At 43.9% G+C, this 144,179-nt stretch overlaps 1 protein-coding gene across 4 annotated transcripts; it reads left to right on the forward strand.

The window, feature by feature from the left end:
- The first annotated feature begins 18,663 nt into the window (after positions 1-18,663).
- Positions 18,664-81,437, forward strand: YAP1 (Yes1 associated transcriptional regulator). 4 transcript variants are annotated; one of them, XM_077298485.1, is made up of 8 exons: positions 18,664-19,045; positions 36,154-36,404; positions 63,426-63,538; positions 66,700-66,801; positions 76,301-76,491; positions 77,785-77,915; positions 78,071-78,183; positions 79,121-81,437. In XM_077298485.1, exons 1-8 carry the CDS (start codon positions 18,818-18,820, stop codon positions 79,357-79,359), a joined length of 1,368 nt encoding a protein of 455 aa, XP_077154600.1. In that variant the 5' UTR covers positions 18,664-18,817; the 3' UTR covers positions 79,360-81,437. The 4 variants fall into 4 exon arrangements, with proteins under 4 accessions (XP_077154600.1, XP_077154602.1, XP_077154601.1 ...); XM_077298486.1 differs by having other exon boundaries at positions 18,685-19,045; positions 76,301-76,479; XM_077298487.1 differs by lacking the exon at positions 66,700-66,801.
- Positions 81,438-144,179: the final 62,742 nt, after the last annotated feature.

Raw genomic sequence — 144,179 nt, forward strand, 5'->3', positions numbered from 1 at the left:
CACAGCCGCAGGGCCACAGCGTACTCCGTACCGGGTCTCTGCTGGCTCTGTCGATGTCACGGTGGCTAGACCCCGGCCCGCGACCCTGCTAAGGGGGTGTCCAATAAAGAAATAACAGTTCGGGGTGTGGTGCAAGGCGCAATCAACAACAAGGACACAGGGATGCAGTCTCTCTACCACTTTACTGAAGGCTTCAGGATCCTCATTCCAGAGCACTGTTAACCGAGCTGGCTGAGACCGGCCGGTCCAATGGCACATCCAGAGTTCCCTTTGCAGGTGGAGATCGGTGCCTACCAACTAGCGCCTGTACGTTGCAGTCTTCCCCTGCTGAGCACCACGGGAAAGTTCCCACAACTGTTGTGTCTGTTTCTGATGTTCCCTCACAACTGATTCTGATGTTCTTCTCCGTCCCCCAGATGATTTGGCTAGGACGCACCCGTATGACGAGTAGGCCTGGAGTTCTTCCGGGACCCTAGAGTCGCCCCTCTCCCACAGTTGCCCCCCATGTCTTCATAAGTGATTTGTGTGAGACAGCCAACCTGTAATCAACTGTCCTGCCTCTGTTTGAAGTAATACTTGGAGTCAATTACTTCCTCGGCGTTCTGGCCACCGGCTACGCGCCTCAGTAGGAAGTTGCTCGATCTTTCAGCACTACTCCTACTGGTTTATCTCCTTATTGCTTTGATCTCGTTTCTCACTCTTCTCAATGCACCTCGCTTCTTGTCCTTTCTTGGGTACCGCCGCAAGGAAGTGCAGGCACGGTCCCATAACGTTCTCTCTTGTTCGCTAGGTCCCTGCCAGGATCCCACCCCTGGCAGATACCCCCCTGAGTCTCTCCCCGCAACACCCTCTGCCACAGGATGTTGCCTGTTCAATCCCCAGTCAGCTTCTCTCTAACTTCCTATCTAACTCCCAGTTTTACCAGACTGTGAGGAGTGGCCTAATGCATAGTGCTCTTTGCTCCCCCTGGAGGCCAGACTATGAAGTGTACTGTGTGTCTGTGATACCTGGTCAGGTGAACTCCTTCAGTGCCATCAGACATACCATAGCCCCCCTTAGCGGCAGAGCATCAGTACTGCAACGACCAGGACTCTGGGGCGCTGCACTCCCCCCCGGTTAAATCCAGTACTCCTGGACTGGGAAGAAAACAACAATACATGTCAGCAAAAAGACGTACAATTTTGGAATGCAATAACAAGTAAACTTTAACAGAGCTTCCCTTTATGGGAGGTGAGGATACTTGAACGTTACAAACATGGTCAAATATTTTTAATAATATACTATAAATAACTTTTCTTACCCAACCGGGTATTCTACTAAGTGCAATTTCCGAACAATAATTTAACATTGCCTTTAAGGACGTACACACTGAATCCACTAAAGACCTTCTTATAGAGCACTATAAAGCTAATCAACTTTTCTTCATTTTCCATCTTTATATTCACAGGACCGCCTGTCTATTTGCCCAGGCCTACTGCCTCTCGCTCTGTTGCAGGACCGCCCCATCTCTCATCCGGGCCTACTGCCTTTCTGCTACTATACACAGTATAGAACTTATCAACCTCCTCTCAGTTCAAGACCACTGAGCCATCTCTGTATGGCTCCTAAGAGGACCCACCAACTAACCCCGTACGGGTTCACTTCCTGTCCTCATCCTCTGACACATCATTAAACATTTCTTACTATCAACTGTCTGACTACATATAACTTTACATGTAAGCATTATCACTATTTCTCTTAAGGCATCATTATACTTTAAGTGCTATGGGTGAACGTTCCCTTTACGAGGGGACCAAGTCTCTATGAGGTAGTGCAACTTCTCAAGCTGCAAGTCCATATGCAGCAAGGACTCCAGTACTGCTTCCAGGAACAGTTTCTTCGCAAAGAGTCCTTTCTTTTATAAAACGAGTAGAGGGCACCTTTAAGAAGGTGCAAACTATTTACAATGAGTTTGTAATCATGCAGTGTTCATGATCCAGCAGTTCTTTTCCAAATAGGGGGTTAAAAGGAGCAGAAAGGGAAAACAAAAACAAAAATAAAAAAACAATAGGGATCCCGGGTAAACAAAGGGATCCCTTTAAGACTAACCCTAGTCGGGTTTAAAGCAGCAAAAAGCAGGGAAACAAACAGTTAACTATTTACATATCCATGGCATCGAGGTTTACTCTCGCTCTGGCGGCCGTAGCTCCGCATAGACTTCGCTCGGCAAGGTGATCGGCGAGATCGGGGCCTTTAAGAAGTGCTCCATACCCGTGGCCCGATCGCAGGGTGTAAAGCGCCGGAGTCTATAGGTACCAGGGAGAGGGGGTACCGCGACGGGGCCTATCAGCAAGTCCTCTGCTGGCGAGGCAGGGTCGTTCTTCATACCTGCTTCAGATGCGGTCCCTCCGGTGCCGATCTGCTCTGTCTCCGCTGGGATCTGGAACGCTGGTTGCAGGGCCTTGCGCTGTGGCGTTGTCATCTCCGTTTGCAGCATCTCGCTTTCCGGCAGGGCCTTGCTTTCTGGCTTCGGAGCGCTGGAACTTCTCTCTTGCTCCGGGCCAGACTAGGCTGCCAACAGACGTCTGATGAGGCTCCTGATGAAGGCCTTCTTCCACCCGGCCTCAGTGCTCAGCTGCGTCCGCCGGAGTAGGTCGCTGAGCTCATCCACTCCGGTCGGCAGGAAGTCAGTATCAGCGGTGGAGGCCTGGTCACGGTGTCCCTCCGGGTAGCTGGGGGAGTCCACTGCTCCGACCCCACGCTCCGGTTCCGAGCAGCTCGCCATGGCGCCCTCCACGTGGTTCGCTTCTTCTTCCTCGTCCTTTTCCCGCTCACTCCTTCGTGGGCGGTTTCGCTTTCTTTGCCTCCGCCCTCCATTAAGGATTAGGAGGCAGATCTCGGCTGCTGGCGGACACGTCCTCAAGGGACAAAAATACTAAGACTGGGCGGCCATTGTCTTTCGCGCTCTTCAACTTGTTTACGCCCACTTCACGCCCCTCTTCTTCTCCTGCGCTCTCCTTAGCGCTGTAATGGCGGCGGTTTTGGCGGGAACTTTTGGCGGCAAGTGGCAGTCCACAGTCTTTGCAATAAGTCACAGTCCAAGCACAATAAATCACAGTTCCAAGGCACACATGACCTGACTCTTCAGGCTTAAGTAGATCCTGTTCGTGACGCCAAATTGGAGCGCCCCCACAGCCGCAGGGCCACAGCGTACTCCGTACCGGGTCTCTGCTGGCTCTGTCGATGTCACGGTGGCTAGACCCCGGCCCGCGACCCTGCTAAGGGGGTGTCCAATAAAGAAATAACAGTTCGGGGTGTGGTGCAAGGCGCAATCAACAACAAGGACACAGGGATGAAGTCTCTTTACCTCTTTACTGAAGGCTTCAGGATCCTCATTCCAGAGCACTGTTAACCGAGCTGGCTGAGACCGGCCGGTCCAATGGCACATCCAGAGTTCCCTTTGCAGGTGGAGATCGGTGCCTACCAACTAGCGCCTGTACGTTGCAGTCTTCCCTTGCTGAACACCACGGGAAAGTTCCCACAACTGTTGTGTCTGTTTCTGATGTTCCCTCACAACTGATTCTGATGTTCTTCTCCGTCCCCCAGATGATTTGGCTAGGACGCACCCGTATGACGAGTAGGCCTGGAGTTCTTCCGGGACCCTAGAGTCGCCCCTCTCCCACAGTTGCCCCCCATGTCTTCATAAGTGATTTGTGTGAGACAGCCAACCTGTAATCAACTGTCCTGCCTCTGTTTGAAGTAATACTTGGAGTCAATTACTTCCTCGGCGTTCTGGCCACCGGCTACGCGCCTCAGTAGGAAGTTGCTCGATCTTTCAGCACTACTCCTACTGGTTTATCTCCTTATTGCGTTGATCTCGTTTCTCACTCTTCTCAATGCACCTCGCTTCTTGTCCTTTCTTGGGTACCGCCGCAAGGAAGTGCAGGCGCGGTCCAAATAACGTTCTCTCTTGTCCGCTAGGTCCCTGCCAGGATCCCACCCCTGGCAGATACCCCCCTGAGTCTCTCCCCGCAACACCCTCTCCCACAGGATGTTGCCTGTTCAATCCCCAGTCAGCTTCTCTCTAACTTCCTATCTAACTCCCAGTTTTACCAGATTGTGAGGAGTGGCCTAATGCATAGTGCCCTTTGCTCCCCCTGGAGGCCAGACTATGAAGTGTACTGTGTGTCTGTGATACCTGGTCAGGTGAACTCCTTCAGTGCCATCAGACATACCATAGCCCCCCTTAGCGGCAGAGCATCAGTACTGCAACGACCAGGACTCTGGGGTGCTGCATCTGTATCCCACAACCTGGTATATATTGCCCATTCTGGTGTATGTCCCCCTGTTCTTTAATGTGTAAAAAAACAACATTATACTCCCCAGTCACCCATAAAGTATAATGCATAGCCCATAGTCCTCCATACAATATAATGCACCCCATACTCACCCATAAAGTATAATGCACAGCTCATAGTCCTCCATACAATATAATGCACCCCATAGTCACTCATAAAGTATAATGCACCCCATAGTCACTCATAAAGTGTAATGCACCTCACAGTTATCCATAAAGTATAATGTACCCCATAGTTATCCATAAATTATAATGTACCCCATAGTCACCCATAAAGTATAAAGCACCCCATAGTCATCCATAAAGTATAATATGCCCCATAATAGTCATCCATATAGTATAATGCTCAGCCCATAGTCATCCATACAATATATGCACCTCATAGTCACCCATAAAGTATAGTGCATCCCATAGTCCTCCATATAGTATAGTGCACCCCATAGTCATCCACGTACTACTATGGCCACTGATTTAAAAATAAATACTTACCTTACTTGGCATGTGATGGGAGCGCAAGACATCACTGCTATGCACACCGACATCAGCTGCTAGCCTCTGGTTGACCATTAGAGTGTATTGTCACGCATGTACCCAATGGGTCTGTGTGGTGCAACACACATTAGCTGGATGTGCATCCGAGGACACACATCCAGTTGAAGTTTCTGCTTGTGTCAGCGAGCCCCTAATCCACAGGGTTTGGACGCAGCGGCGACCACTGCGATCACAGTCGTTACGCCCTTGAGCGGAAGCCAACTGATCAGCAGCGGAGAGAATGATTTCGGACTGCCAATTGCTTTGTTCTCCCAGAAATTAGAGATGTCTGTCGACAGCTTGATCATTGACAACACAGTAGTGATCGGCCCAAGAGCGCTACTGTGTATGGGAGAGACGGCCAAGATTGCGATCGGCTGAAGCATCGTTTGTCCAACGGCCATCCAATGTGTATAACTCCAGCAACTCTATGGGAGAGAAGTACTAAAAGTCTGATTTTTTGTCTTTTCACACTCAGTCCTACACCGGCCTGCAGGTTGTCTCGACTATTGCAGTATATCCCCATTCACTTCAATGGCGCTGAGCTGGCACACCAAGCACAAGCCTTAGACGGGTGTAGTAGACAAGCTTTATAATCCTCTACAACCCTTATAAAAGAATGAAAGTCACAAGGAGTTGCTGCTACCTAAGCCCTCTTGGTATTGCTGAATAGTCGAAAAGGCACATTGTGAGACGAGGGGTCAACGGATCCTCTGTAGGCCAAGCAGGACATCCCCTGTAATAATGGATCTTCTAAAAGAGGTTCCATAGGACCCACCATTATTGCATCAGCTGACACAGTGACTTTAGGGAAAATGGCTGTTGGTTGAGTTGACATTCATTATTGATAGAGAGGATTCTGGACCTGCAGTTCGCTGGAGTTGCTTCTTGGACTCCGGTGGTCCTGGCTCTTTCATGCGTTACAAGTAGTGTTGAGCGATACTGTCCGATACTTGAAAGTATCGGTATCGGAAAGTATCGGCTGATACCGGCAAAGTATCGGATCTAATCCGATACCGATACCCGATACCAATACAAGTCAATGGGACTCAAGTATCGGACGGTATCCCTGATGGTTCCCAGGGTCTGAAGGAGAGGAAACTCTCCTTCAGGCCCTGGGATCCATATTAATGTGTAAAAGAAAGAATTAAAATAAAAAATATTGCTATACTCACCTCTCCGACGCAGCCTGGACCTCACCGAGGGAACCGGCAGCGTTCTTTGCTTAAAATGCGCGCGTTTACTTCCTTCCGTGACGTCACGGCTTGTGATTGGTCACGTGCCGCCCATGTGGCCACGACGCGACCAATCACAGCAAGCCGTGACGTAATTTTCAGGTCCTTAATGCCTAATTCTAGGCATTCAGGATTTTAAAATTACGTTCCGGCTTGTGATTGGTCGCGTCGCGGTCACATGGGCGACGCGACCAATCACAAGCCGTGACGTCACAGAAGGAAGTAAACGCGCGCATTTTAAGCAAAGAACGCTGCCGGTTCCCTCGGTGAGGTCCAGGCTGCGTCGGAGAGGTGAGTATAGCAATATTTTTTATTTTAATTCTTTCTTTTACACATTAATGTTGTTTCGATACCGATACCCGATACCACAAAAGTATCGGATCTCGGTATCGGAATTCCGATACCCGCAAGTATCGGCCGATACCCAATACTTGCGGTATCGGAATGCTCAACACTAGTTACAAGTGGTTGCTATCAGTTTGCACCATGTAATACTTCATTTCTCATAACGTAGTGCCCAATTCTCTATCGGACAATAGCTTTTTGGGAAAAGGTAACTTCATATGCATCTAGAGAATATAGTCTGGTGACCTCGGAGTATCACACCCCACATCTACTTATTAATCTAGTCCATGGTGAAGTCTATGGCTTCAGGTGGCCCAGTGGTTGGTTGTCCCTTGCTGCAATCATTAAATTACTTCACTTGACTTTGTAGGGGATCCAAATGGGCAAGAATGCCTCCTTCAGTAAATTCTCTCCACATAGACGTCTGGTTTTCGGTGACACGGGAGGAGGTCTGGTGCCAATCTGTAGATGACATCTTTGGAGTCGTTTTCCAGAAGACCTAAATATTCCATCACTTGTCCCATTTTGGTGTCCTGGATCACTGAACCCACAAAAACGAAATATACTTTGGTTATCAGACACCAAAAGGACAACATACTCGTCTCTGAATATTGTGCCCGATTCTTTATTGCATTTGTGCATTTTTGTTTTGTGTTGCTTTTTTTTTTGCCTGTTTTTCATTTGCATATTTTTATTATTAATATGTTTGCCTATTGTTTTGTTTTATAAATGTTCGCCATTGTGGGCAGAGTTTAGGTTTTACAGATGTTTTTGGTTGATCCTTCAAATGCAGCTTTATTTTAAAAAGTCACAAAAATTTTTTTGCAAATGCACTCGAGGGCCCTCACCCCCCTCCACACCCAGAGTTATTTTGGTGCAAATTGTTTAAATTTTTAGTAGATCCTGTGACTTTTTGCAGTAAAATGTCACAATCACAATACAGGTTCAAGAAAAAAATAAAAATCATTATTATATCTTGTGCAAACTTCATGATGAATTTGGTGTAAAAAAAAATTACAGAAACCACAAAAAAAGTGATAAAAAAAAAATCACAAATGATGAACTGGTCCCATAGTCTTTTAAAAGAATGAGCAATCCTAATGATTTGGGTGTGTTTATGATTTGCTTACATTCAACAATCAACATGAAGATGCAGTGTAAAGCAAGGGGGAACGCTTGAGCCTTTGATGAGGATTACTTACATAATATGGCGCCATCTGGTGTTCAAAGTGTGTAAGCATGTGCATGTCCACGTGATGAGCCGAGTGCAAGTGGTCACACGCGCTCAATCACTCTCCCGACAGTGAACTCTCTCCATAAAAATTGGCCACTTTTTCCACTCTCCGTAAAAATAGTTTACAGCATTTTTTGATTTTTTAAGCCGGAGAAACAGAATATAATGAAAATTAACATAATTTTGCAGTTCACAGCTGGTGTATTCATATCAGTATTTTAAGATAAAGACATATATTGCATACAATTTTCATGATTTGTTATGATTTTCCAAGGACTTGGCCATCTGTTATTTTTGGATATGCTGTCCATAGAAAAAAAAATTAGTAGGTGGACCATCCCATATCTGGTGTCGGGGAAGAGGCAGCACCCAAATCTACAGTAGTATGGCATCATACGGTAGGTGAGAAAACTCCTCCTTCAAGGATATAAAGGAATATACATTGTCAGCTGCCAGAGGGAGAAGGAGACTGATTCTGCTCAGAACCCATCCCAGCACTGCACCACTCAGGGGACAATAAGGAAACTTAAAATGAATAAACAAAAACAGCGTTTCAGAACGTATTGAAACACGAAGTGAAACACAGTAATGTGTATGCATAACAAGGGGCCGAGGTACAGATAAAGAACATTATGTATGTAGTTAACACATCATAAAGGAACAAGAAACTGATCAAATATTATCAGTGACCACAAGAGAAGACGCAGAACAAGTATTGATACGTAAACTGACTTTACTATAAAAATAGGACAAACTGGTCAGACCTATCTGTTACTACTGAGCATAATCTCTCAATACGGCCAATAGTTTCCAGCCCCAAACTAGGTTCACACTACAGCAAATGCATTCAGCCACCACTAACCAGCTATATAACCTAGAATAAAAACAATGCATAGGAACCTTACAGTAGGTAAAGCGTAACACAAGTATAAAAAAAACTACTTAGTTAACATTTTTATATTATCAAAATAGTGTCATAGCCATCACACCACGACATAATGAACCTAATCCGGATGGTCCCTAACTTTAGTGATCCACCTCATAGATGGGGAAGAGCTGGTCTATTAATTTCTTTTATTTCAGGTTATATCTGTCTGTTAATTGCCACAGTGTGAATGTGCACCTACATATTACACTTATACCAACAGATAAGCTGGCTCACGGTTTGGCTTTTGCTTCATTTTCTTGCACTCAGTACATCTGGGGTTTTGGCCGCTCCCTTTGGCGGAGACCACCATTATACAGAGGCGTAGCTAGGGTTTTGGTTCAGGGGGGGTGAAACTTCTGAGTGGGCCCCTAACAAGGTAACCTTGATTACAACTCGGTGACGCCCCCTAATAGTGGAGGAGAACCTCAGCAGATGACCGTTCTATTACTGAAGATAATCTCTATATAAAGACCAACATGGACATTACCGCCGTATGGTCAGTGGTAGATACCAGCCCTGCAGAACATATAAGAGATCACTGCACAGTTACAGATAATGTCTTACCGCTGACGATCTTCCTGATGGAATCTTTCACTTTTCCCGACTTTTCCATCTGGCCCAGACCGACATGACAACTTCTTCCAGCCAGGACTCGTCTGCAGAGAATACAACAAAGACACATTTCACTTCTCATATTCCAGCCCCATCACATCACCATCTATTCCCAACCTGCACAAACTCCTCATCCTGCTGATACCCCAATACTGAGCCGCTGCTGCCGTATGTGTCCTTATTACTGCCCCTGATACCCCAATACTGAGCCACTGCTGCTGTATGTGTCCCTATTACTGCCCCTGATACCCCAATACTGAGCCGCTGCTGCCGTATGTGACCCTATTACTGCACCTGATACCCCAATACTGAGCCGCTGCTGCCGTATGTGACCCTATTACTGCACCTGATACCCCAATACTGAGCCGCTGCTGCCGTATGTGACCCTATTACTGCACCTGATACCCCAATACTGAGCCGCTGCTGCCGTATGTGTCCTTATTACTGCCCCTGATACCCCAATACTGAGCCGCTGCTGCCGTATGTGACCCTATTACTGCACCTGATACCCCAATACTGAGCCGCTGCTGCCGTATGTGACCCTATTACTGCACCTGATACCCCAATACTGAGCCGCTGCTGCCGTATGTGACCCTATTACTGCACCTGATACCCCAATACTGAGCCGCTGCTGCCGTATGTGTCCTTATTACTGCCCCTGATACCCCAATACTGAGCCGCTGCTGCCGTATGTGACCCTATTACTGCACCTGATACCCCAATACTGAGCCGCTGCTGCCGTATGTGTCCCTATTACTGCACCTGATACCCCAATACTGAGCCGCTGCTGCCGTATGTGACCCTATTACTGCACCTGATACCCCAATACTGAGCCGCTGCTGCCGTATGTGACCCTATTACTGCACCTGATACCCCAATACTGAGCCGCTGCTGCCGTATGTGACCCTATTACTGCACCTGATACCCTAATACTGAGCCGCTGCTGCCGTATGTGTCCCTATTACTGCACCTGATACCCCAATACTGAGCCGCTGCTGCCGTATGTGACCCTATTACTGCACCTGATACCCCAATACTGAGCCGCTGCTGCCGTATGTGACCCTATTACTGCACCTGATACCCCAATACTGAGCCGCTGCTGCCGTATGTGTCCTTATTACTGCCCCTGATACCCCAATACTGAGCCGCTGCTGCTGTATGTGTCCCTATTACTGCCCCTGATACCCCAATACTGAGCCGCTGCTGCCGTATGTGACCCTATTACTGCACCTGATACCCCAATACTGAGCCGCTGCTGCCGTATGTGTCCCTATTACTACACCTGATACCCCAATACTGAGCCGCTGCTGCCGTATGTGTCCCTACTACTGCCCCTGATACCCCAAATACTGAGCCGCTGCTGCCGTATGTGTCCCTATTACTGCACCTGATACCCCAATACTGAGCCGCTGCTGCTGTATGTGTCCCTATTACTACACCTGATACCCCAATACTGAGCCGCTGCTGCCGTATGTGTCCTTATTACTGCACCTGATACCCCAATACTGAGGCTCTGCTGCCATATGTGTCCCTATTACTGCCCCTGATACCCCAATACTGAGCCGCTGCTGCCGTATGTGACCCTATTACTGCAATACTGAGCCGCTGCTGCCGTATGTGACCCTATTACTGCACCTGATACCCCAATACTGAGGCTCTGCTGCCATATGTGTCCCTATTACTGCCCCTGATACCCCAATACTGAGCCGCTGCTGCCGTATGTGACCCTATTACTGCACCTGATACCCCAATACTGAGGCTCTGCTGCCGTATGTGTCCCTATTACTACACCTGATACCCCAATACTGAGCCGCTGCTGCCGTATGTGTCCCTATTACTGCACCTGATACCCCAATACTGAGCCGCTGCTGCCGTATGTGTCCCTATTACTGCACCTGATACCCCAATACTGAGCCGCTGCTGCCGTATGTGTCCCTATTACTGCATCTGCTGTGTGATTCTCTGTGCCCTCTAAATTTCTAAAGCACCCCTCTATAATATAGTAATGCCGGGGGCAAGTGCCCTAGAAAACAGTGCCCACATTTTGCCCCCCAGAAAGTAATAATGCCCTGTGTGCCCCTTTTATAGTCACAGTAACCTGAGTTCCCCTATAACAATAAGTGCCCACTTTACATTTAATAATGTCCCGAGTCTCCCCCCTGTACAGCTCACCTATAGACAGTATAATGCCCCCTCACTGTATAGTACCACCCACACAGTATACTGACCCCTTAGTAGCCTCCAAACTGTTTGATTGCTCTAGCACTGTATGATGGCCCCTACTCTGTAATTCCCTCACTGTACGATGGCCTCCATATAGTATAATGCACCAGATAGTCCTCTATATAGTATAACGCACTCCCCATAGGCAGACTCTATAGCACAAGGCAGCACTCATAGGCAGACACTGTAGTATACGCCAGCACCCCATAGGCAGACCCTGTAGTATAAGACAGTACCCCCATAGGCAGACCCTGTAAATATAAGACAGTGCCCCCATAGGCAGACCCTGTGGTATAAGACAGTACCCCCATAGGCAGACCCTGTAAGTATAAGACAGTACCCCTATAGGCAGTCCCTGTAGTATTAGAGAGTACCCTATAGGCAGACCCTGCAGTATAAGACAGTACCCCCATAGGTAGACCCTGTAGTATAAGAGAGTACCCCCATAGGCAGACCCTGTAAGTATAAGACAGTACCCCCATAGGCAGACACTGTAGTATAAGACAGTACCCCATAGGCAGACCCTGTAGTATAAGGCAGTACCCCCATAGGCAGACCCTGTAAGTATAAGACAGTACCCCTATAGGCAGACCCTGTAAGTATAAGACAGTACCCCTATAGGCAGACTGTGTAAGTATAAGACAGTACCCCTATAGGCAGACCCTGTAAGTATAAGACAGTACCCCTATAGGCAGACCCTGTAAGTATAAGACAGTACCCCCATAGGCAGACCCTGTAGTATAAGACAGTACCCCCATAGGCAGACCCTGTAGTATAAGACAGTACCCCCATAGGCAGACACTGTAGTATAAGACAGTACCCCATAGGCAGACCCTGTAGTATAAGACAGTACCCCATAGGCAGAAACTGTAGTATAAGACAGTACCCCCATAGGCAGAAACTGTAGTATAAGACAGTACCCCCATAGGCAGACCCTGTAGTATAAGACAGTACCCCCATAGGCAGACACTGTAGTATAAGACAGTACCCCATAGGCAGAAACTGTAGTATAAGACAGTACCCCCATAGGCAGAAACTGTAGTATAAGACAGTACCCCCATAGGCAGACACTGTAGTATAAGACAGTACCCCCATAGGCAGATCCTGCAGTATAAGACAGTACCCCTATAGGCAGACCCTGTAAGTATAAGACAGTACCCCTATAGGCAGACTGTGTAAGTATAAGACAGTACCCCTATAGGCAGACCCTGTAAGTATAAGACAGTACCCCTATAGGCAGACCCTGTAAGTATAAGACAGTACCCTCATAGGCAGACCCTGTAGTATAAGACAGTACCCCAATAGGCAGACCCTGTAGTATAAGACAGTACCCCCATAGGCAGACCCTGTAGTATAAGACAGTACCCCATAGGCAGACCCTGTAGTATAAGACAGTACCCCATAGGCATAAACTGTAGTATAAGACAGTACCCCCATAGGCAGAAACTGTAGTATAAGACAGTACCCCATAGGCAGAACCCGTAGTATAAGACAGTACCCCTATAGGCAGACCGTGTAAGCATAAGACAGTACCCTTATAGTCAGACCCTGTAGTATAAGACAGTACCCCTATAGGCAGACCCTGTAGTATAAGACAGTACCCCTATAGGCAGACCCTGTAGTATAAGACAGTACCCCCTATAAGCTGCACACTCCTTCCCTCAACAATGCGGTCAGCTGTATCGGCTAAATGCCTGCCTGCTCAGGGGCCCCATAGCGGCCGGGTGGCAGAGCAGGGAGACCGATTCTCCCTGCTCTGCTACAGAATGTAACTGTATCGGCACGCTGCGCACCGATACAGTTGCAGAAGCGTAGCTACGGGTGGGCCCCCTCTGAGCACCGGGCCCGGGGTGCCAGCACCCTCTGCCCCCCCCGTAGCTACGCTACTGCCAAGGTATATTTGGATTTGGGTGCCTGCAAGGGAGTGTGGGAGGTGGAGGTATCCTCAAATATTCCCGTTAGTGTTTTGCTTTGGACAGACTTGGGGCACCTAGTGTCCCAGTATGCAGCCACTGAACCCCCAAGGTCTAATCCTCCAGACAGCAATGTAAAGAAAATATCCGCTGTAACGGGAGATGAGGAAGGTCTGATATGACCCTTTGCCAGACTTTCTGCTATATAGTCCTTCATGGCCTGCCTCTCTGGCCCAGAAATATTATATAACCTGCTTTTAGGCAGCTTGTCCCCAGCAATAAGATTAAATGAGAAATCATAAGGACGATGATGAGGGAGCTGTTGTTCAGAAAACACATCGCCGAAATCTGACGGGTATTCCGGCAGAGATTGGGTATCCACCCTGGCTAGCCAGGTACCTAAGCAGTGTTCTTCACAGTACGCGCTCCACCTTACAACCTCTCATGTCTGCCAGTTCACTACTGGATTATGCAATGCTAGCGACGGTAGTCCAGGGACCACAGGAGAGGACAAGTGCCCTAGCACATAACAGTCAATTAATTCCGAGTGCATGACCACCACCTACAGATGTATTCCTTCGGATGACATGAGTAAAATATTCCTGGCTCAATGAAGCTGAGTCAATGGCGATTATGGGTATATGTCGGGACAGTTTATGTGGCTGGAGACCCTGGTCCTGGATGAACCTGGCGTCAATCAGATTAAATCCCACCCGACGGTCCAGAAAGGCTGAAAAAACCATCTTACTTTTGCCAGAATGGATCTCGGCCAGTATAAAAAAAATTGGGACCTACCCACTGAGGAAATATGTACACCCGGGTTGCTAACCTCTCCTTCGTTTTCTGGCAGCTGTTTGTTGTTAGCTATTGAAGGACCAGTACCCACAAAATGAACCTTAAGACCACAGAAAAGACACAATCCCCCTTTATGCCGAACTACAGGAAAACTAGTAAAAGAGTTGTCCCCTCCAATTGTATGGGTTTCTTGGTTGACTCAGCCCTAGGTTCCCTGACCCCAGGCCCCCCAAAAGCTGGAGTGTCTCTTTATGTCTCTTACGAAGGTTGCGGTCTACACAAATAGCCAGAGACATGGCTGCCTCCAGAGAAACCGTGATCTCATACCGAGCAAGGTCATTCAGAACTGACTATGGAGCACAGGGTCATTCCACTTAGGATCCATGGACCGCCTACAGAACTCAGAAAAATATTCCTCCACTGGCCAGCCTCCCTGCTGAAGCTGACGTAGTGTAGATTAGGCCAGAGAGACTCGGTCGGGGTCGTCATATATATGACCCAGAGCCACAAAAAATTCCTCAACCATCCAAAGTGACTCAGAGTCTGACGGACTCTGCCAGAGCAGCCACTGGATCCATAATGTATGAAAGATGTATGAACCAGTGTTAATGTCATGGTAGTGTTAGCACTTTGGGCGCTAACCACGTCTCTAGGGGCGCCCTAGTCTATCACTGTCCCCCAGATTAATCCTGAAGATGGAGATGCCGGGTGGAGATGCCGGGTTCTTGTTCCTTGCTATGCTCCTATATCTACCCTGATCTATCCCCTCCCCCACCCAGGGTAGTGAGATGCAGAAATATATAGGACAACACTAACTAGACAAACAAGTGAAGACAGACAGGGATAAAGAAAAATACCAACCATAAAAAATACACACACCAAACAACAGAGTGAAACACAAGGGAGCATACAGACAAAAACCCAAGCAACAACCTTCGGAATAATCTGCAAACACCACTTCCAACCAAGAACTACACCTCCAACTCCAGAATCAGGCAGTAAGAACTAATATTGGCAATCCCTAAGTGCCAGAGGGGAGTATATATAGCAGAGGGGAGTGGCCAACACTGAACAGCTTAGACAATCCAAGTAGGAAAGCTAAAGGAGATTCAACTGAACAGATTTACCAGTGCACTGCTGGCAAGGAAAAAATCTGTACCGTTTATTACGATGGTGACGTACTGCTAACCAGTGCAGGAGTTTATGAAACCAGACACTGTGGTCTTCTGGCACCTCTCTTGTCGTGGTATCCCCATGACTATTTTTTTTTTTACATGTGATTATTTACTTATTGTAGGGTTCTGGGCAGTGTTTTTATTCTAGTTACATTTATCTGCTGATGACCAGTCTGAATGTGCACCTACATATTACACCTATATTAACAGGCGTGCTTGGTTTTGCTGAGCAGCTATTTTTGACCTATTTAAATAGGTAGACACCACTTGAACACAGAAAGCTCAGTAATGGATCATACCGTATGTATAGGCTGTCATTGTCCTTGGCAGCTCATGACGATGGGCTGCCGAGAACGATGATTTTTAAGCAAGCACAAAGGTCATGCCATTCAGTGTATCAGTATCTCCCTGGTTTGCTGAATGATTGGCAGCCCGTTTGCACCGCACGATTTAAAAAAAGGAGCGTTCCTAGGAAGGCACATTCCAGGGAAAATTGCAATTTAAATGCACCCCTGTAATAAAAACCACCAATTATGTTATCCCCTGCGAAGGGGTCTCCTTTGGAATGGAGGAGGAAATAACACGACATTTTTTTACTCCTTTTAGGACCTATAACTTATATCTGATGGGTCCCTTGGGAAAAAATGAATGTAATTTGCCCTATGTAGACAATTAAAGTCGTTGTCCAGGCTTCTTGCACAGGAGCGCACCGCTCCTTTGCCTCTTGCTTGCCAGTGGAGCGGTGGACTCCTGAAGATAACAGTCCAGATCGGCCTCATGGCTGCAGCACTGGTCCAGACTGTGCACTTCTCCATGGTGCTAACAGCGACGGCTGTACCTCAGCAGCACCGGAGGAGCACAAGAGGCACCCACATTTTCAGCAATCCTGAAATTTGAGAAGGTAAGAGCTCCCGCCTGCCATTCCTTGGCCAATGGTTCTCCATCTTAAGGATATGTGCACATGTCAGGATTCCTTGCAGAAATTTCCTGAACAAAACCAGACATTTTCTGCAAGAAATCCGCATGCATTTTTTGTGCTTTTTTTTCGGAGGTTTCCAATGCAATAATATAGTGGGAAATCCGCAAAAAAAAAAAGTCGCAAAATCAATGAACATGCTTTTTTTTTTTTTTTTTTTTAACCATGATGCATTTTTTTCGTAGAAAAAAACGCAACATATGCACAAAAATTGCGGAATGCATTATAAATGATGGGATGCATATTTATGCGATTTTTAAGCGTTCTTATAGTGAAAAAACGTGAAAAAAATGCGAAAAATCCTGAACGTATGCGCACAGTCTAACTCAGCTCCATTTAAGTAAAGAAAACCTGTTTAACCCATTGGCCCATGTGGACATACCAGTAGGTGCCTGCGTGGAGGAGGTCTTTTTGAATGCATCTGATTCCGGCTGGGTTACATTGCCAGTGTCTGTGTCTAACAGCAGCTCCGATTGCTACTGTTAACCATTGAGATGCCGTCGCCCATCTCTGACAGTGGCGTTTAAATGGAACTGGCGCAGATGTAAGCGCATTGGTTCTGATGGAAGATGGAGACGTCTGTAGGATCAATTCAGACACTGCCCATACAAGGGCCGACAGTGTTCGCGCAACCGCACAGGATTACAGTGCCGACCAGGTCAATATATATGACGCTGATGGGAGGGCGAGTGATAGGATAATGAAGTCAGGGATTACTTCCAGGCACCGCACGCCCCGGAGCCTGGAAGAAATCATTAACATAAACGATTATAAATCAATTTCTCAATGTCTACATCGCAGCTATGAGGCATACAGGTAAGACTGGTTTAACCATTCAATCACCTGCATGCCCATAGTAATAGATAAAAAGTGTCCCTTTAAGAGACTCAAAACGATGCTCAGATACACATGCACTGAGAGCTAGTGACCTTTCGCAGTGACTTGCGGTCAGTTGAAGCTGCATCCCAATAATGGCCGGCATAGACCACAGCGGCGCAGGCACTAGTAGTAGATGGTGACCGGGATTTTACTACACACAGGGAACAGACATTGATACAATGATACCACTCCAGTGCTGAAAAAAACAAAAACATCAGAGTGGAACTTTAATAATTTTGCAAATAACAAATCCACTGCGGATCATTAAAAAATGGTTCATTTTGTCACTTCTAGTTAAGAAGCCATTAGTTTTTCCACTTTCAAAATAGTACACCTATTTTGACTTCATAATTAAATGGATAATTTTTGGACACATTATGAAAAAGCTATCACTTTTTCATTTAGCAAAGCGCTAAGCTCTTTATATTCCCCAAACAGGATAATTGTTGCATCAGTGTGACAAAGCAACAGCTTCCTCAGTTTGCACCTGTGTATAAACAACCAGAAGGCAGGCATCGGCTCACAAAAAGGATAATTTTTGGACTGTATGCTTTTAATAGGCTGTTGAATACCTCTGGTTTCCATCCATTTTCCTCTAGCCAGAAAGTTTGAGGTCACTTGGACATTAATAAGTGTTTGCAATAAAGGGCCCAAAACGGGGGGAGACCTCAGTGTTATACTTGTGTTTTTAGAATTTATAATTAGAGGCTTCTTAGTATTCTGATGAGCAGCAAATTTATTTGACATAATTTTTATTTTTTTTTTTTTGGGGGGGGGGGTAAAAAATATAATACAAATATGAAATGATCCGCTCACCTCTAATATAAATATAAAATTAATTATCCCATACATTGAAAGCTGGTAAAACAAATAAAACACCAGAATTTATTTATTATTATTATTATTATTAAATACCCCACAATAATATCAATAAAAACGGCAACCAGACGCACAACAAAAAATAGGCGCTTTATAGCTCCATCCGCAGAAAAATGAAGAAAAAAAAAGGAATGTCTCAGAAAGAAAAGTTATATATAAAATATAAAAACTATAATATATATATATATATATATATATATATATATATATATATATATATATACACAAAATTGCATTTTTTAAAACTTTTTCCACGTACTTGAATTATTTTCCTATTTATTAGGACATTATATGGTAAAATGAACGAAGTCATTGAAAGCTACAACTCGTCCAGCACAAAATAAGTGTATAGAGCATAGTTAAAAAAATAAAGTTATGGCTCCTGGAAGAAAGGGAGGAGGAAAAAATCACAAATGCAACAAAAAAAAAGGTTAAATCGGGTGTCCGGTATAATGCGGAGCTCCCGCCGCCCACCGGCAGCTTCCCGGTCACCGGCACTTGTCGGCTCTGCTGCTCCCACAGGAGTGTGGGGGGCGTGGTTACTGGAAGAGTCTCCGCCCTTCGCCAAAGACTTATCCCTACGGTGGGCGTGGCCTGTGGTTGATCACGTGTCCAGGGAAAAAGTTTTGCGGTCCCAGCGGGATGTGAGGAAAGTTTTCTGGTAGTTGGAGCCGAGCGGACGGAGCGGGGCCCGGGACATGCGCGGAGTGTGAGCCCCCTGTACTGCCGCAGCGCCCCACTCTCACCCCCGCAATCATGGACACCGGAGCCCAGCAGCAGAACGTCTCGTCCGCCCCGCAGCCGCCTCCGGCCGGACACCAGATCGTGCACGTACGGGGGGACTCGGAGACCGACCTGGAGGCGCTCTTCAATGCCGTCATGAACCCCAAAACCGCCAACGTGCCCCAGACCCTGCCCATGAGGATGAGGAAGCTGCCGGACTCCTTCTTCAAGCAGCCGGAGCCCAAGTCCCACTCCCGGCAGGTACTGGCCGTGCGGGGGCCCCGGGATCTAAGGGGGCTGTGCCTGCAGGATTAATAGGGGGTGGGAAACTGAGCCCCCCATGGTGCTCCCTGTGCACATTGAGCCCTGCTGTACTGGGGGCCGAGCTGCCCCCACAGGCCCCGAGCAATCACTGCCCCCGAGCAATCACTGCCCCCACAGGCCCCGAGCAATCACTGCCCCCAGTGCTGGATGCCCCTCCTCATTTCACCCCCCATCTCCCCCCCACCCCCCATCCCCCCATCTCTCTCTCCCCCCCACCCCCCATCTCTCTCCCCCCACCCCATCCCCACCCCCCATCTCTCTCCCCCCCACCCCCCATCTCTCTCTCCCCCCCCACCCCCCATCTCTCTCCCCCCCCATCTCTCTCCCCCCCCATCTCTCTCCCCCCCATCTCTCTCTCCCCCCCATCTCTCTCTCCCCCCCCCACCCCCCATCTCTCTCTCTCTCCCCCCCACCCCCCATCTCTCTCTCTCTCCCCCCCACCCCCCATCTCTCTCTCTCTCCCCCCCATCTCTCTCCCCCCCCACCCCCCATCTCTCTCCCCCCCATCTCTCTCCCCCCCCATCTCTCTCCCCCCCCATCTCTCTCCCCCCCCATCTCTCTCCCCCCCCATCTCTCTCCCCCCCCATCTCTCTCCCCCCCCATCTCTCTCCCCCCCCATCTCTCTCCCCCCCCATCTCTCTCCCCCCCCATCTCTCTCCCCCCCCATCTCTCTCCCCCCCCATCTCTCTCCCCCCCCATCTCTCTCCCCCATCACCCCGTCTGTACCTCACCCCCCAGTGCTGATACCCCCCCAGTGCTGGATGTCTCCCCCACCCCCCTAATGAGGATGCCCTCTCTTATCCTCCCACCCTCAGTGCTGGATGCCCCCATCATCTAGTTTGTTACTTTTTGAGTACTTGTTGCATTAAATGTAAATATTTGGAAGTTTCTTCTATCTATCTAGTTGTTGTGGAACTATAGTCCCAGAATGCACTGGCAGCAAATGTAGCAGGACTCGATGGGACTGGTAGTTCCATAGCAGATATATATCATATAGAGTTGTGTGTATATATAATATTCCGGGGGTGGTCTCCGTGGCCCCTGCTGTGCAATCTCTGCCTTTCTCTGGGGTCAGTGCAACTTTTTTTTTTTTTTTTTTTTCCTTCCCAACTTTGTAGCCAGAGGCAGCGGCTGGTGGGGGAGGGGAGGGGCGGTCTGGGGCTGTGCAGTAATGGGGATCTGGAAGTCATTTATTAATAGCTTTATATGGTTGTTCTCCAGCTGCCTCTGATCTTTCTCTCCGCTCAGCCTTGAAGATGTAACCCCTTCAGTGCTGGATTCTGGCTGCCCCCCCTTTTATTCCATATTTCGTGTGTAGTACTTGTTTGTATTTTTTTTTTTTCGTGTAATTCTGAATTGGGCGAGCAGGCTCTGCTGGAGACCGAGGCCGGTGTGAGGCCGGTGTGCCAGGGAGGCGGAAGGAGTGAGAACTTGTGTGTCTAGAAAAGAAGAGAATGCCCAAATAGAGGAACTAAAAAATGTGATAGTAAAATGCACTGATTTCTGCATTCCTGTCCTCCTCGTCATATATTATCATTATTATTATTATTAATAAATAATAAAGCTTTATTTACATAGTGTCAGCATATTCCACAGAGATAGAGATATATATATATATATATATATATATATATATATATATATATATATATATTTTTATATTTTTACTATATTTCTATAAATATAATAAATGAATCCTAATCTGTCTTGGTGCCTCTGTCTGATGGCTGATCTGTGGGACCTCCTCAGGGTGAGGAGTATAGGGGTGCGGAGTTAGCAGTCACCCCCCCCCCCCCGGGGGGCCCCCGGCTGGGTGAGATGACCCCACTCCTATAAATAGCAGATTATTACACTCTGGGAGGGGGCACTTACTTACAGGTTCTTATTTTTGACATCAGGGCTCAGGAGCCGTTCTAGGAAATGTTCCTGGAGATGATTGTAGGGAAACCTCCTGTTGGTGCAGAGCAATCTGCGTTTTATACTTTGTCAATAGTGGAAACAACAGAATTAGTAAGGAAACCCCGGCAGGGAATGGATGGAGACCAAATCCCGGAGCGGAGCAGATTTCTGCAGAGCAATCTGTCGTGGATCCGCAGCACATGACGATCTGCACAGTTCAGTCTGTGTATTGCAGTTGTGGAAAGTTTGCATCCGATCTGCCCCTTGTGAATGGACCCTAGGGGGCTTCACTGCAGCTTCTGTAACTTCCATGGGGTCCGCCTCTGATAGTGTCGTCATTGCTGTCACCCATCGCTCCATGCCAGTGACCCGTCCATAGAAATATCACAAGCTGCTCCACTATTGACTATCACAGTCACTCAATAACGGAACGGACTACTTACCGGCACCACATTAGCAGGACCCTCTGACTGGCGCCATGTTTATTGTGCCAGTGTCAGTCCCTGATACCTGGTGGGAATGTGAGTGACGGCATCGCTGGGAGAACAGAAGGGTCAGGACCTGAGATCCATCACACGGTCTACTTCATTCCTCCGGGTAGTCGGCCGTTGGCACCAACATTTCCGGCTGTGCCTGACCTGGTACAGCCGCCGACATCTTAGCGGAGCGTCCACGTGGGTCTGATCTGAACGTTTCCCTTTGCCGAGGACACAACCCTCCATGAGGTCCAATTCCTCAGCACAGGTCAATTCTTGCCGAAAATGTTGATCCTTGTCTGGGTAAAATGTCCTAAAAGCTCAGCCGTTTCCCGACCACAGGTCTGCATTGCCAGGTTTTCTTTATAATGGGTCCCGTTTGGCTGCCGCCTACGTTTATGCGGTAAGAAGCAGTTGCTACTACTTAAGGGTTTAAGACCAAACTGGCAGTGTAAACGAAGCCAAGATTCTTGTAGGGGGTGTGACGTATATTAATGGCACCTTTCAGTGTGGAAATCGCTATCTCAGTTCTGCAGAATTTGAAGTTTAACCAAATATGCCAATTGGGGTGCACAGTGCACCCTGGGTGTAGCCGAAAGGCACCATTCCGCCCACTGGATTTGCATGCCTGATTAAAAGTGCTGGGTTGCCTATAGCAAGCGGAGAATGCTCAGGCAAGCCAGTGCTGTTGATTACCATTGATAAAAAGGGCAATCAAAACCAGGGGGCAGAGGGGTGCGCCGAGCCTCTTGGCCACACTCGGGGTGCGCTGAGCCTTTTTGCCACACTCGGGGTGCGCCGAGTATCCTGCCCTAATTATCATATGTGATTAAACTTTTGTTTTAGCAGAGGCTCCACTAAAGGTTCTTTTTTGGTGTAGTGTGGTCATAAAGGTATTTGCACCACTTTTTATTTTGCAGCTTGGAAGTTGCTCAAAAATTGTTGTGACTTTTGGCGCTTTCCGTGCCAGCTTTGCCAAAGTTGGCATAAGCCCGCCCATTAAATTCATGATAATTTGCACCATCTTGTGTAACATTTTTGGACGAGGCGCACGCCATTTATAAGATGCTCATAATTCATTGAGTGTCGTGCGCCTCTCGAAATGAATTAAGCGCATCCTTCTCCAGCCTCCCCCTTTATTAAGACTGGCAACACCACTCTTCATGAAACGGGGCGGGTATACTTAGCTCATATTGTCAGATTGCGCTGACTCACTCCCTTTAAATGCCAGTTTAGACAAGCCAGTAATCTGCTTGTGTAAAAATTGCACCAAGGGAACAACAATTGGATTGGTCATGACGACATTAGGATGTTGGTTATTATCCACACATCGTCCTGTGTAAGCACGATATGATCTCGATAAAGAGGATATATGTCCACAGAACGATTGGCTTAAAGGGGTTGTGTTGTCTTCTGATGCAGAATGATTGACTTAAAGGGGTTGTCCTGTCTTCTGATGCTGAACGATTGGCTTAAAGGGGTTTTCCTGTCTTCTGATGCTGAACGATTGGCTTAAAGGGGTTGTCCTGTCTTCTGACGCAGAACGATTGGCTTAAAGGGGTTGTCCTGTCTTGTGCAAAATGATTGTCTTAAAGGGATTGTCCTGTCTTCTGACGCAGAACGATTGGCTTAAAGGGATTGTCCTGTCTTCTGACGCAGAACGATTGGCTTAAAGGGGTTGTCCTGTCTTCTGATGCAGAACGATTGGCTTAAAGGGGTTGTCCTGTCTTCTGATGCAGAACGATTGGCTTAAAGGGGTTGTCCTGTCTTCTGATAAGTCTGTAGACGTCTGAATCCTGACAGTGAGCTGTGCACACACGGTCAGGATTCTTCGGTACTGCTGGTGAGAGCGACAGAATAGCAGTCGCACCTGTAGGGCCATTCACTTGTCCGCGATCTTTTGGGGAGCGAGTGGTCTGCGGAATATCTGAGGCATGTTGGATCAGAATTGCCAATGCAAGTCTAAAAAAAATCCGACTGCCCTCGAGTGACATCCCAGCACCGTCCGATTGTCATTCACTGTCACATAGGAGAAGGTGGAGAAACATATTTTTTTGCCTAATCCCACGCTTGAGAAAAATTGATGTGGTTTGGACCACACTCGGGGAATAAAGTAGATAAATGAATGAAGCTTTATACCCAGCGATTACCACTCAGATCCATCCGATCGGTCTCGTTTTGTGCTCATTTATCGCTGGCCCTTTAATTAAAGTTCACAGTTTCTAGTGTGCAGATGTGAAATGCTACAATGTTACCAAACACTAAATATTTATTGTTGCGTTCTCTTATATCACAGGATACATGTATTTGTTACTTTGTATCTTTTCCAAGGGAAATGACAGTGATTAAAAAAAAAAAAAAACCCTTACGGATTGTTCTGCACAAGGCTGGCTGCTGGTTTTCCCATTGTTGGCCCCTGGGTGGAACGCAGGAGGGAACACGTCCAGGAGGAGGGGCGGCCATTTAAAAGAAGATGGAAGTATAGGAATGTTTCCAGGACTGGAAGGGAAGTGCGAGGCTGCTGCCATGACTTCTCTGGTGTTACAGCCAGACGCCAAAAAATAAATGCAGGAATCTGGATGTAGGATACGTAGCAGAGCCGAGTTTGTCATTTAACCGTTTTCTTTGTGCATCCTGATAACTAAGATTTGTTTATTGCAAAAAAAACCCATATTTCCCCATTTTCTAAAATTGAGGCGAATGACGAACTCCTCTCTGCTGCATCTGTGCTCAGCATTGGGGGCCGCCTGTAGATTTGTGCACTGGGGGGCTGTGGACGGAGGAGGGAACGCCCCCCCCCCAACCCCCTTTCTAGTTGATCACACAGAACTTTTCCTCGGCCACCCAGGATCAGTGCTACAAAAGCAAAGCAGTGATTTGTCATCGCACCCAGCGCTTGTTAATGCTCCTTCTCCTGGATAAATACAACTTTCATCTACCGCAGGACATTTCCATAACTATTCACACTTTCCTAAATGGCAGAACTTCCAGCTTTATTGTTCGGGGGGGGGGGTCCTTCCTTCCCATGCTCGATTTTTTTTTATTTATTTATTTTTTTTTAATTCTAATTTACAATATAAAACTTTCTGAGAACAGAGATGTAGCTGCTTGAAAGTGGAAAAGGTTCGTTTCAGACAGATACTAAACAGAAAAAAACAAATGTGGCGAATATCCATCCGCCTTCTGGATGTGAATCGTCGCAACAGAAGACCGAGCATAGGGGCGAATAATCGGAGGAGGGCAGTGTGCTCAAAAATCCCACCGGTGTTATTCAGCGAGGTTGTGCAGATCGGCAGATGTTTTTATTATCTGTATTCATCCAGTGCGAGAAAAAATATCGGATGCTATATGGACCATCAGTATACGGAACGATATCTGATTTTTTATTTTTTTACGGATACATTACAATTGTGTTCCATAGGAAACTAAATGGTCCTGTAAAAGGTTAATAGCTGCTCAGCAAAAAGCAAAAATCAGATTGTACACAGATGAAAAGTGAGAAAATGGACCCACTCTCCTGGATGAGAATGCGGTCACTTTTTTTTTTTTTTTTTTTTTTAAGATATACACTATTGTATATAAGTTTTGATTAATGGGGCAGATGGTTTACTGTCGTTTCTCATTGAAAAAAATTGCATTTTACCTTTTGGGGTATGTGCCCACAGTGTCTTTTTTTCAGGCAAATGCTGCCTGAAAAAGTTCTTTAAAAAAAAAAGAAAAAAACCCCGAAAATAATTGCACATATGCGCTGCGATGTAAAAACGACTTGCTGTGCACATCTTCCATCTTTTTGAGCCTCTTTTAGCCAATTCATAGTGATTGATCCATTTGTCTGGCGGCTTACCCTTGTTACCCCTGTTAATACTGTGCTGTATTATGTAGATAAGGGGTCCGCACACTATTCAAGTGTGAGCCCCTCACCATTCAGTGAATGGCGGTCCTTTTAATCAGCCTTGGGGCTTGTGCAAACGACCATATTTTAGGTCCGAGTTCAATCTGACAAAACATCAGGCCGCACTCGGATCAGTGTTATTCTGTGGGGCCGTGTACATTTTGGGTATTTTTATTTTTGGATAGTCTGCCTGAGGAAGATATCGCAGCACACTCGAGTTTGATCCAATTCAGATAACACTCGGCCATGTAAGTCATGGAGTCCATAGAAACCATTGGGCTGCACTTGGATGCCATCTGAGTGCAGTTGGATTTCTACCACCTGACACAATGGAGATGATGTAGATTTTTTTTTTCTCCACCTTATACTCATCCTAGAGAATCTGATCACTCTGATCAGAGTGCATAATCTGATGAGAGAATATACACTCGTCTGCACCTTGCCATTGCCTTACTTTTCTCGTACGAGTGCTATCTGTGGTTTTCATGGATGGCACTGGTGCCTATGATAGTCTGTGAGACCATTCACAGGTCCATGATTTTTCGCAGAATATTGTGGAGATGTTTGTGATTTTGATCCAGGGTTTGGATTAAAATTGTCAAATCAAGTCTATGGGTCAATAATCGCTCTGTTTTTCTCGTATGTTAGAAAGTGGGACATCTGATTGAGACCTTATGGGGCTAGTAAGATGGCGGCACATGGTGCTTGTTACTGCAGATAAGATCAAAGAGCGTAATAAGATGCCCAGCAGTGGCTAGTAATCTGTAACTTTGGCCCCTGATGACTACTTTATAAACCGTTGTATATGGCGATTACATGGGACTGACAGATGGGAGTCCTAGTATAAAGGAGCCTTCTATCCACCACGTCCTGTGTTCATAAAGTCTGGACTAATTGGTGAAATAATGAAAGATTTAAAGATATTAAATATTAAAACCCTGCTTTTGGTTATTTTTGAACGGTTTCCTAAAGACATGTTCACACATTACAGACACGTTACAGATGTTCTAACCTGATGCTGTGGAGTTCATACTTTGTAATGCATAGCATGAGATCTGTGCCAAATGTAACTCCGATATTCACTCACCAAAGTTTGCCACAGATACAGTCAGACATTGTAATTTTCTGCTCCAGATTCAGATTAAAATCCAGATCTGCATCAAAATACATTATACCGTGGCTTGAGAAAGTGTTCACCCCCTTGGCATTTTTCATGTCACCTCACAACCTGGAACTTCACTGTTTTGTTTTTTTGGTTTTTTTTTGAGGGTTTGCATCCATCCGTTCATGTAAAGAACATGTCTACAACTGTGAACATTTGGTTTTCTTTTTATTGTGAAGCAAACAGCAATTAGGACAAAATAACTGAAAACTTGTGTGCATAACGATTCACCCCCCTAAAGTCAGTACTTTGTAGAGCCTCAATTTGTGGCAATTACAGCTGCAAGTCCCTTTGGATAAGTCTCAATGAGCTTTCGCTGGTATCTGCCCATTACTCAAAACTGCTCCAGCTCCTTCAAGTTAGATGGTTTCCTCTGGTGAACAGCGATCTTCAAGTCTGACCACAAATTCTCAATTCAATTAAGATCTGGGCTTTGACTAGGCCACTCCAAAACATTTACACGTTTCCACTTAAACCAATCAAGTGTTGCTTTAGCAGTATGCTTTGGGTTATTGTCTTGTTGGAAGGTGATCCTCCATCCCAGTCTCAAATCAAAGACAGACTGAATCCGGTTTTGCTCATGAATATCCTTCTATTTTGGGCCATCCATCTTCCCCTTCACTTGGACGATTTTCGCTGTCCCTGCTGCCGAAAAACATCCCCACAGCATAATATTTCCACCACCATGTCTCACTGTGGGGATGGTGTTCTTGAGGTGATGAGCTGTGCTGGTTTGGTGCCAGATGTAGCGTTTACTTTGGTGGCCAAAACGTTCAGTTTTGGTCTCATCTGACCACAGCAACTTCCTCCATACATTTGGGGAGTCTCTCATATGTCTTTTGACAAAGGCATCATGAGCCTTAGGCCGGGATCACACATACGCGAGATACGGCCGAGTCTCGCAGGTGAAAACCAAGCTCTGGCGCCGGCACTCTGGAGCGGAGCGTGCAGCTGCATGGATTGCTGTGCGGCTGCACGCTCCGCTCCGGAGTGTCAGCGCCAGAGGAGGGATTTCACCTGCGAGACTCTGCCGTATCTCGCTGTAGTGTGATCCCAGCCTTACAATTTTTGTGTGTCAGTAAAGGCTTTTTTCTGGCCACTCTTCCATAAAGGCCACCTCTGTGGATTGTACGGCTTATTGTATAATGACAGATACTCCAGTCTCTGCTTGGGAACTCTGCAGCTCCTTCAGGGTGACCTTTGGTCTCTGTGCTGATATTTTGATTAATGGCTTCCTTGCCTGGGCTGAGAGTTTTGGTTGGCGCCCTCTCTTGGCAGGTTTGTTGTGGTTCCATGTTCTTTCCATTTATTGATAATGGATTTGATTGTACTCCAGGGGATCATTAGAGATTGGGATATATTTTATCACCCAACCCTGACTTGTACTGCTCAACAACTTTTGTACCTGACATGTTTGACGTGTTTGGAGATCGTCTAGGTCTTCATGGTGTTTGGAGATCTTCTTGGTCTTCTTGGGGTTTGGAGATCGTCTAGGTCTTCATGGTGTTTGTAGATCTTCTTGGTCTTCATGGTGTTTGGAGATCTTCTAGGTCTTCATGGTGTTTGCAGATCTTGGTCTTCGTGGTGTTTGGTTAGTGGTCTTCTTGCTTAATGGTGTTGCAGCCTCTGTGGCCTTTCAGAAAAGGTAAAGTGTATCTACGGACAGACCTTGTGACACTTGGGCTATGTTCACACATTGCGTTTTTTAAACAGGTTTGTTTTATGCAGATTTTCAGCTGCGTTTTACAGTACCAGCAAAGTCTGAGATTTCAGAAATCTCATGCACACAGCTTGGGTTTTTTTTTTGTGTGCGATACCTTGGTTTTTGTCAAATGCAGCATTTTACTTCTTTGTGCGGTTTTTTTTTCAGCGTTTTTCACCCATTAATCAATGGTATCAATTTTTTCCTGAATTTTGTTTTTGCTTCAAAACCTAATGAAGTAGAATCAGATTTTTTTTTTATGCACTGAACCTTCATCAGCATGAGCAAGAGACAAATGTACCCTGACAAAAACGCAACAAAAACTACCCAAAACCTGTTTTGTTTTGTTTTTTTTAAGCAAGTTGCCAATAGAGCAGGTTTTGCCTGCTGAAAAACACAAACGCACGTGTGAACATAGCCTAAGGTCGCACACAGGTAGACTTCTTTTCACTAAGCATGTGACGTGTGCTTGCACCAGAAATTTTTTGGGGCTTCATAGCTAAAGGGTGAATACATGTGAATATGCATATGCTAATTTTTAGTTATTTGATCCCATAAATTTAATTTCTGCCTATATTTTTCTCATTTCACAAACTTAAATTATTTTTTTTGTATATATTCTTTTTTTTTTTTTTTTAGAAAATTTCAATAATATAACAGGAAACGAGGAAAAAATGGGTAAATATTACCCAGAAATAGTAAAAGGGAGAAAAACAAACAAACAAACAATCGTAATAAAACTTAAATTATTTCGTGCTGATGGATCACACAAATAGTGTCCTGTGGGGGGATTTCAAGTGGTCTTCCCTCTAAGGCTATGTTCACGTTGCGTTTTCTTATTGCAAATATTAAGCTGCGTTTTTACAGTACCAGCAAACGCTATAAGATTTCAGAAATCTCACGCACAAACATTGTTTTTTTGTTTGTTTTTTCTGACTGCTTTGGAAAACTTCCGCGTTTTTGCAAACTGCAGCAGGTCACTTCTTTCAGCGTTTTTGCAGCATTTTTTTCAACCATAGAAAACAATGGGAAAGTGCAAAAACTCGGGTATCGGCTTTTGCTGCGTTTTTGGTGCAAAAACCTTAAGGAGATTGCATCATGATTTTTTTTTTATTTTGGTGGGGGCAAACTTTATCTTCATGCTCAAGGGACAACTAACAAGCAGCCAAACCTTCTATTTGTAAGTGCCAAAGAACAGGTTTTGCCTGCAGGAAAAAAAAATTCAGCCAAAAAAGGAGACGTGTGAACATAGCCTTAAGGTACCTTCACACTAAACGATATCGCTAGCGATCCGTGACGTTGCAGCGTCCTGGATAGCGATATCGTTGTGTTTGACACGCAGCAGCGATCAGGATCCTGCTGTGATATCGCTGGTCGTTGAATAAAGTTCAGAACTTTATTTGGTCGTCCGATCGCCGTGTATCGTTGTGTTTGACACCAAAAGCAACGATACCAGCGATGTTTTACACTGGTAACCAGGGTAAATATCGGGTTACTAAGCGCAGGGCCGCGCTTAGTAACCCGATGTTTACCCTGGTTACCAGTGTAAAATGTAAAAAAAACAAACACTACATACTCACCTTCGCATCCCCTGCCGTCTGCTTCCCACACTGACTGAGCGCCGTAAAGTGAAAGTGAAAGTACAGCACAGCGGTGACGTCACCGCTGTGCTGTTAGGGCCGGCGCTCAGTCATTGCAGGAAGCGGACGGCGAGGGATGTGAATGTGAGTATGTAGTGTTTGTTTTTTATTACATTTTACGCTGGTAACCAGGGTAAACATCGGGTTACTAAGCGCGGCCCTGCGCTTAGTAACCCAATGTTTACCCTGGTTACCCGGGGACCTCGGCATCGTTGGTCGCTGGAGAGCGGTCTGTGTGACAGCTCCCCAGCGACCAAACAGCGACGCTGCAGCGATCGGCATCGTTGTCGCTATCGCTGCAGCATCGCTTAATGTGAAGGTACCTTTACACTTCTGGAATAAATTGGACCAATGAACGGTTGTTCACCGACAGCCCAAAATAAGAGTTGAGCAATATGATTTGTAGGACCCTAATCCAGTAACCACCTCATTAGTCCATGGCTGCCAACCAGAGCCCTGCAAACCTATCTGCTGGCATCTCAGATGATTAATGGACCTGGAGTGACGTCATGCTACAATGACGTCCCTCGCTGGACCTACTAATCAAGACGAGGTGGCGGTAGGAAGGTAGTTCACAGGTAGGAAGAGGTTCCCAGGGCTGTTGGTCGGCCGCCATGGATTACTGGATGTTGGAACAAGGTCCTTCAAATCTTTGTGCTCAACTCTACCCAAAATATATTTCAGACTGCATCGACCTAAATTGGATTTTTTTTTCAGCCCATGGTGCAACCACTGCTCATCAACAGCCGAAAAGACCCCAAATACCCCACCTGTGTTTTGCACAATAAGTACTGTTCTTTAACTCATTGCCCGAAATCCAGTCGATGATCATTATGGTCAAAATTTTCATTTTGTCCTACTTTTATGTAATGCGCGTCGTTACACCTATGAGTTTTTGGGAAGCTCTAGAGAAGTTGATCCTCATTGCCTCCGTTTATAACCGAGCTTTGCCAGACATATCTAGACCTTATTATTATTATTATTATTATTTATTGTTATAGCGCCATTTATTCCATGGCGCTTTACAAGTGGGGAGGGGTATACATAATAACAAGTACAATAATCTTGAACAATACAAGTCATAACTGGTACAGTAGGAGAGAGGACCCTGCCCGCGAAGGCTCACAATCTACAAGGGATGGGTGAGAATACAGTAGGTGAGGGTAGAGCTGGTCATGCAGCGGTTTGGTCGATCGGTGGTTACTGCAGGTTGTAGGCTTGTCGGAAGAGGTGGGTCTTCAGATTCTTTTTATTGACTTGTCACGTTTCCATCATGGTGTTCTATAATTGATGGCAAGAATTTGGCTTCAAGCTCGGGGGTCCACAACCAGTGGGTCATGAGCCACGTGTAGCTTACGGCCCCTAATGTTTGGTTCCCAATTGTATGCTCAGGCGAGTGTCTCAATTGTAAAGGTGTCTGCAGAGGTCATTATTACTTATGAGGGGGGCATTATTACTTTATAATGGCAACTCGGGACAATATTACTTGATTAGGGACACTTGGAATATTATTTTTTATGGTGGCACTGCGGCCATTATTACTTTATAAGAGTGTAACCGGGCTTTTATTACTTTATATGGGGTCACTCTGAGAATTATTAACTTAAAAAAATAAAAAAAAAAAAGAGGGCAACGATTTCTTCACATAAAATTTGGCTCGCAACCATCTCTCAGATCTGAAAGTGTCTCTTGTGGTAAGAAAGGTTGGGGATACCTGCTGTAGAGTATTATTGATGTAATGTGGGTAAGGTTTTGTTGGATTATTACTATCTGTATTGTAGTTATTACCTCTATACATTACAGATTTCCTGTGAAGGATCTGCTAAGATTTTGTGGGGTGTTTCATGGCAAAAACGCAGGAAAAATGCAACGTACGCACTTACCCTAAGAGCTGTGGAAAACTGAAGGACATGTCATGAAGCTTTCTGAAGATATCTATGGCTAATGCTTGAGAAGAGATCCATGAACTATGCTCATTCCTGCATTAAAACCAAATCTAAACAGGCTGCGGGTCCAGACCTGCCATCTCCAAGGAAGTGAGGCCTGAAAAATCACCTCCCAAACCTACAACTAATGATACAGGCCCCTCCAGTGTGAAGGACTCCATACTCCTTGGGCTTTTTCACCTTGGTTTTGGCTACCTTTGAGCTTTTTCCGATGTCGCGCTATAACCATGCACTATGCATCATCATTTGCAACTTTTTTAAAGTCCATTTTTCTTGTCTTTTGTCTCGTGCTATTCATTGATTTTTTTATTTTTATTTTTTAAGCCAAATGAGTGGTGCATGTTCAGGGCTTTGGAGTCGGTAAGCCAAGCCTCCCGACTCCTCAATTTCCATGACTTCGACTCCACTAAAATGGACTCTGTCTCCACAGCCCTGTGCACGTTGTTACTGAATTTTGGGGCAGAATCAAGGACACTCTTTATTTTTGTTTTTAACCTATTTTGCACCTCTTTAGTGCAAAAACGTGTGGGTTACTAATAAAAAATGCTGCAACATTTGCAACAAAGATTTAGGCTTCTTTTACACTTACCAGGTTTTTTGCGGGCTTTTTTGTGGGCTATATCGCTGCAATTTTTACGGTCTGCCTCAATAATGGACCGCAAAAAAACTTGCGGATCGTCGGTTTTCGGGTTTCTAAAAAATATTGGAAAAAAACCCCGGCATTCCGCAAAACCAGAAGTCACGGTGCACTGCAAAAACAAGCTTCCGTTGATTTTCCGGCCCCATTTATTTTTTTAATGGGGGCCGAGTCCGTAAGTTGTGAAAAATATCGAGCAGGCTTGATATTTTTTCACGGCCATAAATACAGCCATACGGGGCACAGTGAAATTATTGCGGCCCATAGAAATCTATTGGGGCCGCAAAAACGGGACGCAAAACCACGGTAAGTGTAAAAGAAGCCTTAGCAGTACATAAAGTAATTTCAGGAGGAGGGGACGAATGGAGTACATTAAGACCAAATTTTACAACTTTTCAAAAAGTCGCAAATGATGAATCGTTGAAAAAAACAAAAACATCTGGAAACCCTAAACCCTAGCCCACCGTGACAAACTAAAAGAAAAACAAAAGCACCAATAGGCAAAAAAGTGAATTTGGAAAAAGCTTAAATGGAAAGATGAATATGGCGCAAAAAAGAAAAAGCAAAATACTAAAATCTTGGCAAAATAACAGGTGCAAAGGCAATAATGAATTGCGTCCAAAGTCTCTCCGTACATTAGAACCTAATAAGCTACACTCTTGTGTACAAGTCCTGAGTGTGCCAAAAGGAGATGTGATGGGTATATGTAGGGTGCATGGCGGTCCCCAAGGGACTCTTCTACCCAGAGCCTCCAAAACTCTCCCATACATAGTAGACAAAAGTGAGCCAAACCCACCATTTTCGTTGGGACCATAAGACTAACTGACAATGTTGGGTTAGAGAATAATCAATCTAGTGGAATTTCGATGGCCAATCCTTTTGTTTTTGGAAGCGATAAGCCACTGCCAGGAGATCCTGACAGCGTTTTTCTCCTCTCCTCCCACACCCTGAGCACTCGTATGTATAAGGGAGTCGAGAGCGAACTGTTGGCTAAATGTTCACTCGACAGATAGTTGTGTAATGTGGATAGCCAACGTTAGGTAGCTGAAGTCCACTACTCGGGGCTTAAAGTAAAGTGCTGTTTATAAGATGAAGCTTTGTGTATGTTACACGCTTGAGTGCCCTCCGTCCAGCACAATATATCACCATATTCAGACATGTCTAATTCTTGAATTACTTGTAAGCCAGTTAGACGGCTGTTCACCGATCGTTAGTCTGACAGCCATTTTTAGTCTTTGCCATACACAAGAACGTTCATTCGTCCAAGCTCTGTTTCCTGTGAGATGCCAACAGACAGACGCCAGAAGAGATTATCTCCTGAAGAAGAATATATTCAGTAGTCCGAAATCGTACGTGCCTGATCGACATCTCCCACGACGGTCAGTTGTTGGCCAAAGCCTTCGATATTGGCCGTACGGCAGACATTAGTCTAACTTATGTGGGGATCTTAAGAATCATAGAGATTTTGTCTAGGACTCCTCGACGCTCGGTATTTTTGTTCTGTTTGCAGGATCTCCTAGGTCGTATAAGACCATCATCGCTTGTGACTTTTGTCCATAGCTAAATCTATAGGTCGCTGTAGATCCAGGACTTCACTCTGTGATGTAGTTGACATCTGATTATTTCGTATTTTCCGTCTGTTATACTTTTCCCAGTTGGCAGGAGGATTTGATGTCCCTCTGGTACTCGTGTGCTTGCTTCCTTCCCTTTGGTGCAGTTTCCTGTTTGATAGTGAAGCTTGCATTGTGTTGAGAACTGATGAAGCCATTAGGGCTTGTCCAGAATCGTTGTAACGCTGCCAGTGAATGAATTAATGTGGACTCGTTACTATATCCTGGGCTGGTGGAACAGGTTCCATATCTTGCACTGATGAAGGCTAACAAGCCAAGAGCAGCTCACATGTACCAGAGTAAAGGTACCTTCACACGAAACGACGCTGCAGCGATAGCGACAACGATGCCGATCGCTGCAGCGTCGCTGTTTGATCGCTGGAGAGCTGTCACACAGACCGCTCTCCAGCGACCAACGATGCCGAGGTCCCCGGGTAACCAGGGTAAACATCGGGTTGCTAAGCGCAGGGCCGCACTTAGTAACCCGATGTTTACCCTGGTTACCAGCGTAAAATGTAAAAAAAACAAACAGTACATACTTACATTCGCGTCCCCCGGCGTCCGCTTCCTGCACTGACTGACTGACTGAGCGCCGGCAGTAGCAGGGCACAGCGGTGACGTCACCGCTGTGCTGTGCTTTCACTTTCACTTTGCGGCGCTCAGTCAGTGTGGGAAGCAGACGGCGGGGGATGCGAAGGTGAGTATGTACTGTTTTTTTTTTTTTACATTTTACGCTGGTAACCAGGGTAAACATCGGGTTACTAAGCGCGGCCCTGCGCTTAGTAACCCGATGTTTACCCTGGTTACCAGTGTAAAATATCGCTGGTATCGTTGCTTTTGCTGTCAAACACAATGATACACGGCGATCGGACGACCAAATAAAGTTCTGAACTTTATTCAGCGACATCACAGCAGGATCCTGATCGCTGCTGCGTTTCAAACTAAACGATATCGCTAGCGAGGACGCTGCAACGTCACGGATCGCTAGTGATATCGTTGCAAAGTCGTTTCGTGTGAAGGTACCTTTAATGTCTCTACAATTGTACTGGTTTTTGTTCTGCACTTTGACAGTCCTGGACCCTTTCGTTGTCCCAAGAGTGAAGAGTACCACTCGTGGCCATGCCCTTTAAATAGTTTATTGGTGGGTGGGCGCAGAACATTTTGAGAAGGGACTTAAGTATTTAAACCAAAAAAAACCTTTGCCTTTTGCATGGTTATATGCTTTCTCAAATCTCCTATAATATATTGGGCAGAGTTTATCATTGAATTTGCGCCGCTTTTCTTGGTGTGCAACATATTTCTGCGAAAAAAGGATTTAGAAATGTGCAAAAAAGAAAAGTTTCCTAACCACAAAAATGCACAATAATGTTATACATTTTTATATTGCGCGCCTCTGGGTTCTGTACGAGAGAGCTGCTGCCAGACATTTCTGGTGGCAACTTATCTCGGAAAGAACAAAAGGATTGGCAGTCCGAAATTGGATATGCCGGATCCTTGGCTTTCTTTACAAAGCTCTGTCCATGGCCCCCTACACCCTAGAGTGTCTGCTGAAAAAATTGGCAAGAAGTGGTCGACTCCTTCTATAGTGTTTTATTTTGTGAAACTTTAGATTTTTTTTCCATTGGTGGGTGCGCACCTATCCAAGTTTTTGAGAGTCCTTCCAGTATTTATCCACCATCAGTAGTGTCATGTTCTATAGCGCTTCTAAAACACTAGGTCCCTATGACCGGTCAGGGTTTTACGGTTTCTGAATGGGTTCGTATGGATAAAACATGGTGGCTTTTTCCATATCCAGCGATCCTCCTACCATGAGCTGAATCTAATGCAGCCATGTTTTACTATGTACAACCACTTCATCCTTCCACCTGTTGGATCCCTTGGATGTCATAATTCACCATACGTGGGACTTCTAAGAACCATCACGTTCTTCAGTTTGGTAAACGTGCCTACTTGAAGAACTTTTTTCTAGTGTCGGTATGTGTTTGTAATCCGGTGATGTGGTTAATTGGTGGAATGCATTTTGTGAACTACATAACCCAGCAGCCAATTTCTGAAGAATAACACCTTTTGCCTCCTCACAGGCCAGCACGGATGGTGGATCTGCGGGGGCGTTGACTCCTCAACATGTTCGCGCACACTCCTCTCCAGCCTCTCTGCAGCTTGGCGCCGTCTCTCCAGGAGCTCTTTCTCCACAAGGAGTGGTTTCTACCCAAGGACCTGCCCCTCCAAATCCACATCTCCGACAGTCGTCTTTTGAAATTCCGGACGATGTCCCTCTGCCTCCGGGATGGGAAATGGCCAAAACTCCATCGGGACAAAGATATTTTCTGAAGTGAGTAAATTCAGTCTGTGGGGTTTTTTTGAAGATGTTTATTCGACTTTTATATGTGCATTAATGTTTTAGATATGTCTTTTTTACTTCTTTATACATTTGCCAGACTGGGTTATTATTCAGGAAGGTTGATGATCAGTAGGTGCCGGGCAGTGCGGAGGTGTGATGGGTATCATTATGATGGCACCATAATAATAGAATAAGCAAATTGATGCAATTATTTCTATATGTATCCTGGGCAGTGCGGCGTTCTCGCCTGTGACTGTTTAGGCTGGGCCTGGTATTGTTCATTGGGCACAGGAGCGTCTTCTTGCACCTCGGTCATTGATGCTGGGAGTGTCACTACTGCGGGAAGTTGGCAACGTAAAATGTAAATAGGTTATTTTTGGATCATGATATGTATTCTTAATTAAAACATGTAAGGATTAATTATCAAAGTAATTTAACAATTTGGAGTTAGTATGTCAGCTAAATGCATAATTTTGCAGAAAAGCATGCTTTTGCTCCCTATATCTCACACACAAAAAAGAAAACTGCTTTTGATGCACATACCGATCTAATATGTCCAGGAACTGTTCTGATTTTCATGCTTTGTAACTTGCCATTTTTGCTTTATTGAGTGGATGGTTCCCAGCATTCTGCCAGCACTTTAGGTGCATGGATGTCCTTGTCATCACTTTCTAGCATGCATAGCGCCAACCATCATCCAGACCTGATATCATGCCAGGCCAGCTAATCAAAAGAGGACCTGAGGATGCTGGCAAGTCGGAATCAATTCCCAGTGCTCCTGTCCAGCCCCCATGGAATACTGACCTGGCCGCTGGGCCCAGAGTCCTGCAAATCTGTGTGCTCATTTCTACCTTTTAAGTGTCAACTACTCTACGCAACACGTTCCGCTGTCCTTGTATATAGGCATTCATCCATTTTATTTTCTATTTGCTCATCTGTTATCCTAATAGTGAGCACTATGATTCTGGAACGGGTTTTCTTTTTCTTCTGTGCCCCTCCATTCCAAAGTTGTGCCCCTAGGTAATAATTGTGCAAATTTTTCTTTTTAACCAACTAGACGAGTACCGCAGAACTTTTATGTGGGCATGGCTGGGTTTTCACTGACCGGTATTATGAGACAGAAAGCAAACGCACACAGAGAAGTTTTGTTCTGAACGCCCAGTTGATTGAAGGGAGAACTTGTCCCATTTATACCAGGGGCCATGACTTAGGAACAGAGGGCACAGAAATAAATGGAAAAACTGTTCCTGAATCACTGCAGTAGCAACAATTTGAGGAGGTGCTGTTATGATAGTGAAGCAACTCACTCGGGAAAATGGGTAACACCCTACAAATTGCAACTGACCCAGCCGGTTCCTGTACAGACTAGATGACCTGATCCCCGCAGTTACTAGTGGTCCCTGCGTGAACCGAGATAGCCATAACCAGGGACTAGACCAGTGTTCCCCCAACTCTGGTCCTCAAGAGCCACCAACAGGTCATGTTGTCAGTATTTCCTTAGTATGGCCCAGGTAATAATTGCATCACCTCCACAGGCAATAATTCCATCACCTTTGCAATATGAAGGAAATCCTGAAAACATGACCTGTTGGTGGCTCTTGAGGACTGGAGTTGGGGAACACTGGACTCGACGATGGCAACTTGGACCTATGCCATCTGAAAGGCCGTCAAGGGTTCACATACGTCCTAAAGAACCAGAGAGCAGAGTGCAAATTACCTACAGAAGGGAAAGTGTGCTGAAATAGAAAAAGATCCCAGAGTGAGTAAAACAAACCACAAAATACAAAATAAAAGAAGATGTACGTACTGTTAGGGAATATGCCTCCCACTTCCTAAAAACAAACAGAAGATAGGTGTAGGGTAGAAAACATAAACAGAAAAGAGATGAACCCTAGCTGGTCTTTAACTGACTGGCTTAAGCTACAGCAGTATGGTTGGACATCCAATTTGAGACTAATACCAGTATGGGGAAAGTATATAAAGCCGCACCCGAAAGGTGATGGGGCAGACAATTGAGTAAATGAAAACACACCTGTTAAGGTACCGTCACACTAAACGATATCGCTAGCGATCCGTGACGTTGCAGCGTCCTTGCTAGCGATATCGTTTAGTTTGACACGCAGCAGCGATCAGGATCCTGCTGTGATGTCGCTGGTCGCTGAATAAAGTCCAGAACTTTATTTGGTCGTCCGATCGCCGTGTATCGTTGTGTTTGACACCAAAAGCAACGATACCAGCGATGTTTTACACTGGTAACCAGGGTAAACATCGGGTTACTAAGCGCAGGGCCGCGCTTAGTAACCCGATGTTTACCCTGGTTACCAGCGTAAAAGTAAAAAAAACAAACAGTACATGCTCACCTGCACGTCCCCCAGCATCTGCTTCCTGACACTTACTGAGCGCCGGCCCTAAAGTGAAAGCACAGCGGTGACGTCACCGCTCTGCTGTTAGGGCCGGAGCTCAGTCAGTGTCAGGAAGCAGATGCTGGGGGACGTGCAGGTGAGCATGTACTGTTTTTTTTTTTTACTTTTACGCTGGTAACCAGGGTAAACATCGGGTTACTAAGCGCGGCCCTGCGCTTAGCAACCCGATGTTTACCCTGGTTACCCGGGGACCTCGGCATCGTTGGTCGCTGGAGAGCGGTCTGTATGACAGCTCTCCAGCGATCAAACAGCGACGCTGCAGCGATCGGCATCGTTGTCGCTATCGCTGCAGCGTCGCTTAATGTGACGGTACCTTTACCCTTAAAAGACTGAAACAAGGATAACAGAAATTAAACACCCGGAGATGAGGTGTATCTGCAGTGGCTTATAGGGTTTGTTTTTTCTCCCTTGTTTTAAATACCTGTAAAAGTTCACATATTGATCTTTTCCTCTCTGGATCTCCCTGCACTGCCCTGGTTTCCTTATTAAGGGCTCATGTTTCACCTAGAACAATGAGGGGACTTAGAAAGTAAAGTACACACAAGTCTGGCAAAGTGGTATGCATGAGCGAGAGCGTTTGTTCCTCAGCAGACATCCTAAGTAAATGATTGAATGGACTGCTGGCTGTGAGGGATCAGACCTGATTGAGAAAAGGCCTGGATATAAACTAGGTTGTTAAGCAAAATAAAGGCAGCTTCTTAAATCTCTCCCTGCTGGGATCACATGCTGGCCTGCCCGGGCGGGTGACAGGCTTAACCCCTCCTGGCTTGGCAGAAAGTTTGTGGTGTTGATGCAATTAAGGGCGAGTCATCCCCGACAATAGGAAATCGGCTTGTTGCTGTACGATATAATTGATATGTAATCTCGCTGTGTAGGAGTTTGTAGATTTGAGAAAAAAAAAAAATCTGGCTCGAGTTCCAGACTTTAGAAACCACCTTAAAACCTGCAGGGATTTGTAATTAAAGAGCAATTACACACGCTATGGCGCTCTCCACAAGGAGGGAAGGGAAAAGTAAATGGCAGTTTGATGGCAAGGGGAATGGGTGAAGGGATGATGTAAGGACTGAGCACCCCTAGCCGCTGGACCACACAGGATCTGTGCCTATCCTGGGAGAAAATATGTGCGCTAGAATATCACAATGTGGATATGAGGGACCGCGCTCGGGGGTGCGTGTTCAGTAATGATGGACAGTAGGGGTTAATACCAATATGTGATAGGAAGTATCCAGATCCCTATCCAATATAAACCTGCTGTACGTGCTTAATACCTTGCTTATATATGTCTATACAAGCTGTATAGATGGTGCTTACCTAGTTGTGATTGCTAAGCCGCTCCAGCGTCCTGTCTGGCGTCCGCTGTGGAGTGCGGTGCGGCGTCAATGAAGGGCGGGGGATGAAAGCGTCGGGTATTGCAGCAGTAGCGGTACCTGGGAGCCCCGGCCGAAGGCGTCCCTGGTAACCGCGAGGAGAAGAAAAAATGGCCGTTAACGCCGGCTCGTGGGTGCCTGAACAGTGACGTCACTACAGTACAGAGCGGCGTTGGAGCCAAAAAGGGTGGCGTCTAACCAACGCGTTTCGAAGGTGCTCGGCCTTCTTCGTCAGGGATGACGAAGAAGGCCGAGCACCTTCGAAACGCGTTGGTTAGACGCCACCCTTTTTGGCTCCAACGCCGCTCTGTACTGTAGTGACGTCACTGTTCAGGCACCCACGAGCCGGCGTTAACGGCCATTTTTTCTTCTCCTCGCGGTTACCAGGGACGCCTTCGGCCGGGGCTCCCAGGTACCGCTACTGCTGCAATACCCGACGCTTTCATCCCCCGCCCTTCATTGACGCCGCACCGCACTCCACAGCGGACGCCAGACAGGACGCTGGAGCGGCTTAGCAATCACAACTAGGTAAGCACCATCTATACAGCTTGTATAGACATATATAAGCAAGGTATTAAGCACGTACAGCAGGTTTATATTGGATAGGGATCTGGATACTTCCTATCACATATTGGTATTAACCCCTACTGTCCATCATTACTGAACACGCACCCCCGAGCGCGGTCCCTCATATCCACATTGTGATATTCTACTGCAGGGATTTGTGTTCAGGGAGCTTTTACCTGTCTCCATAATGTGCACTGATGTGGGGGAAGTAAAAGTTGTCAGAAAATCCCCGTAGGCCGGATTCACACCTCCCCAACTTGCATCACAGATATTACACTATATATAAAACGCTAATTGTATTAGTTAATAATTAAAATCTTATGAAAATATACACATTTTTAACACTTCTTTGAGGCTTTGGTTTTGTCTGTGAAATAACCCCACCTCCCGATTCATGGTCCTTGTGATGGAATGGTTTGCATGTACCGTGATCAGAGCCCAACAGCCTTGTAGATGTCTGTGAGGCTGTTTAGATCGGGTTAGGAGACCTGCGGCCGGTCTGTAAGTGGACAGTGAATCTTTGGACTTATGAAGTCAGCCTAAAACCTGGCCGAAAGTGTTGGCACGCTTGAAATGGTTTCAGAAAAGTAAGTACGGTATTTCTCCAAGAAAATTATTGCAAATACACATTTTTTGGTATACATATGTTTATCTCCTTTGTGTGTATTGGAACAACACAAAAAAACAGGAAAAAAGGCAAATTGGACATAATTTCACACACAACCTCACAAGACGCTTTCCCAGAAGGATTTTGGCTTAGTCACATACATTTTGGCAAATTGCAGTCTAGCTTTTTTATGTCTCTGTGTCAGTAGTCGGTTCCTCCTAGGTCTCCTGCTGTAGCATTTAATTTCATTCAAATGTGGATGGATAGACACTGATGCACCATGATCCTGCTGGACAGCTTCAATTTCTTTGGAGTTTGATTGGGGCTGCTTATCCGCCATCTGGACCATCCTGCGTTGCAACCTTTCATCTATTTTTTTTCTCTGCTGTCCACTTCCAGGGAGATTAGATACAGTGCCATGGGTTGTAAACTTTTTGTTTATCTTGCGCATCATGGACAATGGAACATCAAGATCTCTGGAGATGGACTTGTAACCTTGAGATTGTTGATATTCTTCAACAATTTTGGTTCTCAAGTCCTCAGACAGTTCTCTTCTCTTTCTGTTCTCCATGCTTAGTGTGGCACACAATGCAAAGACTGAGTCAACTTCATTCTTATCTGGTTTCAGGCGGTATAATATATAATCACAGCACAGCCTTGTACTCCTGAATGCGACTGTTGCTCGCACAGTGAGTAACTAAACGTTTAACTGTGTGGCAAAGTGATGCCCAAAATATTTGTCCATTCTTACTCAAACTCTGCAGCCATCATAATGCTTTAGAATATTCTGTCGATATGCCTCCACTGCATTAAAGGGCCACTGTCACCCCCCTCCAGCCGTTATAAACTAAAAGAGCCACCTTGTGCAGCAGTAATGCTGCATTCTAACAAGGTGGCTTTTTTAGTTTTAGGTTCAAGTATACCCCAAAAAAAGACATTTGATACTTAGCCACCATTGCTGTCTCTAGCCAGGGAGGCGGCTCCTCACTCCCCAGCTCGAAACGCTCCTCTGCCGTCACTCACATCTTCTTGGTCTTTCTGCGCCGCCCCCTCAGCGCTGTTTACGTTTTCAAACCGGCGCCTGCGCTGTGTAGTACTGTTCTGCGCAGGCCGTCTGCCGTCCCAGCCAGGCTTGCACACTGCGCCTGCGCGGCAGTGCGGCCACCCACCTTTGGAATCCCAGCCCCGCACTGTGTTATGCATTATGCACAGTGTGGGGCTGGGATTCCTGGGCATGCGCACGGCGTGTTTCACCCTGTCAGCCCGGTCCCCCGCCTTACTGCGTCTGGATAAAGTTTACAGCTGATCGTGCCTCCTCCTTCTAGCAATCGCTGGGCAAGAAGCAACTGTGGAAACTTGCCTGCTAGGTGGGTAAAGATCACCCCACAATTTATTAACAGATCCAGACACATAAATAACACACCTAGACACAACACACACCACCTAGCAGGCAAGTTTCCACAGTTGCTTCTTGCCCGACGATTGCTAGGAGGAGGAGGCACGATCAGCTGTATACTGTATCCAGACGCAGTAAGGCGGGGGACCGGGCTGACAAGGTGAAACACACCGTGCGCATGCCCAGGAATCCCAGCCCCGCACTGTGCATAATGCATAACACAGTGCGGGGCTGGGATTCCAAAGGTGGGTGGCCGCACTGCCGCGCAGGCGCAGTGTGCAAGCCTGGCTGGGACGGCAGACTTCCAGAGCTTACTGCGCCTGCGCAGAACAGTACTACACAGCGCAGGCGCCGGTTTGAAAACGTAAACAGCGCTGAGGGGGCGGCGCAGAAAGACCAAGAAGATGTGAGTGACGGCAGAGGAGCGTTTCGACCTGGGGAGTGAGGACCCGCCTCCCTGGCTAGAGACAGCAATGGTGGCTAAGTATCAAATCGCTTTTTTGGGGGTATACTTGAATCTAAAACTAAAAGAGCCACCTTGTTAGAATGCAGCATTACTACTGCACGAGGTGGCTCTTTTAGTTTATAACGGCTGGAGGGGGGTGACAGTGGCCCTTTAAATAAGATGCATCTGATGGCATGGTTTTTTTTTTTTTTGGAAAGCAGTTTCGCCCTGTCTTACGGGCTACCAATCACACACATACAGTCAGTGGCCATCAGCCAGCATGTAATGTTTCTTCATCCATTCGTGACAATTTCCGTCCCAGTCTGTACAGACCAAGTGATGTCACTTTATTGCACGGCACAGGTCCCGTCTTCCCGGTTTTCCCAGGATATAGAAGTAGTTACATATGACAACTCATTTCCTGACTTGATCTGCATAAATCTGCTCAGATGTCACAGTGACCTCGGTGATTACGATTAGCATAATGGGCTAGTTTGTATCCCTGAAACGGGTGGGAAGTTCTGTTTAGAAACTACTTCCTGTCTGAAGTGACACAAACCGGAGAAGAACTTTTCCCAGTTAGGCTAGCTTCACATTTTAGACTTGGGTTGATGTGTTATGTGCAACTCTATGGATTCGCTTGGGAAAAAAAAGTGTAGCATGCTTCTTTTAATATTTTTTTGTCTTCTTCCCTCACTTCTTTCTCTGTTGGAATGGCAGGGCCCTATTATAACTTTTGCAGGACTTCCAGGAACAGAAACCCAAACTCTAGTGTTAACGCAGCTCATGTGGAGTTGAGAAACTTTTTAATCGAGTTATATACTCAAAACTTTTATTAATTTTCTAAATGGTCTATTTGCAAAATTTCTTAACTTTTTTTTTTGTTTTTAGTTGCCTTGAAAGAATTAAAAAAAACAACAAAAAAAACAATTTTTGGCAGAATTGAGATCTTTTAACACTTTTTTTTTTTTTTTCTCCTTATGAATGGTTGAAGTAGTATTTTATAATTTATGCATACATAAGGAGTGGCTGATAGCTAAAATATACCTAAGTAACACCACAACCTTGGCCCTGGGATTAGAGGAAATTGACCAAATATAATGGGTGGCGTAAAGATCTAATTGACAATTGAAATGGTAGTTTCTTTTATTTTTGTTAAATTCTCTATTCCCACACTTTCAATGTATCACAGCTTAGTTTTTTTTTTTTTCTTTTTTTGTATGCTTTTGGGTAACGGATAAATGTCTAAAAAAAAATATATATATATATATATATTTGGAAGCTCACCTTTTTCCTATGTTAAATATGAGGTTGAGGAAGTGATACTGCCACGATTTTACATTTGACCAATTGGAACTTTAGTGCCCTAACTAACCTAAATTTCCTGTGAGCAGTGTATATGCTATTATAAAGGCATGTAGGGGATGGGACGAGGTTATAACCTCTAGATAATAACCACAGAGGTGGCCTGGCCACAGATAACAGCTGGCAGGAGCCTTGTGTCCTGTGGCTAATGGAGATTTGAGCTCTTCTGTCTATTTATGTGACGAGTTGCAGGTTCCATTGATGAAATCTGGTTTTCCCACTTTCTGTCCCCTGGAAACAAAAGCTTAAGGCCATGTGCACACGTTCAGTATTTTTCGCGTTTTTTTTGCGTTTTTTCGCTATAAAAACGTGATAAAAACGCGAAAAAAACGCTAACATATGCCTCCCATTATTTTAAGTGTATTCCGCATTTTTTGTGCAAATGTAGCCTTTTTTTCCGCGAAAAAATCGCATCGCGGAAAAAAAAGCAACATGTTCATTAAAATGCGGAATTGCAGGGGATTCCGCACACCTAGGGGTCCATTGATCTGCTTACTTCCCGCACGGGGCTGTGCCCACGATGCGGGAAGTAAGCAGATTATGTGCGGTTGGTACCCAGGGTGGAGGAGAGGAGACTCTCCTCCACGGACTGGGCACCATATAATTGGTCAAAAAAAAAGAATTAAAATAAAAAATAGCGATATACTCACCTTCGATGTCTTCCCGCCTCTCCACTGCACGCTGTCGCTTCGGTTCCTGTAGCTGGTGTGCGGTGAAGGACCTGCCGATGACGTCGCCGTCTTGTGATTGGTCGAGACCGGTCATGTGACCGCTCACGTGACCGCGACGTCATGGAAGGTCCTGCGCGCACACACCAGCTATACGGAACGGACGCCGGTGAGGAGATCGGCTGTCTGCGGGTGAGTATAAGCATTTTTTTTATTTTTTTAATTATTTTTAAACATTCTATCTTTTACTATAGATGCTGCAAAAGCAGCATCTATAGTAAAAAGTTGGTCACACTTGTCAAACGCTATGTTTGACAAGTGTGACCAACCTGTCAGTCAGTTTTCCAAGCGATGCTACAGATCGCTTGGAAAACCTTAGCATTCTGCAAGCTAATTACGCTTGCAGAATGCTAAAAAAAAACGCGGAAAAAACGGAAAAAAAACGCAAAAAAACTGCGGATTTCTTGCAGAAAATTTCCGGTTTTCTTCAGGAAATTTCTGCAAGAAATCCGGACGTGTGCACATACCCTTAGGCCATGTGCACACGTTCAGGATTTTTCGCGTTTTTTTCGCGTTTTTTCGCTATAAAAACGTGATAAAAACACGAAAAAAACGCTAACCTATGCCTCCTATTACAGTGTATTCCGCATTTTTTGTGCAAATGTTGCGATTTTTTTCCGCAAAAAAATCGCATCGCGGAAAAAAAAGCAACATGTTCATTAAAAATGCGGAATTGCGGGGATTCCGCACACCTAGGAGTGCATTGATCTGCTTACTTCCCACACGGGGCTGTGCACACCATGCGGGAAGTAAGCAGATTATGTGCGGTTGGTACCCAGGGTGGAGGAGAGGAGACTCTCCTCCACGGACTGGGCACCATATAATTGGTCAAAAAAAAAAGAATTAAAATAAAAAATAGTGATATACTCACCTTCGATGTCTTCCCGCCTCTCAGGTGCATGCTGCCCCTTCGGTTCCTGTAGCTGGTGTGTGGTTCAGGACCTGCGATGACGTCACTGTCCTGTGATTGGTCGAGAACGGTCATGTGACCGCGACGTCATGGAAGGTCCTGCGCGCACACACCATCTATACGGAACGGACGCCGCTGAGGTCTGCAGGTGAGTATAAGCATTTTTTTATTTTTTTTATTATTTTTAAACATTCTATCTTTTACTATAGATGCTGCATAAGCAGCATCTATAGTAAAAAGTTGGTCACACTTGTCAAACACTATGTTTGACAAGTGTGACCAACCGGTCAGTCAGTTTTCCAAGCGATGCTACAGATCGCTTGGAAAACTTTAGCATTCTGCAAGCTAATTACGCTTGCAGAATGCTAAAAAAACGCGAAAAAAAAAGGAAAAAAAAAAACGCAAAAAAAAAAATGCGGATTTCTTGCAGAAAATTTCCGGTTTTCTTCAGGAAATTTCTGCTACAAATCCGGATGTGTGCACATACCCTAAGGGTATGTGCACACGTCAGGATTTCTTGCAGAAATTTCCTGAAGAAAACCGGAAATTTTCTGCAAGAAATCCGCTTTTTTTTTTTTGCGGTTTTTTTCACGGTTTTTTTTTTTTTTTTAGCATTTTGCAAGCGTAATTAGCTTGCAGAATGCTAAAGTTTTTCAAGCGATCTGTAGCATCGCTTGGAAAACTGACTGACAGGTTGGTCACACTTGTCAAACATAGTGTTTGACAAGTGTGACCAAACTTTTTACTATAGATGCAGCTTATGCAGCATCTATAGTAAAAGATAGAATGTTTAAAAATAATAAAAAAAATTAAAAAATGGTTATACTCACCCTCTGCAGACAGCTGATAACCTCAGCGGCGTCCGTTCCTATAGATGCCGGTGTGGTTCAGGACCTTCGCTGACGTCGCGGTCACGTGAGCGGTCACATGACTGGTCTCGCGACCAATCACAAGACAGCGACGTCATCGCAGGTCCTGAACCACACCATCTATAGGAACCGAAGCAGCAGCATGCAGGCGGGAACACTCCGGGGGCCATCGAAGGTGAGTATATGACTATTTTTTATTTTAATTCTTTTTTTTTTTACCAATTATACGGTGCCCAGTCCGTGGAGGAGAGTCTCCTCTCCTCCACCCTGGGTACCAACCGCACATGATCTGCTTACTTCCCGCATGGTGTGCACAGCCCCGTGCGGGAAGTAAGCAGATCAATGCACTCCTAGGTGTGCGGAATGCCCGCAATTCCGCATTTTTAATGAACATGTTGCTTTTTTTTCCGCGATGCGATTTTTTTCGCGGAAAAAAATGCAACATTTGCACAAAAAATGCGGAATACACTGTAAATAATAAGAGGCATAGGTTAGCGTTTTTTTCACGTTTTTATCACGTTTTTATAGCGAAAAAACTCGAAAAAAACCGCGAAAAATACTGAACGTGTGCACATGGCCTAAAGGTACCGTCACATTAAGCGACGCTGCAGCGATATAGACAACGATGCCGATCGCTGCAGCGTCGCTGTTTCATCGTTGTGTGGTCGCTGGAGAGCTGTCACACAGACAGCTCTCCAGCGACCAACGATGCCGAAGTCCCCGGGTAACCAGGGTAAACATCGGGTTGCTAAGCGCAGGGCCGCGCTTAGTAACCCGATGTTTACCCTGGTTACCAGTGTAAGTGTAAAAAAAAACAAACAGTACATACTTACATTTCGGTGCCTGTCGCTTCCCCCGGCGTCCGCTTCCCTGCACTGTGTAAGCGCCGGCCCTAAAGCACAGCGGTGACGTCACCGCTGTGCTTTGCTTTACGGCCGGCACTGACACATTCAGTGCAGGAAGCTCTGAGCAGCAGCGCGGACGCCGGGGTACGTGACAGACATCAGAAGGTGAGTATGTAGTGTTTTTTTTTTTTTTACTTTTACAATGGTAACCAGGGTAAATATCGTGTTACTAAGCGCGGCCCTGCACTTAGTAACCCGATATTTACCCTGGTTACCATTGTAAAACATTGCTGGCATCGTTGCTTTTGCTGTCAAACACAACGATACACGCCGATCTGACGACCAAATAAAGTTCTGGACTTCTAGCTCCGACCAACGATATCACAGCAGGATCCAGATCGCTGCTGCGTGTCAAACACAACGATATCGCTATCCAGGACGCTGCAACGTCACGGATCGTTATCGTTATCGTTGGAAAGTTGGTCAGTGTGAAGGTACCTTTAAACAAGAAAAGATAACGGGGCAGTCTTGATCTTTCTGTTTAAATACAATTGCTAATGACTGTGCGTGGACTTACATTTAAAAGTCCCCAAAACAAGTCATCGGAAGCCACCAATATGGACAGGTTTGGCAGTTCAGTGGGTGTGGGCCCCCTGACATATGCTTGTTGGGGGAGATAAGGATCTAACATGCCCAATATGGGACTGCAGATCCTTTTTTTCTCTAGAGATAAGTTACCACCGGAGGAGTCTAGCTTCCACTCTCTGGTAAAGAACACTGGAATGCTAAGGTTTAGTGAATATACATTTTCTTTCCTCCCTTACCTGGCTAATCCATGTTTTTGGAAGAGGAAGCTCTTCGTTTTGTTTTTTTGTGTTCACCGTGTCCTTTTGATCTTATCTGGATTCTAGAAAGCACTCCTATTTCAAAACTTAAATTGTCAGTAAAAGTGTCCATCAGTCACCTTCCGAAAGGCAAATCTCCCCCCTAAGTTTTGTTTATCCTGAAATGTGAGTCAAGCTGGAGTCATTCCCCGAGGATCAGGCACTTGATGATCCTTAGTCAGTTGGTGACTCATCCAGAACTGTTATCCTTCTTCCCAAACCCTCGATCCTAATTCCCGACTTCTTGGAAGATGAATGCGGGTGGTTTAGAAGATGTAATTGCACGTGATCCATACTGTGTAAGCCTATGGATTTACACGCCACTTCAGCTAAACCAGCTGATCGTGTGGGAGAATTTTTTTTTCATCTTGCATGACAGTCCTGTTCTGTTCTTCTCAGGGTCTCAGGAAATGTTGGATTGTAAGCCTAGTTTTGTTAGTGATTTACTTTTGGGACCAATATAGCCGAACACACAATATCTGTACGCTAGGTATTGAAGGCATCCAAAATCCCACCACTATTGATCCCAGACCGGCTAATTTCCATACTTTCTCACAGGAGGCCTTGCGAATCACTAGATAGATCTCCACAAAGAGACGCTAATATGTTTCCACTGGTATTGGTTATGTGCACACTGTGGCTTTAACATGCCAAGTTACACGTCAGGAAAATGTTGGCGGTCGTTTTCCTGAAGCGTCTTTGTCTGATGTCTTTTTGGACGTTTTTACCCTCCATCTCCGGTGTCTTTGCTCTATACTTTCAACTTACATAGAGCATGTGGCTTCCAAGTGAAGGCACCTGCTGAACACGCTACTCACCAGTTTTCACAAGTGAGAAATTATGCAGAAAACCTGTTGAACTATCAGGCATGGCATACGTCCAACTAACCACCCTGCACTTGGCTTGTTCCGCATGGCCATGTTTTAGCATCTGCAGTGCATCCACAATATCCAGTCCTTTTATTTATTTTTTTTTTATATACATTTTCCAAAGGTCATGTCAGTAGAATCAACCGTCCTAAGCCTTCTATATGGGCATGTAGGTCATGGAGGGTTGAATTAAATGATACCTTGATATCTGTGATTCGATGTCTAATCTGAAGAAATTCACCTTTTTCTTATATGAAAATGAGCCAAGATCTCCGCCTCCTTTCATTTATAATAATCTCTGGAGGCAGATTCTCAGGGAGATTCATGTCTGGCCCATAGATCTTAACAGCTCATTTACATATTTTGTGGATTTCTCTGGAATAAGACATCACATCACTCTTATCAAGGTATCATTTTATTCAGCTTCCTATGATCTGCATGCCCATATAGATGGCTTAGGAGAGTTGATCCTTCTGACACATTCTCTTAAGTCATATTTGGTTCATCATGGTTTTTTAGGTGCTGTAGTCATAACAAAAAGTGACCTAGAGAAAAATGTTAGTGATTTATGAACCCTATATGGCCAATACTTTTGATCTTAAAAAGATAAGCCACCAAACTCTAAAAACAAACCATTTATTTTTGCCCCACTAAGAATCAATAAAGCGTCTAAAAAAAAAAAAAAAATCTCTAGGTTGTCTGACCCATCAAGGGTGATTTAAATGTGCAGGTAATAAAGAATCAAATGGGTTAAATCTGCGTCACCATGTGGAAAAGATGAAGGATCCCATTTTGAGGGGACAGTAGGTGGTTTTTGTCAATGTGTTTTCGAAGTATACATACTTCTTCTTCAGGACAACTCCGAAAACCACGATTGTGGTTGCCCTGAAGAAGTATGTATACTTAGAAACTCGTTGACCATCTACCTACTGTATACTCGGATTGGCATCCTTCATCTTTTCCACATGGCAGCGCAGATTTAACCCATTCACTTCTCCATTAACCGCTCGTTTCATCCTCGTGGGTCTGCAGCAGCCTAAGCGTTATCAAGTGGTTGTGGTCACACAACCTGACCAGGTGAGCACCATTAGACAATTTTCTTTAGCATTTTACCCAGAGAAGACCCTAGTTGCGCTTTGCGTCTTTCCAGTCGTCTTTAATTTGGACCAAGGGTGATTGGACGTTTTGGTTTAGACATCAGGCTTACACAATCTGGCTGCTGAGCTTGAATTTATTTTGGCCTCATTTAGGCAGCCATGTTCTTCAGGTTTACATCAATGCATCTCCAGATGTTTCTATCTTTTAAGTTTTTATGCTGCAGCTATTCTCCAGTGACAATTCGGTGTCTTGGCTGATTTTATGTAGGACAGTTGACCTCCTCATCCACTCTTAACTTCCCTTTTGTTCCAAAAAGTACAAAAAAAGTTTCCTTTGGGCCATTTGTGTGCACAATAAATGGTAAACAGTAATAGCCCTCCTGTTTCCATCAAAGGGAAGATTAAGCCCTTGGAGGGTCAGAGAGGTGAGCTTTTAATCTAGTTTGATAATGTGTTGTTGATGGAGCCATAGTTACTTGTCTTGCTGAAATAATCCTTGATAGGAGCTTCTTGGGCTACAGGCGGATCATTATCAAGCAAAAAATGCAGGGTTGTCTTTCCCAGGAATTCGTAGATATGGGGTCCGTCAGCCAAGAGTTAAACAAATAGAAAAAAATGCAAATCCTTCAAACAATTGTCCATTTTGTTTTTCTGTACCCTTTCAAAAGAAAAAAACACAAACAATCGCCCACTATAATGATGGACTGATATACGGTAATTCTGTGGGGATATCATACCACTCTGGTGATCTGTAATTAATGGACCATATTGAATTGTAAGGTCCAAAGATGAAAAGTCTTGGTTTTTTTTTTTTTAAGGCTTGTCGTATAGTGAGTTTCACACCTTTTGCTCATATAACTATTTATGACCTGAACAACATGAGTAACTGTGATATTTGTCTTTATTCTTATGATGTGATTATAAATATCCTTTCTTTGCTGATGATCCTGGGTGTGTTTTTTTAGGGAGTTAGGATATTAGGCCATAAGTCTTTAGATGCAGGGCTGTGGAGTCAGTAAGCCAAACCTCCCGACTCCTCAGTTTCCATGACTCCGACTCCACCAAAATGGGCTCTGACTCCACAGCCCTGTTAAGATGGTCAATCAGCTGTCACCAAATGCTATTTCCTCACTACAACCAACTATGTACATGGACACTTAACGGAGTTGGACCAAGTTTGGTAGTTATCCCATGGGTTAGGGGGTAACGTCCTGATCCACTACCTAAAATTGGGCACTGAAGAGCTCTGTCTTAATGGAGCAGAGATCAAGAAAGCGCACCTACGTTCCATTTTTAAGTGGAAGTGTCAAAAGCCAGCCAACACGTGCTTGACCTCTGCTCCCTTCAGACAGGCCTGTTTTTGGGAATGGTTGGGGTCCCTGTAGGTGCAACCCCCGCTATCGGGAATAACTTCCAAACTTGGTACAACCCCTTTAACTTATCTGAACTTTCTTGTATTGTCAATGGGAGAGAAGGAGAATAAGCTACTGCCGACAACCTCTGGTGGCAGCTTATCTCCTTTGAGAATAAATGTTCAGGTATATTGAAAACCATCATGTCTGGTCCTTCTTTTTTATGCCATCAGGATACGTTGGTGACACCGCCAGTTACCTAGATGATTGAACCAGCTGAGGTAATTGGATCTGGCCAATCAATCGACTATCGTCTGTGTGTGTGACCACCATTAAGGGCAGAAAGCGCATTGCCTTCAGGTCCTGTAACCACCTATCTAGTATGAAACCTCCTTGTGTTACAGTTAAAAGCTCTGTTGCGGAGATTTTTCCCACTAATGGTGATACTTGTAAGGGACTATACCTTGGAACATGACACTTCTTCTTTTTTACGTGGATTTGCAGTGTTGCCTACTGCAGATGCTCATGAGGAAAAACCCCATAACTCATTGGGGCTAATAAGCATGTGGCTCCCCGCTGTAATATTCATGTTCAGACTACAAGAAGTGACTTGTTATCCACACATGGGACATTGGGACTCTTGATTTCATGATGGTGTGGTTCACTAATTCTACCCCATTGATCACGTTTACCAACCATTTGGTGGGAAAATATCTCTTTTTATGAGTACCTTGCGTGACCTGTAGTGTTTAGACATTTACCCAAATATATGTTTTTTTGGTCACTCACTGAAGTTCTGGTGGAATGAACCTCATGAAAAGGAAAGCCAGTAGGCTACATCCATGTTGTTGTTTTTTTTCAGCACACCTCCGTTTTCTCTCCCATGGCGGTGAGGTTGGGCATGGCTGTGTGTTTACATCGCTAGCAACAGGACCACTTGCTTTGGTTTTGTGATTCTTAGGACATCAGCCTTTTCGAGGATTAAAAGGGACAATACAGCATGATGTGTGGAGTCAATTAAGCATGGAGGTTTTTACAAACTTGAGTATCCCATCACATGTGACACTGTAAATATCCCCAGCACAATTACGTGGGATTTGTCAATGGGACATAAATCCTATCTGCCAACCTGTTTTCAATGAATGTCCCTCCCGGCCGTGCTGTTCTAGCATTTCAATGTTGCGTAGATTACCGGTAATCGTTGGTTTTTAGACAATGCTGCAAGTTTAAGGTTCTGGTTTCTGAAATCATTACTTTAAATTTGGTGATTTACTGTAATTTGAGAAAAAAGAAAACCATGAAATGTTTATACGGGTGAATTGGTTCATCAATATAATATGTAGTCTGGCAATAGGAAAAGCAACCTAAAAAGTTGGGTAAAAGGTGCACATTTCTTGGCTCCTTTTGGCCTCTTGGTTCCACAAAGTGTTTATAGTGAATTATTTTAAGTGCCTTCAAGGTCCGTCATAGTAGCCAGGTAGATATCATCATGTCTGGTTCAGTGGATCAACTTTACTACATTAAGGCAGCTGAAAAAATGTTCCCATGGTGGTATAGTCCTATAATGGCACAAGATAGACCCAATGGATATAGGCAGTTTTTGACCAGTTTCCATTGATCCACCCATAGATATTTTACAGGCATCTCTACCATGAATGACCGGAAGACTGGTTCAGAACCATCTCATGGGAAATGTAGTGAAGTAATGTTGCCTATCTTGAAGAACTTGTCGAGGGTTGCAGATGGGTAGACTCTGTTGGGCAGATAGTGCAGACTGCCAAATCTGTGATGTTGGGATATGTACAGTAAATGGTCTGGAAAACTAGTATGTCAGTAAACCAAGGTCTTCTTCACACTAGGGGGGTACATGGCAGTGAAATCTTCAATAGAGCTAATCTGCGTTGGGCCTGCCAGGTACTCTGGTGTGTACGTACTTCATGAGAAAATGATGCCACCTTTGACTTTACCCCTTTACAGGTCTTCGGCCTCCATAATTAAGGGGCAATTACTTTTTAGTAATAAACAAGTCTCTGGTCTTCTTAGCTAGTGTCTACGTATGGAGGAACATAACAGGGTTTGTCACAGCATATTGATTACCAATTCTCAAGATGGGTCATCAGTACCAGATTGACAGAGGTCCAACACCAATCAGCTGCTATCTGCTCCGTCTGGATGTAAACACTTTGATTGGAGCTGCAAAGTTCAGCTCCATTTATTGAGTAGCAGCTGCTACTGGGCACTGAAGAACAGCTCCTATAAATTGGGTAGGTCCTCAATATACTGTGACCAAGAGGTTGTCTACTACTGAACAGCCACTTATTAATGGTATTAATGGAGAAAAAATATATAAAAATGGATGCTCTCCTCCTGGACTTGCGCCACTCTCCTACTCATTGCTTCCTCCCACTCAGGTCTCCATGTTGGGTGGTTGGGGAGTGTCACATGAACATTGATGTCAGGAGACCTACAGGGGAGAAAGAGGTAGAACTGTACAGAGGAACGAACAGTTTGTCAGTCTTTTTTTCCCACCTCCCTTGTACTATTAATAAGGGGTCGTTCATTAGTGGACAGACCCCTTAAGGAAATGTGCAAACGGGTCGTATCTGCAGTGGTAAAAACCATTGCAAGAAATGCTGCGGATCTGTGGTTTACTGACAATCCAGTCCATAGCGCCTTTCAGTCTATGCTGTGCCGTGAAATCTAATCTACAAAACTGCTATAATCCAATGCAAAATAATTTCTAATTATGTCAGATGTATGAGCGTAGGGGCAAAATGCGTGATCTCACTAATAGTGATGGGCAAACCTGAACCGTAAAGCTTGAGAGTTCTGCACCGAACGTCTATTGTCAGCGCACGGACCCTGAACACTGACTTCTCCAGGAAGTCTGTGTTACTGTTCCAGTTCAGCACCCCAAAAATCGTCTGTTTCCCATGTTACTACCAGCGACAGTAGTCGTCTCATCAGCCTGACGCCTGTGACCGGCGGTAACCTTTTTACCGCTGGTCGCAGCTGCTGGGTCACATACTGTCATCTGACAGCGTTGGAATCGCTGCTCTCTGAATGGCAGTAACTATCTCACCGCCGACCAGAGCTCGCGTTTGCCGCACAGATGACAGCGTGGCAAACAACGGATGCTCAGGCCCCCCCATTCAGATGAATGGGGTTCGAGTTCCCAAATCAACATTTATTTATTTTTTTTTAAATGATCTGCGGGACCCACCAGACCCAGACATCCATAGGTTTGCCCATCACTACTCTGATGATTGTTTGCAAATATTGTGCAGGTTTCAAGCAACAGGTAAATGAGGCCAATCGATACAATACAGCAAGTGGATTCCTACTTGGAAGGCTTCTTTTACACTTGCCGTGTTTTTGCGGCCCCAATACATTTCTATGGGGCCGCAAAAACGGGCCGGAAAAAAAAAAACACGCAATTTTTCTGCACCTGTCATTGGTTCCGTAGGCTCATGCTGTCCTATGTAGTCAGTGGCCACCAAGAGAGCGCCTCACCATGTATTTATTCCTCAGCCAATTGGAGAGGAACAGTAGATTTTTTTTTTTCTGCCTATTCTCTGTTCCAGGAGCCGTGCTTGTAGTCTGCTAATGGAGACTTTGGGGTTAATAATCTAGAAGTGAGTAACCCCTAGTCCTCCTCACTGTTAATTTGTTTGGAACCGTTTCAAAGCAACTAAAGTGATTAGCAGGTTATGGTCTCTCAGTAATGTCAGTACAGGAGTCATTAAACCTGCATAAGAAACCGTGACTGATACTGATGTCAGCACTTGTGATGCCTGTGACCTACACATTCACGTCTCGTAATAGAAGGAAATGCAAAATATGCTGTGCGTTAACTGGACATCGCTACAATTAAAGGGAATCTATCACCAGGATTGCGTTCCTCCATTTGACAGCAGCATGATGCAGGGACAGAGACCTTGATTCCAGCGATGTATCACTTACTGGGCTGTTTGCTGTCATTTTGATCAAATCATTGTTTAATCTGCCACAGTTCTCTGCTGAGCTGTGTGTAACACAGCCCACACCACTCATTGTCCGCTTTGTGTGTGCACTGTGTATAGGCAGAAAGCTGACAATCAGTGGTGATGGTGGCGTAAGACAGAGCTCATGATTATTGTAGACTATATTCCGGCAGGTTTAATAGTCCTCTAGTGATTTACAAAAACTACAGCAAGCAGCCCAATCAGTGATAAATCACTGGAATCGGGGTCTCTATCTTTACATTATGCTTCTGTCATTTTAGGTGACAAGAACAGAACAAAATTTATTTTACTTTCATGCCCTTTCAAAGGGGGTGTCTTGTTTTCAAATAATTGGGAGTTCTGTTATAATAAACCCCCCCCTTCCCCATTAGTTATCAGAGTGTAATAACAAACATTGTTTTGGTCTGGAGGACCCAAACGTTAGATAGACAGCTCTTCGTTTTCTATGTGTGCCATGTAATGCTTCATTTCTACTGTGGGGGCACTGCAGGGGAATTGAACATTTGCTGTTGGGTTCGGCTCCTTTCACACTGTGTTCAGGCACCCATTCAGTGGCTCCGTCGGGGGCTTACATCCGCGCCTCCTACAAAACGGGATTCAGTCATATGCGCTGACCGGGCCATGGACCCTAATTGTACCGAGAGAGTCAACATGTGCGGCGTTGTGCATCATTTTGGGGCGAGTGCGCCTACAGGAGGTGCGTCTGACTGTCCCTTTCCAGTAGGTGCACACGCCCGAAAATGATGCTCAACACCGCACATGTTGACTCTGTCGGTACCCTTAGTCCATGGCCCTGTTGGCGCATACGCCTGAATCCTGTTTTGTGGTGGGTTCGGACTAAGGCCCCAACGGAGCCACTGAACACTCACCCAGTTGGGTCCCTCATTGTCAGTGGACCTCAATAAATCTATTTGCCTTCACACAGAAATTCCTAAAGGAGACGTGATGCTCTCTCTTTTGGGGATTGTCGGAGTCCCAACCATTGGTCCCCTGTCAATCCGTTTACGATGGTAACGTTTTATGCATATGCCATGCTTAATATAGGAAAAGCCTTTTCGGGTATGTGCACATGGGAGTATACACAGAGGCGGAACACCGCTTATTGTGGGTGGGATTTTTAGGAAATCCCATCCAAACGCTTCAGAGAAAAAAATCTGCAGCGTAAATTAACCAGTCCTGCAGATTTATTATCTGGAGCGTGGCAATTTATATTGCGGATCTCACTCTTTGCAGTGCCAAGGGTGAATTCTGCCACGTTTCCGCAAGGAAGTCCTCAGCAAAATCAACAGTCAGACCCTAAAATGCGCTCAACTGATATAAAATTCTCTTTAAAGAATCATTCCCAGCAAAACACCTATCCCCTAATCCCTTATACAAGCCTCATGTAGTGCTGGGGCATTAATATACTTGCCAATTGCCATCTACCCAGGGTTGGTGCGGTCGTCTTCTGACCCGCGTGACCGCTCCTTATCTTTGCCGCCTCACTTAGGGACCACCATGCTACTTCCCCACTATAAACATGTGGAGCCTCAGAACAAAGCAACATAGACTTACATTGTGAAAGGGACGTCCGGTGCACACATTTACCGCTGTGTGATCCAACGAGTCTGAGGTCACGAGATCCAGAACAGGAACGGTCCCGGGAAGATGGCCATGAATAAGTACTTTAATGCACAACCCCTATTGACCAACTCCTTTAGAGGGGATTACTTTATATATTTTTTTGTTTTGTTGGGAGTGCTTCTTTAAAGGAGTTGTCCCCTCACAATCGGTGAGCTCAGTCGGTTTTCCTTTGAGGGCACAAGCTCCTCCTGAGCTCATTGATGGGAGGTAGCGCTGTTGACGTGATGCCAGCACTGCAGTTAAACAAGACTGGGGCAGCTGTGAAGACTCTACTCTTCCTTCCCGGAACCAGAGCAACGACGTCATGTTAGCACTGCAGATAAACAAGACTGGGGCAGCTGTGAAGACTCTACTCTTCCTTCCCGGAACCAGAGCAACGACGTCATGTTAGCACTGCAGATAAACAAGACTGGGGCAGCTGTGAAGACTCTACTCTTCCTTCCCGGAACCAGAGCAACGACGTCATGTTAGCGCTGCAGACAAACGAGACTGTGGCAGCAGCGGAGGCTCTGCTCTGGACCCGGGAAAGGAGCGTAATGACGTGATGTCCGCGTGGGGCAGCGGTGAAGACTCTGCTCTGGACCTGGGAAGAGTGAATAATACTCATGTAGTAATTTAAAACAAAAAACACGGACTTGGCTTATACCCAAAAGTTTTTTGAAAGGAAGAAACCCCTTTAAGCTAATGTGAGGGAACTTGATGACACTGGTGTAATTGTCCTTTTTAATTAGATGAAATTTGCAGGCATTGCCCGGTATGGTGTGTCCTCCCAATAAATGTACAACGCAGAGCTAATTGTGGTCTGTGAGATGAGGCCTTGTCACTCCTTGTGTGAGGAGAGCAGATTATCTCATCCCAGTTTTTCCCACCCCTTTTCCTAAAGGGTCTTTTGTCTGTTTCCATGACCAGCCCCACTATTGGCAGGAAAGTGTAGTGGGAGTTCTGTAAACCGGCAGGGAATCTATACACTGGCGTCACGAAGAAGTCAGGCATCAAGGCTTTGGAGTTGGTCTATATGACCTTCACAGGGGGCCTCTCAAAAGGAGAGCTGTTCCTCTTGTGCTCTAATAGCAGCGGGGAGGTCGGTGTGGCCTTTGTTCAACAAAGCAGAAAAGAAAGCAACAAGGAGCAAATGGTTGGCTTTATGAAGCAATTGCTGAGTCAGTGCCTCTGGGGAAACGCTCTCTGTGAGTGTCGGAATGACCAGCAACATGTGGGATTCCCTAAGTCTGCTTCTCTTACTCCCCCATCGACTGGGCAGCTTAGTTCATGTTCTCGTAATTGTACTGACGTAGATTGTTAGGGCCGTGTAAACAATTTGTATACGTGGGGGCAAAAAATGTTGTAACGACTCGTTAATGCAATCATTGGATTCTGTCTTGAGGCCCTGGGGTTCTGGTTTTTGAAAACCAACAAAGTCAACATCTGCTTGAAGTTTCCATGGTTCCTAATGTTTACAAGGAATTTCTTTGGTTCTCTTGTTTCATCGTAAACTCCGGATTAATTGGCTTCCAATGAAAATCAGAGGACACACTTCATAAATGAATAACTTGGGGTGGGGGGGGGGGAGGAAAAGTTACATAAATGCCATGGGGATAGGGAGGCAAATTTGTGTCTTGTTGCTTCTGGTGGACCATGGGTGGGAGAAAGGCTTCAAGAGTTGAGGGTAGGGTATGGTCACACTGGGTTTTTTTTTTTTGTTTTTTTTTAAATGGATTTTTCTGGTATGAAAATGAACACAGAAAAAAAACTTTCCTGGTGTGTTTTTGGCATATTCTTTGAATGGGGCATTTCCCAGCTTCATTTGATCCAGTAGTCAAATTTAGGCTACGTTCACATTTGCGTTGTGCGCCGCAGCGTCGGCGCCACAGCGCACAACGCAAACAAAAACGCGGCAAAACGCACGCTAAAACGCTGCGTTTTGCGCCGCATGCGTCCTTTTTGGCCGAAAGTTGGACGCAAAAAAAATGCAACTTGAAGCGTTTCTTGCGTCCAACGCTTGCGGCCATGCGGCGCAAAACGCAGCACAACGCATGTCCATGCGCCCCCATACTAAATATAGGGGCGCATGACGCATGCGGCGACGCTGCGGCGCCCGACGCTGCGGCGCTGACCGCAAATGTGAACGTAGCCTTAGAGGGTCATTTTAATTAGCCCAAAGTCAATTGACAAGTTACTTATTTTTTCACATGAATACAGGATGCTCATTCAAAGAGTATTCAAAGCATTTTTTTTATTCTGTGGATTTGGAGAAAAATCTACAAAATCCACTCCAGAAAGCCCTGCTTCAGATCATTGCTTGCTTTTCAAAAGGATCCTACGGCTATATTGACAAGCAGCGTTTTTGTTTTTTTTCTCCAGCCAAAAACTCCATGTAAAAAAATAAAATAAAAAAAAAATGGTTTTCAAAACACCCATTTTGCTGCGTTTTTGTGGAGCTTTTTGGGTGTGGCATACAAAATTGACAGGAAAAAAAAATGTGTGCATAAATTCTGAAATCTCATAGCTTTTGTTGTGACTATAAAAAGCAGCTTTTTATTTGCATAAAAAAAAGGGTATAGCCAGATGTTGCGGATTTGCTGTGTAAATTTTTGCAGAAAGTGACAAGGAACAATTTTGCACCAAATTGTGCAAATTCTGCAAAGTTTCCCTATGAAAAGCAGTCACATTTCTAAAACTAAAAGGGGGAAAACACTCTCTGCTTTACTCCCCATGTCAGCACAGTTCTGGTCCCTCACTTTGCCTTGAGTAATGGTTTGTCGATGTTCACAGGGGGACACATCACATCTTCACTGGAGGTACAGCCGCACATGCATGGGAGCAAACACCAGATATTCGTAGTAAAAAACTGAAATGCCCACGGGTGCTACACGTCAAGACAAGATGTCCAGTGCCAGGCTGAATAGGTTCTGTCAGAAGACTCCAGTTTGCAGCTTGGGGGAAGGAATTTTAAGGTTTCTAATCCTGAAGATCTCGTGGTCAGAAATGGTGGTTTATGAGCACACTGAGCTTCTTCTGTGGGTCATCTTGAGTCCATATGTTTCGTTCTACATCTTCACACTGCAGCTTTGTCCCACAAGTGATGACAGGGATAAGCAAGCCTTTATTTACTAAGCAAATATTGCTTGGTTTTTAGTGTACCTTCAAGTATAGATGCTTCGCTCTTCTCTGACAAGGAGGCTGTTTGAGTTGACATGGTCTTTATGACTCACGCCTCCATTTGCTTACACGCCTGTGTTACTTGATGTCATTTCCAGTGAAATCAGAATTTTGTAATTGCCTGTAATGTTTTCTTAACCTTAGGAGGGTGAGTTATAAAAGCAAAATGAACAAGGCAGAGAAGGGGGAAGGGGTCATCACTACTGTCCATATACTCCTTGATTGTACATAAAAGTATATATTCCCTGGTTATACTCCTTCCACTATTGCTTACATAGGGTTGTTGAAGAACTGACTTTGTTTCTAAGTTTTTTTCATTTGGCCACCATGATAAAGTGTAATGGAGAAGGTGTAATGGCAGTCTGATGGACACCACCGATGGCACCATGTGGAATAACCCTGAATTACTAGCATTTTGGAGTCAGTTGGAAAGCTAAGGCGTTAAATGAGTATTCCCAATAGTTAAAATTGTAGTCTTTAGATTAGATGAGGTCCCGACTGATGGGTCTCCCGCTAGTCCATTCTGAGAAGAACTGGAACAAGTTTCTTAGGAACTTCCCCTCCACCTATGCCTTCTCGCATGCAACAGCAATTCCTCAAGGAAGAGAGGCGTTACACAACCCCTTCAATATTCTTTGTGTTGTGTTTTTGGGTCATCATTAGTGATGAGCGAATATACTCGTTACTCGAGATGTCCCAAGCACGCTTGGGTGGTCTCCGAGTATTTGTTAGTGTTCCGAGATTTAGTTTTCATCGCCTCAGCTGAATGATTTACAGCTATTAGCCAGGCTGAGTACATGTGGGGGTTGCCTGGTTGCTAGGGAATCCTCACATGTAATCAAGCTGGCTAGTAGCTGTAAATTATCCAGCTGCAGCGAAAAAAAACTAAATCTCCGAGCACTAAAAAATACTCTGAGGACACCCGAGCGTGCTCAGGAAATCTCGAGTAACGAGTATATTCGCTCGTCACTAGTCATCATGGATTTTGTTCCCAGGATGGCATCACTCTTGTCCGTTTCTGATATTACGTCTTCATGAAAGTAAATGAGACTGAGCTACAGTACCACACACAACCCATAAATCCATGGTCCTGCTTATCGGGTGGGAAGGGGGATGGAAGGGGATAGTGGTAAAGTTTTGTTTTTTTTTTCTAATCCTAGGCAACCCCTTTGATACTGGGTGCAGTGCAGTTTGTGCACTTAACAGGTGGTCTTATTTTTTTTTTTTTTCCCCACCACTGGTAAGTGGTACAGACTGATACTGGATACAGAACGGAATCTAGTTTCTCTCCATGTTTATAATCTCGTGCTGATGGAATTGTAAAATGTGACAACACAAGAAAAATGTCTTTCAATCAGATTTGGATAAGTAAGCAGTTTTTAACGTCGTAGAATCTTAACGCTAATGTTCACAATAAAGTGAGTGCAAAGTGACAAATTTTTGTCGGAGGAGACACGTCAACATAGCATGATGGTGACCCCATACATGTTAATCTGAGGTTGATCATAGAAGACATTTTCAACCAAAACCATTATTTATCGGATCAAATTTAAAAACCCAAAAGTCATCATCTGGGAAGAAGTCAGCCATTTCAGTCATGCTTAAATTTTTTCCCTCTGAAAACCCACGAAAGATCTTTCCTAAAAGAACGTTCTCGTAAATTTTCCGAAAGGATCATTGCAACTTGTCATTGAACATGTTTGGCCAATTTGACTAAAATATGTGTGGGTGCATCATCGTAACCGTTGCTCATCAGAAGATCATTTTTTTTCAATGGTTTCTCATGCTCACCATCAATCTACTTTTATGTAATGTGTGTGTGGCCACCTACTAGGTATGGTTTTCTCTTTAGCATTGGTTCTCCAACTGGGTTTTTCATCCTATTTGGCTTCAGATAGACCAAGATGGTACCAGGGCCTCACCACTAATGGTGCAAAGCTATGCAAAATACTGCTGAATGAGTCAATTATTTTCGTAAGCTAGAGACTGTGCGAACGCAGATTCCCCAGGTGAGCCTCAATGGTGAGGCCAGCCTTATAGTTTAAGAAGCACTGCTTTAGACCACATCGAGTGGAAGAAATCTAGAAGAGAAAATGGCCAATTTAGGTTAAAAGCTGTTGGACAAATAAGTGTCTTCCCAACCACCTTAGTCATACATTCTGTATTTTGCCTGGGGGTACATGTGTTCTCAATAAAGAAAAAGAAGCAAACTGCTGCACGACACTGAAGTTGTGCTTGTCTTCCCCGAGGATAGTATGAGGACATTGAAAAGTCAGCATTCCTTCTGTTTTGGATTGTTCACACCCCGGTACTAGCTGTGCTTTCTTGGAATATATGCCCGCTTCCGGAATTCTTAATACTGTAGAAAAAGGATTTAAAAAAAATGTTTTTAAGATGAAAACACTTTAAAAATTCTATATGATGTCTTCTCGTGATTGTTGAGTAATTTCTTATTTGTTTTTTGTTTGTTTTTTCACATTCCGATTCTGTTTTTCCTTTCAGCCATATTGAACAAACTACTACATGGCTTGATCCAAGGAAGGCTATGCTTTCTCAGATGAATGTCACTGCTCCTACCAGTCCACCGGTGCAGCAGAACCTCATGAACCCAACAGGTATGCTACAATTTGTCTGTTTTTCATTGGTGAAGTGCTCCTTTTAATGCGTTCAGTCCGCTCTGCACAATTGTTGAATCATTTAGCATAGTTGTGGGTAAAATTGATTGGAGTTTGTGTTGGTTGTTAGATTGTCCTTCTGTTTAGACACTAAAATCTAGTTCTGGTGGTTTTGTCTCGTACAGATGAAAGTTGGGACTGGATCAGTTTCACAAAGCTTTTTATTGATGGTGCATTGGCATAGGGCCATAACAACCTTCTACTCAGTTTTGGTGAAAAAAAAAAATTGGGGAGGTATCGGTTGGATTGGAACTCCTGTTTTTACTTTTTAGTCCTTATTCTTACAAACCTCTGCTTCTTAATGACTCCGATTCTATGTAGAAAACCTGGGGTGGTTTTGTTTTGTGGCATGCTCTATTTGATCCAGTATTATGGAGCTACCAAGAATTGAATTTCTCCATAATATGGAGTCGTCCAAGACATCAAATGGCAGCACATGGAGCGCCTACGATCCCTGTTACAGAGCTACGCCCTCTGCACACGTCTCTCCTGTGTGCAGAATTATTTGCCTTCGTTTCTGAGATTTCCGGAAATTGTATTCAGAAGCATGTGATGTATGGAACTACACAGTAGTATGGATTAGACACTGGCTGTGTTATTACAACTATGTACGGTATGTTTTACCCAGAAATGCTGCATACGGTACTTTGAAAAGCCAGCCAGGGACACTGCTTCTCGGATGAAGACAGAAGCCAGTCCCCGGAAGCTTCTCCCATCCCCTTTTCCCTGAACTGGCACGTCTTTCCCGATACACCCACATATAGGGAACGACCTCTTCGTGTAGGGGAGCAAGGCGGGAAGAAGCTTCGGGGATCCTGCTTTACTTCAACCGAAAACATACATGGCTACAGTAATGCCGCCAGTGTCCGATTCACACTGCCCCTGGTTTATTTAGGCAGCTTGAATCCCGAGACAATTTCCTTTTTTAAACGTCTCCTTTGTCTTGTCATAAGAGTGTTTTAGTTTTACAATTTGTACATTGTGTTATATTTTTATACTGATCAGCCAAATCATTAAATACCAACAAAGCACAAATGACTTCTCAAGGTGGTCTGTGGTATCTGGCGCCAAGATGTTCGCAGTAGATTTTATGTATGGATTACTTTCTCACCTTGCAATCTAGCGTCGACCCTCCTTTTGTTTACATGTTGAAGTCACGTGGCCATCGCGGTCCACAGTAGTGTCATCGTCATTCATCGATGCGACAATTGGTGCTGTAGCTCTGCCAATTTTATAGACCTTTAAGGGTTTATCCATCTCGGAAATATTTGTTGTGAATTTTGGATTCTATGGATAGTACTTGGTATTTCCAGCAAGTCCCACATGCGCTCAATCAGCTTGAGATTTGGGGGAATTTGGAACACGTCCTCCTCTTGATCTGTCTTGTTCTGTAGAACGTTCTTCGAAAAGTGTTTTTCAGTTTGGTGAGGGCATTATCCTGATAGGGGGCTGTGCCATTAAGGAATTTCATGGCCATGAAGTGGGGGTGGGAGAGGGAGGTTGGGGAGTACATTGATCTGTGCAATGTTTTGGTATGTGTTGAGTCATCATAAATCCCACAACGTAAGATTTGCCATCAAAAAAATGTCCACACTGGTTCTTCTTCCCATAGTTCATTTTGGTGCCACCTCTTTCCCAAGTAAATGATGTACATGTACCTGGCCGTTCACAATGATACAAGTGAAAACCTTGATTCTTTGGACCAGGCCATCTTCTTCCCGTTTTCATGCTCAGCTGCCCTTTCCAGGCGTTTTGGGTGGGTGACAGTGGTCCGCATGGACAGGCTGATAGCTCTGCAGTTATACATCCCTGTACACTACAAGCTGTGACGCTCTGTGTTCTGACACCTTTCCATCCTAGTCAGCAGAAGTCTTGTATTGACTGAACCAGGCAGTCTTTCACTTATCAAGAGTTTTGGTAAGCTTTCGGCACCCACCGCTTTACCAATCTTCTTCCATGGACCACTATTGATGAGTACTAATCACTGCATACCCAAAACACCCACAAGACCTAACATTTTTTAGATGATCTGTCAAGTGTCCTCAAGCTATTGCCTCTTGGCCCTTGTCATAGTAGCTCAGCTCAAATCATTAAGCTTTTTTTTTTCTCTCCACCACATCATCTTCAAAAAGTGATATTTCACTTACGGTACTATTACGGTAATTCTAGAATGGACCCACACGTCTGGCAGTGTAGATTTTTGGTTTTTTTTTTTTTTTAAATATTAGTAAGCCTTGAAAAATCTTGCCGCCTTTTCTTCCTCTGCTCACTATACATTATGATTTAAAGTTTTCTCCAAAGTAATCGGAGACAAACCGGATCCTAAGAATGGACTACTTTTTTAAAAAAATGTTTACATTAGCCAATTAGGGCTTTTCTAAACTCTTAACTTTCTGTTGTTCCTTGAAGCACATGTACATTAGCAGCAATGAACAGACCCCACCCACCCTATCTTAGGTATTGAAGTATCTAATGAGCGTGTGCAAAGGTCATTGTGAAGGGAGGGGAAGCAAAGTCAACTATTGTGATTGGTAGATCCTGTGTTATCAGCTGTATATAGAGGTATTACCTATCATTGCAATCCTGCCTCTGATAATAATGAGCCTGCTGAAAACTCTTTTGGAAAGTACAGACAGTATAAACACTCTAAAATAGCTCCAGTTGCCAGTGTGAAAATCACATATTACGATTTTTTTTTTTTACATCCAAGATCGTAATATGGAAAAGAAAATTGTAAAACAATATTGAAAAAATACATGTATCACAAAAATTTGATTTAAACGATAGACCATTTTCTGACAACTCATTCCCTTTTAAATGATTTTCTACTAAGTTTGATGCTGTACGACGTTTAAGAGACTGGACCTATGAAAGTAAATGGAGTGATTAATTTTTAATTTGGCATGGACCTCCATCACCGATGATGAGGCTCTACTAGAAAAAAATTAAAAGTTTGAGAAGCCCTGCTTTAGACCATTAAGGCATAAGATACATTGACCTTTAACACATTAAGCTCTTAAATCTAAATATAGTCATAAACAAGCAATAATGAATTAAGATTAAGCTTTAAAAATCTATTTTTTCAATTATTTTTGTTGTAGGTCCACTTCCAGACGGGTGGGAGCAGGCCCTTACTCCTGAAGGAGAAACGTACTACATAAATCATAAAAACAAGTCCACATCATGGCTAGACCCACGTTTTGGTAAGAGCTTTTTATATTAGTTTATGCCTCAACGGTTTTAATGTTGTTCACGCAAATTTTTGGGAGAACACATCATAAGTCCACTCGTATCTGCAGACAGAATTGGGCTAAGGTCACATAGCATTTGTGGCCACTGTCATGCATATTCCTCCAATATTGTAGATGGATCCAACCATGAAAGGACCTCATTACTTCTCAGTATATGAATTTTTCCCTTGGCTCTCTGTAAGAAGGCTTAGAATGGAGCTTTTTGATATACGGTCTAGACAGACAAATACTGGGCTGGCAAAGGCGAAAATGACTTCCTCTTGGCCTCCACATGGTTAATCGGCACCTTCAGAGACTCCCTTGCTCCACCTTGGCCCAGTAAGTTTTGATTAATTCAGGGAAGAGAGACCACCAGGGTTGCTAACATTGACCTGTTCACTGCCCTAGACTGGAAGCCATGGCAACATTAAATCATATACCTATACTCCTCAACGGTGATCCTAAAATGTCCTCTCAAAAGGTCATGTTTTAAAGATTTCTCATAAAAGGGACAACTAAGTTAACTGATGCACTATCCCAAATTATATCTTCTTTGTAAGAAATCATCAAAAGAAACGTGTTGGGTGGTTCCTGAGGACTTGAGATGATTGGTAGAGAGAATAACTCTAAATATTTTGACTTTACCATCTCACTACTTTTGACCATCTGGGATGTTTGTTAATATGAACAAAGCCTTACCGATTACGATGATGGTTGATTTTCCAGGGCTGTGGAGTCAGTAAGCTAAACCTCCGTCTCCTCAAGTTCCATGACACTGACTCCACCAAAATGGGCTTCTACTCCATAGTCCTACCAGGGCTGTGGAGTCGGTAAGCCAAACCTCCGACTCCTCAATTTCCATGACACCGACTCAGACTCCACCAAAATGGACTCCGACTCCACAGCCCTGTCATTTACGATGATGGTTGATTTCTAACTGTAGAAAGGAGCAGTTTTTTGTTCACCTAATAATGGGTTATCTGCGATTTAAGGAAAAAAATAAAAAAGTAAATTCATGTAGAAATAAATAGCAAAAACTCCATACTACTCAATCTCCTGACACGTCAGCATCGGCACTGTAATAGTCCATGCCAGTCTTTATTTTCTTGTAGTAATGATATCATGTACTCATTTGACTGCTCACACCAGATACTGGCCTCTGTGGTGAGACTAGCGTGAACTGCGCTAGACCTCTGCGGCCAATGATTGGCTGCAGTGGTCACTTGGATGTACGTGATATCATCACTGAAAGACAGTTCTGGAACACCAGAGCATTAGTCGAAGATTGAACAGAGATTTTATTTATTTTTTTATTACTTATTTTTATTTTATCATGTCAGTTCTCACTTTTACCCTTTTTAAGCGAGCTATACAAATTTGGCAAGCCACGATTTGCCATATCCCAGAGGTAGTCTCCATAATCTGGTATCCTATAGAACGTGCCACTTATTTTCTGCTAAATGCTATAGACTTCTGCGCTGTTTATGAAGACTGTAGAGATCAGGTTTATAGGTTCTGTAGATACCTGTAAGGCCGGTCAATGTACCGTTCACTAGATGGTTTATACCTTCTACAAAGCTCTGAACTCAGATTTTTGTCTAATCCTGTTTTGAAATCTCACCTGCTATGAATGAAAAGGGCGATTGTCTTCCAGAATGCCAGTGTCTCAGACACTCCAACTATGAAAGGCATTTGGCGATGGTGTTTGAACAGCAAATGAAGAGAAGATCTCACTACTGGTCTTACCAGTAATGGTCTGTCGGAGAAAATGTAGCTGCCTGTTAGGTGCGATTTATTATCTGATTCTTAGGGCGGCCATACAAATTAGATAGAGGACAACTATATAATGTTTATAGGAACGCCCCGAAAGCTTCTCAAGTGAATGGGAAAAATGGGGTTGGTTGAGAGAGACTTTCTGCATCCGTGGGCCATGTTAGGACAGACATTATAATAACATTTCCTACATCCGGTTAGAAGGACATAATGTTATATTCATCTACCGTTTGGTTGGGTTCTCGACCAGACTAAGTACACAAGATGCCTTGTGAAGGAGAACGAGCGGATCCTGAAATTAGGTGACCTGCCATTATGTTCATGCAGCCTGAATCCTCAGCCAGGTATGAATGTAATTCCCTGAGACGTGGCAGCATTTGAGAGAGAACTACAGGCAGATGCTTCTCAAAAAAGTATCATCACAAAGTTTATTTATTTCAGTTCTTCAATGCAAAAAGTGAAACTCATATATTATATGGAGTCATTACAGAGTGATCTATTTCACGTGTTTATTTCTGTTAACGTTGATGATTATCGCTTACAGCCAATAAAACCCCAAAAGACATTATCTCAGTAAATTTGAATAATTAACAAAAAACACCTGCAAAGGCTTCCTAAGGCTACGTTCACACTTTGCGGGTTTTGCCGCGGATCCGCAGCGCATTTGACACTGCGGATCCGCAGCAGTTTTCCATGCAGGGTACAGTACAATGTTACCCTATGGAAAACAAAACCCGCTGTGCCCACGCTGCGGATTTCCGCGGAAAAAGCCGCGCGGCTTTTCTGCGGAAAAAAAGGAGCATGTCACTTCTTGGTGCAGAATCGCAGCGGTTCTGCACCCATAGAAATGCATTGATCCGCTCACTTTCCGCATGGGGCTGTGCCCACGTTGCGGCAAGTTAAGCGGATAATGTGCAGATGGTACCCGGGGTGGAGGAGAGGAGACTCTCCTCCAGGCCCTGGGAACCATATTTTGGTGTAAAAAAAAGAATTAAAATAAAAAATGATGCTATACTCACCTCTCAGCGCTGCCCGCGGCGTCCGGTCTCAGTTGCTGTGCCGAGCAGGACCTGTGGTGACGTCGCGGTCACATGACCGTGATGACGCCGCGGTCACATGACTGTGACGTCACGAAGGTCCTTGTCGGCACAGCCGCCTGCAGCACCGAGGAGATCGCGACGTCAGAGGGTGAGTATAACCAATTTTTATTATTTTTTACATTACTATTGATGCTGCATATTGCTGCATATGCAGCATCAATAGTATAGGCAGAAACCCGCAGCGGAAACCGCGGAACAAACCGCGATAAATCTGCAGGGATAACCGCAGCGGTTTTGCCCTGCAGATTTATCAATTCCGCTGCGGGATTAACCCGCAGAGCAGGCCGCAAAGTGTGAACGTGGCCTTAGTGTTTAAAAGGTCCCTTAGGGTACTGTCACACTCTGCAACTTTCCAACGATCACGACCAGCGATACGACCTGGCCGTGATCGTTGGAAAGTCGTTGTGTGGTCGCTGGAGAGCTGTCACACAGACAGCTCTCCAGCGACCAACGATGCCGAAGGCCCCGGGTAACCAGGGTAAACATCAGGTTGCTAAGCGCCGGGCCGCGCTTAGTAACCCGATGTTTACCCTGGTTACCAGTGTAAAATGTAAAAAAACAAACAGTACATACTCACATTCGCGTCCGCTTCCTTGCACTGACTGAGCGCCGGCCGTAACAGCAGAGCGGTGACGTCGCCGCTGTGCTCTGCTCTTACTTTACGGCCGGCAGTCAGTCACAGCAGGAAGCAGACGGCAAGGGACCTGACGGACACCGGAATGTGAGTATGTAGTGTTTGTTTTTTTTTTACTTTTACGATGGTAACCAGGGTAAACATCGGGTTACTAAGCGCGGCCATGCGCTTAGTAACCCGATGTTTACCCTGGTTACAAGCGAACGCATCGTTGGATCGGTGTCACACACACCGATCCAACGATGACAGCGGGAGATCCAGCGACGAAAGAAAGTTCCAAACGATCTGCTACGACGTACGATTCTCAGCAGGGTCCCTGATCGCTGCTACGTGTCAGACACAGCGATATTGTATGGATATCGCTGGAACGTCACGGATCGTACCGTCGTAGCGACAAAAGTGCCACTGTGAGACAGTACCCTTAGTCTGTTTCAGTAGCTCTACAATCATGGGGGAAAAAGGTGCACAAGCAATCAGGATAACCGCAGCCCTGAAAGGATTGTTAAGAAAAGGTCATTAAAAAATTTGTGTGAGATTCACAAGGAGTGGACTGCTGCTGGAGTCATTGCTTCAAGAGCCACCACACACAGACGTATCCAGGACATGGGCTACAAGTGTCACATTCCTTGTGTCAGCCACTCGTGACCAAAAGACATCGCCAGAAGCGTCTTACCTGGGCAAAGGAGAAAAAGAACTGGACTGTTGCTCAGTGGTCCAAGGTGTTTTCAGATGAAAGTAAATTTTGCATTTCATTTGGAAATCAAGGTCCCAGAGTCTGGAGGAAGAGTGGAGAGGCCACAATCCAAGCTGCTGGAGGTCTAGTGTGAAGTTTCCACAATCAGTGATGGTTTGGGGAGCCATGTCATCTGCTGGTGTAGGTCCACTGTGTTTTATCAAGACCGAAGTCAGCGCAGCCGTCTACCAGGAAATTTTAGAGCTCTTCATGCTTCTCTCTGCTGACAAGCTTTTTGGAGATGGAAATTTCATTCTCCAGCAGGACTTGGCACCTGTCCACACTGCCAAAAGTACCGATACCTGGTTTACAAACAACAGTATCACTGTGCTTGATTGGCAGCAAACTCGCCTGACCTTAACCCCATAGAGAATCTAAGGGGTATTGTCAAGAGGAAAATGAGACAGCAGACCCAACAATGCAGACGAGCTGAAGGCTGCTATCAAAGCAACCTGGGCTTCCATAACACCTCAGTAGCGCCACAGGCTGATCACCTCCATGCCACGCCGCATTGATGCAGTAATTGATGCAAAAGGAGCCCCGACAAAATATTGAGTGCATTTACTGAACATACATTTCAGTAGGCCAACATTTTGGATTTTAAAATCATTTTTCATGCTGGTGTTGTAAAGTATTCTAATTTACTGAGATAATGACTTTCGTGTTTTCATTGGCTGTAAGCCATAATCATCAACATTAACAGAAAAAAACACTTGAAATAGATCACTCTGATTGTAATGACGCTATATGAGTTTCACTTTTTGAATTGAAGAATTGAAATAAATTAACTTTTTGATAATATTCTAATTTTGTGAGAAGCACCTGTAGTTTGGAATAGTCAGATCTATCCCTATAGTCCCCAGCTGACTTTTCAAAGTGGCAGCAGTCCAGCTTCTTCTCGCCACTCTGTGGTTGATTGACAGGTTTCTTCCATTTGTGTACATAAAGGACGACCTCTCCATCTCCTGGAGTGGTGCAAGAAGCCAGTCAGGGGCTGCACTACACCATCTCTCCATATAGTCCTCTGACTGCTTTTCAAACTACCGGTATATTTCTTCAAAAGTGCTGCAACTTTTCAGAGAATGACATTCATACCTTGCTGCAGTCGAGGGTTTGGGCATCATTAATCTAATGACAGGTTTCCTTTAGTTATTGCAAAGGTAAAAAGTTCAGGAACTTTCTAACATATTTTTAATTCCCCATTTTTCAAGATTTCGCTTTGGTTCCACTAAGCGAAAAATTGTTAAATTCATTATAGGTGAGAGGTGGATAATATTGCATTCTTTCTAGATCATAAACTATTCTAGACAGACACTGATCTGATACATATATGTTCGTGTCCCAGCGGTTGCATGTCTCTTGGCTGTTCGACAGGATTGGCTGAGATGTCTGCAGCGTGAGTGCTCCTATGTATGGTTGAGATGGTGGACTTCCAAACAATCGGCCAAACCATTGTTTTGCTGGCAGCCATCTAAGTCTATGGGGGACATTATGGACTGTAGTGATGAAACCATGTCTTGGTTTATTAAGAATGTGGTAGGTCGCCAACAGGTGATGGTCCCACCTCTACCAAACAACCTAAAAGCAGATACTGTGGACATACCATAAACCCTTGAGATGGAAACTTCACTAACATATGGCTGAGTTTCAAAATGGCTTTCATAGTTTGTCATGCTTTTTGGTAAGTGCCATTGGCAAAATAAAGGCATATAGGGCGGCAGTAGAGATTCTTGTATAACCTATTTCTCAGTCTGGATCTTCTTTTTTTTCATCTTTTTCTATTTTTGTGGCCTATTTCCGTTTTTGTGAGCTTTTAGAAGAACCTTGGTTACCTCTTGTGTGGGTTCCCTGCAGCCCTTCTGCTAACATCTCATTATCTTGTGATCTTAATTACTGTTTGCTATACTGTAAGCATTAATTATCACTTGTGCCCCTCTCTCCTCCTTCCACTCTTTTTGTCTAGGTGCCGAATGTTTGCCATGAGGTGGATGCTTTAATTAGGGGGTTGTCTCTATTTTGTATATTTTTGTTGCTCAAGAAAATGTAATCCGCCCCCTCCCACCCCCATATCCTGATTTCCCCTCTTTACCAGAACAAAGCGTTTTTTTGTTTGTCTGCCTGTGAGGTCTAAGCTGCCTGGGTACGGCTTCATATGCCAATCAAATGCTTTCCAGATTTGCAGGGGTATGGGAATCTGACAGGAAACAGTCTAAGCCCCGGCTTTAAAATAATATGAAATTGGCTTATTTACTTTTTAACACGTTTGAAGACTCGATGTTCTGAGTAGAAGGCAGCGGAGGTTTCCAGGAAACGGATTTTCTAGTAACATTTTGTACAGAGTTTCTGCACCCTCCTGTGCTTTGTACCACTGAGCAGCATAGAATTATATCACACCGTAAAAGTCCCAACAGGCTGTAATTTCTGTTAGCTGGGACTATCGCGCAGTTCGGGGCCATTCATGTGACTGATCTGGCACTGCTGTCCTTTTCGTTGTACCCCTTGCCGGCCTCTTCAGTGGGGGTGTCCTATAAGCAATCTGTGGCCACTAGTGATGAGCGAACGTGATGGGATCAGGTGTTATCCGCCATACTTGGGTGCTAACCGAGAGACTTCAGCGTAGTCGAATAATGTTTTCATGTCCCCTCGCTGTTCGAGAGCCACAACACATCCAGAGATTGCCGAACAACCAGGACATGCAGCCGCGGGGACTCGAACATATGTTTCAAGCAAATGGTCAAAATAACAAAAACATGCATTGCTTGCAGACCTCAAATTTCACAGTGGGTGCAAGACACTGTGGCTTGTACGCCTCTCCAGGTCTCCGTCTAACCATCAGACGATCAGGTGTCGGAATTGTGCAGGTTAATCTTTGCGAAGGACGTATAAATCAAGCCACATACAAGGTTATCCGGGAAAAACAGTTGATTCCTTCTGCTCAGGCAATGTTCCTCAACTCTGAGGACTGGGTTTTCCAGCAGGACAATGCTCCATGCCACACAGCTAGGTCAATCAAGGTGTGGATGAAGGACCACCACATCAAATCCCTGTCATGGCCAGCCCCATCTCCAGACCTGAACCCCATTGAAAACCTCTGGAATGTAATCAAGAGGAAGATGGATAGTCACAAGACATCAAACAAAGAACTGCTTACATTTTTGTGCCAGAAGCAGTGTGAAAGACTGGTGGAAAGCATGCCAAGACGCATGAAAGCTGTGATTAAACATCATGGTTATTCCACAAAATATTGATTTCTGAACTCTTCCTGAGTTAGAAACAACAATACTAATGTTTTAAATGATTATGAATTTGTTTTTTTTTTTTTTACATTATTTGAGGTCTGCAAGCAATGCATTTTTTTGTTATTTTGACCAATTCTCATTTTCAGAAAATAAATACAAAATTTATTGCTTGGAACTTCGGAGACATGTTGTCAGTAGTTTATAGAATGAAAGAATAATTTACATTTTACTCAAAAATATGCCTATAAAGAGAAATATCAGACAAACTGAAAATTTTGCAGTGGTCTCTTAATTTTTGCCAAAGCTGTCTATATAAACTTAGCCCGACAAAAAGGGTCTTGACTTGAGTTGAAATATTTTCATTAAAAAAAATTAGTTGTTTGCCAAATTAGGCAGCTGTTTACCTTTTGGCAAACTATGGTCACCGTGACCTGGTGAAAATTAGAGTGCGGGGAAGCAATCACCATGGTCGCGTAATGTAAAGAGAACCTTTTCTTTGCCCCACTGTATGGATAGGGTGAACCCCATAGACTTCATTTTGAAACACTTTTGTCCAGCCCAATGAGAAATTTTGGAATAACTGTAAATATATGTAGGAGGCGAAGAGTCGGGTCGTGAGATGAGGCTGCATGTCAATGGGAAATGGTTGGGCTCGTTAGATACATGGACTAATTATACTTATTTTAACCTTGTATTTATGCCACATAAATATGTCCATCTTCTCTACTCCAGTGTTCTCCAACCTGTGGTTCTCCGGCTGTCCTTTTTTATTTATTTTTTTCTGTACAATTTTTTTCTATTTTCTATATGATTATGATGGCAGTGTCTGGTTTACAGCAGCCACATAGACATTGGTGTCAGCTGTGACTATTGACCGTTTTTCTTGGAGAGTGTTGTGGGCATGCTCTGTGACTTGTGAAGAGGTCATTGTGCGGGAAGGTGGAGGAGGTGAACTGTGAAAATGACCAATTATGAATGGTGAAATCCTACGTTAACTTATTTAGGTGTAGCCTGACAATGTAATCCTGCCCATGGTAGTGAGATGATTGCCGAGAAGTCATTTCAGAACGGGAAATTTCAGGCCATTTATGAGGTTTGGTGTCCATGGACCTATAGGTTGAACGATATGACCACTGTTCTTTAAACCTTTACTTGATCGGTGGTTGCTAGTGATGAGCGAGTATACTCGTTGCTCGAGATTTCCCGAGCATGGGGTCTCCGAGTATTTGTAAGTGCTCAGAGATTTAGTTTTTGTTGACGCAGCTACATCATTTACAGCTGCTAGCCAGGCTAAGTACATGTGGGGGTTGCCTGGTTGCTAGGGAATCCCCACATATAATCAAGCTGCCTAACAGATGTAAATCATTCAGCTGCAGCGATGAAAATGAAATCTCTGAGCACTAAAAAATACTAGGAGGACACCCAAGCGTGCTCGGGAAATCTCAAGTAACGAGTATACTCACTAACCACTAGTGGTTGCTAAATAGCCATTTTACCGTTTTTAAAGAAATTATACGCACAGTGCGATTCCTATTAACACTGCGGAGAACGATGATTTTTTTTAAAATTATTTGCGCTTTACAAAAGATCATTTCACTTGAGTGTTTTGCTCGTTCATCGGATGTTCAGCAGTCTTTTTCCATTGCAAGATAATTGTGAAACGTGCATCTTTTATAATGCTAGTTCACAATTTGCCATAATTGTCCACATTTCAACAGGTAGCACGAATCCATTGCCAGACATCAAACAGGAAACGTGGGGGTCAGGCTTTTTAAATTCCAAAACTCCCGGTCACTTTTTTCCTGACCTCTGCCATCAGGTAGAAATTGGCAAAAACTTAAACAGGACATGTTGAGTTGGCTCTCCCCACAATTAAAATTAGTTTGTAGTTCTGTTATGTGTTTTCTCATTTGATTTGCAGAAACCGTTGGACTTCTTGGTCAATTGGTTTATACCAGTTTACGTAAACTTTTTTTTTTTATCCCCCATTTAGGTATGAGCCAACAGAGACTAAGTCAGAGTGCGCCAGTGAAATCCCCTCCACCTCTTGTCACCCAGAGCCCCCAGAGTGGTGTTATGGGAGGTGGTGGCAATCAGCAGCAGCTAAGACTCCAACAGCTTCAGATGGAGAAAGAACGTCTACGACTCAAGCACCAAGAACTGCTTCGGCAGGTGAGGCCACAGGTTAGAAACAACCTTTGTTACTCTCTATATGTTTGTCTTGTTGTCTTTGTGTCGTTTATGTGTGTGGAAAGGCTAATGGGATTTATTGGTAAAAATGAGTATTCTATGTGCCATGTTGTGCATGGACCTCCAAAAATAAAACAAACCATAATACATTCCCTTTTCTTAATAATGACAGATGCAACCTTGACCCAATATAGCGGCATTCACCAGTACAAGAAAAGATTACTATTTCAGCCCCAGATGTGGGATTAAATTATTATTGGAGACAACTGGGGGGGAAAAAACATTTTGAGGACCTCCTAAACCTCTTCTGAGATCTGAGCCCTTCCTGACCCACAATAGCGGTCAAATGTGGAAAAGGAGACCACATACAAGAATGGCCCTCTAATGAAGTCAATCATAGCTGTGTAAATGGCCAAGTCGGGAAATGCATTGAGTTGTCAAAGTGCTTTAGATTGCTGTAGGCCAAACTGCTATGCCCCTGGACCCATATCCAGTAAACAAGCCAGCATTGTCGGAGAATAAAATTGGACAAGTTGAATCTCGACATGCCTCGTCCTTTTTTTTTTTTTTTTCCCCCTCGTAATTTGACATTAAACCTGCCGACCAAAATAAACTGTTTCTTTCACCTGCCTTTTCTGTCTTTTTACTTGTATGACTGCATAATACATAATTTCCCTGTCCTTCTATGGTCTGCTGACACCTTTAGTCTCATAAAATATAAAGGCTGCAAGACCAAAAATATACACCACTCAAGTCTGACAGGTCTGGGCTGAAAAACCAGTCTTGATGTCAATGTTCTTTACATAAACGTCCATAGTAATGATTTCCCAAGTTTGTGGGTTTTTTTTTTCTAACTTTAGAGTGAACTTCTAGTTTGTAGTACTGCGTGGAGATCAAATGCCCGAGCATGGTTCTACTGTAAAACCGGTAGTTGTTAATTCGATATCAGAATCTACTAAAGAGTTCAACACCCCCAACTTTCAGGCATTTATACTAAATAGGGCTCAAGATTATCAGCGACATTTGGCTCCTGGAAGTTGCAAAGAAACAATGGCATTGTCGCGCAAACTCTGCCTTTCTTTTTTGGGCTGCACGGTATTTTTTTAAAAAAAGAAAAGTTTTTGAACCTTTAAAAAAGTGGCCGTGGAGCTAGCTGGCTGTATGCCGACAGTGGATTTCCTTCTTAGTGTAGAGAAATGTGTAGTTTTAGTGTCTATGTTGGACCAGGTCAAAGTTAGTCATGTTGTTATTGAATTTAATAGTACACAGGTTTACTTTGGTTCGCAGGAACTAGCTCTTCGTAGTCAACTACCAACCATGGAGCAAGACGGTGGATCTCAAAATCCAGTTTGTTCTTCCGGAATCACTCAAGAGCTCAGAACAATGACCATGAACAGCTCCGATCCTTTCCTCAACAGGTCCGTACATTGAAACCACTCCCCTTTCAAAAAAGCGACTAAATACCAGATTTTCTCAGTTGGCCTGATAATTTCCCTACTTGCCCCGACCCTCCAAATATTGGTTTTATTTATTTTTTTGCAAAAATTGTGACAAACCTTTTTTTTTTTGGCAGCGGCACATATCACTCCAGAGATGAGAGTACGGACAGTGGATTGAGCATGAGTAGTTACAGTGTTCCCCGCACACCTGATGATTTCCTTAACAGTGTTGACGAAATGGATACAGGTCAGTTGTTTTTTGGGCACGTTCACCAGTTGGGTAGCATGTTACCTATAGGTCAACCCTGTTAATATCTAGGATATTAAGGTACTAATTGGGTTGTCTGGTATCGCAACTTGGTGCCATTAAACTGGATGGAGTAGAAATACATCCACACAACCTGTGAACTGCTGTATTATTCTTGGCGGGTGGGTGGTGGACAACAATCACTTTCTAACAAATGACAACCTTTTTAATGCCACTCATGTGCCACTAATGACTCTGTCGCAGTCATTTATAATGAGTGGCATATGACACTCCAGCAGGCTCATGGTTAAGGATTGGTGTTAGAGGCACCAAATTTATTATTATTCCCCTGATAATGTATAGCAAATATATCGAGCCATGGTTGACCCTGATTTTTTTTTTTTTTTTTGTAAAAAAAAAAATGCAAAACATTGCGAAAAAAAGTTTCACAAATACCCCTTCCCAAAAATTTTACAATTTTTTTTTTTTTAATGCTCAGAAACTGGTGTAAAGGGATAGGCAGTTATATAGACCGTTTGTAGTCCTCCTGCTTGCTTGTGGGGCTGTTTACAATAAAGCACCTCTGGAAAAAGCTTTGCGAAGGCGAGAAGTGGTTTTATAGTGATTGGTGGTAGTCCCAGTTGTTGACCCTTCACCGAATGGACATACATGCGCCGTAGTAACCTGCAACTGATGCTTTTTCTGAGAACTTTTTAGATTCCATTAGAGCAGAAGAATGTACTACAGTAGTAACATAATAATAAATAAAATGCCCAAAACGCGTAAATTCTTTAGCCGAAACTTTTATCGTTCCTGTCTAGAATAATTTGAGTGATGTGGCTTCAACTTTTTGTGCTTTTACTTATTTGTGCATTTTTATTATTTTGACGGATTTATATTGTTTTTCTTCTAAAACACTCCCATTTCTTATTTTCAGGCGATGCAATCAACCAAAGCAGTATGCCCTCACAACAGAACCGGTTTCCTGACTATTTGGAAGCACTTCCAGGAACTAATGTGGACCTTGGTACGCTCGAGGGGGAAGCCATGAACGTAGAAGGAGAGGAACTAATGCCAAGTCTACAAGAAGCTTTGAGTTCTGACATCCTTAATGACATGGAGTCTGTTCTTGCAGGCACCAAACTGGATAAAGAGAGTTTCCTTACATGGTTATAGAGGCCTTTTAGAAAACTGCTTCCAAAATCTCTGAAGGATTTTGTCAATCAAGAGTGCCTGTAACTTTACAAGCCTAAACCGGCCACAAAGTAGACTATTGAGTTGTGCTCCAGACAAACAAACTTTCAAGGACTTCTACGATTTTTTTTTATTATTATCTTCATCTTCTCGTTCTAGTATTTTCTTTTCACCCGTTGCTGCTTTTATTATTAAAAACACTTTTTTTTTTTCATCCCCCACCGTTTAAGAGCCTGAGGTATCAACATTTTTTAATTTCCTAGCTGCCTCTTTACGTAAAGTGAATGGGAAGAGTTAAGCAATACGTTCTACAAGTAGATACTCCATTTTGTAAATATATGCAGTAACTGTTTGCTTCCCACTCTACTGACATTATTAGCTACCCTACCAGGGAAGAACGAGATATTTACTCAATTATATGTAACTTGTATGGTGGCATTGCCTCTCTTCCCTCGACTTTTTTTTATCCTTATCATTATTTCTAACATGTCGTCTTTCCTTTTAAAGGGGCTGAGCAACCTCGTACGACTGTTTTATCGTTCTTAACAAGCCTTGATTATTCCTTGAACCAGTGTTAAATTTCTTTTGTCTTTGGGATATGCTGTGTCTAAAGAACTGCTACTTATTCTGACTCTGAGGAGCAAAAATAAGCAATCATTAGTCCTACGTAGACCCGTCCGGTCCTTGTCGCATCTTCAGATCTCTGCCGTCCGTGTTTAATTCACCGAGCCTCTCAAACAGGGACCGGATTCCCGGATCTGATGAGACCTGGGATGGTTCTGCTCAAGCCATGGCGTGCGCCTTGACCTTGAGTGCGACTGTGCAGAACCCAGTGAATTCAACGCGAGCGGGGAGTTTTCTGAAGATGCACCGAGGACTGGATGGGTGACGATGAGGAGTTGAAGAGCCAGAGAGTTAAGGTTAGTATAAGGGTTTTTTTTTGTTTTCATGTTTTAAAAGCATTATAATGGACTTTTATGGTTAAACAAAAATGGTGGTAGATGGCTGCCATTTTGCTGAATCCACACGGAAAAGCGTTATGAAAAAATCAGCATTTTTGCAAATGCAGCTTTTTGTAAGGTTCGAGTAGAATTCATTTCCACTCTTAATTGATTCGCCCATCAGTTGTCCTATGTAAGACTCTTGAGGGCAAGAAAGTGGTGTTGGGCTTTTGGCGACAGAACAGCTTTGATGTCTCCTCACGAGTCATCTGCCCATCTATGGTTGGCTTGGCACACATTGCCTAATTCTGTGATCACTTGAGATATATATATATTTTTTGTTTGAAACCCATAAAGCTGTAATAGTCTACGTACTAGTCTTCTGGGAGATATGTGTGCTCCTATGGCTTCCAGTCAACTCTAGGCAATCTCAAGCCCCGATTCAATCATGTTTGAAGTATTGAGCTTTATTATATGATCTGTACTTGATGTAACGTTGCTGTTTTTTTTTTTTTTTTTTTGGTATATTGGTTAAAATAAGTTGTGTTGGGTCTGTGCAAGGTTCTGAACACTACATTGAACGGCTCTGTAATGTAGTATTTGTTTTTAAATGCTGATGTAGATGATGCCGGCAGGTGCCAGTATATGCTCGATGATGTTTTTATACTTTTATGCGGATTGGAGGTGGTACCAGAGAGATGTTTAGAATGTGTTTTTATTACTGACAAATAGAAAGGTTTTGACATATATCGAACAAATCATTCCACCTACCTCCTGTCTTTTTACGGATAAATGTCTTTTTATGTGAACTTCAAAAGTCTAGTATGTAACGCCCGTCTTGAGGACTGTATTATTTTTTTTGTGCCTCGTCAACAAATTACCCAATTGGGTCTCTTGGCTATAAAAAAAAATAAAAAAAAATGCTAGATCTACATGTAGCATTGCTTTTTCCAAATAAAGCAAATTGTGTGTTGCATCTTGTGAAACCTGTCTTATCACCACCTGTCCTTGCAAATGGGTGATTGTTACCTGACTCTTTTATGTATATGACTATTAAATGATTGTCTTACTGTACACCTAATTGTTTTTATTAGAAAATTAAATAGCCAATTGTAAGTAGCATTGTCTTTTTTTTTTTTTATGTCTGTTCCCTTGAATGGACGGTGACTGGCAAAAAGTTCTCACTTTTTTGCTACAGTTTAATGTTTTGGGCTTTTTGTTTTCTTTTTGCGTTCTTTAAGATGGGAATAGAAGAATGATTGATTGTTTTTACATTGAGTTAAAAGAAGAAAAAGTTACAAAAACTGCACCAAAACGACTTCAGATGGGCGTCCACCACTGATCCTCTTCTGTCTGTATGAGCTTTATGAACTGCTGGACTCTCAAACTATGTCCATACAGGAATCAGATGAAGATCCGGAGTCCCAGCTCAAAACTATGCCCCGACATATGTACAGTACAACCACTCGTAATAACTGTATATTTTTTTTTTTTGAGGCTTTACTGGGCCTCCCGAGTCTTCTGTGCTTCTGAAGCCTCTATGGCCCCTGTATAGCCTTCGGCTGTACATCTTTAGGGGGTCTTTGCAAAGTAAATCTGTTGCATTAGAGTTTTTTTTTTATTTTTTTAAATAAATATTCACAGTTTTGTCTTTTTATGAACTTGCGTCTCCTTTTATAGTCCTGTTTTTCATTTTGTCATTTTACTTGTCAAACCTACAACTAAGTTTTCAGTTGGCTCAATGTTCACCAAAGTTTGGGTTTCTGCTTTGTGGCGATTTATTTATGATTCGTTTTCATCAATATCAGTCAATGTCAATAAGGTTTCCAGCGACATAAGTAATTAGAAACACTAATAAATAAAAAAATCTATACCGAGATAATCCTTTGATATTATTGCTGCTATTTTTTTACATTCTGACTTTCTTTCTGCACCTTTTAGGTATTAAAGATGTATTCCTATCTCCATGATCCTATCTCAATATGTAGCAGGTGTAGTAATTATAATAATATTAGCAAATACCTCCAATTAGAAATTCACTATGTTGCTTACCCCATGTGCAGGGCATTGCAGTAGCTTAGGTATCCATGGTTACGACCACTAACAACTAGCTGTTCACTATATGAATGGTCGTAACCATAGATACCTAACCTAGTGCAATGCCCTGCACATGGGGTAAGCAACATAGCGAATCAGAAGAAGTATACTACATTTCTAATTTTACTCACTTACATAGCGCCATTAATTCCACAGACATTATTTTTATTATTATTATTATTATTACGGACATATGAATTTTCTCCAGTGGGGCTCAAAAATGTAAATTCACTATCAGTATGTCTTTGGAGTGTGTGAAGAAACTGGAGAACCAGGAGGAAACGCGTGGGAGAACATGCAAACTCCTTGCATATGTCGTCCTTGGTGGGATTTAAACCCAGGACCCCAGCGCTGCAAAGCTGTAGGCTAACCACTGAGCCAGGTATTTGCTAATATTAATATTATAACTGCTACATATTGGGGTAGACCACAATACCAGGCCTGAACATCGGGGTTTCCTGACTTGAGCCAGGTGCCTCCTGTATGTCAGGGAGTCAGATGACCCAACCTGCCATCCAAGCACGGTCCATGTTTCATGTATGACACCGGCATAAGTATTTTAGCATGAACTTTCGGCTTTTGGCCTACATATTAAACCATTTCTAGAGAGATCTAAGAATTTGTATCCTATCGAAACAGTACATTGGAAATTTGCAAGGAATTATTTAGCCTTGATGCTCCTGGTTTTGAGAATAAGCAAAAATGTTTGGCGATATTAGACCATGCTTACCGAGGGCCGTTCCCCTTGTTGGATAACTTGGCTCCCTCATAAACATGCTGAGCCAACCATAGATGAGTTCTCTCTGGACACCACCATACGTATCCTGTCTTGGAAGAGAAGAAATATGATTGATTGGGTATGTAGGAATGAATGTGTATGGAAATCTTAGGAGTAAAACACTTCCCTTCGTTATACAGCTGGTGACACAATGCCTGGTGTTTCTGACTGATGTATAAGTTGGGAAGGTGATAAAGCAGTTTAAGGGCTGGAATTAAGTGGAAATGTACAATAAATTACCCTATGTTTACTGGCATTGTAAGGCGTCTTTCAGGTTTCTTAGGGGTGAGGCCTGTATATTATGCCTTCCTACAGCCAGAGTAGAAGAACAGGACCGTGCCTAATCTGGGACACTCCTATCCACAAATATTACTTTTTCTATTGTAACTAGTGATGAGTGAGTGTGCTCGTGCATTAATAGTCTGTTCGGCGTGCTCAAACATTATGTTCGAGTCCCTGCGGCTGCATGTCTTGCGGCTGTTCGACAGCCCCAACACATGCGCGTATTGTCTGTTTGTTAGGCATTCCCTGCATGGGTTGCGGCTGTTGAACAGCTGCGAGACACGCAGTCTCGGGGACTCAAATATAGTATGCGAGCATGCCAAAGAGACGCTATTAGCGCACGATCATGCTCTCATCACTAATTGTAACCCTTTTATAGGTCCTCAAGACAGGTAAGGCTTCTTTCACATTTCCGCCAGTATGCGGCCGTCGCTAAGCATCGGCGCGACGTACAGACGGACGTTGTGAAAATTCTGTGCAACGTGGGCAGCGGACGCAGTGTTTCAACGCGTCCGCTGCCCATAGTAAAGTCCCAGGAAGGAGGGGGTGGAGTTCCGGACGCGCCTGCGCACTTAAAATTGCAGGACCCGACGTACGAAAAAATGTTCCCTTGTACGTTTTTTCTCTACCGACGCATCCAGTGCACGACATATGGAACGTGTGTCCATACGTCGCGATGCGTCAGTAATACAAGTCTATGAGGAAAAAACGCATCCTGCAGGCACCTTTGCAGGATGAGCTTTTCCACCAGAATGATGCATTGCAACGCTTGGCAAAAGACGGAAATGTGAAAGTAGCTTAAGGGTTCAAGGTAACTTGTTATTTTATTTATATTCCTCCCCCCCCCCATTTTATTTATTTTTTTTGTCTCTTTGAACATAACTACTCCATCAAGTACTAAACACCTGTAAGGAAGAAAATCTCAGATTTGTGTCCTGCCTTGGTTTCCTCAATATGACCATGCTTCAAGAATTACTGATCTAATTTATTGACGTTCTATGAAATTGGCCATTGGGTTATGGATGTGACTGATGTAAATGATGACGACAAACTATCCAGTGAAAATATGTAAAATATGTGTAGCTGATATATAAGCAACAGGGAATACAGGATAACCTGGTAAGAACATGACTAGTGTTAGCCAAGACTCCCTCATGATGAAGGCATTGAGTGAGGATAAACCATTCATAGATCTAGTCTTAGAATATTATTATTTCTGAAGGAATAATGATTTCAATTAGAGTTGGTGCGAATCAACAGACGTGACTCGGTCGATCGGCCATGTCAATAATCTGTGCCCGCTGGATGGAAGCCTTGAAAACTGCCAATTACCTGACGGGACCCTTGGCTCTTCGTTTGATTAGCCAGCCTAGAGCAACGTCATTGTGATGTGACACGCATGTAATGTCGCGCCAGGCTGGCTAATCACAAGAAGAGCCGCCGAGGCCGAGAGGTAGGCAGTGGTTCTCAGTGCTCCGGTGTAGTGACCACAGATTACAGACATGGCCAATGGACTGGATCTGGCGAATCATTCATACCAACTCTAATTGTGATATTAACCTCTCACCCCGGTGTTCAGAAAAGTTTTTTTTACTATTGGTTCACATTAATAGAGGTGAGGCTCTGAATCAGAATCTCCATTTATTAACCGGAATGGACAAAAGCTGCTCTCTCAATAAAATTCTTCATTTGTAATGTTGCTGCAGGAAAATCAAATATTTTCTGCCATATTCCCCCGTCTACAGGTAAACAATGACGTGTGATCTTATTTTCTTAATTACCTTTTTAACTACCGTAAAATATTGGAAAGTTTTTGGAAGCCTTAAATGTCCTTTGTACAGCACATTTTTACAAAGATGGATTTGGATTCTTGCCTAGTTTTGAAAAGGCGCAAGTGATATTGTCTTGCCTCAGACTATGATTTTACCAACTGTTATTGACTAGTCATGAGCGAACGTGCTGGGATCAGGTGTTTTCCACCATGCTTGGGTGCTAACAGAGTGTCTTCGGCGTGCTCAAATAGTATGTTCCAGTCCCCGCGGCTGCATGTCTCTCGGCGGATCGAAAGCCACAACACGTGCAGAGATTGCCTGTTGGTTAGTCAGTCCCTGCATGTATTGCAGATGTCTAACAGCATGCCGAAGACCCTCGATTAGCACCTGAGCATTCTTGCTCATCACTATTATTGACCAGCCTTAAGGACAGTATTTTCTCTCATCCGAGAGAATCAGGCTGATTATGCTAATCACACTCTGATCAGAGTGTGATCATGGTGTGGTATAATTTTCGGAAAAAAAATGTCTCCGTTCTGTCAGTCTGTTAAAATCACATCGCACTCAGATGTCGTCCCAGCATGGTCAGATGTTTTTCACACACATTGACTTGCAAGGCTGAGTGCGAAATGAATATTGCATACAACTTTTTTTTTTTTCCTAGGGTAGACACTGTCCGAAAATACGGTCATCTGCACGAGCAATTTAAGTTTTGTCTAATAAAATAAACTTTGAGAAGCCAGACCCATTCTTTCTTTTTTTTTTTTTTTTTTTTAAATCACTTGAAAATCAAGTTATGTAGGCAGTCATTTCTCAACTGTGTAGAATTTCATAGCTGTTTTTGTGTACAGTGGGTATGTAGAGTATTAAGACCCTTTTTAAATTTTTCACTCCGTTTCATTGCAGCCATTTGGTAAATTCAAAAAAGTTCCTTTTTTTTCTCATTAATGTACACTCTGCACCCATCTTGACTGGAAAAAAAAAACAGAAATGTAGTAATTTTTGCAAAGTTATTAAAAAAGAAAAACTGAAATATCACAGGGTCATAAGTATTCAGCCCCTTTGCTCAGTGTTGAGTAGAAGCACCTTTTGAGCTAGTACAGCCATGAGTCGTCTTGGGAATGATGCAACAAGTTTTTCATCCCTGGATTTGGGGATCCTCGGCCATTCTTCCTTGCAGATCCTCTCCAGCTCCGTCAGGTTGGATGGTGAACGTTGGTGGACAGCCATTTTCAGGTCTCTCCAGAGATGCTCAGTTTTAATTTACCAAATGACTGCAATGAAACGAAGAGTGAAAAATTTAAAGGGGTCTGAATACTTTCCGTACCCTCTGTAACTTCTGAACACTCGGGGTCCACTAGAGCGGCTCTTACAGAAGCACTGTGCTCTGTGAGCTGATAGTCCTACAAGCTTCAACTTTTGAAATCAAACGTTCTGCCTCTGAACATTTTTTTAAGTTTACATACAGATGTTCCCAACTTTCCTCTTGGCTTTTAGTATCCCAACACAAGTAGTGTGTGATGTAGTATGTTGCTCTGACGTGGTTTGTTAGATTTCTGAGTGATAGTGTATTGAATTTGTATCATGACTAATGATGTTCCTATGAAATTTGCCGAAAGTTAAGTGGACATTAGTGATGAGTGAGCTAGCGTGCTGGGATAAGGTGTTATCCGCCATGCTTGGGTGCTAACGAATGTGTTCGGTGTGCTTGAATAATATGTCCGAGTCCCCGAGGCTGCATGTCTTGTGGCTGTTTGACAGCCGCAACACATGCAGGGATTGTCTATCAAACAGGCAATCCCTCCATGAACAGCCATGAGACATGCAGCCACGGGAAGTCGAACATATTATTCGAGCACACCGAAGACATTCGTTGGCACCCAAGCATGGCGGATAACACCTTATCCCAGCACGCTAGCTCGCTCATCATTAATGTCCACTTAACTTTCGGCAAATTTCATAGGAACATCATTAGTCATGATACAAATTCCAATGAACCATGTTCACATATTCAGTATTCGGTCAGTATTTTCCATCCGTATTTGTAAGCCAAAATCAGGGGTGGGTGATAAATCCAGAAGTGGTGACGGGTATCTGTTATACTTTTCCTCTATTTGTTCCCCTCCTGGTTTTGGTTCACGAATACTGCCGTAAAATACTGACTAAATACTGACCGTGGCCTAATAGTAGGAGATCATACACAATCAGATTTTGCAACTTGACAAACTTTGGAAATATCTTGATTTGGTCATCACGTCTTGACCTGTGTGACTAATGTTGATCAGACGTTCATTCGTGTTGTATCTTTTATCGTATGCGTCTGTGGCTGAAAGTTGACTACCCACAACGTTGTTATATATATTTTTCATTTGCTGAATGTAATAAGATTGATAAGACGTGGCTAATATTTTGTAGCGCATAACATACCGTATATAGATCTTTTGAAAATAATGAGAGCTAGCTATACATGGTCAGCCTAAATAACTTGGGACCCTAAATAATGAGGCCTTCCCCATATCTTCAGTTGAAGTTAGCACATTTTTTAAGAAACATTTTGGCCAGAAAAAAGTTGTGAATATTATGTTCAATTAGAAGCTGAACATTAATTATTAAGCGCTGAAATTTTTGTAACGTCTGACATTCCCGTTAAGGAAAATTTTAAATTTTTCTTTTTTCCTAATTTAGGAAAAAAATAATTTTTCCCATTAGGCATCATTCATCTTAATGGTCGTAGAAGATTTATATTATATTGTGATTATTTTTAGCTTTTATTTGATTCCACCAAAAATTGGACTCAATTTGGGAAAAGAATCAAGTTGTTCTCCAAACGTGTATCCTTAATTATTTGACAGCAGATTAATTAACAGTTCTAGTGTGCTCCATTATGTTGTGTGTGATTTACCCCTGGCTACGGTTGTACTGAGTTTTTTTTATTTTTATTACTATTATTTTTGCCTTTCATTTGAAAAGTCACATGTATAGTATGTTTATTTTCAGCGTGGCAGTGTATTATTAGCATAACTTCTGTATCTTTACTATAACTACCGTAACTATATCTTTATCTGTTTAAACTTTTTTTTATGCCATTTTGTATTTTTATGGTGTATAAAAATCTTTTTTTAAGCTAAAAAATTAAAAAAATTTTACATTTTCTGCCACCCGAAATGTACAGACCAAAATACTTGTCGTAATTCAATGTTTTTGACAATGTATTTTTTTGTACTACAGTATATATACATTGGTTTCCAATTAGGAAATCACAATACACTGATACATTTTCAATACGGTATATTGTTTCCAGCTTAATAAACCAAGGTACATATATATTTATATTGAAAGGTGTGATTTTTATTTTTGTCATACACCTATAGATCAATGCTTTGATAATTAGGCAAATATTGAGAATGGGGAAGGAGGTCCAGATCTTCTGGAGAAAGCTTGTCACTCTCCATAAGGAGAAACGTTCCACCTTGGACCCCATTCAGACGTCCATGATTTATTTTCATCAGTGTTTCAGTTTATACCATGAGTATAACTGGTGATTTTCACATTCACTGATGCCGTCCGTGTGCTGTCTGAGATTGTCCTGGACCCATAGACTTGTATGGGTAATTCTGGTCAAAAATTGACGCGTCTCAGTGATTTTTTTTATTTTTTTTTGTGGACTCAAGATCTGCAAAAAACAGACACGAAAAGCTCCATAGATTATAATGGGTCAGTGTCCTATCTTTAAAAAAGCAAGGTTGGAACACATACGTGAAAAATTAAGGTCTGAATGAGGCCTACAAAAATGCACGTGCTTTAAGTGCCTTACTGGAGTGAAAACCCATCAAAAATGCATGAAATCCGCACAGAACTGTATCAATAATGATTTATCAAAGACAAATACCAGGAAGTATCAAAAGTAAAGCAGTTTTATATAAAACATGACATACCAAAAGGAGACTAAAAACACACTAAACACACATGTATAAAATCCGCACTTTACCCCCCAAAAAAAGGATAAGGATAAAAGGACTGCAAATCCTGTCATCATAACAATCTCAATGATGGATCCACGGTCAACTCATTCTGCAGTTGATGTACAGTGAAGTACAGTGAAGCACAGAGGCTGTAGAAGCCGAACTGTACAAAATCTTTAAACCTTATGGCTAAAAGGCTTTAGCCCAAAATGGGTGTGCATGTATGTGTGTGTGTGTGTATATATATATATCTATTTTAATAGTGATGAGCGAACGTGCTGGGATAAGGTGTTATCTGCCATGCTCGCGTGCTGACCGAGTGTCTTCGGCGTGCTTCAAAAAAATATGTTCGAGTCCCCACGGCTGCAGGTCTCACGCCTGTATGATGATCACAACACACGCAGGGATTTCCTGTTTGTTAGCCAATCCCCTCCATGTGTTGTGGCCGTCGAACAGCCGGGAAACACGCAGCCGCGGGGACTCGGACATATTATTCGAGGACGCCGAAGTCAACTCGCTTAGCACCCGAGCATGGCGGATAACACCCTTATCCCAGCACGTTCTCTCATCACTAGTTAATATCTTTTAAGACTTTTATTTGCAGAACTGGTGTTTTTTGATGATATACTGGTAAGTTTCTTACTTGGTTTAAGTTGATTTTTGTTGCGCTTGTACAGAATGTAACAAGTCTGGAAAGAGATTGTTGGGATTATGTTACGCAGAATTCCAGTGACTGGTATAATCTGTCCGAGAAACAGTCTTTTGACATATCAGTACGGAGCAGCAATCATCCAGTGCCCTAAGGTGACTCGTCATCAGTATGAGTGACTCCTCAATACAAGGAGTTGGCAACAGAGAAATCCAAGGGAGACTGGAGAAAAAGATGAGTTAATTCCACGCTAATGTTTATATTTTAAGCTGTCAAACCCATATAATGTATTCAGTTTTTGACAGTTTTGTCGTATAACTTCAGTTATGAATAGGTATCATAATGGCTTTCTTTGGAGGAGCTTACCACTGACATGATATATCAGAGATGCAGTCATTGTTGTAGAAGAAATGTGGAACTTTTCCATCGGTAAAAAGACAAATTTTCACTTGATCTGACACATTTTCTTGCATAGCAGGAAGTATTTATGAAGATTAAAACCTAAGCTTGAGGTATCTTGGCAGCACTTGGGCCACGTTCACACTATCAGTATTTGGTCAGTATTTTACATCAGTATTTGTAAGCCAAATCCAGGAGTGGGTGATTAATCCAGAAGTGATGATGTGTTTCTATTATACTTTACCTCTGATTGTTCGTCTCCTGGTTTTGGCTTACAAATACTGATGAAACATACTGAACGTGGAAATGTGACCTTTATTAGGGTTTTTCTGGACACACTTTGCACAAGACACTGCATTTAGCAGGTCCTAGTGGAACTCTGACCTTCCCCTTTAACACTTAGGCCACATTCACACGTTCAGTATTTTTCGTCAGTGTTTGTAAGCCAAAACCAGGAGTGGAACAATCAGAGGAAAAGTGTAATAGAAACACGTCACCACTTCTGTATTTATCACCCACTCCTGGTTTTGGCTTACAAATACTGATGTAAAATACTGACCACATACTGAACGTGGCCTTATACAGGTATCTGGACTTGGGCACATGTATAGAGTGGCTGCTGGCTGGTGGTGTGAGCTGGCAGGGAATGGTGGGTCATAATGGGTTATTATTACCAGGAGGGCAAAGTCAGGGCCGGAATTGTGAAGTAGTTGGGTAAATAGGAGCCACAGTTAAGAACTAAACACCACGACATTCAGGATACAAGGGCTAGGCAAAGCAACAGACTAGGGTAGTAAGGAACTATAACTTACAGCTAGTAGTTGCAGTTCATTGCTCACAGCAATGATCTAATTAGATGGACAATGTTGAGGTATTAACCCAGCAGTTCCCTACCTTGACAGCACTACAAGTTCCAGAAATCACCCAACAGAACTGCTCATTTCGCCTCACATCATCCGCCATGATAATGCGTCACCTAGCAATAGAAGTAGAGGTAGTAAGGGTGAGTTCAAATATAGATGTTACAATGTCCCCTATTTAAGGAGGCCTCTGACCCTTAGGACCATGTTTATCATACAATGTCTGATTTCCTGATCAGTTGTTGGCATCGATGTTACTAGACGCAACTCAAGATCTTGCCACTGTCCGTCCAGTGTATAATATACTGTAAGAACCCTCTCACCACCCTGAAATCTAGAATTTTTTGGGCTTCATATGCCAGACTATTTATGACCAATGTAGGAGGAGGCAAGCAGTATACTATAAGTAGGGATTTGTGGAACTCATTGGACTTTCGGTAGGAAGTTTGAAATGCAAGGCTCCTGGGTTTATGACCTCTGTTATTTCATATAGGCCAATACAGTTGTGGCCAAAAGTATTGACACCCCTGCAATTCTGTCAGATAATACTCAGTTTCTTCCTGAAAATGATTGCAATCACAAATTCTTTGTTGTTATTATTATCTTCATTTAATTTGTCTTAAATGAAAAAACACAAAAAGAATTGTCCTAAAGCCAAATTAGATATAATTCCACACCAAACATAAAAAGGGGGTGGACAAAAGTATTGGCACTGTTCGAAAAATCATGTGATGCTTCTCTAATTTGTGTAACTAGCAGCACCTGTAACTTACCTGTGGCACCTAACAGGTGTTGGCAATAACTAAATCACACTTGCAGCCAGTTGACATGGATTAAAGTTGACTCAACCTCTGTCCTGTGTCCTTGTGTGTACCACATTGAGCATGGAGAAAAGAAAGAAGACCAAAGAACTGTCTGAGGACTTGAGAAACCAAATTGTGAGAAAGCATGAGCAATCTCAAGGCTACAAGTCCATCTCCAAAGACCTGAATGTTCCTGTGTCTACCGTGCGCAGTGTCATCAAGAATTTTAAAGCCCGTGGCACTGTGGCCAACCTCCCTAGATGTGGACGGAAAAGAAAAATTGACAAGAGATTTCAACGCAAGATTGTGAGGATGTTGGATAAAGAACATCGACTAACATCCAAACAAGTTCAAGCTGCCCTGCAGTCCGAGGGTAAAACAGTGTCAACCCGTACTATCCGTCGGCATCTGAATGAAAAGGGACTGTATGGTAGGAGACTCAGGAAGACCCCACTTCTTACCCCAAGACATAAAAAAAGCCAGGCTGGAGTTTGCCAAAACTTACCTGAAAAAGCCTAAAACGTTTTGGAAGAATGTTCTCTGGTCAGATGAGACAAAAGTAGAGCTTTTTGGGCAAAGGCATCAACATAGAGTTTACAGGAGAAAAAAAGAGGCATTCAAAGAAAAGAACACGGTCCCTACAGTCAAACATGGCGGAGGTTCCCTGATGTTTTGGGGTTGCTTTGCTGCCTCTGGCACTGGACTGCTTGACCGTGTGCATGGCATTATGAAGTCTGAAGACTACCAACAAATTTTGCAGCATAATGTAGGGCTCAGTGTGAGAAAGCTGGGTCTCCCTCAGAGCTCATGGGTCTTCCAGCAGGACAATGACCCAAAACACACTTCAAAAAGCACTAGAAAATGGTTTGAGAGAAAGCACTGGAGACTTCTAAGGTGGCCAGCAATGAGTCCAGACCTGAATCCCATAGAACACCTGTGGAGAGATCTAAAAATGGCAGTTTGGAGAAGGCACCCTTCAAATATCAGGGACCTGGAGCAGTTTGCCAAAGAAGAATGGTCTAAAATTCCAGCAGAGCATTGTAAGAAACTCATTGATGGTTACCGGAAGCGGTTGGTCGCAGTTATTTTGGCTAAAGGTTGTGCAACCAAGTATTAGGCTGAGGGTGCCAATACTTTTGTCTGGCCCATTTTTGGAGTTTTGTGTGAAATGATCAATGTTTTGCTTTTTGCTTCATTCTCTTTTGTGTTTTTTTCATTTAAGACAAATTAAATGAAGATAATAATACCAAAGAATTTGTGATTGCAATCATTTTCAGGAAGAAACTGAGTATTATCTGACAGAATTGCAGGGGTGTCAATACTTTTGGCCACAACTGTAAATGTGGGCCCTAGCTTAACAGAAACAACCTTAAGTTTGCTGTTTTTAGTGGATACCCCAACTTGTCCTCAACACGAAAGTCTGGTCAACCTATGTCTTATTAACAGAAGAGATCTGTCTATCCCATGCCCTCTTCATGTTCTCTTAGACCAGATAAGCTTCGACCTATTCATGGATTTATCGGTTTCTGAAGTATCCATTTCAGATACCTAAAAGAACTAAAGTTAGGATGATGTCCAAGTCCAAAATTATAGAGGAACAAAGAAGTCTTACTGGACTTTTGATACTGATAATAATTAATAACAATGTTGGCTAAACAAAGATTTCCACCTAGTCAGTCTAATACAACTGAAGATATCTCTCATATGTCTGACTAGCCTGTTCAGTCTGACCATTGGTGGCTGGGTGATGAGGCAAATTAAAAAGATAATTCAATATTGATTTTATTACAGATTACCCCTCCAAAATTTGAAAACAATTGGAGTTACTCAGTCAGAAACTATATTTTCCTGACTGCCGTGTCGACATTTAAGGTGTTTGAATAACCCTAATGTTCAGAAGTTTGGTAACTTAGACAGATGAATAGTGATGAGCGAGTGTACCCGGCAACCCCCACATGTACTCAGGCTGGCTAGTAGCTGTAAATCATTCAGCTGTGGCAATGAAAATTTAATCTCCGAACACTAACAAATACTCGGAGACCACCTAATCGTGCGAGTATACTCGCTCATCACTACAGATGAACACTGTTGACTTTGTCAACCCCAAACCAAATAACAGTCTTCCCATTGTAGGATGGGAGGTCAATAAAAAAGTCCGTGGACAGGTTGGTCAAAGAACGTTTAGGAGTAGGTAAGAACAGGAGAAGTCCAGCATGATGGGTTCTGGGCATTTTGTCTTGATCACAGATTTCACATGCAATCACATGTTTCTCATAATCTCGAACAATAGTTGGCCACCAAAAATTCCTTGTAACTAGTCTGATAGTATTATTGATCCAAGGGTGACCAACAAATACTGAATCCTAGGACTCATGAATAACTCAAAGCCGAAAGTGAGGAGGAATTAACACTTTTATGAAAGGAATATTGCCAGGAACTAATGCTTGAGATCTGTAGATCTTTTTAACAAGATCCAGGGAAACTGAGCACATGACTAGACCTTCAGTTAGGATCGGAGCTTGTTCTTAATCCTTTGTTCGAGATGGACAGAAACTCCAAGATAGAGCATTGGCTTTAACATTTTTATTACCATTTCTAAATGTCACCACAAAATCTGGCATAGAGAAGAACAAAATTCATGTAGCCTGTCTGTTTAACCTATTTGCTGGTTCTAGTGACTTTATGTTCAACATATTTAACCCATTACTTGCCAAATTAGCAATTTTCATTTTACGGATTTTTCAGAAAAGGGCGTCCCAATATTCAATTAAAAATGACAATGACATGATTTCCTATTTTGAAAACATTCATTTTACAAACACAACACAAAAAAATTGGACTTAATTATAAAAATTATAAAATCTTAGTTGCTAGAAGCAAAAGATTAGGCGTCCCTAAAAAAGGACATTGGTAGATAATGGGTTAAGGAAGTGGCACCATTCTTCGAAGGCCCAATTGACAAAAAGTCACAATTACCAATATCATAATTCCTCTCAGCAGATGAAAGCTTTTATGACAAGAAAGCACACAAAGGAATGAGACGGGTACCTTGTGGTAACACTGATCCAACTCCAACGTCTGAGTCATCAACCTCCTCCACAAAAGTAGTTTCAGATCAGACTGCACCAAATACAGGGTTAGATAAGGGACCACCTTTAACTCGGTGAAGATATGATTGCCTCAAATTTCTGGTTAAAGGCATCAACCTCTTTCTTAGTTAAATCAATTTGGCAATCTTGGTAAAAATGTGAATATATTTACTAAGGTAATTTGCAAACCCAAGATGGCACTACAAAGTTCTCGGATATTTGGGCTGTACCCGATCCTTAATATTTTGGACCTTTGAGGGATCAATTTGTAAAACTTTTGGTGGACAAGAAATACCCCAGGAAGTTTATTTTTTGAACCAAGAAATATCTTTTTTATGTTAAGCAAACAAATAATTTTCTGGGTCATCGAAGCACATTGCGTACAAGTAGCATGTGTGACTCTGGTGAAATCACGAACATGCCATCTACATTGACAGTCGCATATCTCTGAATATGTTATTACTTAGCCTGAAGAGATGCTCATAGTGACCCTCAGGTGTATTAAATGCTGCTTTCCTCTCATCACCTTCTCTTATATGGATTAGGTTCCAATCCCCCCTGAGATCAAATTTGGTGAACCAATGGGCTCCCAACTGCTGGTTATAGAGATCGGTGATGAGTGGCAGAGGATACCGATTCAGTGTTACAGTAAAATCGTACTGTAACATTGAATATAAACCACAACTGTTTTGCGATGTCCTGCTAGAGAACACATGCAGATGTTATTTAATAACTGATTTTTTATTTTCGACCAAAGCTTTCTCCATTCCTTTTAGACTCTCTTCCCATGCCGAAAATGTGTTGCGTGATGCTGACCTCAAATGGGACCGGTTTTACCTACCTAAGGTCAAGGTAAAGTTCTGTCTAGTCATCTGTCCATGCAATAGTGTTCTTCATCCTTCCACATTGATTGTTGTGGCAACAAAGGCATGCTAGCTCTTGGCAGAATATGACATTGTAAAGCCTGTGGCAAAATAAAAAAAAAATTAAAAAAACAGGAGCCGCTGCCAGTTCTCAGGGCCTTAGGGCACAAGAACTGTGGTTAACTATATTTAGTCTGTATAGTCTGCCTGTCTGATACTTTCATTTCCACTGTGAACATGAAATTAGCCCTAGACATTGGGCCTCATGTATGAATGGAGTATGGAAATAACGTAGAGTTTTTGCCCCAAGAAACAAAGTTTTATGAAACTTACTTTGTCTACATAGATTACCACCTGCAGATTTTCTGTAGATCTTTCTGATTGCTTTTACGTCACATTCAGAACATATTTAGATCTGCCTACTTATTGCACTTTTTTCTGTTAAGTGCCTTCATTTGACGTGTGTTACACAGTCTATCAGTACAAAATGATTGCTCAAACCAAATACAATGACACAGGGCACCTGTAAGGAGATGGACATATTGCCCACGTCCCCTCTTGAAGAACGTGTATTATTGTATTGTGTAATGTGAACTGTGACATGTATTAATGGTGTTAATTAGTGATGAGCGAGTGTACTCGTTGCTCGGGTGGTCTCCGAGTATTTGTGACTGCTCGGAGATTTAGTTTTTGTTGACTCAGCTGTATGATTTACGGCTGCTAGACAGGCTGAATACATGTGGGGATTCCCTAGCAACCAGGCAACCCCCACATGTACTCTGGCTGGCTAGCAGCGGTAAATCATGCAGATGAGTCAACAAAAACTAAATCTCCAAGCAGTCACAAATACTCGGAGACCACCCGAGCGTGCGCGGGAAAACCTGAGCAATGAGTATACTTGCTCATCACCAGTGTTAATGTTTGTTGCCTGACCGTAGGGAGAGTTAGAGTTACGTTTGGGACTAGCCCAGAGTGAGAGGGGCTCAGCTGAGGGGCTGGACAGTTTCCTGTCAGAACATCAGATAGGGCCATGTGGTCATCTGGAATAGACCTAAGGTCTAGACATTAATAACGCAGTATGATGTGGGTGTCCCTAACAGGAGTGTAAACTAAGGCAGAGTTATCGATTGGTGACAGGTCTAGGAGAAGGACATCTAAATAGATTAGGAACTGTTTCTGTATATTATGGTTTCTGTATCTGAGATTTTGTATTATAAAGTCCTGGTCACTGGCTGTGCCAGTCTGTTAGCTGAACTTTGCAGCGCTATGTACAGACATTCAAAAGAGGACCAAAGAAAGCCGGGCAAAATTTTGTGTATTGACTAAGTTCCTATGCGGCATATGCCAGAAGCCCTGGGATGGAATGCTTGGGGTGCAGCCACTTTAAGAAGGAGAGGGTACTGGTGATGGAGTGCAGACATGTACACCTGAAATGTAGCACACATGCTTCCATTGTATATGTCTTTGGGTCCTCTGCATAAAGCAAGATCTTCGATTAGGCTACGTTCACATTTGCGGTCAGCGCCGCAGCTTCGGGCGCCGCAGCGGCGCCGCATGCGTCATGCGCCCCTATACTTAACATGGGGGCGCATGGACATGCGTTGTGCTGCGTTTTGCGCCGCATGGCCGCAAGCGTTGGACGCAAGAAACGCTTCAAGTTGCATTTTTTTTGCGTCCAACTTGCGGGCAAAAACGACGCATGCGGCGCAAAACGCAGCGTTTTAGCGTGCGTTTTGCCGCGTTTTTGTTTGCGTTGTGCGCTGCGGCGCCAACGCTGCGGCGCATAACGCAAATGTGAACGTAGCCTTATACAGCCTTCTGCACAGCAGGGGAATGGAAGAATATGGCCGGAGGCAGACAGTGAGCAGAGCTGCTGGTAAGTGAAGGGAACTACAGGAAAGCCCAGCTGAAAAAAAGTGGTCTGTGAGGGACTTGGAACTAAAAATAATTTTTGCAATTGGTTTTCATTAGAGATGAGTGAGCTCTAAAATGCTCTGGTGCTTGTTGCTCAAACCGAGCTATTCCTAATGCTCGATTGCTTGTTTCGAGTAACGAGTATAATGAAAGTGAATGGGAAATCTGAGCATTTTTCCGGCAAACCCTACAAAGAGATCTGGGGGGCAGTGAAAATGCTGAAATGGATGGAAAAAGTGCTGAATGAATGGAAAACAGCATTGGAAAGACCCCTGGAAGGATCTCTGACTCCCAGATCGCTGCTGAGAACAATGGTGTCACACTTTTACTCTACTTTAAGGACTGACAATAAAACATTCAAAATCGACGACAAATGTAATTTTACAGGAAAAAAAGTTAAAAAACATTTTTTTCCTGTATAATGGCTTGTGTATGAGGTAAAATTTGAAAAGGATTTTTTAAAAATGATAATTTAAGTAAACCAAAATTTAATTTTATATTAAAAACAATTACTAACATTCAGTGTAATTTATGAAGGAAGCAAGAACTGCCAAAAAATTAGGGACTCAGACTGACTCAGATACACCCTGTAGACATAAAGGATAGCCTCATACACATTCTGTTTAAATTCATGTATTGGTACTTCTAGACTCATAAAGGTTATGCACTAAGTGCAAATCCTGCCAAAAATTACGAGCAGGGTCATCCATATACCCTTGAAGGCACCAACTGTATTACCTCATTCAAATATTGTGAACAAAGTGTAGTTGTGGTACTGTTACACTCATAAAGGCATTGAACAAAGTGCAAAGCCAGGAGAAAATTATAAGTAGGGTCATCCATAGACCCTAGAAGGCAACAACTGGTGGGCCTTATTCAAATATAGAACATTAAAAACACTTTATGTGCTGTTATCATCTAGTGTGTAAAATTCGGGTCTAAGGCAGGCTTTATTCATTGTTCTCAGAGTGAACTTCTCATCACTTTCTGTTGACAGGAGAAAGCATCTGTCTGTTATGACCCCCCTGTGGCACTAAAAATCTGCTCGAACTAGACGTTAGCAGCAGGGCAGCACAACACCTCTGAGGCATAGAGGGACATGCCAGGTGTCAAGCTTTGAGACCCAATATCAGAAGGTCGCAGAGAAAATAGGGAGCACGCTGCTTTGGTCTGCCAGTTATTGCTTGACCATCTTTTAAAACTTTTTCCTCCTTGTCAAAAATACCCAGTTATGATGGCATGTACGCGGTGATGGTTTCAAGAAATTGGCCCAGGCATTTGACTGTGTACCCCTGGCTCTCTTGTACCTGGTGTGTCTCCCTCACCTCTCCTCCTTGGTTGGGCAAGGAATCTTGCCCCCCTGCTGCTAGTGTTGTCTGATGGGAATTTTTTCAACATATTTTCCACAATGGTCTTCTGGTATAGCACCATTTTAGAAGACCTCTCCGCCTCAGAAGAAAAGATTCAAATTTCCCCTTGTAGTGTGGGTCTACTAGGGTGAACAACCAGTACTCTTCTTTGGCTAAGATGAATGTAAAAAGGTCACGGCAAAGGCAACGGTACATAAAGTCAGCCATATGTGCCAAGGTCCCTACAGCTAACACTTCCCCGTCTCCACCATTATGACTACTCTCCATCTCTTCCTCCTCATTCCCCTCCTCAGCCCATCCATGTAGGAGAGACTGAGCGAAGCTTGTATGGGTACTAGCCTCTTTTGCTCTCAGCCAGTTCCTGTTCCTCCTCCTCTTCTTCAGCCTCCACCTCCTCATTGTTGCTCAATCTGTGCTGAGTAGATGAGATGAGATGAGGCTGGGCATTATCTTCTTGTCTGATGTTTTCCTCTGTCTCTACCTGGTCCGCATGCACCACTTCATGTTTAATTGTCAGCAGCAACTGTTTAAGTAGGCACAGAAGTGGGATAGTTGTGCTGATGATTGTGTCATCGCCGCTCACCATCCTTGTGGAGTCCTTAAACTCTTGGAGAACTGCACAAATGTTAGACATCCATGTCCACTCTTCTTTTGTTATATGTGGAGGCTGATCAGAATACTGACGGATGTGTTGTAGATGGTATTCCACAACTGGCCTCTGCTGCTCACAAAGCTTTGCCAGCATGTTCAGTGTGGAGTTCCAGCGAGTGGTCATGTTGCACACCAGTCGCTGAGCTGGCACTTGCATGCGCTGCTGCAGCATTGCCAGGGCAGCGGCAGCTGTAGCCGACTTGTGGAAATGGGCTATGACGTGTCGTGCATTGAACAGAAGCTCTGGCGAATCTGGGTATGTTTTAAAAAACCACTGCACTACCAAGTTGAGCACGTGGGCCAAGCATGGTACGTGTGTAAGCTGGCCAAGCTTTACAACCGCCACCAGGATACGCCCATTAAAACACACAACCATGCCTGGTTGGAGGTTCAGCGGCAAGAGTCACAGATCTGTCTGGTCTGTTATTCCTTTCAATAACTCTACCACGGTATGCAGTTTGTCTCCTATAAAAATTACCTTCAGCAGAGCCTGTTGCTGCTTCACTGAAGCAGTGCTGTAGAGTTTCCAGCTTCCGACTGATGTGGATGCCCTTTTCATGAGATAGCACATTGGAGATGGAGGATGAGGATGAGCAGGTGGGGGTGTGGGAACTGTTGGAGGTGGAGGAAACCATGATAGAAATAGGGCCAGCTATCCTGGGCGCTGGTAGCACATGTGCCGTGCCAGGGTGGGACTTTGCACCAGCCTCCAGAATGTTCACCCAGTGTGCTGTCAGTGAAATGTTGTGTCCCTGGCCACAAGGGTTTGTATATATGTTGGTCGTTAAGTGGATAATCCCAGTAACCTCGTTGGTAAGGGCATGGGTGATATTCCTGGACACGTGCTGGTACAAGAAGGGGACACCACAATGGGTGAAATAGTGGCGGCTGGGGACCGAGTACTAAGGGACCAAATTTGTACACCTATGGCAGGACAATTTTTGTTTTTTATTTCAAACCAACAAAATTTCACACAAACCAAGTTATAGTCTAGATGTGACAATAGTCAATTTTTGAACAACCACATTTTTACACCTGTACAAGGCCAATTTTGAATTTTATTTCAAACCAAAGAAAATTCGCACAAACCAAGGTGTAGAGTATATGTGATAATAGTCAATTTTTGGAACAAAAATATTGTAACTGTACCAGGGCAAGCAGTTTGTAAAAACAAATAACCCACTGTAATTTTACACAAAGCAATTTAAACTGTAAGCATTAGTGATGAGCGAGTATACTCGTTGCTCGGGTTTTCCCGAGCACGCTCGGGTGGTCTCCGAGTATTTGTAAGTGAGGAGATTTAGTTTTTTGTAAGTGCTCGGAGATTTAGTTTTCATCGCCGCAGCTGAATGATCTACAGCTACTAGCTTGCTTGAATACATGAGGGGATTCCCTACATGGCAACCCCCACATGTACTCAGGCTGGCTAGTAGCTGTAAATCATTCAGCTGTTGCGATGAAAACTAAATCTCCAAACACTAACAAATACTTGGAGACCACCCGAGCAACGAGTATACTGTCAGGGGAAGACTAGGTGGGCAATAGCTAATAACTCGGGCCCCTGCAATTTCCCTCAGACTAGGGCAATCCTGACTGACCCTCTACCTAGAGTTTACACTGATGGTGTGCATGTCTAGGCCTCGACCCTCACCCTGTCTCCTGTTTCAACCCTAGGCTGAAACCACCGCCCACCACCCAGTGAAAAAATAATACACCAATACCCACAGTTAGCACACACAAGGATAACGGAAAATATACACCACGCCGCAGTCACTCAGGAATACACTATAAATGCGCATGGCAAAATAAATACAAATATAGGAAGGAGTAAATAAGACAAAGGGAAATACACCACCAGCAACGATATTCCAACTCCTAGCTCACCACTCCAGACCGAGATAACCACGCACTAGACAGAAGCTATAATCGGCGACGCCCAATGTTCAGAAGAACTATTTAAAGGCAGTGGGCGTGGCCCAGCTTCCAATCCGAGCACCAGCTAAATTAACCCCGGACCAGCTAGATAAAATCTAGCCGACGCCACTGAGCACATAGTGGACAAAAGCGGAATTACCGCTGTCTGTCGAACGCCCTGGTATGAACAGCGTCCGACATGACAGTACCCCGCCTTCTACGAGGGACCCCAGGGCCCTCACGGCTTATAGGACCCGGCTTGTCCGTATAATGGCGGTGAAACATACTGACCAGCCGGTCCGCATGAACGTCCGAGGCTGGTACCCAGGACCTTTCCTCAGGCCCAAAACCACGCCAGTGTACCAAGTACTGTAAAGTGCGGCGCACTACACGAGAGTCAACCACCTTGGAGACTTCGAATTCCAAATTACCATCCACCAAGACTGGAGAAGGCATAGGTGTCACGTCCATAAGACCCACCGTCTTTTTTAGCAACGATCTGTGGAACATGTTGTGTATCTTATACACCGTAGGAAGCTGCAATCGGTAGGCTACAGGGTTAATGACGGCAGCAACCCTAAATGGACCAATAAACCTTGGACCCAATTTAAGGGATGGTATCTTGAGTCTTATGTATTTTGTGGATAACCACACCCAGTCATCCACACTCAGGTCCGGACCTGGCACATGCCTACTGTCAGCCACATGTTTGTGCCTAGCACCCACACTCAACAGGCGCTGTTTAACTTTCCTCCAGACTGATGACAATTGTTCTCCTAACTGGTCCTCCTCCGGAACGCCGGAAGAGCCCCTCTGACTCAAAGTACACTATGTGCTCAGTGGCGTTGGCTAGATTTTATCTAGCTGGTCCGGGGTTAATTTAGCTGGTGCTCAGATTGGAAGCTGGGCCATGCCCACTGCCTTTAAATAGTTCTTCTGAACATTGGGCGTCGCCGATTATAGCTTCTGTCTAGTGCGTGGTTATCTCGGTCTGGAGTGGTGAGCTAGGAGTTGGAGTATCGTTGCTGGTGGTGTATTTCTCTTTGTCTTATTTACTCCTTCCTATATGTGTATTTATTTTGCCCTGCGCATTTATAGTGTATTCCTGAGTGACTGCGGCGTAGTGTATATTTTCCGTTATCCTTGTCTGTGCTAACTGTGGGTATTGGCCGATTATAATGTCACGGGAAGACTAGGTGGGCAAGAGCTAATAACCCGGGCCCCTGCAATTTCCCTCAGACTAGGGAAATCCTGACTGACCCTCTACCTAGAGTTTACACTGATGGTGTGCATGTCTAGGCCTCGACCCTCACCCTGTCTCCTGTTTCAACCCTAGGCTGAAACCACCACCACCCAGTGAAAAGATAATACACCAATACCCACAGTTAGCACAGACAAGGATAGCGGAAAATATACACCAAGCTTCAGTCACTCAGGAATACACTATAAATGCGCAGGGCAAAATAAATACAAATATAGGAAGGAGTAAATAAGACAAAGGGAAATACACCACCAGCAACGATACTCCAACTCCTAGCTCACCACTCCAGACCGAGATAACCACGCACTAGACAGAAGCTATAATCGGCGACGCCCAATGTTCAGAAGAACTATTTAAAGGCAGTGGGCATGGCCCAGCTTCCAATCCGAGCACCAGCTAAATTAACCCCGGACCAGCTAGATAAAATCTAGCCGACGCTACTGAGCACATAGTGGACAAAAGCGGAATTACCGCTGTCTGTCGAACGCCCTGGTATGAACAGCGTCCGACATGACATATACTCGCTCATCACTAGTAAGGATGACTAATTGGATCAGGAATACATTTTTGAACATTTTTTTTGAGTGTTATATATCACTGAAATGTATCCAAGATCACATAATACAGTATGAATAAGCAATATAATACCAATAAATGAATACATTTTTGAACAAGTTTTTGAAGGGTTATATACCACCAAAATGTACCCAAGAACATGTAATACTCTATGGATGATCAATGCAATACTAATACATTTTTTAACAAGTTTTTTGAAGGTTAGATACCACTAACATGTACCCAAGAACACATAATACTGTGTGGGTGGGCAATATAATACCAATAAATGTTTTAAACAACTTTTTGGAGGGTTACATACCAATGAAATGTACCGCAGAACACGCTATATGGTATGGATAAGCAATATAATACCAATACATTTTTTAACAAATTTTTGGAGGGTAATTTGCCATTGAAATGTACCCTAGAACACACAATACTGTATGGATGAGCAATATAATACCAACAAATTTTTAAAGACGTTTTTGGAGGGTTATATATCAACGAAATGTTCCCCAGAAGACAGAATAGTGTATGGGTGATAAATTTAACTGAGTAAAAAAATTTTTTTTACTTTTTGGGAGTGTTATTTATCATAGAAATATACCAAAGACCACGTAACACTCTATGGCTGCAAAATTTAACCCAGAAAAATGTGTTAATGCTTTTTGAGTGTTACATATCACAGGAATGTACCCCGAACCATGGAATAGTGTATGGGTGAGAAGTGTAATCCAGCAAATTTTGTAACACTTTTTTGTAGTGTTAGGGTACCGTCTCACAAAATGATTGACCAACGATCACGACCAGCAATACGACCTGGCCGTGATCGTTGGTAAGTCGTAGTGTGGTCGCTGGAGAGCTGTCACACAGACAGCTCTCCAGCGACCAACGATGCCGAAGTCCCCGGGTAACCAGGGTAAACATCGGGTTACTAAGCGCAGGGCCGCGATTAGTAACCCGATGTTTACCCTGGTTACCATCGTAAATGTAAAAAAAAACAAACGGTACATACTCACATTCCGGTGTCCGTCAGGTCCCTTGCCGTCTGCTTCCCGCACTGACTGACTGCCGGCCGTGAAGCGAAAGCAGAGCACAGGGGTGACGTCACCGCTGTGCTGTGCTTTCACTTTCCGGCCAGCAGTCAGTCAGTGCGGGAAGCAGACGGCAAGGGACCTGACGGACACTGGAATGTGAGTATGTACTGTTTGGTTTTTTTTTACATTTACGATAGTAACCAGGGTAAACATCGGGTTACTAAGCGCGGCCCTGCGCTTAGTAACCCGATGTTTACCCTGGTTACAAGCCAAAGCATCGTTGGATCGGTGTCACACACACCGATCCAACGATGACAGCGGGAGATCCAGTGACGAAAGAAAGTTCCAAACGATCTGCTACGACGTACGATTCTCAGCAGGGTCCCTGATCGCTGCTGCGTGTCAGACACAGCGATATCGTATGGATATCGCTGGAACGTCACGGATCGTACCGTCGTAGCGATCAAAGTGCCACTGTGAGACGGTACCCTTAGATATCACAGAAATGTACCTTAGATCACGTAATACTGCGTAGCTGGAAAATTTAATCCTGAAAAAATTTTTAACGCTTCCTTTCAGTTTTATAGGCCACATAAATGTTCTCCACACCACTGAATAGTGTATGGGTGAGAAATGTAATCCAGCAAATTTTTTAATGCTTTTTTTGAGTGTTAGATATAACAGAAATGCTTCCTAGACCACAGAATACTGTATGACTGAGAAATGTAACCCTGAAAAACTCTTTTCAATTTTAAAGATCACAGAAATATACACCTGACCATGGAATAGTGTATGGGTGAAAAATATGATCCAGCACATTTTTTAACGCTTTTTTTGGAGTGTTAGATATCACAGAAGTTGACACCAGACCATGGAATAGTGTATATGTGATCATCGATGCTGGAATATTCCTAGTACAACATGGTTATACGATACCTGACAAATTAATCAAATAACCTATTTCTGCCAAACTGGCATTGGGTCATAAATAAGTAATTAATAATTTTAAAAAATGTCATATTTTTCAGACTTTAAGATGCACCGGACCATAAGACGCACCTAGGTTTTAGAGGAAGAAATTAGGGAAAAAAAATTGAATCAAAAAATTTGTTCAATTCTGTTCTCAATATTCCCTATTCTGGTATATATGATCCTCTCATCCCCATCCTGATACACATGGCCCTCTCATCCCTATCCTGGTATGCATGGCCCTCATCCCCATCCTGGTATGCATGCCTCCTCACCCCTAGCCTGGTATGCATGCCCCTCTTATCTCTAGCCTAGTAGGCATGGCCCCCTCATCCCTATCTTGGCAGGAATTATCATCCTCATCCCTATCCTAGTATGAAGGGCCCCATCTCCTCCTAGTATGCATGGCCCCATCCCTATCCTAGTGTACAGGGCCTCATCCTTAACCTGGTATGATTGGCCACCATCCCTGTCCTGGTATTCAAAAAAAGCAATCCATTACACTTACATTCCTGCTCTCCTTTGCAGCGTCTTGTTCCGTGACCGCCGGCAGCTGCAGGAAGGCTCCGGCTGACACTGTGCTCGCTATTAAAGAGCAATGAATACTCAGTGCTCACCTCGCACACCTGGAGTGCTGAGCAGTGAGTATTCCTGTAGACTATTCCCCATAATCCTGTAGATTGTAAGCCCGCAAGGGCAGGGTCCTCTTCCCGCTGTACCAGTCTGTCATTGTTAGTTTTGTTTACTGTAAGTGATATTTGTATTTTGATGTAACCCCTTCTCATGTACAGCACCATGGAATTAATGGTGCTATATAAATAAACAATAATAAAAAATAATAATATTCCGTCAGCTGCCCTTTGGCTTGCAAGCAGCGCATGATGTCACTGTCATGCGCTGCTTACAAGCATAAAGCAGCTGCTGGCATTGGGACAAGATGCTGCGAGGGAGCGCCAGGAAGGTAAGTGTAATGTTTTTTTTTTTTTTTTTCAGTGTTGTCTGATGGGGCAATGCATACCAGGATGGGGATGGGGGCCAATCATACCAGGATAACGATGGGGCCATGCATACCAGGATGGGGATGGGGGCCATTCATAACAGGATGCTATTAAAAATAAATTAATATTCATTGCCCTACATGCCCATAGGCATGGAATGCAGTGAATATTCATTTCTTTTTAGCAGCGGGCACAGGAGTTAGTCGCAGCAGCCGGCTTCTGCCTCTGTGATCCGCTGTTCCGCCAATGCCGTTCCCCCGCTTCCCCACCACAGCCAGAGCCGGTACATTCGGACTATAAAATACACCCCCTAATTCCTCCACATTTTTGGAGCAAAAAAGTGCATCTTATAATCTTAAAAATGCGCCTTTATAGTCTGAAAAATACGGTAATTCCAAAGGGATTGAACCTGTTTTTTCTCTTATAAGTTACATGAATGATCTGTATTATAATTTATTCCATTCTCTCAATATTCACTTTGACCGATCACTTTACCGCTTACTATTTCCTAATACTCCTTATCCTATGGGATTCACAATAGCAAGGGCACGTTTGGTTGGATCATCTGAACAAGAAAACCACACCCATAACTAATGAGGACAAGTATAAATATCTCACATGGCAAATGCCTTTATATACACTTGATGAAGGCTCTTTGAGCAGAAACACATTGTGTAAAGGATTTTTATAATTTATTTTTAATACATGTGATGTAGCAGTGATTGCAATTACAATTATTAAATTTCATTTTTATTATACCACTTGTGGTCATTTAACCCCTAAGGACTGCAGTTTAATTACCCCCCCAGCAAATGGATGTACTTTTATATGACTTTTTTTTTTACATATTGGGAATTTTTTTTAATTAGTCAGAAGCGCCTCCAGATTTTCATTTATTTCAATATATCCACAGGGAGCAATTTGTTGGGCAAGGGTGAGTACATCTCCTCGGCCCTCGGATGAGGTGCACACCACAGATAAAGATCCCAATCACTCACAAGTAGTGTTGAGCGATACCGTCCGATACTTGAAAGTATCGGTATCGGAAAGTATCGGCCGATACCGGCAAAGTATCGGATCTGATCTGATACCGATACCCGATACCAATACAAGTCAATGGGACTCAAGTATCGGAAGGTATCCCTGATGGTTCCCAGGGTCTGAAGGAGAGGAAACTCTCCTTCAGGCCCTGGGATCCATATTAATGTGTAAAATAAAGAATTAAAATAAAAAATATTGATATACTCACCTCTCCGACGCAGCCTGGACCTCACCGAGGGAACCGGCAGCGTTCTTTGCTTAAAATGAGTAAAATGAGCGCGTTCAGGGCCTTCCATGACGTCATGGCTTCTGATTGGTCGCGGCCGCCCATGTGACCGCCACGCGACCAATCACAAGCCGTGACGTAATTCTCAGGTCCTAAATTCCTAATTCTAGGAATTTAGGACCTGAGAATTACGTCACGGCTTGTGATTGGTCGCGTGGCGGTCACATGGGCGGCCGCGACCAATCACAAGCCGTGACGTCATCTAAGGCCCTGAACGCGCTCATTCTTAGGAAGGAAGGCTGCCGGAAAGAAGCCGAGGGTGAGTATATTCCTATTAGGTATATACTCACCCTCGGACGCACCCTGCTTCTTTCCGGCAGCCTTCCTTCTTAAGAATGAGCGCGTTCAGGGCCTTAGATGACGTCACGGCTTGTGATTGGTCGTGGCCGCCCATGTGACTGCTCACGCGACCAATCACAAGCCGTGACGTCATCCCTCAGGTCCTAAATTCCTAGAAGGGAATTTAGGACCTGAGGGATGACGTCGCGGCTTGTGATTGGTCGCGTGGCGGTCACATGAGCGGCACGCGACCAATCAGAAGCCATGACGTCATGGAAGGTGCTGAACGCGCTCATCTTAAACAAAGAAGGCTGCCGGTTACCAGCGGAGATGTCCAGGGGTCTCTGGACAGGTGAGTATATCAATATTTTTTATTTCAATTCTTTATTTTACACATTCAAATGGATCCCAGGGCCTGAAGGAGAGTTTCCTCTCCTTCAGACCCTGGGAACCATACACTGGAAACTTCCGATTCCGATTCCCGATACCACAAAAGTATCGGATCTCGGTATCGGAATTCCGATACCGCAAGTATCGGCCGATACCCGATACTTGCGGTATCGGAATGCTCAACACTACTCACAAGTTTTCTAGTGTTGTGCCTATCTTGCACAACCAGGTCAGAAGAACATATATAATTCGCATCAACATTGATCATACCATACTTACTATGCTCAGGTAAAGCTCTCTTTCCCCTCATTTTTTCTGCCCAGGATCTACATATTATGGGGGAGAATTGTAATCCAGACAATTTTTTAAACTTTTTTTGCGTTAGATATCACAGAAATGTACCTCAAACTACGGAATAGTGTATGGGTGAGAAATTTAACCCTGGAAAACTTTACAGCACTTTATTTCAGTTTTATAGATCACAGGAATGTACCCCCGACCACAGAATAGTGTATGGGTAAAAAATGTAATCCAGCAAATTTTGTAACACTTTTTTGTAGTGTTAGATATCACCGAAATGTACCCTGGGTCACGGACTAGTGTATGAGTGAGAAATTTAATCCAACAAATCTTTTTTTTTCAGTTTTATAGATCACATAAATGTACCCCACACCATGGAATAGTGTATGGGTGAGAAACTTAACCCTGTCAAAAAATATTTACTTCAGAACACGGAATAGTGTATGGGTAAGAAATTTAACACAGAAAAGTGTTTATATTGTTACATATGTTTTGTGTTATATTGCACAAAAAAGTAACACAAAGCATGGAATACTCAGTGGATCAAAATATATTCAATTTTTTTTAACCTCCCCCCCCAAAAAAGATGCAGATATATATTTTGCAAGGGACTGCCCAGCCCTAATCCTTGTCTACAGACTGTATTCTGCCACTCTCCCTGCTCCTGTGACTCCCCCTCCGTACACTAAAGGCAGAATGTATGTGATACAAACAGCAAATCAAACGATTTACCCTTAGAAGTGCTGCTAGTATGACGGTTCAGCTTCAACACCAACATCAACATTACAGGCCTCTGATTCATTACACTGTACACACAGAGACCTTGGCAAGAACTCTAAAATAAAAAACTCCAATATGAAGTGTCACAGAGCTGTGCAATGGCATCAGTATGTCGAGCCGGGCGGCGCCTGTTCTTTTATAAGCCCTGATGATGTCACACCGCCAGCCAATCGCAGTAATGCCACAACCAAGTTAGCTATGGCATTAAAGTGACATGCAGGCAATCCCCACATGCTTATTGGCTGCGTAACAGGCGCCAAAATGCGGGGAGGGGATTTGAGTTTTACATAAATCACCGCCCAAAACTCAACGAGTAACGAGTACATCCAAGCACCATGTTACTTGAGTGATAACCAGGTATCACTGAGCACGTTTGCTCAACCCTAGTTTTCATTAACATTTTTTTACTATTTGACCTTGAGGGTATGTGCACACGTCCGGATTTCTTGCAGAAATTTCCTGAAGAAAACCGGAAATTTTCTGCAAGAAATCCGCATTTTTTTTTTTGCGTTTTTTTTCCGTTTTTTTCGCGGTTTTTTTAGCATTCTGCAAGCGTAATTAGCTTGCAGAATGCTAAAGTTTTCCAAGCGATCTGTAGCATCGCTTGGAAAACTGACTGACAGGTTGGTCACACTTGTCAAACATAGCGTTTGACAAGTGTGACCAACTTTTTACTATAGATGCTGCTTATGCAGCATCTATAGTAAAAGATAGAATGTTTAAAAATAATTAAAAAAATAAAAAAAATGCTTATACTCACCTGCAGACCTCAGCGGCGTCCGTTCCGTATAGATGGTGTGTGCGCACAGGACCTTCCATGACGTCGCGGTCACGTGAGCAGTCACATGACCGGTCTCGACCAATCACAGGACAGTGACATCATCGCAGGTCATTCACCGCACACCAGCTACAGGAACCGAAGCGGCAGCATGCAGCTGAGAGGCGGGAAGACATCGAAGGTGAGTATAGGACTATTTTTTATTTTAATTCTTTTTTTTTTACCACTTATATGGTGCCCAGTGCGTGGAGGAGAGTCTCCTCTCCTCCACCCTGGGTACCAACCGCACATAATCTGCTTACTTCCCGCATGGTGTGCACAGCCCCGTGCGGGAAGTAAGCAGATCAATGGACTCCTAGGTGTGCGGAATCCCCGCAATTCCGCATTTTTAATGAACATGTTGCTTTTTTTTCCGCGATGCGATTTTTTCGCGGAAAAAATCGCAACATTTGCACAAAAAATGCGGAATACCCTGTAAATAATAGGAGGCATAGGTTAGCGTTTTTTTCGCGTTTTTATCACGTTTTTATAGCGAAAAAACGCGAAAAAAACGCGAAAAATCCTGAACGTGTGCACATGGCCTTACAGTCTTTTTGTCTCCCTGCACATTCCTGGCAACTAAACCTGATAGAAACCATCATCTTGTGAAAGCGAGGCTGACAGTGGCGAAACGCACGTCGGGGTGCATGCAGAGGTCTTCTCAGCACTAGGTGAGACATCCTCTCCTTTTGTTCCTATCCTTAGGGCCACCGTGTTGGGCACATGTTATGGTTAGTGTTGAGGGATACCGTCCGATACTTGAAAGTATCGGTATCGGAAAGTATCGGCCGATACTGGCAAAGTATCGGATCTAATCCGATACCGATACCCGATACCAATACAAGTCAATGGGACTCAAGTATCGGACGGTATCCCTGATGGTTCCCAGGGCCTGAAGGAGAGGAAACTCTCCTTCAGGCCCTGGGATCCATATTAATGTGTAAAATAAAGAATTAAAATAAAAAATATTGCTATACTCACCTCTCCGACGCAGCCTGGACCTCACCGAGGGAACCGGCAGCGTTCTGTGCTTAAAATGCGCGCTTTTACTTCCTTCCGTGACGTCACGGCTTGTGATTGGTCGCATGCCTCCCATGTGGCCGCGACGCGACCAATCACAGCAAGCCGTGACGTAATTTTCAGGTCCTGGATGCCTAATTCTAGGCATTCAGGATTTTAAAATTTCGTTCCGGCTTGTGATTGGTCGCGTCGCGGTCACATGGGCGACGCGACCAATCACAAGCCGTGACGTCACGGGAGGCAGGAAACGCGCGCATTTTAAAATTACGTCACGGCTTGTGATTGGTTGCGTGCCGCCCATGTGACCGCGACGCGACCAATCACAGCAAGCCGTGACGTAATTTCAGGTCCTGAATGCAGAAATTACGTCACGGCTTGCTGTGATTGGTCGCGTCGCGGTCACATGGGCGGCACGCAACCAATCACAAGCCGTGACGTAATTTTAAAATGCGCGCGTTTCCTGCCTCCCGTGACGTCACGGCTTGTGATTGGTCGCGTCGCCCATGTGACCGCGACGCGACCAATCACAAGCCGGAACGCAATTTTAAAATCCTGAATGCCTAGAATTAGGCATCCAGGACCTGAAAATTACGTCACAGCTTGCTGTGATTGGTCGCGTCGCGGCCACATGGGCGGCACGCGACCAATCACAAGCCGTGACGTCACGGAAGGAAGTAAAAGCGCGCATTTTAAGCACAGAACGCTGCCGGCTCCCTTGGTGAGGTCCAGGCTGCGTCGGAGAGGTGAGTATAGCAATATTTTTTATTTTAATTCTTTATTTTACACATTAATGTTGTTTCGATACCGATACCCGATACCACAAAAGTATCGGATCTCGGTATCGGAATTCCGATACCCGCAAGTATCGGCCGATACCCGATACTTGCGGTATCGGAATGCTCAACACTAGTTATGGTTGCATGCCTTATTTACCTGGATATGGATACTCCCTTAGGTTGTTACAAATGAGGGATTATTGCATAAAGATGATGGTTTCTATCACTGAGAGTAATATCTTCTGGGATACCATATAGGAGGGTTTGTCCGCACCCTAAGTACTATACTGTTGTATTGATAAAATGACACACTAATCATCGTGCTGAAGACCCTTTATATCTGGTGTCTTTTGTTGTTAGCACTTTCATTACCTGGTTTGTGCTTTTTTTAAATTGTTTGTATTGGTAAAAATAAAGTTTTTTCACTTTTTATACAAAACTTCCATCTGTTCTCCGGAGTTTTATATGGCTTATTTATGGAGGTATATGTTACTACTTAGTGACTAATAGGGGTCACAAAATGAATTTGGAAATTTTTATATTAACACTCAAAACCTAGCAACAGTCACAGATAAGTCCACCAAACGCCTTATTCAATAACAACCACCAACAACCTCCAACCATGCAGCATAAGCTACTCCAACAATGAGTGCTAGCCAGGGCCCAGATTATATAGGAGATGGGAGTGGCTAGCAGTGCACAGCTGAGAGCCTTATCTCAAGGAGCTCTCAGCAGTGCAGATTAACCCCTGCACTGCTAAAAGGAATTTACACCATTTAATAAGGTGAAGTGCTTCTAATCAGTGCAGGAATAGGAGAAATTAGAGGCTGCAGTCTTCTGGCTCCTCTCTGTAGCGGTAAACCCGTGACACATACACAGTCAGCTCTGCTATGCAAGACACAACACAGTGAGATGTAATACAGCAGACACAACACCCCGTCAGACCTACTACACCAGACCTAACACAACAAAATTAGCTCTTCTACACTAAACACAAAACACAGCACTGCAAAACCAGACAAAATATAACACAAAATAAATACTAATTAAAGGACTCTGCAGCACTCTCCCATCAGCTGTACACAGAGTTTAAAAACCAAGGAACACTGCTTGGTTACAAATCCACAGGCGTGAAAAAGACAACGTCCCAACAGATATTAGCAATAATACAAAGTTTATTACGCCAAATACACAGCACCTACGTTTTCACCCATTACATGTCTTTATCAAGCATACAACACAACACAATGTTAGCTCTGCAACACTAGGCGCAAAACAATACACAGTCAGCTCTGCTATACTAAACACAACACACAGTCAGCTCTGCTATACCAGACAGAACACACAGTCTGCACTGCTATACCAAACAGAACACACAGTCAGCTCTGCTATACCAAATAGAACACACAGTCAGCCCTGCTATACCAAACACAACACACAGTCAGCTCTGCTATACCAAACGGAACATACAGTCTGTGCTGCTATACCAAACACAATATACAGTCAGCTCTGCTATACCAAACAGAACATACAGTCAGCCCTGCTATACCAAACACAACACACAGTCAGCACTGCTATACCAAACAGAACATACAGTCAGCTCTGCTATACCAAACAGAACATACAGTCAGCTCTGCTATACCAAACAGAACATACAGTCTGTGCTGCTATACCAGACAGAACACACAGTCAGCTCTGCTATACCAAACAGAACATACAGTCTGCACTGCTATACCAAATAGAACACACAGTCAGCCCTGCTATACCAAACGGAACATACAGTCTGTGCTGCTATACCAAACACAATATACAGTCAGCTCTGCTATACCAAACAGAACACACAGTCAGCCCTGCTATACCAAACACAACACACAGTCAGCACTGCTATACCAAACAGAACACACAGTCAGCTCTGCTATACCAAATAGAACACACAGTCAGCACTGCTATACCAGACGGAACATACAGTCAGCTCTGCTATACCAAACAGAACATACAGTCAGCTCTGCTATACCAAACAGAACATACAGTCTGTGCTGCTATACCAGACACAACACAGTCAGCCCTGCTATACCAGACAGAACACACAGTCAGCACTGCTATACCAGACAGAACATACAGTCAGCTCTCACTCACAATTTCTGCCATGGGGACCCTCTTCTTTACGTGTACGTCTGTATGTAAGTGGCTATCTCTGCATAATACATACGGTGCTTGTTTTTTTCTTTTTTTAGAGCCAATATAAACAGTGAATTTAGTTTAGCTGCATTATTCTTCATTCCCATTCCAAACCATCAGTCAGACTGTGACTTTTCTTATCCCCCATGCTTTATACTGCAGTACAAGAACAAGCAGGAAGGGAAGAAGGTGATTGCACATGGCTGCATGTCTGTATAGAAAAGCAAAATTCTGGCGTGTGGCTTTAGTCAAAAAGTCCATTGCAATTGCTGCTGCATTAAAGCGTAAAAATATGACTCTTTCTTAAAAATATTAGCATGTTTATTTTATCTTTACTGTCTCAGTTTTTACAAATGTGCTATTATGTCATATGCAAAAGAAATATCATAGGAAAACGTGGCGCTGTAGTGTCCTGCTCACAAATTATACACCGTGGTGAATGTCGCGGTAATGGGAGACAGGCTGGAACATGAATGTGTGATTTCATCTTCCGGCAAAAGCAAACACAGTTTAATGAACTTTGTACTGGCGGGCGGCTCACGTCGGGGCATCCCGCCAACCTGCGGAGAACAAGACCTGCCATGTGTATGTGCACCATCGTCATAGGGGCTAGATCAGAGGACCGATCGTCACATGTGGAGGCAGGCGCTGACCACCGGTTCCTTGTCTTGTCCCCTTTTATCAAGCTTTATATCTAGTGTAACAGATCAGTAAAACACAATGGGAATATCATTTTTCTGCCGATACTATGTATTTTCCTTTTGGAGTTGGTTAATAATTTTCTTCAATTATAATTTGCTTTTAATATGACGAATATTTGTCCTGCAGAGTGAAAGTCCACCTTTTAATAAAGTCAGATTTTTCTTTTTAAATATATTCAAATCTCTTGCCGAGATATTTAGGTAAGAGATAAAATTCTGTCTACCAGCAGCCACCACTAGGGGGAGCTCAGGAGCTTTTACTGCATACGGTTATTATTTTAGGAGTTTTCAGCCACAAAATTAAATAAAAATTCAGATTAGAATGCTATAAAAAACAATCACCTTCCTGATTCCCCAACACTTCCATGATGACGCTTCCCCAGTCCTCAGGTGGTCTGTGTTCTTCAGTGAACCATTGTGGCAACATGTGATCACTGCAACCAATTTTTATTTGACACATATAACATTTACTCACCCACAATATTTTATCTACTTTTTACACTTTTAAACACTTCACGACTGGGCCAGCTACCCCTTGTTCCTGACCAGGCCCATTTACTGTTTTGATTTTTTTTGTACATGCAGGTATAAAAAAATGTTCTTATTCTAAAAATTCAAATAATTTTTGCATCTTTTTTTCCTGATACAATCCCGACGGTAATAAACTGTCTCTGCCTTCTCTATGGGGAATTCTACTGTGTCTGACAGCTGGCTCCCCACTACACAGAGTAGAATGCAGACCGCCTGGATGTTTATAATCTACTAGCTGTACTACCCGGCTTCGCCCGGGTTAATGACTGCTGTTAGCAAAATAGAATGTGTTAACAAAAATTTATTCTGCACACAAAAACCACAAAACAAATAGATAGAAATGTAATTATTAAAAGGCAAAAACTAAGCAAATAGAAGCATTTCACAACATATATTAGCTTTGTTATACTGAGAATGTCTTTGTTGCCTATATTAACCAATCAGAGCTCAGGTTAATTAACTGTAGCAAAATAGAAGCTGAGCTGTGATTGGTTGCTATTGGCAGCCTGATAAATCCCCAGCCAACAGGAAGCCCTCCCCCCTGGCAGTATATATTAGCTCACACATACACATAATAGACAGGTCATGTGACTGACAGCTGCCGTATTTCCTATATGGTACATTTGTTGCTCTTGTAGTTTGCTTATTAATCAGATTTTTATTTTTGAAGGACAATACCAGACTTGTGTGTGTTTTAGGGCGAGTTTTATGTGTCAAGTTGTGTGTGTTGAGTTGCGTGTGGCGACATGCATGTAGCGACTTTTGTGAGATGAGTTTTGTGTGGCGACATGCGTGTAGCAACATTTTGTGTGTTGAGTTGCATGTGACAGGTTAGTGTAGCAAGTTGTGTGCAGCAAGATTTGTGCATGGCGAGTTTTGCGCGTGGCGAGTTTTATGTGTGGTGCATTTTGAGTATGTGCAAGTTTTGTGTGAGGCAACTTTTGCATGTGGTGCAACTTTTGTACATGTGGCAATTTTTCTGTGTGTGCAAGTTTTGCATGAGGTGAGTTTTCCATGAGGTGAGTTTTGCACGTGTGGCGAGTTTTGCGTGAGCCTAGTTTTGCATATGGCGAGTTTTGCATGTAGCGAGTTTTGAGTGGTGACTTTTGTGTTTCGACTTTTATGTGGCGAGGTTGGTGTGTGTGTGTGGTGAAATGTGTGCTGAGGGTGGTATATGTGTTCAAGCACGTGGTAGTGTGTGGCGCATTTTGTGTTTGTGTTCATATCCCCGTGTGTGGTGAGTATCCCATGTCGGGGCCCCACCTTAGCAACTGTACGGTATATACTCTTTGTCGCCATCGCTCTCATTCTTTAAGTCCTCATTGTTCACATCTGGCAGCTGTCAATTTTCCTCCAACACTTTTCCCTTCACTTTTTCCCCATTATGTAGATAGGAGCAAAATTGTTTGGTGAATTGGAACGCGCGGGGTTAAAATTTCACCTCACAACATAGCCTATGACGCTCTCGGGGTCCAGACGTGTGACTGTGCAAAATTTTGTGGCTGTAGCTGCGACGGTACAGATGCCAATCCCGGACATACACACATACATACATACACACATTCAGCTTTATATATTAGATATACCTGTATGTAATCTCCTGTATATAGTATATACCTGTGTGTCATCTCACCTATATATAGTATATATCTGTGTGTCATCTCCTGTATATAGTATATACCTGTATGTCATCTCCTCCTATACATAGCATATACCTGTGTCATCTCCTCCTGTATATACTATATACCTGTAGGTAATCTGCTCCTGTATATAGTATATACCTGTGTGTCATCTCCTCCTGTATATAGTATATACCTGTATGTCATCTCCTCCTGTATGTAGTATGTACCTGTATGTCATCTCCTCCTCTATATAGTATATACCTGTGTGTCATCTCTCCTGTATATAGTATATATCTGTGTGTCATCTCCTCCTGTATATAGTATATACCTGTGTGTCATCTCCCCTGTAAATAGTATATACCTGTGTGTCATCTCCTGTATATAGTATATAGCTGTATGCCATCTCCTCCTGTATTAGCCCTCGTTCACACGTTATTTGGTCAGTATTTTTACCTCAGTATTTGTAAGCTAAAATGGCAGCCTGATAAATCCCCAGCCAACAGTAAGCCCACCCCCTGGCAGTATATATTAGCTCACACATACACATAATAGACTGGTCATGTGACTGACAGCTGCCGGATTCCTATATGGTACATTTGTTGCTCTTGTAGTTTGTCTGCTTATTAATCAGATTTTTATTTTTGAAGGATACCAGACTTGTGTGTGTTTTAGGGCGAGTTTCGTGTGTCAAGTTGTGTGTGTTGAGTTGCGTGTGGCGACATGCATGTAGGGACTTTTGTGAGATGAGTTTTGTGTGGCGACATGCGTGTAGCAACTTTTTGTGTGTCGAGTTGCATGTGACAGGTTAGTGTAGCAAGTTGTGTGCAGCAAGTTTTGCGCATGGCGAGTTTTGCGCGTGGCGAGTTTTATGTGTGGTGCCTTTTGAGTATGTGCAAGTTTTGTGTGAGGCAACTTTTGCATGTGTTGCAACTTTTGTGCATGTGGCAATTTTTCTGCGTGTGGCAATTTTTCTGCGTGTGCAAGTTTTGCGTGTGGCGAGTTTTGCACGTGTGGCGAGTTTTGCATGTGGAGAGTTTTGCGCGTGGCGAGTTTTGAGCGGCGACTTTTGTGTTTCTACTTTTATGTGGCGAGGTTGGTGTATGTGTGGTGAAATGTGCACTGAGGGTGGTATATGTGTTCGAGCACGTGGTAGTGTGTGGCGCATTTTGTGTGTGTGTTCATATCCCCGTGGTGGTGTGATTATCCCATGTTGGGGCCCCACCTTAGCAACTGTACAGTATATACTCTTTGGTGCCATCGCTGTCATTCTTTAAGTCCCCCTTGTTCACATCTGGCAGCTGTTAATTTGCCTCCAACACTTTTCCTTTCATTTTTTCCCCATTATGTAGATAGGGGCAAAATTGTTTGGTGACTTGGAAAGCGCGGGGTTAAAATTTCACCTCACAATATAGCTTTGACGCTCTCAGGGTCCAGACGTGTGACTGTGCAAAATTTTGTGCCTGTAGCTGCGACGCCTCCAACACTTTTCCTTTCACTTTTTCCCCATTATGTAGATAGGGGCAAAATTGTTTGGTGAATTGGAAAGCGCGGGGTTAAAATTTCACCTCACAACATAGCCTATGACGCTCTCGGGGTCCAGACGTGTGACTGTGCAAAATTTTGTGGCTGTAGCTGCTACGGTTCAGATGCCAATCCCGGACATACATACATACATACATACATACACACACACACACATTCAGCTTTATATATTAGATAGGCGATCTGAAAATGATTAATCATTCCTTTTGGGCAGCAGTATGATGTGATCTCAAGTTTCACTACTAGTCCATACATGCTTTCCTGTCTCCTGCTTGAAACAGCTGACAGGGAGAAACATATCACAAGTAGAAAGCAGGCAGACAGCTTGAAGTTTCATCACAATTGATACACTGAAAACCTGCAGTACGAAGCTGCATCACATAGGACACAACCAGTCTCTGCAGTATTAAACTGCATCATATTGTATATGCGGTCACTCTGCAATGTGAGCCCACCAGTCAAAGACATCCTGGGTTGTACACAGCAGATGAGTAACACAGTTTTGCATAATGTTGGTCCAGGGGCTCAGATACACTATTGCTCCTGCAATACAGGGAGTTACTTCTTATCTGTTATAGAATAACTAGTAAACTGGTCATGACTGGATGGTAAAAAACAGCCCTGTCATCAATAAGGGTATAAAACAAGTCTGACATGGACTTAAGCTTTTGATTTGAACAAAATAATTCTTTATATTTATCACACCCTAACTGAAGTGTCCTTCATAACTAGCAAATGTGCCCCAGGTTGTCGGTCAGGGCAAAATGATGTTATAAAGTAAGCAGGGCCGGGATTAAAAACATCCATGGCACACAAATCCCACCTGCCCAGATACAATGATAAAGCATATTGCAGAAAAAGTGTAGCACGCAATGCACACTATGGTGAATCTTTCTGTACTTTCCCCTGACTATTCTTCTAAAGATAACCTGTCAGGTCGGATTAAGTCATTAACCTGCGGATATAAGGTTACTCTTCAGGTTAGTAGCATTATGAGAGTGCATGACCGCTGTACTGAAAGTGCGGCACCCGGGGGAAAATTATTGTTATTTCTCCAAGTCATATTGGTGTGCTGGCGCATCTTCAGTAACTGCTCACAGCAGCGTGAGTGACAGCTATCAATACACCCTGACACTCTGACTGACAGCTCACAATGCAGTGCATCAGTGCTGAGCCAGCTGTCAGTCAGTGTCAAGGCATGTACTGCATAGTGACTGAAGCTGAGTGCTAACCGAGTGTCTTCGGCATGCTCGAAAAATATGTTCAAGTATGTGAAGAGCTGGAGGAAGCTCATGTAAAAGAATGTTCTGATGAAGGTCCTATGACGGACCGAAAACGTTCATATTTTTTTCTGGATGCACAATAAAAGGAAGCTCTATTTTTTCATATACTGAGTGCCAAGTTTGTTATTATACATTCACATTGAGGTCGAGTGATGCAAGGTTTTCATTCTAGAGACAGCATAGGACCATTCCTGTAAGGTACACCTTGTCACGGTGGGATGGCTTTTACTTTTTTTTTAATCAAAATAGTGATAACTAAGTATCCTATTTTATGTACAGCATATGTATTATTACTATATACTTGTTTATTTACTACAGGGTATGGAGCGCCCCCAAGAGCAAGGGGTACTCGGTACCGGGTCCTTCGGTTCACAAAGGGGATGTCACAGTGGCTGACCCGGTCTGTGGCCCACGGGACGTCCGTGTTAAAGGGGAAAGGTCTTTAAAGGGGAAATCTTCGTGACGCCACCTGTGGTATTCGGTCAGGGTGACCGACGCTGCTTTAAGGGGTCCGCTGGGGTGATGTTATGGCAGCTAGATGGTATACGTTTCCACAGGTGAAGTGTATCCCCAGGGCTTCCCTGTGTGTAGATGGTGTGAGGCGCAGTGAAGAACGAGGACACAAGGTTGCAGTCTCTTTACCTTTACTGAAGGCTTCAGCATCCACAGTCCAGAGCACCAGACCACAGGGCAGACAGAGTCCGGCCGGTTTGGAGGCAAATCAAGAGTCCCCTTATCAAGGTAGAAATCAGTAGCCGTCCTCTAGCGCCGTGGTGTTGTAGTACCTTACTGCTAAGCCTCTCATAAGGTCCTCACAGATGTTGTAGATGTTATGTCTCTCTGTCCCCCAGATGGATAGGACAAACCCGTATGAACGGTGGCTTGAGGCGTTTTACAGGGACTCTATCATGCCCCAGCCTCTAAGCGGTGCCACCTTGCCTCCTGGGTGTAGGGTGGATCAGTAACGTGAAATTAGCTGTCCTGCCGGTCTCTGGAGCAAGGCATAAAGGACTGTTGCTCCCTGGGAGGCAGCCTGTGTAGGGCAGAACTCCTCCTGATATCCACTCCTTTGCTATGACTTCTTCACCCTCTGTACAATAAAATTCTCTTTCAGTGTCCGTTCTTAGAAACTGCCGCACTTAGGGCAGGCACAGCTCCATGTCCTTCTGTCTCAGCCTCTGACAGGCTCCCACCCCTGTCAGGGACCAACTACCTGAGCAAAGCTCAGCCAGCAACTGCCTACCTTCCTCCCCAGGCAACCAGTTTTACCTAAGTGTGAAGAGTGCCCTAATAAATAGGAGCATAGCTCCCCCTGGTGGCCTGGAGTGCGAAATGTGTTGCATGTTTGTGAAACCTGGATTCAGTTGACCTTCTTTGCCTCCAAACGTAACATCACTCCCCCCTAGAGGAGAACGATATTACTGCAACGACCAGGACCCTGGGGCGCTGCAGGTACATGCTAATTTTTGTTTTTTTCTCTGTGAAATGGCCACAGTGTGAACAAGCTCTTACACATTGCACGTATACCAACTTCTGCTTGGACTTATTTCTTTGGTTTTGAGCTTACATTTCTGTGTCTTTTTAAAATGAGCATAATGATCATGGACGCCAATGCGACCAGATTGGAGGAGCAGGGGGCTTGTACTGCTCCATGTGGTAGATTATGTGAGCACTCATTCAGACTGCCTTACCCTGTTCCTGTCCGAGAAGACAACAGACGCACTATGGGAATACCGTTGTGTGGTTTTAAATGTACAGTAATGTGTGTCTAATGTAATGTGATATAATGTATTATGGTGATGTGCAGGATATAAAGTGAATATGGCATAACGGTAAGCTTAGGACAGCACAGAATATAGTATAAGGATAATGGGTTAGCATTTTAGATAGGAAATGCTGATAAGGGTGGCACTTCAGGGCTAGAGGGAATTCAGTGTCAGCCAGTGAAGTGGGGAGTGGATTCAAGTTCAGTTGGGGTGGTGGGTTGCTAGGGACAGCATGGGCCAAACGTTCAGATCAGTGGATGGCCTAATGGAGATCCCTGATGGACATTTCACCAACGTCTGGAGCCTAGGGCCTGGGCGACGTACCATGGAGCTTGGCCTCGTCTTCAGACATCACGAGGTCGGTGGAGAAGGTATTACATGAGGGGCAGTGGGCCAGACCCATGTTCACTGGCAGAGTGGACAATGAATCCCTGGGGCTGATGAAGTCAGCGAGCTTAGTGGTAGTCCAGAATGGACTTGTGGCAGAACAGAAGAGGAGTTGTGATAAGGAGGAAGGAACTGTACATTACTGTGCCGTAATCCATCTGTACCCATCTGATGAACTTGGACAGTTTAGTAAAAGTTTGGCTGTTGCAAAGAGCTTGGTGTCCCATGCATTATGTGCAGTAGGTAATGAGGTCGGCAGAGGCCTGCGGCCCTTTAGGTGAGTGTGATGCATCCCACACACTACAGTACACTGGGACTGGGACACCCGTTGTCTGTAAAGTGCCAGAGCGCAACCAGACAGCAGCTTGGTTACGACTACGGCTCTGCAGCACTTTACACAGTCATTTCTGGTTAATGCAGAAGTTCACGTATACCTCAGGGTCAATATATTAAGACAGTAAAAAAAATTGCTGCATTTTTTAACTCTGATTTTTAAAATTATGCCAAAAACATTGCAGTGCGGTTGCATAGTATGAACATGGTCCTATCTTGATATTTACATTAGGGTGCGTTAGCACATTACCGTTAATAGCTGCAGGAAAAACCACACTGTTATGCCACAAAAAAAATGTACTGCAACCGCAATTGGTGAACGCAGCCTATAGTCTGACTCTGCACATGGCACGACAGTGTTTGGCGGTAGCCGGGGCACTCATTCTCAGTGGTTCCCCGGCACGTTACATGAAAGTGTGTGTCCTGGCTGGGTGGGTAGATTTGTGCTGTAAGGGCCTTACGCCTGTGCAGGCCGCATGTAGTCGGTGTTGTGGGCTGGCCAGGACCAGATGATTCACAGCTCAATGAGAGAGACTTCCAACCCAAAATAAACTGTTTACTGAATGCCAACTTGGTAATGGTTTTATAGAAGTGATCGTGGGTACAAAGTCTTATGGACGTTTCCTTTACTGTATGAAGCATTTTACACAGAATATTCAGTCCTGTTTAGAGCCATTACTGTCTGCATTACTAGTCATGGGGTTTGTGACTCAGAGCCCTATTCAAGGACCCTTCTCTGGAGGGCCACTCTGTCTCGTCAGTCGCCTTTCTTCAGGATCACACTTTCCATTTTCCTTAGTCTCCTTTAACTTATAGTCACCCTTTCATGCAGCTCTGCTCACTTTACACACCCTATCTGCCCAACTAACTGTAATACAGTTACTTTCCCTAACACTAACTCCTCCCCTCCCATTATGGGCTAGTCCGAATGTTATCTGTCTCTGACTCTGCAGTCTGTTGCTGGGCAGACTGAACCTTACACACAGTTCTATGAAAGCACTTGTATGTTTCCCCTCTATCTCCATCCCCCTAATATTTAAGGGTACAGTCAGACATTGTGGCAGGCGGTGCAGTGGGAGCACAATTGTCCACAAAATTATGCAGCAATTGGCCATTTATTATTATTATTATTATTTATTGTTATAGCGCCATTTATTCCATGGCGCTTTACAAGTGAGGAGGGGTATACATAATAACAAGTACAATAATCTTGAACAATACAAGTCATAACTGGTACAGTAGGAGAGAGGACCCTGCCCGCGAAGGCTCACAATCTACAAGGGATGGGTGAGAATACAGTAGGTGAGGGTAGAGCTGGTCATGCAGCGGTTTGGTCGATCGGTGGTTACTGCAGGTTGTAGGCTTGTCGGAAGAGGTGGGTCTTCAGATTCTTTTTGAAGGTTTCGATGGTGGGCGAGAGTCTGATGTGTTGTGGTAGAGGGTTCCAGAGTAGGGGTGATACGCGAGAGAAATCTTGTATGCGATTGTGGGAAGAGGAGATAAGAGGGGAGTAGAGAAGGAGATCTTGTGACGATCGGAGGTTGCGTGTAGGAAAGTACCGGGAGATGAGGTCGCAGATGTAAGGAGGCCATGATGGTGGTTGGTGGTTCAGCAGCTTGTGACCAGTCGCACCACTTACTTCTGCCTCTTAGATACTAATAAATATGAATAATCTCAAGGTGTCACCATTTCTTGGGCACCCTTTGTAATAGTTCAGATCGCAGCGCTGGGCATTCAAGCGAAGGATTTTATAGTCGTTTTTCATAATGTGGGGTATGCTGGATGAGCCTTGGATGAGAGGAGGTAGATAAAAAAATATGTTGTGTAGACCCAGATGACTCTCATTATGTCACTTGCTGCCCTCGGACACTTCCAGAACCCACACTCGCTGACTAAGAAGTTCTTCCAATCTTATTGTTTAAATCACAGCAACTCCGAGGGAGCCGACTCTGACCATGAAACAACCGCCAATCAGCCATAGGCATGGCAGAAAAGTAGTGTGAAGGTCTGGAACCCAAATGAAAATCTGTAAAAGGCCCCCCTACCTATGTGTCATTTATAATACTGGCGTCTTCCTATGTGTCAGACAATCCTTTCATCCCTTTCTTGCATAACCCAACAGTCACGTTCTAATCTAAGCACACAATGAACTGCTTAAATGGCAGATACATTGTGGAAAATGTACTAACATAAGGCACAGGTCACTGATCCCATTGCTATATTATAATTATATGTACAGGACTACAATAATTATATTGGTGATTCTACATAGTCATCTGATTTATGGCCAGTAATATTGGAAATAATATAACCAAAATTTTATCTCGGCAACATATGCAGTATACCTGCTGATATAGAGCCATTGCAAAGGCAGATACAATCTACAATTGTAGTCAAGTTGCTGCTACCATATATTAACTATATGATACTGTGTCTGCAAGGAATACATCTGTTCTATCTACAAATTAGGCAAATTATCTCAGATAGTCCCAAGAACTGACTGGGCATTACAATAAAGGGGGGACCCCGGTCTTCACTCTTTCCCCTATCCTTATACAATTGGGATGCTATGGGACAGGATTAAGACCATTTTAATTTAACATTTTTAAAAGGGACCTTCACCCAATTTTTCATGTAGACCTGGATACATGATGTAATATAATAGTGACTGCAGAGCAAAATAAAACTTGTTTTTCAATTTCTCCTCTCTGTTGCGGGGATATTAGCAATCAAAGTATTTGGCACCTAATGAGTTAACTTTAGTTAATGCCAAGTGATTGTTATCAAATAGCAAATCATATAGGGAGAAGAAGTACACGCCCCCAGTGAAAACTATCTGATAATTTTAGTTAAGACCAAGTGGGAGACATCAGATAGATTTCACTGGGGGCGTGTACTTCTTCTCCCTATATGATTTGCTATCTGATAACAATGGGCTTACTACAATGGCACTTGGCATTAACTAAAGTTAACTCATTACGTGCCAAATACTTAGAATGATAATATCTTCGTAACAGAAAGACAAAATAAAAACCAAACACGTTGAATTTTACTCTGCAGCCACGATTACATCCTGTCTCCAACTTAATATGAAAAAAAAAATGATTTAAAGTCCTCTTTAAGGGTACAAATAAGTAATGTTTTTGGGTGGCTTTGGGTGGCTTTTTTAGAAGTTTGCAACAGGACCCTCTAATTTTTCTAGTAACGCCCCTACCAGACAGGTTTCATATGGGGAGAGAGATACCAATCCTTGAGATTCCTTCTTTGGTGAACTTGTCTCTCCAAAGACTCTCTCCTAACACTCATAGACTTTATTGGAACGTGCCACACACATACATACCCTTCTGTCCTATTAGAGGCTGGAATAGGATGACCAGCTGCGTCTTGGTCAAAAATGTAAATGGAAGCATGTGCCAAGCAATTTTTTTTCCAGGAGCCTCTAACAATCTTTCTGTAAAGATCTGCATTTTTTTCTATACCTTAGTACATTTTGGTTAGTTTTATGTTGTCAGTTGTAGCCCTTCAGGACAGGACAACTTTTTTGTTTTTGCAATTTTATTGTTTTCCTCTTCTTCCAAAAGCAAAAACTTTTTATTTTCTTTATTGACATTGTTTTATTAGGGCTTTTTTTGTTTGCAAGACGAGTAGTATTTTTGAACGACACCATACATTTTTCTGTATCATTGATGCTGAATAATTGGAAAACATTCCAAATAGTGAAAATCATGCAGTTCTGACAGGTTTTTTTGGCTTTGTTTTCACAGAGTTCATTGTAGATCATAATTCTCAATGACAGTACAATTATGGCTATACCAAACTTCCATATTTCTTTTTTATTATTTGCATGGTGAAAAAAATGTCAGAAGTTTGTAAAAAAAAATTGTTTTATGTCGCGATTTTCTGAGACCTGCAGTATTTTTACTTTTCCATCAATGGATCGTTTATTTTTTGTGGTATGAACTAACTTTTCCATTAATTTAATTTCAGGGTTTATACAATGTTTTTATCACTGTTTTTTGTATTTTTTTTAGGGTGGTGTGATCACCGAAAAAGCTTAATTCTGGTATTTTTATATTTTTTTTGCTACGGCGTTTATTGATTGGCTAAATTATTTTTTTACATTGATAGATCTGACATTTGCGGAGTTGGCGATATAAAAAAAAATATTTATTTTTCTTTATTTTTAATGAAGAAAAAGTGGGGTGATTAAAATTTTTATTTTTTTTAAATTAAATTAGATTTTTTACTTTCAACTTTTAGAAGACTTGAACCTGCAATCGTCCAAAAGCTTATACTATACTATATACTGGAAATTTTTATTATTTATTTATATAGCACCATTAATTCCATGGTGCTGTACATGTGAAAAGGGGTTACATACAGGGTTATAGATATCGTTAACAGTAAACAAATTTACAATGAGAGACTGTTACAGAGGGGAGAGGACCCTGTCCTTGCGGACTTACATTTTATGGGATAATGGGGAAGAGACAGGAGGTCGGTGTGCTGCAGCACTGGTGGTGGTGAGGCGGCAGCTCTGGCGGTGGCGACGCGGCAGCTTGGGTGGTTGGTGATGTGGCAGCGGCTCGGGTGGTTGGTGGGGTGGCAGCTCGGGTGGTTGGTGAGGCGGCAGCTCGGGTGGTTGGTGAGGCGGCAGAATGGTTATTGCAGGTTGTAGTCTTTCCTGAAGAAATGGGTTTTTAGGTTCCGTCTGAAGGATCTGAGGGTGGTGGATAATCGGACGTGTTGAGGCGTGGAATTCCAGAGGATGGGGGATATTCGGGAGAAATCTTGGAGGCGGTTGTGTGAGAAACTAATAAGTGTGGAGGAGAGTAGGAGGTCTTGGGAGGATCGAAGATTACGTGAGGGAAGATAGTGGGAGATTAGTTCAGAGATATAGGGAGGGGACAGGTTGTGGATGGCTTTGTAGATCAGTGTTAGTTTGAACTGGATTCGTTGGGGAATTGGGAGCCAGTGGAGGGATTTGCAGAGGGGTGAAGCAGGGGAGTAGTGAGGAGAGGTGGATTAGCCGAGCAGCAGAGTTGAGGACAGACTGGAGTGGTGCAAGGGAGTCAGCGGGGAGGCCACAGAGGAGGGTACTGCAGTAATCGAGGCGGGAGATGATGAGGGCATGCACAAGAGTTTTAGTAGATTGTCGGCTGAAGAAGGAACGGATTCAGGCAATATTTTTTAATTGGAGGCGACAGGAGGTGGCAAGAGTTTGGACGTGCGGTTTGAAGGACAGGGCAGAATCGAGAGTTACCCAGAGGCAACGGATTTACCATAATAGATAGATCAGGTAGGGGGATACGCGAGATGGGGGAAAGAGGAGTTAAGTTTTGTCTACATTGAGTTTTAGGAAGCGAGAGTTGAAGAAGGCTGGCTGTTGTGAAATTGGATTTTGGGCTCCCCCGGTGGCCACTGGTGGAATTGAACTGGTGTGCATCATCCTCTCTGTTCACCTGTTTCCATCAGGATGTGGGAGTCGCTATTTAGCCTTGCTCCTCTGTCACTTCCATGCCGGTCAACATTGTAATCAGAAGCCTTTCTGTGCATGTTCCTGCTGCTAGACAACTCCCAGCTAAGTTGGACTTAGTCCTTGTTTGTTTTTGCATTTTGTTCCAGTTCACAGCTGTAGTTTCGTTTCTGTGTCTGGAAAGCTCTTGTGATCTGTAATTGCCACTCTGATGTTATGAGTTAATACTAGAGTCTTAAAGTAATTTCAGGATGGTATTTTGATAGGGGTTTCAGCTGACCATGAAAGTGCCCTTTCTGTCTTCCTGCTATCTAGTAAGCGGACCTCAATTTTGCTAAACCTATTTTCATACTACGTTTGTCATTTCATCTAAAATCACCGCCAATATTTGTGGGGGCCTCTGTCTGCCTTTCGGGGAAATTTCTCTAGAGGTGAGCCAGGACTATATTTTCCTCTGCCAGGATTAGTTAGTCCTCCGGCCGGCGCTGGGCGTCTAGGGATAAAACGCAGGCTACGCTACCCGGCTACTGTTAGTTGTGCGGCAGGTTTAGTTCATGGTCAGTTTAGTTTCCATCCTTCCAAGAGCTAGTTCGTATGTTTGCTGGGCTATGTTCTCTTGCCATTGAGAACCATAACAGTTTGACCGGCCTAAAGGGTTAAATTAATTGACAGAGAAAGGAGAGAAAAGAGAAGTCTGCTGAAGATTTTTTTTTTTTTTTTTTCTCAGTTCTGAGTGTGCTTGTAATTGAATCTCTTGCAAGTCTGCCTATATTGCAGCCTTTCTCTCTCTCTCTCCTTCTAATCCTGGAATGGCTCTGTGTTCACCTGTTTAAAATGGATATTCAGAGTTTAGCTGCAGGTTTGAATAATCTCACCACGAAAGTTCAAAACTTACAAGATTTTGTTGTTCATGTTCCTATATCTGAACCTAGAATTCCTTTGCCTGAATTTCTCTCGGGGAATAGATCTTGCTTTCAAAATTTCAAAAATAATTGCAAGTTGTTTTTGTCCCTGAAATCTCGCTCTGCTGGAGATCCTGCTCAGCAGGTCAGGATTGTGATTTATTTGCTCCGGGGCGACCCTCAGGATTGGGCTTTTGCATTGGCTCCAGGGGATCCTGCGTTGCTCAATGTGGATGCGTTTTTTCTGGCCTTGGGGTTGCTTTATGAGGAACCTCAGTTAGAACTTCAGGCGGAAAAGGCCTTGATGTCCCTATCTCAGGGGCAAGACGAAGCTGAAATATACTGCCAGAAATTCCGTAAATGGGCTGTGCTTACTCAGTGGAATGAGTGCGCCCTGGCGGCGAATTTCAGAGAGGGTCTCTCTGATGCCATTAAGGATGTTATGGTGGGGTTCCCTGTGCCTGCGGGTCTGAATGAGTCCATGACAATGGCTATCCAGATCGATAGGCGTCTGCGGGAGCGCAAACCTGTGCACCATTTGGCGGTGTCTACTGAGAAGACGCCAGAGAATATGCAATGTGATAGAATTCTGTCCAGAAGTGAACGGCAGAATTTTAGACGAAAAAATGGGTTGTGCTTCTATTGCGGTGATTCAACTCATGTTATATCAGCATGCTCTAAGCGTACTAAGAAGCTTGATAAGTCTGTTTCAATTGGCACTTTACAGTCTAAGTTTATTCTATCTGTGACCCTGATTTGTTCTTTATCATCTATTACCGCGGATGCCTATGTCGACTCTGGCGCCGCTTTGAGTCTTATGGATTGGTCCTTTGCCAAACGCTGTGGGTATGATTTGGAGCCTCTTGAAACTCCTATACCCCTGAAGGGGATTGACTCCACCCCATTGGCTAGCAATAAACCACAATACTGGACACAAGTAACTATGCGGATTAATCCGGATCACCAGGAGATTATTCGCTTTCTTGTGCTGTATAACCTACATGATGTGTTGGTGCTTGGATTGCCATGGCTGCAATCTCATAACCCAGTCCTTGACTGGAAAGCTATGTCTGTGTTAAGCTGGGGATGTAAGGGGACGCATGGGGACGTACCTGTGGTTTCCATTTCATCATCTATTCCCTCTGAGATTCCTGAATTCTTGACTGAATATCGTGACGTTTTTGAAGAACCTAAGCTTGGTTCATTACCTCCGCACCGGGAGTGCGATTGTGCCATAGATTTGATTCCGGGTAGTAAATACCCTAAGGGTCGTTTATTTAATCTGTCTGTGCCTGAACATGCTGCTATGCGAGAATATATAAAGGAGTCCTTGGAAAAGGGACATATTCGTCCTTCGTCATCTCCCTTAGGAGCCGGTTTTTTCTTTGTGGCTAAGAAAGATGGCTCTTTGAGGCCGTGCATTGATTATCGGCTTTTGAATAAAATCACGGTTAAATATCAATATCCGTTGCCACTGCTGACTGATTTGTTTGCTCGCATAAAGGGGGCCAAGTGGTTCTCTAAGATAGATCTTCGTGGGGCGTATAATTTGGTGCGAATTAAGCAGGGGGATGAGTGGAAAACCGCATTTAATACGCCCGAGGGCCACTTTGAGTATTTGGTGATGCCTTTTGGTCTTTCAAATGCCCCTTCAGTCTTTCAGTCCTTTATGCATGACATTTTCCGTGATTATTTGGATAAATTTATGATTGTGTATCTGGATGATATTTTGATTTTTTCGGATGACTGGGACTCTCATGTCCAGCAGGTCAGGAGGGTTTTTCAGGTTTTGCGGTCTAATTCCTTGTGTGTGAAGGGTTCTAAGTGCGTTTTTGGGGTTCAAAAGATTTCCTTTTTGGGATATATTTTTTCCCCCTCTTCCATCGAGATGGATCCTGTCAAGGTTCAGGCTATTTGTGATTGGACGCAACCCTCTTCTCTTAAGAGTCTTCAGAAATTTTTGGGCTTTGCTAACTTTTATCGTCGATTTATTGCTGGTTTTTCTGATGTTGTTAAACCATTGACTGATTTGACTAAGAAGGGTGCTGATGTTGCTGATTGGTCCCCTGCTGCTGTGGAGGCCTTTCGGGAGCTTAAGCGCCGCTTTTCTTCCGCCCCTGTGTTGCGTCAGCCTGATGTTGCTCTTCCTTTTCAGGTTGAGGTCGACGCTTCTGAAATCGGAGCTGGGGCGGTTTTGTCGCAGAGAAGTTCCGATTGCTCCGTGATGAGACCTTGTGCTTTTTTCTCGCGTAAATTTTCGCCCGCCGAGCGGAATTATGATGTTGGGAATCGGGAGCTTTTGGCCATGAAGTGGGCTTTTGAGGAGTGGCGTCATTGGCTTGAGGGGGCTAGACATCAGGTGGTGGTATTGACTGACCACAAAAATCTAATTTATCTTGAGTCCGCCAGACGCCTGAATCCTAGACAGGCGCGCTGGTCGTTGTTTTTCTCTCGGTTTAATTTTGTGGTGTCCTACCTGCCGGGTTCTAAGAATGTTAAGGCGGATGCCCTTTCTAGGAGTTTTGAGCCTGACTCCCCTGGTAATTCTGAACCTACAGGTATCCTTAAGGATGGAGTGATATTGTCTGCCGTTTCTCCAGACCTGCGGCGGGCCTTGCAGGAGTTTCAGGCGGATAGACCTGATCGTTGCCCACCTGGTAGACTGTTTGTTCCTGATGATTGGACCAGTAAAGTCATTTCTGAGGTTCATTCTTCTGCGTTGGCAGGTCATCCTGGAATCTTTGGTACCAGGGATTTGGTGGCAAGGTCCTTCTGGTGGCCTTCCCTGTCTCGAGATGTGCGAGGCTTCGTGCAGTCTTGTGACGTTTGTGCTCGGGCCAAGCCTTGTTGTTCTCGGGCTAGTGGATTGTTGTTGCCCTTGCCTATCCCGAAGAGGCCCTGGACGCACATCTCGATGGATTTTATTTCGGATCTTCCTGTTTCTCAGAAGATGTCTGTCATCTGGGTGGTGTGTGATCGTTTCTCTAAGATGGTCCATTTGGTTCCCCTGCCTAAGTTGCCTTCTTCTTCCGAGTTGGTTCCTCTGTTTTTTTCAAAATGTGGTCCGTTTGCATGGTATTCCGGAGAATATCGTTTCTGACAGAGGTTCCCAATTCGTGTCTAGATTTTGGCGAGCATTCTGTGCTAGGATGGGCATAGATTTGTCTTTCTCGTCTGCTTTCCATCCTCAGACTAATGGCCAGACCGAGCGGACGAATCAGACCTTGGAGACATATTTGAGGTGTTTTGTGTCTGCAGATCAGGATGATTGGGTTGCTTTTTTGCCTTTAGCGGAGTTTGCCCTCAATAATCGGGCCAGTTCTGCCACCTTGGTGTCTCCCTTTTTCTGTAATTCGGGGTTTCATCCTCGATTTTCTTCTGGTCAGGTGGAATCTTCGGATTGTCCTGGAGTGGATGCTGTGGTGGAGAGGTTGCATCAGATTTGGGGGCAGGTAGTGGACAATTTGAAGTTGTCCCAGGAGAAGACTCAGCTTTTTGCCAACCGCCGGCGTCGGGTTGGTCCTCGGCTTTGTGTTGGGGACTTGGTGTGGTTGTCTTCTCGTTTTGTCCCTATGAGGGTTTCTTCTCCCAAGTTTAAGCCTCGGTTCATCGGCCCGTACAAGATATTGGAGATTCTTAACCCTGTGTCCTTCCGTTTGGACCTCCCTGCATCTTTTTCTATTCATAATGTTTTTCATCGGTCATTATTGCGCAGGTATGAGGTACCGGTTGTGCCTTCCGTTGAGCCTCCTGCTCCGGTGTTGGTTGAGGGCGAGTTGGAGTACGTTGTGGAAAAAATCTTGGACTCCCGTGTTTCCAGACGGAAACTCCAGTATCTGGTCAAATGGAAGGGATACGGTCAGGAGGATAATTCTTGGGTGACTGCCTCTGATGTTCATGCCTCCGATTTGGTCCGTGCCTTTCATAGGGCTCATCCTGATCGCCCTGGTGGTTCTGGTGAGGGTTCGGTGCCCCCTCCTTGAGGGGGGGGTACTGTTGTGAAATTGGATTTTGGGCTCCCCCGGTGGCCACTGGTGGAATTGAACTGGTGTGCATCATCCTCTCTGTTCACCTGTTTCCATCAGGATGTGGGAGTCGCTATTTAGCCTTGCTCCTCTGTCACTTCCATGCCGGTCAACATTGTAATCAGAAGCCTTTCTGTGCATGTTCCTGCTGCTAGACAACTCCCAGCTAAGTTGGACTTAGTCCTTGTTTGTTTTTGCATTTTGTTCCAGTTCACAGCTGTAGTTTCGTTTCTGTGTCTGGAAAGCTCTTGTGATCTGTAATTGCCACTCTGATGTTATGAGTTAATACTAGAGTCTTAAAGTAATTTCAGGATGGTATTTTGATAGGGGTTTCAGCTGACCATGAAAGTGCCCTTTCTGTCTTCCTGCTATCTAGTAAGCGGACCTCAATTTTGCTAAACCTATTTTCATACTACGTTTGTCATTTCATCTAAAATCACCGCCAATATTTGTGGGGGCCTCTGTCTGCCTTTCGGGGAAATTTCTCTAGAGGTGAGCCAGGACTATATTTTCCTCTGCCAGGATTAGTTAGTCCTCCGGCCGGCGCTGGGCGTCTAGGGATAAAACGCAGGCTACGCTACCCGGCTACTGTTAGTTGTGCGGCAGGTTTAGTTCATGGTCAGTTTAGTTTCCATCCTTCCAAGAGCTAGTTCGTATGTTTGCTGGGCTATGTTCTCTTGCCATTGAGAACCATAACAGCTGGCTGACAGACACTCCAGGATTCTGGATGGAAAAAAGTAGAGGCCCTAGGACATAGCCTTGAGGAACTCCAACAGAGAGGGGGCGGGGTGAGGAGGTAGTGTGGGAGTGGGAAACACTAAATGTCAGAAAGGTATGAGGCAATCCAGGACAGGGCAAGGCCTTTGATGCCGAGGGAAGAAAGAATCTGTAGCAAGAAGGCTGTGGTCGACTATGTCGAAATCAGAGGACAGGTCGAGAAGGAGGAGGATGGAGAACTGTCTGTTAGCTTTGGCTGTGAGTAAGTCATTAGTAATTTTGGTCAGAGCAGTTTTGGTGGAGTGGTGGGGGCGGAAGCCAGATTGGAGGTTGTCAAGGAGAGAGTTAGATGAGAGGTGGGAGGAAAGTTAACCATGGACATGCTGCTGATGGAGTTTAGAAGCAAACGGGAGCAGTGATATGGGGCAATAGCTGGGCATAGCAGTTGGGTCAAGGTTAGCTTTTTTGAGGATGGGTGTGATGGTGGTGGCATGTTTGAAGGCAGAGGGGAGAGATAGGTTGAAGAGATGGGTTAGGACTGGAATGAGCCTGTTAGTGAGGTTGGGGAGCAGGTGGGAAGGGATGGGGTCAAGTGCACAGGTGGTGAGGTTTGATTTGGAAAGGAGGTAAGTTCTCCTTCAGTGATGTTGGAGAGGGAACTTATTGGGTAAGAGCAGAGGTCTGGTATATGGGGTGGTGGAACAGTAAAGTGTTGCCTTGGTTGGTTGATCTTGTTTTTGAAGTAGGTGGCAAAGTCCTCAGAAGAGATGAGGGGAGTTGGAGGTGGCAGTGGTGGGCGGAGGAGAGAGTTAAATGTACTGAACAGTTGGAAATACTATGGAAATACCATAGTATTGTATATGCAGTGTAAATCTCAGTCTCTTTTTGAAGCTCAGCACATAATTAAATTAGAGGAGGACCAAGATGGTGGCCAACTGGTCATTGTAACCCATCGGCATGCCGTGATCGTGTCATGTAAGGCTGATGAGAGCCGGTGCCCGATTGCATAATTGATATGCCACTGCCAGTGACTGATTAGACCTACAGGTATAATTGAGGAATTTGAAAGCAGAGAATGTCCTTGGTCAGATTCAAAATCAAGAACTCCAGCAATAATGCTCGCCAGCATGCTGCCCATATCTCCCAAATGTATTGGGAAAGTGTGGGGGAGTGTTTATTTGCAAAAAGTTATTTTTTGTGTGTGTTCCCTTTTTATTACGGGGTTAGAAATGGGTGTGTCTGATAGACATTACTGACCCTAGGGCTTGATGTCAGTTGTGTTTTTGGACACTTCACTGTTGTCAAGAACCCCAAGCCCCATTACCCAGATTGCCAAAGCACCAAGGCATCGGGAAGAGCCAAGACAAAGCACCAGAAGTGGAGTATCTCATGTGATGCTCCACTTCTCGCAGCTGCAGGCTGGTATTTTTAGGGGATGGACCTAATAACCAGGGACCTTCCCAGTCTGATAATATCAGCTCACAGCTACCTGCTTTACCTTTGCTGGTTGTGAAAACCAAGCTCTGGCGCCGGCACTTTGGAGCGGAGCGTGCAGCTCCATGTATTGCTATGTGGCCGTACGCTCCGTTCTGGAGTGCCGGCGCCAGAGCTTGGTTTTCACATGCGAGACACGGACGTGTTTCTCGCAAATGGAAAAGAGCCCTTACAAAAAAATGCAGGGAACCCCACATCATTTTTTTAATTTATTTAATTATTGGATTAAATAGAAAGCTGTACAATAAGCTCCACACACAAGGCACTAATGTGTTGTGGGGTTGTAAAATTATATATTTGCTGGATATTTTTCTATCTACAGTTGTGCTCAAAAGTTTACATACCCCTGCAGAATTTTTGCTTTCTTGGCCTTTTTTTCAGAGAATTTGAATGATAACACCAAAACTTTTTCTCCACTTATGGTTAGTGGTTGGGTGAAGCCATTTATTGGACAACTACTGTGATTTCTCTTTTTAAATCATAATGACAACCCAAAACATCCAAATGACCCTGATCAAAAGTTCACATACTCTGGTGATTTTGGCCTGATAACATGCACAGACGTTGACACAAATGGGTGTGAATGGCTACTAAAGGTAACATCCTCACCTGTGATCTGTTTGCTTGTAACCAGTGTGTGTGCATAAAAGCTGAGTGAGTTTCTGGGATCCAGACAGACTCTTGCATCTTTCATCCAGCCACTGACGTTTCTGGATTGTGAGTCATCGGGAAAGCAAAAGAATTGTCAGTGGATCTATGGGAAAAGGTAGTTGAACTGTATAAAACAGGAAAGGGATACAAAAAGATATCCAAGGAATTGAAAATGCCAGTCAGCAGTGTTATGACCCCAATGGCGAGGGTCTCAGAGGAACGTGGAAGTCTGCAGAATACAAAAATCCAGCTCATAGGGCAGTGGTAGCTGGGTTGACCATATATCTACTCCTAACGCCAACACTAGAAGTAGCCGGGGATCATTCCTACGTTGATTCTAGATGACACGCTCCAGCCGGAGAATCTAGCTACCCCTAGTAGAGGAAAACAAAAGACCTTTCTTGCCTCCAGAGAAGGGGACCCCAAAGCTGGATAGAAGCCCCCCACAAATAATAACGGTGAGGTAAGAGGAAATGACAAACACAGAAATGAACCAGGTTTAGCACAGAGAGGCCCGCTAACTGATAGCAGAATAAAGAAAGGTAACTTATATGGTCAACAAAAACCCTATCAAAATCCACACTGGAAATTCAAGAACCCCCGAACCGTCTAACGGTCCGGGGGGAGAACACCAGCCCCCTAGAGCTTCCAGCAAAGGTCAGGATATATATTTGGAACAAGCTGGACAAAAATACAAAACCAAAACAAAATAGCAAAAAGCAAAAAGCGGACTTAGCTGATATAACTGGAACCAGGATCAGTAGACAAGAGCACAGCAGACTAGCTCTGATAACTACATTGCCAGGCATTGAACTGAAGGTCCAGGGAGCTTAAATAGCAACACCCTTAACTAACGACCCAGGTGCGGATAAAAGGAATGACAGAAAAACCAGAGTCAAAAAACTAGTAACCACTAGAGGGAGCAAAAAGTAAATTCACAACAGTACCCCCCCCTTAGTGAGGGGTCACCGAACCCTCACCACGACCACCAGGGCGATCAGGATGAGCGGCATGAAAGGCACGAACTAAATCGGCCGCATGAACATCAGAGGCGACCACCCAGGAATTATCCTCCTGACCATAGCCCTTCCACTTGACCAGGTACTGAAGCCTCCGCCTGGAGAGGCGAGAATCCAAGATCTTCTCCACCACGTACTCCAACTCGCCCTCAACCAACACCGGAGCAGGAGGCTCAGCAGAAGGAACTATAGGCACAATGTACCGCCGCAACAAGGACCTATGAAATACATTGTGAATAGCAAACGACACAGGAAGATCCAGACGAAAAGATACAGGATTAAGGATTTCCAATATCTTGTAAGGCCCAATAAAACGAGGTTTAAATTTGGGAGAGGAGACCTTCATAGGAACAAAGCGGGAAGAAAGCCATACCAAATCCCCAACGCGTAGTCGGGGACCCACACCGCGGCGGCGGTTGGCAAAGCGCTGAGCCCTCTCCTGTGACAACTTCAAGTTGTCCACCACATGATTCCAGATCCGCTGCAACCTATCCACCACAGAATCCACCCCAGGACAGTCAGAAGGCTCCACATGACCCGAAGAAAAGCGAGGATGGAAACCAGAGTTGCAGAAAAAAGGCGAAACCAAGGTGGCGGAACTAGCCCGATTATTAAGGGCAAACTCAGCCAACGGCAAGAATGTCACCCAATCGTCCTGATCAGCAGAGACAAAACACCTCAAATAAGCCTCCAAAGTCTGATTGGTTCGCTCCGTCTGTCCATTAGTCTGAGGATGGAAAGCAGACGAAAACGACAAATCAATGCCCATCCTACTACAAAAGGATCGCCAGAATCTGGAAACGAACTGGGATCCTCTGTCTGACACAATATTCTCAGGGATGCCGTGCAAACGAACCACGTTCTGGAAAAACACAGGAACCAGATCGGAAGAGGAAGGCAGCTTAGGCAAAGGAACCAAATGGACCATCTTTGAGAAGCGATCACATATCACCCAGATAACGGACATGCCCTGGGATAGCGGAAGATCAGAAATGAAATCCATGGAGATATGTGTCCAAGGTCTCTTCGGGACAGGCAAGGGCAAGAGCAAACCGCTGGCACGAGAACAGCAAGGCTTAGCTCGAGCACAAGTCCCACAGGACTGCACAAATGACCGCACATCCCTTGACAAGGAAGGCCACCAAAAGGACCTGGCCACCAGATCTCTGGTGCCAAAAATTCCCGGGTGACCTGCCAACACCGAGGAATGAACCTCGGAAATGACTCTGCTGGTCCACTTATCCGGGACAAACAGTCTGTCAGGTGGACAAGACTCAGGCCTATCAGCCTGAAATCTCTGCAACACACGTCGCAGATCCGGAGAAATAGCTGACAAGATAACTCCATCTTTAAGAATACCAACAGGATCAGCGACTCCAGGAGCATCAGGCACAAAGCTCCTAGAAAGAGCATCGGCCTTCACATTCTTTGAACCTGGTAAATACGAGACAACAAAATCAAAGCGGGAGAAAAACAATGACCAGCGGGCCTGTCTCGGATTAAGGCGTTTAGCAGACTCGAGATACATCAGATTTTTGTGATCAGTCAAGACCACCACACGATGCTTAGCACCCTCGAGCCAATGACGCCACTCCTCAAATGCCCATTTCATGGCCAACAACTCCCGATTGCCCACATCATAATTTCGCTCGGCAGGCGAAAACTTCCTAGAGAAAAAGGCACAAGGTTTCATAACAGAGCAACCAGGGCCTCTCTGCGACAAAACGGCCCCTGCTCCAATCTCTGAAGCATCCACCTCAACCTGAAAGGGAAGTGAGACATCGGGCTGGCACAAAACAGGCGCCGAAGTAAACCGGCGTTTCAACTCCTGGAAAGCCTCCACGGCAGCAGGAGCCCAGTTAGCTACATCGGAGCCCTTCTTGGTCATATCCGTCAAAGGTTTCACAATGCTAGAAAAATTAGCGATAAAACGACGGTAGAAGTTAGCGAAACCCAAGAACTTCTGTAGACTCTTAACTGACGAGGGCTGAGTCCAATCAAGAATAGCTCGGACCTTGACTGGGTCCATCTCCACAGCAGAAGGGGAAAAAATGAACCCCAAAAAGGGAACCTTCTGTACACCAAAGAGACACTTTGAGCCCTTGACAAACAAAGAATTTTCACGCAAAATTTTAAAGACCAACCTGACCTGCTCCACATGCGAATCCCAATTATCAGAAAAAACCAAAATATCATCCAGATAAACAATCAAAAATTTATCCAGATACTTCCGGAAAATGTCATGCATAAAGGACTGAAAAACTGAAGGCGCATTGGAGAGCCCAAAAGGCATCACCAAGTACTCAAAATGACCTTCGGGCGTATTGAATGCGGTTTTCCATTCATCACCTTGCTTAATGCGCACAAGGTTGTACGCACCACGAAGATCTATCTTGGTGAACCACTTGGCACCTTTAATCCGGGCAAACAAGTCAGACAACAGCGGTAAAGGATACTGAAATTTGACAGTGATCTTATTTAAAAGCCGATAATCAATACAAGGTCTCAAAGATCCGTCCTTTTTTGCCACAAAAAAGAATCCCGCACCAAGAGGGGAAGAAGACGGACGAATATGTCCTTTCTCTAGAGACTCCTTGATATATGAACGCATAGCGGTATGTTCAGGTACCGACAGATTAAACAGTCTTCCCTTAGGAAATTTACTGCCTGGGATCAAATCTATAGCACAGTCACAGTCCCTATGAGGAGGCAGTGCACTGGACTCAGACTCACTGAAGACATCCTGATAATCAGACAAATACTCCGGAACTTCCGAAGGCGTAGAAGAAGCAATAGACACAGGCAGGGAATCCCCATGAATACCACGACAGCCCCAACTTGAGACTGACATAGCCTTCCAGTCCAGGACTGGATTATGGGTCTGTAACCATGGCAGCCCTAAAACAACCAAATCATGCATTTTATGTAAAACCAGGAAACGTATCACCTCGCGGTGTTCAGGAGTCATGCACATGGTAACCTGTGTCCAATACTGCGGTTTATTTGCTGCCAATGGCGTAGCATCAATACCCCTAAGAGGAATAGGATTTTCTAATGGTTCAAGAGTAAAACCACAGTGCTTAGCAAATGACAGATCCATAAGACTCAGGGCAGCACCTGAATCTACAAACGCCATGACAGGAAAAGACGACAGTGAGCAAATCAAAGTTACAGACAGAATAAATTTAGGTTGCAAATTACCAACGGTGACAGGACTAACAACCTTAGCTATACGTTTAGAGCATGCTGAGATAATATGTGTAGAATCACCACAGTAGTAGCACAAGCCATTCCGGCGTCTATGAATTTTCCGCTCATTTCTAGTCAGGATTCTATCACATTGCATTAAATCAGGTGTCTGTTCAGACAACACCATGAGGGAATTTGCGATTTTTCTATCACATTGCACCGAATTAGGTGTCTGTTCAGACAACACCATGAGGGAATTTGCGGTTTTGCGCTCCCGCAACCGCCGGTCAATTTGAATAGCCAGTGCCATAGTATCATTCAGACCTGTGGGAATGGGAAAACCCACCATAACATTCTTAATGGCTTCAGAAAGGCCATTTCTAAAATTAGCGGCCAGTGCACACTCGTTCCAATGTGTCAGCACGGACCATTTCCGAAATTTTTGGCAGTACACTTCAGCCTCGTCCTGCCCCTGAGACATAGCCAGCAAGGCCTTTTCTGCCTGAATCTCAAGATTGGGTTCCTCATAAAGTAAACCGAGCGCCAGAAAAAACGCATTAATATCAGCCAATGCCGGATCTCCTGGCGCCAGCGAAAAAGCCCAATCCTGAGGGTCGCCCCGTAAGAACGAAATAACAATTTTTACTTGCTGAGCAGAGTCTCCAGATGAACAGGGTCTCAGGGACAAAAACAATTTACAATTATTCACAAAATTCCTAAACTTAAACCTGTCTCCGGAAAACAGTTCAGGAATCGGTATTTTAGGTTCTGACCTAGGATTACTGATAACATAGTCTTGTATGCCCTGCACACGAGTAGCCAGCTGGTCCACACTTGTAATCAAGGTCTGGACATTCATGTCTGCAGCAAGCATAGCCACTCTGAGGTAAGGCATTAAACATTTAATACTGATATAACTGGAACCAGGATCAGTAGACAAGAGCACAGCAGACTAGCTCTGATAACTACATTGCCAGGCATTGAACTGAAGGTCCAGGGAGCTTAAATAGCAACACCCTTAACTAACGACCCAGGTGCGGATAAAAGGAATGACAGAAAAACCAGAGTCAAAAAACTAGTAACCACTAGAGGGAGCAAAAAGTAAATTCACAACACAGCAGCATTCACACTGTGATTAACAAATGGAAAATCAGGGGCTCCGTAAAAACAAAACCATGGTCAGATAGACCAGCAAAAATGTCATCCACAACTGCCAGGAAAATTTTTCAGGATGCAAAGAAAAACCCACAAATAACATCAGCTGAAATACAGGACTCTCTGAAACTAGCAGTGTGGTGTTTCAAGATGCACAATAAGGAGGCACTTGAAGAAAAATGAGCTGCATGGTTGAGTCGCCAGAAGAAAGCCATAACTGCGCAAATGCCACAAAGTATCTTGCCTACAATACGCAAAACAGCACAGAGACAAGCTTCAAAACTTCTGGAACAAGGTAATTTGGAGTGATGAGACCAAAACTGAACCATAAACATTACATTTTGAGAGAGATCAACAAGGCCTATGATGAAAGGAACACCATTCCTACTGTAAAGCATGAAGGTGGATCGCTGATGTTTTGGGGATGTGTGAGCTACAAAGGCACAGGAAACTTGGTCAAAGTTGAATGAAAGACGGATGCAGCATGTTATCAGCAAATTCTGTAGGCAAATTTACACTATCAACCCGGAAGCTGCGCATGGGACGTACTTGGACGTTTCAATATGACAACAATCCAAAACACAAGGCAGAACAAAGTGAAGGTTCTGGAGTGGCCATCTCAGTCTCCTGACCTCAGTATCATTGAGCCACTCTGGGGAGATCTCAAGCATGCAGTTCATGCTAGACAGCGCAGGAATTTACAGGAACTGGAAGTTTTTTGCCAAGAAGAGTGGGCAGCTTTACCATCTGAGAAAATAAAGAACCTCATCCACAACTACACAAAAGACTTCAAGCTGTCATTGATGTTAGAGGGGGTAATACATGGTATTAAGAAATGGGGTATGTAATCTTTTGATCAGGGTCATTTGGATGTTTTGGGTTGTCATTATGATTTTAAAAGAGAAAACACAGTAGTTTGACAATAAATGGCTTCACCCAACCACTAGCCATGAGTGGAGAAAAAGTTTTAGTGTTATCATTCATATTCTCTGAAAAAGGCCAAGAAAGCAAAAATTCTGCCGGGGTATGAAAACTTTTGAGCACAACTGTATATCTTTGTATAAGCTATCTTCCTTTTTGTTCAACTAGCTTCATAAGCTACAGATAGCAATCATTGCTGAACAAAAGCGCATGCAAAAACACACGTTTTGTCTGCTGCGTTTTTCCCTAGAAGAAATTCCAACAGACGCAGAAATGGTGCAGAAATTTATGCTTCCAAATACTCAACGTGTGCACATACCCTTACCCATTTAGCCTGATTGAGAGCTCTTCATTGTCTCTCCTCCCTGCTGAGATCTCACACTGCTAAGTACAAGCTGCAGCTTTCAGTCAATCTTGGTGGCTGGAGTGTTGTGAATTGGATTTTTTGGCTCCCTCTTGTGGTCACTAGTGACATGACACTTTGAGTTTCTTTCCTCAGCTTGGTACCCACCTGGCTCGTTAGTCCAGGGGTGTTGCTATTTAAGCTTCCTGGATTTTCAGTCTGGTGCCTGGCATCGTTGTAATCAGTTCCTTTCTGTTTGCTCCTGTCTGCTGGTCCTGGTTCTTGCAAAATAAGCTAAGTCCTGCTTCCTTATTTTTTGGTTATTTGCATTGCTCTTATTTTTTGTCCAGCTTGTACTAAATGTGATTCCTGATTTTGCTGGAAGCTCTAGGGGGCTGTTATTCTCCCCCCGGGCCGTTAGACGGTTCGGGGGTTCTTGAATATTCAGCGTGGAAATTTTGATAGGGTTTTTGCTGACCGTATAAGTCATCTTCCTATATTCTGCTATTAGTCAGTGGGCCTCTCTTTGCTAAAAACCTAGTTCATTCTTACGTTTGTCTTTTCTTCTTACCTCACCGTTATTATTTGTTGGGGGCTTGTATCCAACTTTTGGGGTCTTTTCTCTGGAGGCAAGAAAGGTCTATCTTTTCCCTTCTAGGGTTAGTTAGTTCTCCGGCTGGCGCGAGACATCTAGAACCAACGTAGGTACGTTCCCCGGCTGCTGCTATTTGTGGTGCTAGGATCAGGTATACGGTCAGCCTAGTTACCACTGCCCTATGAGCTGGTTTTTGTGTTTGCAGACTTGGTAATAACTTCTGAGACCCTCTGCCATTGAGGTCATAACAGTATGCCAGGCCGAAGGTGAATGTTTAATGCATTGCAGAAGTGGGATAATAAGAAAGGAAATTCTGAGTTTTTTTTTTTTTCTCTTTCTTCCTCCCCTTTACCTCTGAGTGGCTTGAGCTTGCTGCAGACATGAATTTCCAGACTTTGATTACTAGTGTGGATCAGCTTGCTGCTCGTGTGCAGGGCATTCAAGATTTTGTTACCAGTAGTCCTATGTCTGAACCTAAAATACCTATTCCTGAACTGTTCTCTGGAGACCGATTTAAGTTTAGGAATTTCAGGAATAATTGTAAATTGTTTCTATCTCTGAGACCCCGTTCATCTGGAGACTCAGCTCAGCAAGTTAAAATTGTTATCTCTTTCTTGCGGGGCGACCCTCAGGATTGGGCCTTCTCGTTAGCGCCAGAAGATCCGGCATTGGCAAATATTGATGCGTTTTTTCTGGCGCTCGGGTTGCTTTACGAGGAACCCAATCTTGAAATTCAGGCAGAAAAAGCCTTGCTGGCTATCTCTCAGGGCCAGGATGAAGCTGAAGTGTATTGCCAAAAATTTCGGAAATGGTCCGTGCTTACTCAGTGGAATGAGTGTGCTCTGGCCGCAAATTTCAGAAATGGCCTTTCTGAAGCCATTAAGAATGTGATGGTGGGTTTCTCCATACCTACAAGTCTGAATGATTCCATGGCGCTGGCTATTCAAATTGACCGGCGTTTGCGGGAGCGCAAAGCCGCTAATCCTCTGGTGGTGTTGTCTGAACAAACACCTGATTTAATGCAATGTGGTAGAATTCAGACTAGCAATGAACGGAAAAATCATAGACGTCAGAATGGGTTGTGTTTTTACTGTGGTGATTCTACACATGTTATAT

Source organism: Ranitomeya variabilis, chromosome 3, assembly GCF_051348905.1.
Source record: "Ranitomeya variabilis isolate aRanVar5 chromosome 3, aRanVar5.hap1, whole genome shotgun sequence".
NCBI classification, from domain to species: Eukaryota; Metazoa; Chordata; class Amphibia; order Anura; family Dendrobatidae; genus Ranitomeya; species Ranitomeya variabilis.

Excerpts from the sequence above, each read along its gene's own strand:
- YAP1 (XM_077298485.1), top strand. The coding sequence starts at position 18,818 with ATGGACACCGGAGCCCAGCAGCAGAACGTCTCGTCCGCCCCGCAGCCG. Across the intron at positions 19,046-36,153 it reads CCAAGTCCCACTCCCGGCAG|GCCAGCACGGATGGTGGATC; the intron begins GTACTGGCCGTG and ends GCCTCCTCACAG. Across the intron at positions 78,184-79,120 it reads TGTTGACGAAATGGATACAG|GCGATGCAATCAACCAAAGC; the intron begins GTCAGTTGTTTT and ends TCTTATTTTCAG.